We start from the raw sequence: 125289 nt of genomic DNA on the forward strand, positions 1-125289 counted from the left end.
AAAAATATACAAAAAGTTTGTGGTGTACAAAAGAGTCTCAGTACAGAAGTCCCAGCTTGGGGCCCCTTCCCCCTCCTGGGGGAAGGGCAGAGGGGTGAGTGGGGTCGGGACTGAGAATGGCACAGATGTAGTAAATACCAGGAGGTGGGACCAGGACTGGAAACACCGGTGAGCAGAGGGTAGGGGCCGATTAGGGAGGGAAGAAAGAACCTGGAGGGGAGAATCACCTAGAATTGTGCTGAGGAAGGGAAATTAGCCCCTCAGGCATGGCTAGTGGTTCCTGGAGTGGGAGAAAAAGTGGAAGCGAGAGGGCATCAGGGCTGGGGGTGTTCTGGTGGGACCCCGAAGAACCTTCGTTGTGTGACCTTCCGATGGCTGCCTCTCTGGGTCTTCTCCGTCAGTAAAATGGATGCTGGATGATTAAATAGATTCCCAACTTGGGGTCCCAGACCCTGCCTGACTGTGGAGGCAGGAATGGGGGCCTACAAGTGCTCTTGAGAATTGTGTATTAAACGCTCCAATAGAATACAGATATTCCCCCCACCCTTAAGCCCTAGAAGCTCACCCAAGGCCTTGGAAGCATTTGTCTGCAATCAGAAGCTCAGCTTGAGTTAATTTAATGAGGGAAAAGTAATTATCCTTCAAGAAGTGAGGCTTGTTTGGGAGAAAAATCTCCCAAACTATAGGATCCTCGGGGGTGAAAATACTAAGATCCCAAACGACAGGATGCTCTGGGAATCCTTCAGGTCCCTGCCAGCTAGTTTATGAAAAAAGCCATTGCATTTGGGGGCTGTTTATACGGTGTCCCTCCAAGTTTGGTTGTTTAGCCCAGAGGAGACAGGCCTGGTTCGGATTCTGGGATGTGGGTTAGAGGGAGATGGTAGAATATCCTTTTCCTACCTGACGCCTTTCTCACCCCTTTTGTTTCAAGCTACCCTCCACTCTGGGATTATTGCAGGTGTCCCAAGGCCCCCACCCCTTCAGCCTGGCCTAGGGCTGCCCTTACAACGATTGTGCATAGAATAAAGGCCAGGATTGCTGGGGAGGAGGCAGCCCCCTTCTTGCTGGGGGAAGGCCAGGCACAAGAGGACCATCCCCCTCCCCTTGGGAAGTTTTCTCCTTCCAGGAACCAGGCCATCCCTAGACCAGGCCTTCGTCTCCCACTTCCACAATTTCCTACTCTTCCTCCCCTTGCCTCTACCTGGAGCAACCAAGAACCCAGGAATGTCCTAGTCCCTTCCCAACCAGAAGGGCACATTAGAGTCCCTTTTTGGTCCAGCCCCAGTCTCAGAAGCCTCCTCTGGATGGGAAGGGGGATCAGAGATTGCAGGCCCCACCCCCACTGCTGCCCACGTGGCTTGGCACTCACTCAGTCTTTTTTGTTGAGACATCACAAAGCACAGTACAGAGATTTGTAGCTCCTCCCCCACAGGCCCTATCTACAGCTTTATCTGGGAGGGAGCCATCCTGGGGTTACCAAAGGGTGGCATGGCCCAGCATGGGGGGGGGGGGGGCAGTTGGGTCCTGGCTTTCAGTCCTCATCCTGTACCTGAACTCTCCCTGTACCCAGTGCGGGCTCCTAACCAGGGGCCCCCAGATTGAAGACCCCAGCCCTTACCCTGCTCCCCATGCCAGGCACTTGAGGAGCCTGTAGTCCTTATCAGATGATGGTTCCCAAACCAGGCATCTTGTGGATGCCCAGACCTCCCTGGATTTTTTGGTTGAGAGGGCTTGGAGCCAGGCGGTGGGGATTTAGAGTTGGACTAGAAAAGTCTCAAAGGAGTTTCCAGATTCTCCTGGGCTTCCCAGAACCTTATCAACGTTTTGCACCAGAGGTTTCAAACTGGTGGTGCACGGGTCAGATATGGGTGGTTAGTTTGGCACCTGTACTTCTATTTTCATTAACTGAAGGCATTTGAATTTGCAACCCAGGCACCACTGCCCCAGAAAACCTTCTCCCCACTGCCTGAGGTTTCTATGAACTCCAAATCCAGGTGATCTCCAAGGGAAGGACCCATGGGACTTTAGCCCTTAGGAGGGCATTGGGGCCACCAGGCAAGACTTTTCCTGGATGTTCCTAGCCCCCTTGGTCCTGATCCTGAGACCTGGATATTCTCTAGGTCTTGTCCTCCCTGCCCTCTGCTTTCCTCGACTCTCACGGGTGACATGACTCTGTGGGACACAGGTGTAGCAGGGAGCTAGCTGGGGGTAAGGCAGATATGGGGGAGACACAAGGATGAGGCAGATGAGAAGAGGGGACCAAGAAAGCCTTTCTTGCTGGGGAGTCCCCTGCTGGGGAGGGGTGGGGGTCTGTGCTGTCCAACCTGGGTGATAGTTACAAGGCACGTGGTACATCAGTGCATGGGGGTGTGATGAGGGGTGTGTGGTGCCTGGAGAGGTTTTGGGAGCACAGACAGCAGCCTGGGGCATCAGTTCCAAAAAACGGAGACAGAAGTCAGCCCTGGGAATGGGGACATGGTCTCGTGGGGATTGAGATACTGAGGGTAGAGTAGGTCTGGCATATTTGGTACTTAGAGTGTCCTGTTCTCTTCTATCCTGGGCAAATAAGATGGACCCAACTCCCTCTCATCCCTGGGAAAAGCCTAACTCTACCACATACTTCCTATGTGGCCTTGGGCAAGTCCCTGGCCCTCTCTGGGCCTCCATTTCTTCTCTATAGTAGATGGGGAGGGCAGGTGGCTTAGGGGGCCCCAAGGGCCCCTCTGGGCTGTGGTTCTAGAACTTTCTCTCACCACAAGGACCCTGAAGGGATTCTGGGAAGGACTGAGCAGCCAGGCTAGGTTGGGGGACACGGAATGGGGAGCAGGAGGCAGGGACCCAGGTGTCCAGTTCTGGCACAGAAGAGAGAATGGCTGAGGTAGATTGTGTCACAGGAAGGAAAATAAAACAGCTCGAATGGGATGGTGTCACTTTGCCTCTCTGACACCTCCAACCCAGTGAATCAGGTGGCTGGCAGGGACAAGATGAAGTGGGGGACAGGCCAGCAGAGAGAGGGACCTCAGGCCTGGGAGGGATAGGTTCTGAGCTCCTAGGCATAGAGGGAGCGGGGAGTCCTTAAGGGGCTGAGACCTTTCCTGAGGGTGAGAGGCAGAAGGGGCCTGCAGCCCTCTCCTGCCACTCTTTGTGACCATTCTGGTGCTCAGGTGTCCTTGCAGGCAGAGGTCCTTGAGGAAAGTTTTGTAGGATTGAGGAGATGTTGGGGTGGGGGTGGAGTAAGGTCCAAAACCTTGCCCGTGGCTTCTCGGACAGCCTCAAGCCACGCCTCAGCACTGCCAGCTCGTCCCTACTCTCTGGGCAGCTCCTGGAGCTGTCAGGACTCCCAGCTCCCACGGAGGACATGTAACCTTTCCTTCTAGGATTCGGGGGGTGGGGGCAGCCAGATGGACCATCCTAGGACACTGCGGAGTAAAATAACTTGCCAAGGCTGAACTTCATGTCACCTCTCTGAGCCTCAGTTTCCTTCTCTGTCAGATGGATTGATAACACCTCTCTTATAAGGATGTTGGAAGCAAGGGAGAGTTTAAGTGAAACAATACAGGTGAAAACTCTCAGCATGGTCAACCCAGGAGAAATGGTCAGTTGGATCTGGGTCCACATTCTCAATGCTCCTGTCTCACAAAGGGGCATAGAATTTGGTCTCTGAAGACAGAGGAACAGAGGACAAGGAGGATGGGGGAACCCACCAGAAAGAGCCTGGGTCAGCCTTAGGCTTCCCTCACCACCCATCACCTTGAGGCCTGATTCCTGAGGCGTCTTAGGGATCAGGGAAGTAGAAGAAAGAAAGAAGGAAAAATGTTGACGGGAAGGATGCGCACACCATCTCGGCCTGTGTGGGTGTCTGTGCAGTCACCCATGATGCAGGGGACGGGCAGTGAGGTGACTTGTGTCTCAGGTGTGATGTGTGCTTTTGCGTTTGGGTGTGTGTGTGCATGCGCAGTCCTGCCTTCTCGGCCTTTGGAGTCACCCCGCACCCTGAGTGTGGCCCTCTCCAAGCACCCTCAGCAAATTCACTATCACCCATCACTATCGGATGGGGCAGCAGGAATCTAGGACCTTGTGAGACTAGCTGCCACTCTGGGCCTCAGTTTCCCATCTGTAATAACCCAAGGGAGGCTGAACCAGAAAGGGTTAAGTGCCCTTCTAATTTGCATAGTCTAGGATTCTTATGTCTACCTCACCTCAGCTCAGGTCTGCATCTGTCTTTAATATGACCTGCTGTGCCCTCGCAGTGAACACGCCTTAGTAGGCATGGGGGGAGTGGAAACTTGACTTTGGGAGGAGGGGTTCCAAGCTTTGCTGAGATGCTCTGCCCCTCACCTGACAGAACTGTCTACTTCTCTGGTCCTGTCCTCCTCCTCCAAGCTATCTGGGACTGGAGGGGAGTGGTGCTGGGTGAGTGGTCCCAAGGATACCCTGTGATTTTGGGGCCATGGAAATGAACCACAGGTCCTGGAGGGTTGTCAGATCTGAGGCAAATCAAGTCAGTTTTACAGCTGCTGCCCCAGGGAGCTGCATCCGCAAGGTGGCTAAGAGCCAAGATGCCTGTCATGTCCCCAGAGCTACCTTTTTCCAGCTGGAAGCCAGTTGGCAGTTGAAATGTCCCAGGGGTTCTGAGGACAATTTCTTCTTGGGAAGATGGCTATGGACCAAGGCGGACAGGGGCACAGAACTCATATACACCTCCGAAGTCTAGAACTGGAGTACCTGTTCCTTGATATTCCACTCATAGGGTTCTAGAGCCCCCACCCCCGCCCCCAGGCAGGAGCTAGAATCCCCCGTGGCAGAACATCAGTCTGCCAGTCACCCCTTTATAACAGAATCCAGATCAGAGTGACTCCCTAGGACACTTTATCAGCTATGTGTCCCAGAATTTAATCTAGAACTAAGACTGTCCCTCTAGAACAGTTCCTCTGCTACATGTGCCAGAACGTCATCTACAATTGAGCCCAGAGTATCTTTCTAGACAGTTGTGTTCCAGACCTTTATCTAGAAGAAATGTTCTAGATGCTCACTAGAACAAAGAATGGTTCCTTGAAACATTTCACCTGAGGTGTCTGGGACCTCATCCATAAGAGAGCCCACAACAAAGGGTGTTTCCTGAGGAACATTCTCTATGCTCCGGATCAAGGTTCCCCTCCCCCACATCTGCCTCCCTTTCAAGCTTCTGCCAGCCTGGACCCCTCAGGTGTCTCAGGGTTCTTCCTCTTGTCCAGCTCCAACACTGTCAACCCTCCCCACCCCAACTCCCCACCCAACCCCAACTCCCTCCTTTAATTCCCCTCCTGCCCAGGCTCCAGAACTCAGACCCCATAGGAACTGGAGCAACTTTGTCCACCAGATGTTCCCACCTCACCCCACATCTTCCATGGCCTCCTCCATCCTGCTCAGAGATCTCCTCCCACACCCCCATACCCCTTGATGAGCACAGGGCCTAGGTCATGGACCCCCTTCTCTGGTGGGTCCACCAGTTGAGCAACTCCTGGCAGGGGGGAGGGTACGGGGTCCCTGGCACCAGCCATGATACAGAGGCCTCCATGAAGGTGAGGCAGCTCACCAGGAGCGTAGCACCAGTTGGTTCCCTGGGCCCTGGTTCAGGGGAGTTTAGGAAATGGGCCACAGGGCTGAAAACAGGGCCAAGGGCTGGGGCCTCCACAAGGCTGCCTCCTCCCATGAAAGAACCCAATGGTAGGGTCACTCTCCTCTTGGACCCACAGATCCATTCCCCCCTAGCCCAGTGGCCCTGAAATTCTGGGCTCAACACTGTGGTCGATGTGGGGTCAGCCGAAACTCATCCCTTCTTGGGGGAAGACTGGCCTACACTGTGGTCTCATACTCCAGCAGCTCCTGGGAGGTCCCGATGCTTCGGTACTGCAACCGGGGCGTTGTGGGCGAGGAGTACTCCAGCGCCAGAATGGTCTTCCGGAGCCGTCGGTCAATGAAATGAGCATCCCATGCAGGATACTTCTTACGAGGCAGGTCAATCCGAATGACGGGCCCCTCTGTCCGCAAGGTGCGGGCCACGGGTGTAGGAGGCAAGCCAGGCCGCACCTGGAAGACAGGTGGTGTGGGAGTCCCCGCACGCTCGCCTCCCGCTGAGACCCCATCCCGCTCAGTGCCTGTAGTCCTGGGCAGGGACCTTGGGGGACTTGTGACAGCATCTGCTGGTGGGCCACAGGGCCCTGGAGCCTCACGGCAGATGCAGCCAGGCGTCTGGGGACCCAGCATGGGTCCGTTGGGGTGCAGGAGGCAGTAGTAGACACACATGAAGAATATGCCCAGCGCGAAGCTGGAGGCCACCACGCAGACCAGAATGAGCGAGTGGAAGTCGGTGAAGTTGTGGCTGGAGTACCAGAAGCCGGTGAGCACGGCGTTCTCCAGCAGGACGATGCAGTAGTAGAGGGTCATGCGGCGGCGGCTGCGGCCCTCCTTGACGTTGAACCAGCAGAAGATGTAGATGATGCCGACCACCATGTTGTAGATGATCTCTTCCCACTTGGACATGCAGAAGTCCGTCTCGCCCTGGATAACCCAGAAGGTCATGACGCACCAGTGGGCCACGATGAAGATGCCAAAGTAGAGCTTGTAGACGCTGGCAAAGAGTGCAAAGGCCAAACTGCGAGCCGCGATGGTGAACAGGTGCCACAGCACCTGGGCCACAGCGCCCTTATAGGACAGAGGCCGCTTGTCGTCCCGTGAGTCCCGCAGCACCTTCTGGTAGGAGGCCAGCGTCCAGGCCAGGGACACGAGTGAGGCCGAGGTGGAGAGGGCTGTGAAGACAGGGTCGGGGCGGGGTGGGCTGGGTTAGGGGTGGGTCTGGGTTGGGGTCTGGGGAAAGGGGGAGGGTTCTGGGTCAGGAGTTGGGTTCTGAGGAGTTGTGAGGAAAGGCTCTATAAATCAAGAGGGGTGTGAGGAGGGTCCAGGTGGGTGGTCTTCAAGAGCAATGGTGCAGGGGTGAGAGTGGATAGGGTTGGGTATTTCTACAGGGGTGGGAGCATAAAGGGAGAGGGAAGGTAGATGGTTTTGGTCTTCATAAGTTTCAGGACCAAGTATCTAGTTTGGGGCTGTTAGGGTTCAAGGGTCTTGGTGAAAGGGTGGGAAAATAGGGTCCAGGACTCTGGGAGTGAAAAAGGAGGTGAAGGGGAGGGGGGTCACAATTAGGGCACAGAGGAGCCAGAGGGGACTTTTAGAAGCTATAGGCCACCAGGATGTGGCTGGGGTGTGAAGAGGGATCTCCAAGCTGAGCACAGCTGAGGGCATGGGAAGAAAATCCCAGTGGGAAGTTTTGACTGGGGCCCAGTCCTGGGCAAGGGATGATTGCCAAGGGCCTGAGAGGTGGTAATGGGGTCTCTTGAAACCCTGCAGGTATGTTGGGCAGCGTCTGGATGGGAGGAGTGTGGGGAGCTCCAGGGAGACTGGCTATGTGTTTTATCTCTGACGTTGAAGGGGTTGGCCCAGTCTGTTGGATCAGAGAAAGGGACAAGGTGGGTGGGTGGGGTGACTACATGGGAACCAGGACAGGAGTTTTAGCCTGTTGGAAGGAGTCCCCAGGGGCTGAAGAGCAGCAAGAGGGTGCATGGAAACACTCTGGAAACTGGTGGTGTTTAAGAAGGTTTGTGAGGCGGTGGGGTCCCCAGGAGATGCAGGCTGGGACCAGGACAGTCTGGAGAAAGAAACAGGCAGGGGACTTCCCTGAGGGTCTGAGGTGTGGTGATGGGGTCAAGGGCCTCTTCGGACTTAGCAGAAATGGAGTGTCTGTTCCACCCTGGCAATGGGGAAGGGAGGAAGGTGGGAGAGGGGAGCGCGCAGGGGGCCTAAGAGGAGGCAAGAGGTGACGGGAGTCAGGTCTCTTACCTGAGGGTAAGAGGGCCATCAGAGGGGACATGGGGGTCTCCAGAGGCCTGGAGGATAGTGAGAGTAGAAGGGGAGCCTCCAAAACCTGGACAGTGAGTAGGCCGGGGGTAGGGGTGGCAGGAGGAGTGGGGAAATGGGCAGGGCCTCCCCAGGGGACCTGAAGCTGCGAGAGTGGACAGGTAGGGCCATCAAAATACTGAAGATGTGTGAGCCCCGGGGCGGGCAGGGCGGAGGGGCGGGGCTCACCGGGCAGCAGGTCCGGCACGCCGCCGCGTTGCACCAGGAGGCTGAGCTGCAGCACGAGCTGCGGCGCGCTGCGCAGGAAGGTCTCCAGCAGGCGCAGCATGCTCACGTCTGCGCTCTCGAACAGCATCTGCCAGTAGAAGTGGCGCCGCAGCCGCTCCCCACGCCAGCGACTCTGCAGCCCCAGGTACATGGCGCGCAGATACCTGCGGGAGGACGCGGTGCTCAAGGGGTCAGGCTCTCTCGCGCTCGTGCCCCTCGCCCCCTCCCAATTGGTCCCTGGCCACCCAGCAAGTGCAAAGGGCCAGGGCGCAGTGTAGCGCTGGGAAAGTCACTGTGCTCAGCTGCCAAATGGACATATTGAGAGGATCGCCCCACCGGGCTGTTGTTGGGCAGCTCCCAATGGGCTCACTAGCTTAAAGCCCTGGCACAAGTAAGCCTTTAATACAGCGTTGCCAGCATCGTTATTGCTATGGCAAGTAGGGCCTGCTTTCTTTGCAGGATTCCTGATACCTTACCCTGAGCTTACAATAGCCCTATTATTATCCCCATCTTATAGATGAGGAAACTGAGACCCAGAGAGGTATGTCACTTGTCCAAGGTCACACAGCTTGGAAGCAATGGAACCAGGATTCAAACCCAGGTGGGCTGGTCTCAGGCCCATACTCTAACCATGAGACAACACTGCCTCTCACTGAAAGCCATAATGAGTTTGCCCACACAAAACATCCTTCAGAGACAGTCCCTGGTGCCAGCCCCAAGTCCTGTTGCCACTAGGAGCTTCCTGGCCTTTTCCTCAACCCCATCTCTGAGAGCCCAGTTCTCCCCATAGGGAAGCTGCTCATAGATCCCCCTGCGTTTGAGACTTTGCCACTTCCTCTGGTGCCACTTCTCCCAACAAACTTCACAGCTCCAGCTGCTTTGCACACGTCACAGATTCTAGAGATCACAATGCTAAGTTTTTGCATCTGCTGTTCCCTCTGCCTAGAATACTGTGCCCTGCCCTCCAACCCTACCCCAGCCCCAAATTTGGATAACTCTTGTTTTTCTTCCAAGAATCAGCTTTTAAATATGACTTCTAGGTAGGCAGCCTCTGCTGACCTCCCTTCACCCAGGGTAGGGGCCTCTCCCCAGCTGCCCTCCAACCCAGTACTCGTCACAGTGGGTTGTAACTGCCTGGTTTATGCACTCCCCCCAGACTGAATTCCATGAGGATGACTAGGTCAGCTTACTAACTGCTATGCCCTCACTTCTTATCACAAGTAGGTGCCACTCTGTGTCAGCAGAATGAATGAATGTGTGCATGATTGCAAGTTTGTTTAACTGAGTGGAACTCTAGTAACCCTGTAGGCGGTATGGAAGGGATCCTGAAGTCCTTAGCTTAGTTCCTGACTTTGCCTCTAATCTACCATGTGATTTGGGGCAAGATCCTCTCTGAGCCCTGGGTGATCCCTCCCAAAGTGGCTGTGAGGATTAAATGGATGAGATACTTTGCAACTATAAAGTGCAGTGACCATTAGGGTGAAAAAGGACCTGTCCACACTGCAGCTACAGACCCTGCCCCTCCAACCCCCAAGTTTTCTGATGCATGCAACAGGCTAAAACCAGAGAGGGTGCCTCTAGAAATGAGATCCCCCAAAACCATGGGAGAAAATCCCGCCAGATTCAGTGACTCTACTGCCTGAATGCAAAATCGGGCAGCCAGGGTTTGGGGGTCTGTTCCCAGATATGAAGTGCCGGCATTTCCAGGATGTTGTTTTGGGACTAACTGTGTTCAATTGTGTCACCAGCCCAAGGGAGGAACCACAGTGCTCCCTGGAATTTGTGACCAGCCGATACCCAAACTTTCCCCAAATGAGTAGCCTGGTCTTAGCAATGGTGTGGCCCTCTCTGGGCCTCAGTTTCTTTATCTGGCAACAAAAGGGATGGGCTTGATGACACTGGAGGTCCTTTCAGAGCTAATGTTCTGGGACCCAAACTCTCCCCCCAACAATACGTAGCCAGAAACATCCCATTTAGGGCTCTCCTTCCCACCCCTGGGTCTTCCCAGGACCAACCAGTGGTATAGACACACCCTCAGTGTGACACAGTGTGGGACTGGCAGCCAGGATGGGGAAGAGGGCTGTTCCCTCAGAAGCTGGCTCAAGAAATGTGAAGGCCCCGCAGTCTAACTCTCCCATCCAATGCTGAAATCACTGCAGCATTTCCCAGCGCCACGCACTTACACCCCTGCTCACACACTTTCCAGAACAGGGAGGCCCTACCTCCTGAGGCAGGGCCTTGGGCTTCTGAGCAGCTCCAGGGCTGAATGATATTTCTTCTGATGAGCAGAAATTTGTATCCCTGTAACTTCTATTCTCTGGGCTCCTGCCTACCCCCCACAGAAGGATCTCTCGAGTTAGAATCACTCATTCGTGTCTCTTGACCCCTAGCTCTGTGCCAGGCCCTATGCCTTTAAGTACCTCATAACCCCATGGGAGAGAGACAAGCTAAGAGCTGAAATAGATGCTCAAAGATGCCGCGGAACCCAGAGAAGAGATTGGTAACTTTAGCTGGGGGAGGGAGTCAGGGAAGGCTTCTTGGAGGAAGAAACATTTGATCTCTATTTTAAAGCACGTGTAGGTATTTGAAGGCACACAAGAGGCGGAAGGGTATGCCAGGTGGAAGACTCAGCTGAGACAAAGGTATAGCGGCATCAGAGAACATGGCTTTTTAGGGGAATGGCCAGTGTTTTGCCAGGCCTGGAGGGGAGGATTTTCTCTGGCAGCGGCATAAGAAGACTAGAATTATGAAGGGCATCAAATTTTGGATCGAAGAGTTCATATTTTATTCTAAATCTGAATTCTATCCCAGAATCAGGGGTGATACGATCAGCTCGGTGGCTTAGAAAGCTCGCTCTGGAGGCCAGCTGGGAGGAAGGCCAGGTGAGGCTGGGGTTTGGTCCAGGACTGAAATGACAGGGCTGAGTTAAGGCAGGGCACAGAGGAGGGGCCAAAGGCAGAGCTGGAGATGGCCGGAAGTGAGGGTGACTAGGGGAGACACCAAGATGTTTTCCAGAGCTTCTCAGGGCTCAGAACACAGATCACCTTTCCCAGCCTGCATCTCCTCCCTCCCCATTCCCTTCCCCAGTCCTGTGGCTCTGGCTTTGAACAGGAAGGAGAGACCAGCTGGTCCAACGTGAAGGGGCCTAGGGAGCTGGGGGAGGGCAACACCCTGGAAGTTTCTCTCAGGCTGGAAGACCATCTGTTTCCCGGCCTGGGTCAGCATGAGGGAGGCCCCGGCTCGGCCAGCATCCATCACCATCTGACAGGCTGCCTGCCCACCTCCCCGCCTACTCCTGCCCCCTCCTGTGCCAGCTCCCGACACCCCATGCGCCCCCACACCCCAGCTAGCCGCAGACAAAGGGCACATCCAGCCAGGGCTGCTGTGGGCTGGAGCCAGGAAGGGGGAGGGGAAGAAAGAAGGCCACTGAGACCCAAGAGCATGGGGTCAGCGGGGAGCGTGGAAAGACCGTGCCGCAGTCTGAGGATGAGCAGGACGGTGTTCAGCCTTATTCTGCCCTCCTTTGGAAACAGGACCAAAAACTGGTGGTCCCTTCCAGTGAGCACTAAATGCTCGCTGCCAAGGGCTTGCGAGGTTTTCATGGGTCTACGAAAATGTTAGAGGCCTGGGGGAAAAAATTGGCTCTAAAACACAGGGAAAAACAGCAGAATCAAAAATTAATAAATGTTTAATTAAATGTCTGCAAAATAGAACATGATATCAGCCGGTCAACTGCAATTTGGCTTTTATCTAGTTATATATAATTTACCTTTGATGTTTGATATGGCTGCATTTTAATGTGCTTGATAGATGTGGGGCCCACACAGGTCTTAAAACAGCCCTGCCCAGGACATTCAACCTGATTTCCCTGGACCTCAGTTTCACTTTCTCTAAAAAGGGACTTACTCCTTTTTTTGTAGGTTTGCTTTCCAGCCCTGCCCTGGATGCTGTGTGACCTTGAGTAATCTCTCTGCCTCTCTGAGTCTCATTTTCTCCCTTGTGAGCATTTCTAACCTGTACATAGTGACGAGGAACATGTGCTAGCCAGAGGCCTCTGGCTCCCCCTGATCACCAAGAAGCCTCTCTTTTATAATTGAAATGTATTTGGCATACTAGCAGCCTCCCTTAAAACCTCTGCCAGGGAGCCCACTCTATTCCACTCTATTTGAAGGGAAGTTGGAAGAAGTTGATTTTCCCCACAAATGGGACAGATAGCCCCCGCAGAGAAGGATGCCCCATCTTAGGGAAAGGAGTCCAGCCTTGGAGGCGGTGCCTCTGCTCTCCTTCAAAACACATCCCCTGTCTGTCTATTCCCTCATTGCCACCACCCTGGTCCAGGCTGCTGTCATCTTCTGCCTTCTCAGTAAGCACCCTGCATCTGCTCCTGACACCTGTAGTCCACTCTCCACATGGCAACCAGTGGGATATTTTTTAAACTGATTATGTCAGATTGTGTCATTCCCCTTCTCAAAAGCTTCCAAGGGCCTCTCATCCCACTTGGAATAAAGTCCAAGTTTCCCTTGGTTTGCAGGCCCTAGACCATCTGCCCTGCCTGTCTCTCTCACCTCATGGCAAACCACTCTTTCCTTTGTCCCGGCACTCCCGATGCCCTGGAGGTTCCTGGAAGCCAGCCACACTTGTTCCTGACTCTGGACCTTTACACTTGCTACTTGCTCTGCCTGGCTGAATCTTCATCTCCCACATCGCCTTCTCAGAGAGACCCTCCCCAAGGCCACTCATCCCATGTCAGCCCCTCCCCCGTCACTAAATCACTCTCATCTCTTATATCACTTATTTTCTTAATATACACTATAAACAATCTTTTAAATTAATTTACACATTAATTTTCTATTTTACTACCATGGCTTGCTGAGGGTTGGGACCTCATTTGTCCTGGTCACCATTGTGTGCCCAGCATCCATACATGTAGTAAGCACTCAATTAAGTGTTTGTTGAATGAATACATGTGAGTGAGTGAGTGCGAGTGTCTCCCTCCTGACCTTGGAGGCCCTGGGGCTTCTCTGCCTGTTTTCATAGAGCTAGCACATCTGTCCTTCTTCCTCCAGGAAGCCTTCCCCAATGCTCCTCAGCCTGGTTGGGCCTCCCCAACTCTAACATCTCCCAGCCTTAAACTGCCTGAGGCTGGCCTAAGCCAGAACCTAACAAAGAGTTTCTACCACTCCCATTTTGCAGATGAGGAGAGAGGTGCTTAGAAATCTGTTTTGGATCTAATTTGCTGACTCCCAGTCTTGGGCTCAGAGAAGAAACCTGTTTGGGAGGAAACTGGAAATTGGAGATAAGTGTGTATCATTGAGGGTGGGGTTGGGAACATAACAACCAAGCCTTGAGAAGAAAGAAGCCAGCAGTGAGGCTCTGAAAGCCCTCCATTCAGGATCCAAAAGGCTGTCTTCTCCAGACGCCCTGCCCTCTGTGAGCAGCTGGCAGGGCAAGAGATGGACAGACTTCATTCCCTTCTCCCTAGGCCTGGTTGCCTTTGTGACCCAGGGACCTCCCAGCATCCTCCGGGCTGGGGGGCTCCTCTCTTAACAGGCAGAAGGGAGAAGGATAAGGGGATCCCACATCCCCAAGAAGCCAGGAAGCTTATGGGCCCAGCATCTGGCTCCCCATGCCTCTCTCCTGTGCTTTGTTCCTGGGGCAACCCAGGAGTCTCTGGTACCAGCCGGGGTTGCTGGCCTGAGCTTCAGTCTCCATGCAGATGGTCAGCCTGGACGCATCTCTTTGTGGGTCCTCGGATCCTCAGTTATTGTCTCTGTCTGTGGCTCACATCAGCCTGTTGTGTCTGCCCCTTGAATGCAGGGTCATTCTATTTACCTATCTGTTCCTCAGTTACTGTCAGTTAATCTATCAGTCAGTGTCACCCGAGGACCCTGGGTCAGTCCACTTATCTGTCTTCGAACTATGGGTCACGTTGTCTCCCAGATCCTATGTCCATCTGTCATCTTGACCCTGGCATCCTGGGTCAGCCTGTCTGTCTGATCTTAGAGACCAGGAACATTAGTCTGTCTGTCCCTTGGACGTCAGGATAGCCTGTCTGTCCCCTTGGATACCAGGCCTGCTTTCCTGTCTGTCTTTCTGGCTGTCTCTTGGATACTGTCTGTGGGTCTGTCCTTCTTTCAGTCTCTTGGCTGGTCGGTCCATCTGCCGGTCTGTTGCTCAGCTCGTGGCTCGCGTGACTGCCAGTTTTCCAGCCACCCTCCCCTGCCTGCTCCTCCTTTCCCGACTCTGGGGCTCTCTCTGTCTGTCTGCGTCTCTCACATCCTCGGCTTTTCCATCTGTCGATCTCGGCGTTTCCGAGTGTGTGTTCTCGTCCCTCTCCACTCCCCCTCACAGCTCGGGGCCAAAAACACAGCAGTTTCCAGCGGCTCCCTCACTCCTGTTCCATCCAGGAACTGCCCCTCACCAAGGCCAGCTCTCCGGTCCCTAACGTTGGCCAGGCTTGGAGGCTCTGGAGGGTGACCAGGGTGGGGCTGGGGAGGCTGGTCTGACGGGAAGGAGCAGGAACACACCACCAGTTGAGCCCATGACTGCTCTGTGAGTCTGTAGGGGGATAGTGTGCAGGGGTTGATAATAGCTCACACTTATTGAGCGCCAACTGTGTGACAGGCTGTGCTAAGCCTTTTTATACATATTGTCCATTCCTCACAACAAATCTTTGAGGTGGGTACTGTGATTATCCTTACTTTACAGACGAAGAAACTGAGACCCAGAAAGGGCCTGGGACGTATGTAAAGTCACACAGCAAGTTAGTGCCAGACCCAGAACTCAGCCTTGACTCTTCATGGACCCCTGTACCAGAAAAGGTGATTCAGTTGAACAAAGGACAAGCAGAGGGCTGCCCAGAAGGACCCAAGTTGGACAGGGATGGGCTAGAAGCTTTGCCTGGAATTATGTGGGTTTAGAGAAAACTAGGGGAGGGGTGACAATAAGTAGCTGGAGAAGCAGGAGCCCCTGACTCAAGGCTTTTACTAGACTTTCTGGAAAAGTCCAACCCTTCTGTGTTCTTTAGTCCTCCTACAAAATAGGCCCAAGTAACCTGATTCTTGCTACCCCAAGAATCCAATACCCATCCAATTCTGGATAACATCTGGATACCCCAGATATCCAATTCTGATAATATTAAGGACCAACAGCTGTATCCTCAACCCAAGGGCTTCTCTCCACCCCGATGTCATCACTCTGGTCTAAGCCACCCACATCCAAGCAGCAGCAGCCTCTGTCCACCTTGATCTCTCCCTCCATCCTTGCCCTCTTAGACTGTATTCTTTACAGAGCAGCCTGAGTGGTCCTGTAAAATCCTAGGTCAGGTCAGGTCACTCCTTATTGCCCTTAGAATAAAATCCTCACCACGACCTTCGGAGCCCATTGCAATAAACTCTGTCCACCTCTAGGACCTCATCTCCCTCCACCCTCCCCACTTCCCCTGTCTCCAGCGATACTGGTTTTGCTTCTTCCTGCCCACCCCAAGTTCTTTCCAACCTCAGGACCTCTGCGTGGAAAGGGCTTTACCAATGCCTCACAGATTCTCATTCTTTCCATCTTAGCTCAGTGCCACCTCCTCAGAGAAGACTTCCCAGGTTCCCCTTGCCCCCTACCCCTTCCAAAACACTTCTACCCACCCTTCTGGCCACTGGCTGTTCAATTACCCTATTTTCTTTTCTTAATAACACATATTACAACTGGAAATCACCTTATTTATTGCTTACATATTTCTTGTCTATCTCTACATGAGTGTGGGGACCATGTTTGCCCTTTTCTCTGCTGTGCCCCTAGTGCCTAGCACATAGGTAATGTTCAATATATATTTGTTTCTTGAATGAGTGAATGGATGAAGAGTGTGAATGTACTTTATAAGGCCCCCAAGTGAAGGCTGTCAAGTACTGAGGGAAAGAATCAGCTTTGGGAGTCAGGGAGACCCAAGTTCAGATCCTGAGGCCATCATTTACTGTCTGTGTTGTTTTGGGCAAGTTGCTTCCCTCTCTGAACCCCTCAGCTCAATGCCCACCGTATGGGACAGCTATGAAATCAGAAAGTGGCGATATGTATAAAATGGCCAGCCCAGTGCTGGGCACTCAACCAACAAGAAATTTGACGAACTTCACCAACTCAGAGGCCCTGGTGAGAAGAGGAGGTCTTACAGATTCCAGTTTAGTTTCCAGTGAGGCTGATACTACTCCTCGCTTGGTTTCCCTGGTGTTCAGTGAATCTGTCCTCAGACAGAGAGATGGTCAGAGAAGTCCCTTCAGGGCAAGTTCACAAGGCAGCGTCTTCTTTGGGGTCTTTGTCCTCCCCCAGAAAATAACTGCCATTCATAGAAGGCCTTCTGTAGGCAATTTGCTAAACTCCTCATTGCAGCCCTATGAGGTTTCATGGGCATGATCCTCGTTTTTCAGATAAGGAAATTGAATCTCAGAAAAGAGGGAGACTTGATATGTGAATACTTGACATGTATTCACCCAGCAGTTTTGAGTACCTACTGTGTGCCAGGAACTGGGCTAAAATGCTGGTGGGGACACTAGTGAGCGAGACAGACCCAGCCCATCTGGCATAGTCTACTGGGGGACCTGGACATTAATGAAATCGTTATGTAAACTTGAAACAGACATTCTGTGGGTTCCAGACATGCTCCAATGGGCTTCTGTGCTCCTGCACCAAGGAAGGCAGTGCTATTGGAGAAGGGCCTAGCTTGGGAAAGGTGTGGCAATCAGGGAAGGCTTTCTGAGGGAGGTGGTTACCGAGCCATGATCTGAAGCAGGCACAGGAGTTAACCAGGTGAAGAGAGGGAAGGGAGTTTCTGGCAGAGGAAAGACATGGGTAAACATCCTGAGTTGGGAGGGAGAGGTAAGTGGTCAGGATGGCTCTAGCTCCAGAAAAGGAGGTGAGAAAATAAAGGATGAGGTGGGCCATGGTGAAGCATTTGATCTTTATCTTAAGCATGGTAGGGAGCCGTAGAAAGATTTTAAACAAGGGAGTAGGTTTTAAACAAGAAGGTAGTGTTAGAGAGCACTTCCACATTTTAGAAGGAGTACCCTGGCTGCAGGGAACAGATTGGAGGGAGGCAAGGATGGAGGGGGGAGACCAGTTACCAGGAGAGGGGTGAGGATGGCCCAGACAGAAGAGATGAACCCCTGAGACATTTAGCAGACATTTGGGAAAGTGACTTGCCCAAGGTCAACAGCCAGAAGCATCAGAATTGCACCTCAGATTAGGAATGGCTGAATCCCCCACCTCACCCTAGGGCACAAATCAAGCTGAGCCAGGCCCTGGGTACCCAGGTGCAATCTATGAGTTTGCTGGGAACCACAGGGTGTCCAATTCTACAGCTACATCATCTGCAATGTGGCCAAGGAAGCTCTTGGGGGGAATGGCCCTGAGGCCCCCTCCCCATCTGTCCACTCCTCAACGCTGAGCACTCCTGCAAGGATGCAAAATGGGACCTTCCTGGAGTTGGCAGCCAAATGAGTCATAAATGTCAGTAAAGGATGCGATTTTACACGTTTGGCTCCCATTTCATGTGGTGCTGGTAGCTGGGCTGTTTCCTTCCTCCTTCGCAGCCCCCTGCAGAGTCACAGTACCTTTTTTTTTTTTTTTTTTTTTTTTTTTCTGGGTTAAGGCCAAACATTTCTCTGCCACTAATTTTAGGCTCTGGCTGAAAAGTTGAGACCCTCTCCCAACCCGCCCACTGCTATCAGCTCCCAGCCAATTCTCCTCTCTTTGCCAGGTGGGGAAGCAGGCAGCTCCTCTCCAGCAAAGCATTTGCAACCAGGTTCTCGCCTCATGTCTTACACTGTATGAGGGCAGCCAGATCTCCTTCTCTCTCTGGGCCTCACTATCTCCATCTGTGAAGTGGGTACAGAGCAAAGACTAAAACTGACGACTCCATACTTTAGCCCATGGCCCCCTGTCTCCCACTTTTCCTCTTTTCCTGATATCCCTGTGCGGAGTTGGGATGGCGTGAACCTGTGAAGGAGAGGGAGTTAGATCCTAGTCTCCTGGCAGCATCTGAAGGTACTAGAAGATCAAGGCAGGCAGAAATCACCACGTCTATTTGTCTCTGGTCTGTGAGAGCCTAGATGGTAGAGGGGACGGGCTGATATGATGAGGGACTCCAGGGAGTGATAAAGAGGTGCCCCGTCTAAAAAGGCAGCTGTCCCTCAGCTCCAACTGATTTTTGGATGGGAGAATGTGAACCCACTGTGGCTGGAATTTCAATTTTTCAAGAAGAAGTGGAAATCAGGATATTTATGCAAAAACAAAAACAAAAACAAAAACCACCCCAATTTGGAAATGTTGGCAACTAATTTTAACAATGCTATATGAATTTAAAATAAATTATTATTCCTTTTTTAGATGTGATAACAGTATTACATACTTATAGTTATACTTTTAAAAAGTCTTTCATTTTAGAGATATACTGAAATATTCATGGATGCAGTGCTATGACATCTGAGATTTTCTTCAAAAATAGCATGTAAGGGAAAAAACGGGGTGGGGTCTAGACCTATGCTCTCCAGCATCTATGTGTCTGGCACTAGCCACGTGCGGTGATTTAAATTTAAATTAACTAAAAGTAAATAAAATTTAAAATTCGTTCCTCAGTGACACATTTCAAATGCTCAATAGTCACGTGGGACTGGTAGTTACTGTATTGGACAGTGCCGATATAAAGCATTTCCATCCCTGCAGGAAGTTCTGTTGGATGGTGCTGGCTTAGATAAAGCAAGGTTGGCCAGGAGTTGATCATTCTTGGAGCAGGATGGTGGCACATGGGGGGTCATTATCCTGCTCTCTCTCTCCTTTTGTACATTTAAATTTTTTTCCATAATCAGAAGTTTCACTGAACAGTAGGGGGAAAAAACACTGTGTGGACCAAAACAAACACCTTCTTAGGCTGGATTTACAACCTGTGGTCTGGCAGATTAGCATCATAAAGCCACCAGATTAGATCCACCAGACTCTTAAAACTGTGAGGGGCTTTATTGATGATCTAGTTTTTCCTCCAAACTGAAGGCAGGAGGCCCTGCTCCAGCTTCTCTGCCAAAGTCAGCCACTTTTGTCCGCACGTGTCCGGGGATGTAGAGTTCATGCCCTTGGGGCAGCCCGCTCTGTTGGGGGCAACTTGATTGTCAGGGTAAGCTTTCCTCTTATCAAACAGATTTTGCCTTCCTTTAACCTCGGGTTGTCACCTACTCTCCCACTGTCTCTGGAGTCACAGAATAAGCCTCCTTCCTTGAAAGGGGGCCCATGGGTGAGGGGTGGTGAGCGTTAGGACCCCTGATGCCCCTCTCTCACCCCCTATCTTGTTACTAAGCGACTAGGATGGGCTGCTACTTGGGCCAATAATAATTAGTGGTAAATATTTTCTGAGCATATAGTATGTGAAAGGCCTGTACGTTTATATTATCTCAAGACATCTTTACAAGAACCTTCGAGGTGGATACTGTCACTATCTCCATTTCACCGATGCGACTAGCATCACAAGCAACACAAGAAATATCTAATTAGTAAGTGAGAATCTCCCTTCACCCCACCTCTCTGACCCTAGAGACAATGAGAGGAGAGGGGTCTTCTTTCCATATTTTCTGTGCTGCTTGAGGTTTCAACAAGAGTGTTCGGTTCCTTTTTAAACAGACAAAACAACCAAGCAATGTCCTTTCTAGATTAAAAACAACAACTTGTCTGATTGAGGGAATGGGAGATGGGGTCTATGGGGCAGAGGGTGGCACGTGTTGGGTTTGTTCCCCTCCTGGGAAGAGGCGGCATGTGAGCTTGGCCTTGAAGATGTACAGAGTTTCACTTGGAGGAGGATGGGATGGGGTGTTGCTGGAGGAAGGACTGCAGGCAGCTGCTCAGAGGCATGAAGGAAAGGAGCAGGTGGCTTATTTGGGGGGTGGGCAGAGCAGTGAGGAGCCAAAAGGGCAGGAGGTAAGGGGCTGGTCACAAGGCTGAAATATTAAGACTTGCTCGAGGCTGGCCCTCTGGCTGCAGAGTGGCAGGGTCAGCTCTGAGCTTTAGAACAATCATTCCGGCTGCAGGTGGAGGCAGGATGGGGTGGAGTGGGGGCCCAGGAGGTGGGGCACTGGAGGCTGATAGGATTTCCCTGGGGAGGAATTCCGAGGCCCAAACAAAGGCAGAGCGATGAATGGAGAGGCCAGAGTAGATCCCAACCCATCTTCCTTCCTCTCCCTCAGGACCCTTCGCCCCAGCTGCTGGGGGTTCAAAGCCATTTCCTGGCACTCTTCCCTCCTCCCTCAGGGCTTCTCCTGTGTGGTCTTTATAGATCAAAGGGGGGACGCTGGGCCCAACTGCCGCCGCTGTGTCTGTTCGGAGCTGCTCTAATGGCCTGTTGCTGCCAGCTGGGCAGAGAGAGGAGGGCGGTGGGGGAGGAGAGCGTCCTGGAGAGGGGTCTCCCAGGAGGTGGGTGGTGGAACAACCCTGCCAGGTCACAGCAGGGAGGGCCCTTGGAGAGAGAGAGAGAGAGAGAGAGTCACTGAGTTCAGGGGGTTGTAAACATGTTTCAGCTGTGGGACTGTCAAAACGAAATCTTAGATGCGTAACCAACATATCAAAAAAGAAAAACTCAGAGATACTCAGGTTGAAATGATGATAAGAGGGCTGTGAAACACTATGAAATCCAATTCCTGACCTTTTTATGAATAATAATACAAATAATAATGGCTACTAAGACTGAAGACTTCCTGTCTTTCCAGGCACTATGCTAAATACTGTCCATATGTTCTTTTTTTTTTTTTTTTTGGTTTGGTTTTTTATGAGGGGGAGGTAATTAGGTTTATTCATTTATTTATATTTGGAGGAGGTACTGAGGAATTGAACCCAGGACCTTGTGCGTGGTAAGCATGCACTGTACCATATACGTTCTTTAGTTTACTTCTCCCCCAGCCACATGTAACTGTACTATTATTCAGAATGTCCAATTTGCAGATGACAAAAATTGAGGCACAGACAAGTTATGCCATTTGCCCCAAATCACAGAAAGTGGCAGACATAGGATAAGGCTGGTTCCAGAGTATGAGTTCTTAATCATTAACTGTCTGACTCCACTGGGGAAATTAACCAAAAACAGGAAAGATATCGGGTCCGCTTTGCCTGAACAGAACCCCTGCCCCCTGTGCTACTAGCCTGGTCCAGCTCCCATCTTCTCTCACCTGTATCATTGAGCAGCCTCCTCATGGGTCTCCAAGATTACCCTGCCCTCCCTCCAGTCTATTTTCCATCCAGCAGCCAGAGCATGCATTGAAAAACATAAGTCAAGACCCTATTCCTTCTCTATTCAAATCCTCTTGAGCTCCCTGATTCATGCAGATTGAAAGTCCACATTCTCCCCGTGGCCTGTGAGGCCCTACAGCATCTAACCCCAGCCAACCTGTCCACCATCGCCTCCTACACTCTCCCCCCAACCCCTCTTTGCCTCTGCCACATGGGCCTCATCCTTGCTCTTCTCCTTCTCTGAGCCTGGAACACCCTTCCCAAGACATCCACACAGCTCGCCCTCACCCCATTTAGCCCTCTGCCCGCATGCCCCCTCCTCACAGAGGCTGCCATGGCCACCTTATCTCAAAGAGCCACACACCACCCTGATTCATTTTTCCCTAGCACTGAACACAATACTTTACATTGTGTTATCGTTAAGTCATGTATGATATTATTTTATCTTATATAATACATACTTTATTTTGTTTGTTTATTGGTTCCCATCACAAGACTCTTGAGCTCCACAAGGGCAGGGACTTTGTCTTGTTCACCCCTCTATTCCCAGCAGTTAGCACAGTGCCTGGTATATAGCAGGTGCTCCTGCTATATGGTGCTCCATTTGTGGAATGAATGATTACAGATTAAATGCACAGCTGCCAGGTCACTATGGCTTCAGGGGCCTTCAAGACCCTCTTGCCCTCCTGCCCCCTCCCAGGCCACCTGCTCAATGCACAAACCCCTTTCCAAGGGAGAACAAAGCCCAGGCTGATGGCACTAATCACTGCCAGAGGTTCTGAACACTCAACGATGGGCCAGCCCTCTGCTAAACCCTTGGTACATTACCTGGAAAAACCTCAAAACAATCCAAGAGGTGGTGACATCATGGTCTCTAGTTTACAAGGGCTGAGACTAGACTCAGGCACAAAGAGATTATGCGGCTTGTCAGGATCACATATATAAAGTGGTAGGGTCCAGATTTGAACTGAGGACATTTGAATCCAGAGTTCATGCTCTTAACCAGCATGTGAAGAATATAGATTCCCAAAGAGGAGACCCAGACCTGACCACCAGAAAAGACACTATTTCAGAACTTCTCTTAAGTGCAGGGCTTGTGAGGAAGCAGAGGGAGTAGCTCCGGGGCCTAGAAATAGAGGGAGTATTAGAGGGAAGAACCTCAATGCCCAGTTTGCTTCCATCTCCCCCCGCCCCCTGCCAATATGGGGTCCCCCAGATCCTGACAGCCTGGGAGGAATCCCATGCCAGATCGCCTCCCATTAATTGGCTAAAAAAACCATGCTTATCTGGCCAAAGCTGGGGCCCAGTGAGTTTAAGATTAGAGAAAGCAGGATTCATGGCTTACTGCTCTGCTGCACACAGGGTCAGAGGAGACAGGGTTAGGACTTTAATTGGCTTAACAGCCCTGAGTGGCTTAACAGCTCAGAGGGTTGGGGAGGGGGGTGGTGGGCAGAAAGAGATGAAAACACAGGTTGGTGTCCAGCCCACAGCCAGCTGCATGTCCGACCCAAGGATCTGAGTGTTCTCTCGGGGATCAATCTGCCAATGTACAGGGCCATTTCTCTAGGATCCTCTAAAGCTGCCAATGTGGTGCTGCCAGGGATAGAACCCAGGCATGAAAATTGGGCAAAGGTGGGTTGGCACCTCACCTCTCCCCTACTTCTTCAGTGAGTGATCTTGGGCAAGTTACATGACTTCTCCAAGCCTCACTTTCTCATCTGATAAATGGGTATATCAATTTGCCACCAGAGGGAAGGTTTCAGGGTAAAACAAGATCATGAGCCTGGACCACCTCACATGGGGCCAGCTGGGACATGGAGGGTGCACAGTGTTTGTGGATTCCTTCCCCTCCTCTCCACCCTCAGGGCCCCATTTTGCATTTATAAGAATAACACTCATTTCCCAGAGTGGTTTGGGAACAGAATAATAAAGGACCTTAATCAGTTGTGAGGAGCTGACCAGAGATTGCAAAGAGAATGGGCCCACATATGTGTTTCCTTTAGTTGACACTGTTTTTTAAAAACCTTAATTAATAGTTGAATATTGGCAGAATTCACCAAAAGAAAAAAAGTCCCAATTTCCCATTTCTCTTGAGAAATCAAGATTTGACAATACCTGGTACATGATTTCTCATGGAACCATCAGATGGAGCTGAGTATCAGCTTCCTCTCCTCCAGGACACTGCTTGTCCCATACTGTCTTCTTGTCTGACATCCATGTACTGACACAGGTCCGTGTTACCTGGCTCCTCAAAGTATTCAAGCTTCTCACAAGCATGAGGAGTTAAAAGATGTCTTTATGATTCAAATTAATTTATTCAGAAATAGGGATGTGGGATTGGGAGGTGAATGACTAGCCAATCTCCCAGCTTTGAGGGCTTAGACACACATCTCCTTCCTCATTACCCTGAGTTCCACCCCTCAGGACGTCTGCACGAAGTCCTGCTGAACAGTGAACCTATTCTTTGTGGGAAATTTTCACAGGGTAAGCAAACATGTTGCGCCAACATTGCTTGGTTTCCAGGAATGCCAACCCTGGTGGCTTCTTGTCCGGTTTTCCCTCCATTTAGCCAGACCCTTAGCCATTTCAGAATCCTAAGTTTTGGGTCAGGGGCCTAGGGACTTTAGCTCTGATAACTGAACCCAAAGTCAGAATTCCAGAAAAGGGGAGACTCTTAAGGTCATCAAACCTAATATTTTCATTTCACATACAGGGAAACTGAGGTGAGAAGAGCCTCACCCAAGGTCACCTAGCAAGCTGGTTACAAACCCAGATTAAGTTTCCTGATCCGACCCCACCCCCAGTCCAGCACTTTCCCTGCAATATACAGTGTGTCCTCATCCTTATTCAACTCCCTCCCCCTCCTTTCCCATTCTTATCTCAGTCCAGCAGAAGCCCTGACTTTCTACCATTCTGGAATCTTGGGATCTCAGACTCATAATTCTTTGAGCATAGGGGACACTTTAGTGGCAGAATTGCAGGGTGGATAAATTGAACTTGGGCTCTGAAAGCAGAGAGTCTTGAGTCCTTGCGCTTTTACTCCCTGGTTGTGTGACCTTGGGCAAGGATGTCCCCTTTCTGAGCCTCCATTCCCTCATCCGTTAAGTAGGAATGATAATACAACCACATCACATTATTAGGAAGGATACAAGAGATGAAACAGGTAAAAATGCAACCTATAGGCTGGCACAAAGTGAGTGCCTAATAAAATAATTATTATAGAACTATAAATTAGGGCTCCCATACCCCTACTGCATAAGTGGAATAGTCCAGTTGTGCTCAAAGAGAATGGAACTAGACAAACTGAAGCACATATACCTTGTCTAAATTGTTTCAAGCCTGATGCTGCTTGATGTTTTGTTTTGTTTTTTCAAGAGAATCTAGGTCTCTGGATTTTTGAAATACTATACAAGCCAGACAAAACACTTCCGTAGGCCAGATTTAACCCAAGAGCCATTAGTCTGTCATCCCTGCAAAATCATCTCATCCCAACCCCCTCACTTTACAAATAGGGTAGAGTGGAAATCGCTAGCCCTTTTATCTAAGAAAGCATGGTGCTCAATGGACCCTCAGCCATCTGCAGCCGCTCCCCTGAGAACCCCCCTCACCCCCACCCCATGGTCATTTTTTTCTGTTTGAGGGAAATTCAAGGAAGAAGTATCCATTGCTTGTAAGTAGATTCTGAGCAAGGGGAGAAGGGGGTTTTGAGGTAGCGAGTGAGTCAAGGGGCAGTTGGCCCACTTTAGGCTGAAGGGAAAGGGGGATGAAGCTTTGGCTACCAAGAATAGGAAGTTACCATTTCAGAATCTAAAAATATCTTTCACCATCTGTCCACTCGGGCACAGAATGATAAATGCAGATTAGTTCCTGGATGTAGACATGAATATTTTTATGTGTCAAGCTAATAATAATAACACCACCTTGTGTGGATAGAGCTCCACCCACCTTTTCCCCCAGGGCAAGATAAATGGAATATACACATTATCTAGGCACGGCATAGATGGGGAAACCAAGGCAAAGAGAGATCTGGCAACACAACAAGGGTGACACAGCAAGTGAGCAGCTGGGACAAACCCTGGGAGTCCTGTTTCCAACCCTCAACACAGAACTGAATCTTCTGAGTTAAGCAGAATATGTTAACAAGTAGCAGAATAAATATAACAACAGCAATGGTCACCTTTTACTCCACAGTGACTTTGACTTTTTCCGTGCTTTCCCCATATCTGTGATAATCATGACAATCTATTGCAATCCTAAAATATGTTACAATCTGCAGGGTCTTTACGAAGACCTTCTCTCACCTGAACATCCTAATAGGTAAGAAAACATAAGGGTAGGTCAGTGACATGAGAAAAATAGGGAATGTCCCTCATTTCACGGATGAGGGAACTGAGGCTTGGAGGGAGGAGGGGTTTGCCAAAAATCTCATAGTAGGCAAGTTCATTCTGCAGTGCACAGTAGGGCCTTAGCTACTAGAGCAATACCGACCCAAGGGGAACCCGAGGTTCAGAATTCCCCATCTCCAGTCAACTCAGTTGAGCTCAGCTCAGCTGGACCCTCCGTCCTGGCAGAGGAAGAAGCCTAGAAGTGAGCTGCTTACACAAAGCTCAACTTTGTCTTACTGTCTTGAGATGAAAGGACAGCTAGTGGCCATCTAATCTTAGATTCAAGATCCCAGATCCTCATGGCCCTGTTTCTTTTGGGGTGACTCAAAGAGAGACTTGGAGAGACTCTGGGGAAATGCTGGAAAACAGAAGGAGCTAGACCAGCTGGGTCCAGTACACCCTTTCCCAAAAGCCCAAAAAGTTTGGGCGGGATATTCACTTAGCTGCCTCAAATTCTGTTTCTCCTGGGAGGCTGGGAATGGACTACAATTCCAAACTGAGAATCTTTGAGAGCAGGGAAGGATTTCTGAGATCTTCCCTAAGCCCAGGCCCAGCATTCAAAGAGAGAGGAGTGGGAGAGGGCTGGTTCGAGCCCTGGGGCCCTGTGCCAAGCTTCACATTCATCTCCATCGACCCTGGGACCTCCTCATCCACACACCCCTGAGGATCTTTCTCTTTCTTCTTGACCCATTCCCTCTTCCCTCAATGGCCCGATCAGAGAGGATGGTACTGAGGCTGGTCAGAGTTACAGGGCAGAGGTCAGGGAGGAGCTGGCAGAGAAGAAATCAGAGCTGCAATAGGGTGGGGCGGTGCTGAGGTCAGGACAAGAGGGGTCAGAGCAAGCCTGGGGTGGCAATCAGCCCCTCACAATCACTACTCCTCGGACTCAGTTATCTCCACCTGAGCTTCTCCTACCTCCAGACCTGACCGAGCTGCAGGAGGTGGACGAGGGTCTGCAGTAGCCAGACGCAGAGGCGGCAGCAGCGGCGGCGGAAGGTGCTGGCCGAGGAGGGCACGGGCTGGGGGCCCAGCTCCGGGCTGCCTTCTTTGGTCCGGAAGGCAACGGCGCTGTCCTTGGTGCTGATGACGGGCCCGCCGACACCGCTGTCCTTGGTGCTGACGGCGGGTCCCGGAGCCCCAGTTGGTTCCGTGTAGTCGTAGACGAACCAGCGGAAACTGAGCAGTTGCACGACAAGCGAGGGCAGGAGCACGAATAGTAACGTGAGGCCGAAGTAGGTGTGCTGACCCTGCAGGTAGTAGGAGGCCGCCAGCCACAGGTCCGTGGCGCCGTCGGAGAAGAACACGAGCAGCGCGCATAGGACCCAGCAGCAGTCCCGCAGCTCGTAGCGCGGCCCCGGGCCTCCCGCCCCGGTCACCCCAGGGCCCTCGGCAGCCGCTGCCGCCTCCTCGCGCCCGCCCGCACTGCCTCGGGCTCCTCCGGCCGCCCCCTCCGGCTCCGGGCCGGCCGCGGCCGCCGCTCCATCCGACTTCGCGGCCATGTTGGCAGAGCAGGAGGCGGGGAGCGACTTCCGGGCGGCGGAGGGGGTGGGGTGCGGAGTAGGGAGGACCCTGTGCGGGCGGCTCCCGCCTCCTTCTCTTCCTCCTTCTCCTCTTCTTCCTCCTCCCCTCTACTTCAATTATTCATTCCCCTCGGCGCCGCCCCCGCCCTTCCCCCACCCCGCCAGGGCTGTGGCCGGATGGGGGCAGCCCCCTTGGGAGTGGAGAGGGGGAGGGGAGAGCATTCCAGGTCACCCTCTCCTTCCTTTCTCGGAGGATTGGGGCCCCAGTCTCATGCCTTCTGCCTCTCAGCACCCCCCACCTCCCTCTCCACTTCCTTCTTTCCTCTTTTCTTCGCCGCCCCCTCTCCATCCTCTCCTCTGTTTACCTTCGATGGTCTGGGTCTGAGGAGGGTAGGAGACCAGGCACTTGGAAGTAAGGGGCGGGCACCCCAGTAACCCACTGGCAATCACTGGATGCTCACACGCCACTTCCTAGTTGCCAAAGTGTTCACATATTGTTCCATCCCTTTCTTTGATCTTGAGAGGTCTCTTTTCTTATTGTCTTCTTATTGCTTTTAAGCTGAGTAAACGGCTGCTCTGAGAGTAGCTGTCTCCTCCCACTCTCCCCTTTCCCTCCCTCAGAGACTGCCTTCATCTGGCCACAGCTCTAGTAGAATAGAGGCAAGGAAGGGGGTAACATCAGAGGGAGAGAGATGGGAGGAAACACCAGGTGGAGGAAAGAGCAAGTGCAAAGGGTTGGAGGCCTAAGACTGGAGGGCATGTTTTCAAGGAAGTCTGGATCACAGATCCAGGGAAGTGGAAATCTAGGAAAGATGGGGCTGGAGAGTTCCGAGGAATGAGATCGTAAAGGACCAAAAGATGTGCTTTATCTAGGAAGCACTGGGGAACCATTGCAGAATTTGAGCAGGGGAGTAATCAGGATTTGGAAAGAAGACCCTACAGCCAGAGGAGAGATGTGCTTGCAGGGAAGCAGCCTAAGGGTGGACAGACCAGAGAGAGAAAGCAGTAATCCAGAAGAAGGGTAGGGTCCCTCATGCATCCCAGATATCCCCTGTTCACCACCCCACCTTACCCATTCCTCCTTTGCTCAGATTGGATGTATTAGGGCATTTATTATACAAACGCTCATGTAGCAGTTTCTCTTTGCTCAGGACCTTTCTAAGCACGGTACATTTACTAACTCATTTTTTCCTCCGAATTTGTGAGATAGTTTACATTTTCCTCCCATTTTACAGATGAAGAAGCTGAATCATAGAGAAGTTAATTTGTTTAGAATTACACAGTTGTAAATGGTACAGTCAAATTCAAATCCATCATCTGGCTCCAGAATAATCTTTTCTACCTTCCAAGGGGAGGATGAGAGAGGGGAGAAGGGGAGAAAAGAAGAGGGAAGGAGGAGAGGATTGAGGATCACTCTATCTCAGAGTAGCAACAGAGGGAGACTGTGGCCTGGGGTCAGGAAGGAGGAGCCATTTGCAGTCCTGCAGCCCAGCATCTCTTTCGTGTCCAGGGACTATTTTGGTCCCAGCAATGCTCAGGAGGTTGGAGTGCCAGCTGTGATTTAAGGCTGAAAATGGAGGAGGAAGAGTTAAATAATTTTAAGGGAATTTTCCAGGCTGGATTCAAAGCTGACAGTCTTTATTCACTGGCATGTGTAGACTGGTGGGAGTTTTTGTGGGCTGGGTTGGAAGGGAGTCCAAATCCCAAAGTAATTTAGGCAGGAGCAGTCTCTTCCTTTCCTTTCTCCCCTACAACCCTAGGCAGGGAGACTCATGGAGTGCACAGAGCCCTGGACAGAGGGAAGATCTGACCCCAGATCCTCTTATGGCCCTGGGCCAGTTCTGCATGTGTCTGGATGGGGCCAGAGTTAGAGTCTCTCCTCTGGGCCCCACCCAGTGGAAGTAGCCCTTCTACCTTCCATGCCTCATCACATCCCAGGATCAGTCTATTCAAACAGGCAGTAGAAGACACCCTTTTATGTCTCAGACTTTAGAGCCAGGAAACCTGGCTTCAAAACCTACTCGTTCCTTCCTAGCTCCATGACCTTGGGCAAGTCACTCAATTTCTCTTAACTTCAGAAAAGAAAGTAAAATGATGGGGGTTGGGTGGTAACCAGTGCCTTTCTCCTAGGGTTGTGATAAAGATAATTAATGCTGATTATTAGCTGGGGTGATGCCTCCTTCAGGAAGCCATCCCAGATCTCCCATCTGTGCCTTGCTCCTTATACCTCAGAGAAGTCTCCCTGACTCTCCCATTATGAGTTTCCATGACACTTTAGTCTTTTCCTTCTTAGCATCAGTACACTGGCAATTTATCTTTTTATGTTTGCCTGTTTGGAATTGCCTGGGAGCTCCATAAGAGTTGGGACAGTTCATCTATTTTCTTCCCTAAGAAATTGTCCAGTGCCCAGTTCTATGCCTGGCGCTCAATAGGCATTCTATACAAATCATTGAATGAATGAATGAATGAATGAATGAATGAGCAAGTGATCAGTCCTGTGAAATAGATTCTGCTATTCTCCCCATTTTGTAAACAAAGTAACTAATTCAGACAAGGGCAGTGACTTCTGTATATATCCAGCCCTTCTATGTGTTAGGAGCTGTGCTAAGAAATGTACTAATATTACCATATGTTATCCTGAAACCAGCCATTTTTGGGAGTGAGAAAACTGGGACTCAGGGAGGTGCTGTCACTTACTCAGGACCATTAGTTAGAAAGTAGCAGAGTTCTCATTCAAGAACTCTAGTTCAGGCAACTGGAGGAGTGAGACAGAGTAGGGATCTGATGGGGTGCATAAAGTGTGGGTCAGGGGGAGTGACCCACCTGTCAGTGATACTATAGAGAGGACTCTGCCCTCAGTGAGTTTGGACTGGTGTATTCTGAGTGGCCTGATATCAGAGATCAGGAATTCAGACTAACACCAGTAAGGAAGTACAGGGGATGGTGTTCCACTGAGGCTGGGGACAGAACAGCTTGGGCAAAGTCTCTGCAATGGGACTGAGCCAGGCTCATTCAAGGGCTAAGAGGATTCTGGGTCTGGCTGGTGTGGAAGCTGAAGGTGGACTACAGCTGGTCAGAAGTGGGTAGGTCCTTTGAGACCTCATCCAGTTCCCTGAGCACTTCTCTCATTTTATAGACAGGGACACTGAAGCCCAGAGAGAAGTATATATAGCAAGCAGAAAATCTGGGAGCTCTTAGTCCACAAGGGCATGGTCTCTGGGCATTGTCGGGAATCACTCTTAGGAACAGCCTTCATCACATTTCCTCAATTAGCCAAGAGCTCAGTCCATACCTACTGCACCCTCTGCTTGGACCAGTTTCTAATAATATTCCTTTGGTTCCAGTGCAAACTCTGCACAAGATAATTGACACAGCATTGTTTATATCAAGAAAAATTGGAAACAACCCGTATGCCCTTTAGTAGGGGACTGGCTAAATAAATCATGGACTTCCTGACAATGGAATGGCATGTAGCAGTAAAGGAGGTGACGAAGCACTCTATCTCTTTACACAGAGAGATGTCCTTAGGGAAAAGCAAGGGACTGAACAGGGGAAGGCTGGGTGAAAAGTAGGACTAAGAACCACTATTTGTATTTGTTTGTATATGCATAAAGAAACTTTGGATGTCTACAAAGGGAAATGAGGTTACTGGGGGGCACTGAGCAGAAGGAAAAGGCAAATGGGAGGGAAACTTTATTATATGCCTGTTTATAATTTTTTTGAATCATGTGAATGGATTTACCTATTAATAAAATGAAATAATAATGGGGCCAGCTGCTACTCAGCTACTGCTGAGTGTTGTCATATGGGAATAGGATGTCAGTACGGTCAGGTTTTCCAATTATTCCAGAGAAGCCAGGAATCCGGATCTTTATTGTAAAATCTCTTGATTCCTAAACATTGGCTCCATTTTTTCTCAGACACTTTTCAGGCCCAGTAAATAGGTCAGTGGGTCAGATGCTGCCTGAGAGCCACTCCTTTTCAGTCTCAGCTCTAATGGCTTACTGCTCCCTGGGCTGGAGTTCTCAGCACCCAGGATCTCCGCCCCCATGTGGGCAGCTGTGGACAGAAAATCGTCTTGTCCTGCCCGTCTCCTGGTACCCTCCAACCCCTGCCCCTTGGGGCTGTGACATTTGGGGCTTTTAACTCAAGATCTGGAAGGCAGAGAGGGGTTATGAACGCACAGATAAATCCCTCCCCTGGGGCCTTGCAGGCATCGAGGCCCAGCTGCCTCCTGCTGCCCACCCATCTGTCCCTGAGAGGTGGGGACAGGAGTGGGGCTGCCAGGAATGGGGGTGGGCAGGAGTCTCCGCTCTGAGCCTCAGATCACTGGGTTCTGTCCAGGCTCAGAATCTAAGATTGTGAGAAGAGGAAAATAGGGGCTTAACTGCACCTGATTGGTGTGTGCTGAGGTAATTCAACAAAATTACAAAATGCCAGAGTGGGAAGAGCCCTAAGAGACCATTTCATCCAAGCCCCTGGTTGCACAGATGGGGAGACCAATCTCTGCTCCCCATCACCCCGGCCCAGGCCTCAGCCTCGTCACCTCTCTACCGGACAAGTGGATGGCACCAGCCTCTTCACTGGGCTCCCCGCAGCCCTTCTTTCCCCTCCTATTGTTCAATCTCCACCACCATCCAGAGGGGCCTTTTTAAAAGAGAAATCTGATCAGATCCCATGTCTGCTTAGAACCTTCTGACTACTTCCTACTTCCTACCTCAATTTGAGCCCAAGTCTTCAGCCCTGCACACGATCTCTTCTGCTTTCCTCTTCAACCTCACCTCCTTTTGTCTTCCCCTCACTTGTTCTGTTCCAGCCACAATCCCTGCTTTTCCTTTACATGCCAACCTTCTCCCTCCCACACGGCTTCTGTTCCTGCTGCTCCCCCAGGGGCTCACAAGCCTCCATCGCTCTCTTCTCCAAAATGTTGCCCCTTCAGAGGGATTTTCCTGATCATTTCCCATGACACCCTGTCCCTTCCCCTGCCTTATTTTTCACCCACAGCGTTTATCACTGCATGATGTTATAACACATGTTTACTTGTTTCTGGTCTATAGTATAAGATCTGTGAAGGCAGCAATCATGCCTAGAGTCTTCACCATTGTGTCCTCAGCCCTTATCGGAGTTTGGCACATAGATGCTTAGTGATCCTGAAACAGCTGTGACATGAAAGGACAGAGTCTACAATTCAGGTGACAGCCAGTCCTGATTCTGTCATTACTTGCTTAGGTGACCTTGAGTGAGTCACCTCACCTCTCTGGGTCTCAGTTTCCTCCTTTATGAAACAAGGGAGTCACTAAAACACCTCCAATTCAATAATTTTGAGATGTCTTCTCTGTTCCAATGTCACTTTCTCCCCTATGGAATCTGAAAGTCCTTTAAACAAACATAATTGTGCTTATTTATTTATTTAGTAGTTAACACACTCACAGTATTCAAAATTCAAAGGTACAAAAGGAACACATTTGTCTCTCCTATCTTGTCCTCCAAGGTTCTCCTTCCCAGAGGCACCCGATAGTAAAGTTTCTCCTTTCTTTCTTCCTCCCTTCCTCCCTTTCTTTCTCTCTCTCTCTTTCTTTCCTTATTTCTTGCCCCCATACTCTGCTTATCTGTCCTACACCATTTGGAAACAAATCATTGCTTAATTACACACAGTTTTGTACTTTGCCTTTTTTCACATAATAGCATTTTTGGAGATTGGTTTATATCAGTGCGTAGAGAGCACTCCTGTCATTTTTCGTGGCATCACAGCATTCCATTGTATAGATGTTCCATAATCTACTTCACCAATCCCCTAAATGGTGGGCAATTAGGTTGTCTCCAGCCTGTCGCAATAATACTTCAGTGAATGGCTTTGTGGACACACCATTTGGGATATCTGTAGAATACATGGACTTACTGATCGAATGGCATTATGTGTTTATAATTTTGATAGATTCCCTCTATAGGGACTATATCAATTTATCCCACACATACCAGTATTGAATAGAAGTGTGCAGAAAGGGCCTTTTAAAATGCAATAAGCCCTCAAGACTCCTAGTAGATTGGTAAATTGTTCAACCTTGCTAAGCCTGTTTCTTCTTCAGTAAAATGAGTATCCTACTTCACAGTATGATGGTGAGGATCAAATGAGACAGTGCATGGAAAGTTCTCAGCACAGTTCTTGGCACATAGTAGGGCCTCTAGGAAGGTTAACATCCCTCCCCTGCTTGATGTTATTATCTGCCCACAGACTGTGAGCTCTGTGGGAGCAAGGACTTGTTTGCCTTTTTTGCTGCTATAGCAAAGCCCTGGCTAATGGAAGATGCCTAATAATTATTTATTACATGAACGAATCCACTTTCCAGCTTTGCTTTGTCCACCAGGCCCTCCATGAACTAGCTCCTGTCTACCTATTCAGCTTCATCTCCCACCCCTTTCTCCCCTTCTCCTTGGGATCCAGCCACACTGCCTCCTCCAGTTTCCCTCCTGCCACAGTGCCTTTGCATTTGCTGTTTCCCCTGCCTGAAACAATTTCTTTACCCCATCCCCACCCATAACCTCTCCATCTGCTTAGTTTATTTCTACCTGTCCTAGGTCTCAGGTCAAATGGCACTTTCTTAAGATAGCTTCCTCTACTTCTAGGCCCTGATTTAGGCTGGGACACCCCCCTATGTACTATTTTACTGGACTCTGAGCTTTTTATTTGAGCCTTATGACAATTAGGGATGGTAGCCACATGAGTGTCAATCTTATCCTTGTGACCAAAAGCCCATGAGACTCAGGATTAGACCTGTCCTGTTTACCACTGGGTCCCCAGGGCCTGGCACAGTGTAGGCACCCAGTAACCATGGCCTTGAGTGAATGAGTGAGTGCCAGCACCCATTTTACAGAGAGGTTGAGCCACGCATCCCCACCCAAGACAAGGGAAGTCTTGACTCCATGTTCCACTCTTTTTCAGTGGAAAGAGCATGAAAGTTTCTGGCTGGTAAAGAAGGAAAGGGAGAGAGAGAGAGAGGGAGAGAAGGAGAGACTGGACCCTTAATTCCCTCCAAGGCATGATTAGGTTGTGGCCTCACTCAGTCATTCAGCAGACCTCTCCTGAGGCATCCTCTGAGGGCCCTGGGCACCCAAGGGGAAGCTCACAGAGCCCCTAGCCTCACTGGTGCTCCCAGGCCAGTGAGAAAGCCAAAACCAGGGCAAAAATAAGCTTAGTCCAAAACAAGAAAGTGATTGATGCCAGAAGAAGAGGACCAGAATCCTTCTGGAAGGCCTGAGGGAGAGCCACCCTCCTGGAGGATCAGGTTGGGAACGAGGTGGGGTCTTCCAGGAGGAGGACCTTTAAGGGAAGAGTAAGCCTCAATAAGTGAAGAAGGAGAGCAAAGGCTATTCCAGGCAGAGGGTGCAATTTGAGCAAAGGCAGAGAGGTGGGCAAGCCAGGGGTGATTGGGAACTAGGGTTCAAGAGAGTGGGGTGAGATGAGGCAGAGAAGAAGTTGACCTTGCAGACAAGTACCCAGAAGCATGTCCCTGAAGGATCACTGCAGGACTTATACTCCCCAAAGATGGAAAACAACTAAGTGTCCATTCATAAAAGAATGGGTCAGTGACTGTGATACTCACAACCACCACAGTAGCAAGCTTTAGAAAGGTGGATAATACCTAATGTTGGGGAGGATGTGCATCACTGGTAAATGAGGGTAAATGAGCACAGCCATTATGCCGAAGAATGTGGCGGTATTTAGGAAAAAGAAGTGTGTGGATGCCCCCAAGTCAACAACAGCACATTAGGATGTTCAGTGTGGCCGTGTGTGTCAGTGTGGAGAAAAAGGGAACTCAAGCACCTGCAGCCAAGGGAGAGGACACTTGAAATGTGGTGGAAGCAGTTCTGAGTTCCCTGGAACTTCCAGGAGCAAAGAAGTAGAAGTACAGAGAGGACATGAATAGACCCAAGAAACATCTAGATGAGAGAGAGAAAGAGAAAAAAACAGTGGGAAATGAACACGACTTACAGCACAATAATATGTATATGGATTAAAAATACATACCCAGTTTATCAGTATCTACTAAAACTTAGCATACCCAGCAATCCCACTCTTAGGTGTACACACAACAGAAATGAGACATACGTGTATGTAGTCAAAGACGTACACGTGACTGTTCACGTACGCACTCTATGCAACAGCCCCAAGCTGGAAACCACCACATGTCTGCCAACATCAGGATGGTTTAATTGCCCTGTAGTCCTCCAATGGGAAACTCTACAGCATTGAGAGTAAGCAGTCTATAACTACACACAACAACAGAAATAAAGCTCATGAACAAAGTGTGGAGTGAAAGAAGTCAACCACAAAAGAGCACACATTGTGTAATTCTATTTGTATACAATTCAAAAACAAGCAAAACCAACATACGGTGTTAGAAGTCAGTGTGGTGGTCACCTTGCAGTTGTGGTTGCAGGGCTCGGACGGGGTCTCCTGGGAAGGGGGCTGCGGACATTCTTTTGCTCAATCTGAGTACCGGTTACATGAGTGTGTTCAGTTTTTGAATGTTCACAAACTGTATATTTCTGATTTGTGCACTCCTGTGTGTGTTATACCTTAGTAAGAATTTTAAAAATACATCAACATATAACACAACTACTATGCATTTTTCAAGAAATCACAAATATTTAAGGACATGTATCAAACACAGTTGAGATTCGGTGAGGTCAGAATTGAGTAGGGGTGCGGGGAAAAGGAGGAAATAGCAAAGGCAAGAGAGGGTCTTTGAAGACTAACTCATGACCACGTGCTAAGAACTGAGGGGTGGGATTAATTCAATCATCTGCACTTTAGTGCAGGAAAAATCAGTGTAAAATTTAATTTGGAAAACTAGATAAATGAACTCTTGTGCTTATACACTATAGACTACTTTGCAGCCATCAGGGAATAAGAGAGAGATCTAAATATACCCAGCAAATATGTCCAAGAGCAAACAGGCTGCAGAGTGATCATTCGTGTGATCACTCACACAGCACCCTGCATGCCACCTTCCTACCCTGCCATGCACGTGATAGTCCTACATGTGTTCTCTGGGTTCCTAACTATGCCTTTAAAGGAACATCGCACTTCTGAAAAGACACCCAAACTGGGATTCTAGAGGGAACTGAGATAGGAGAGAGTTGTCAAAACAGAACTTTAATCTTCTCTGTAATGTTTTCATTTTCAATAAGAAGAATCTATTCATGGAATTTTGAATGAATGGATTTAGTATTAGAGGTGGTAGTAAAGACCAGCTCAGGGAGGCCTGGAATGTTCTGGGCTTGTATTCTCTTTGAGGTCACTGAAGATTTTTCAGTTCAAGCCTTAGGACCATCTGTTGCCTGATGAGCTCAAGGCATAGGGATTTGGGACACAGGTCGCCACCTGGCGTCCCCATCTGGCTGCGTGACCTTGGGAGGGTCCCATCCCCTTTCCGGGCCTCTATGTCCTCATCTGCCCAATGGGAATCAGATTTCTTCATTACCCGGGGATGTGGGAGGATGAAGTGAGGGCTTGAGGAGAATATAAGGGATTATTCTCTGGGTCAGGGGGAAGAGGGAGGGGAGGCCTCCCCTCCACCTGCCAAGCCCACAAGGCTCAAAGGCAGTGGAGGGAGGAGCTGGGGACCACCCAGGAGAGCAAACAGTCCATCTGTGGGACAGGGGCACATTGTCAGCAGCTGGGAGGACTGGCCCGGACTACTCACAGGCCAGAGCCCGTGGGGCAGCCACACAGGCTGCCTGGAAACTTGGGATATTGAGCCAGCTTCCCACTGCTCCCAACCCCAGTGTAGTCACAGCCCTGTCACTTCTCCAAGCCCCCATCATCACTGTCCCACCACCACCCCCCCCACACACACAGAACTGCACCATATTTGCCCCTTTTAGTCTGTCCTACCCCCACAGCCAGAGGAGTTTCACAAAGCAAACCCAATCACATCCCGTCCTTACTCAAAACCCTCCAGCAGCTTCACACAGATCTGAGAACAAAATCTAACCCCCTTACCTTAATGACAAGTCCTGGCCTGATTTGCCTCTCCGACCTCCCACCTCCCACCTCCAGCATAAGGGTTAAAAGCCGAGCCTCAGAGAGAATCTCTTTTGGTTAGCGTTCTCTTTTCCTCATTCATCCATTCAAAAATGTTTCTTGAGCACCTACTATGGACCAGGATCTGCTCTAGGTACTTGAGGTACATCAGTAACAAATGAGACAAAGATTTCTGTCCCCATGGAACTTCCTTTCTAACAGAGGGAAATTAACAATAAATATAAGTAAGTAAATTATATAGCATGCTGGAAAGTGACAAATGCTATGAAAAAAAGTAGAGCAGAGGACATTGATCAGAGTACTAGGAGGGGCGGGGGTTGCATTTTTAAATAGAATGGTCAGGGTAGGCCTCATTGAGAAGGTGAAATTTAAGTAAAGTCTTTTGGGACCCGAGGGAGTGAGATGTGAAGACAGCAAGGGAAAGTGTGGACAGAGGGAGGAGCCAGTGCAAAGGCCCTGAGGTGGGACTGCGCCTGGCTGGTTTGAGGAGCAGCAAGGAGGTGGGGAGAGAGGTGGGAGATTCTCAGAGAGGTAGGGCAGGTCATGTAGGGTCTTAGTGAGGAGTTTGGCTTTTACTGAGTGAGATGGGAGCATTGGAGGGTTCTGACCATAAAGGAGTGGGGGAAGCAGGACAGAGAAGAAGAGGAAGCCAAGCAGGTCTTGTGGATGTCACATGCATGGCTGCTTCAGCCTGATCCCACTGGGGAGCTCTGGAGCATAAGTTATACCTCAGAGTTATCCCGCCACATCCCTGCCAGCATCCCAGGCAAGGAAGGTGGGTTTTCATATGTCTCAAATGATAAGCTACAGCCCAGAAGGGAGGGTAAGTTCCCCCAGGAGGCTCCAGCAGCCTGAGAGCAGTGCTCCTTAAAGACAGAAGTGGCTGGCTGCTGGTTACTGAACGCTTACCCAAGGGGGATGCACAGCAGCTGTAAAAGGGGGTGCAAGGCAAAGGGGTGTAGCATCGATCTTGTGGTCTCCAGTCCCCAAACACCAAAGCCCCAGCAGACTCATCCCTTTTGGCCTCGGGGTGGCTGAAGATGGGGGCATACCCCAGTGTGGCCAGGTAGCTTTTCTGGTTAGGAAAAACTTAGGGATCACCCCCACCTGGGCTGCGAAGGGATTCAGGCTCTGCAATGTCCTGACCACGTGGCAGTCCAGCCTTATGCACCTTCTGGGATGGGGAGCTAGTTATCCTGGAGTTCACTCTGTTAACCTTTGGATATTTTGGGTTTTAGAAAGTTCTACTTCCTGTTGAGTCCACTCCTTCATTCCATAAACATTGACTGAGCACCTACTGTATGCCAGGCACCACCATAGGTTCTGGAGACACAGCAGGCAACAAGACAGACAAGGTCCCTGCCCTGAGAAGCTCTCGATTTGAGAGGGAGATGATAAGAGAAAAAAGATGGTGTGCTAACTGCAGAGATGGGGGTAGCCCAGGAAGCTGTTGGGGTCCAGAGAGGACTCTGGACCTTTGGAAGGAAGAGACACCAAGCTGATAAGTGGGGGATATGTGTAGTTACATAGGCACAAAGGTGTGCAAGGAAATGAATCCCGGTTGATGGAGGAGTGTGTGCAAAGGCCCTGAGAGTCTCACCAGTGCTCACCGTCTCCACTGCTACCCTCTGTCCAGCAAACAGCCTCTCCTACCTGGACAATTATAGCAGCATCCTCGTGGGTCTCCCAAAGGAGCAAAGAAGCTGGGGTAGGCAGCCACTAGCTCCTCCCTCTTCTTGGTTGAGGATCACTCCTGTGGGCCTTAACTCACCCACATTCCCCACTGCACCTGCGTCCATGAGCAGAGAGAAGCAGGAAGCCACAGGCGAGTATCATAGTCTCTGTAGGCCACCTGCATGAACAGCCTTGCCGATGTGGGCGGGCCACCTATGTCCCCTCCTATAGCCCCACATGCTCAATGCCTCCTTCCCCTTTCTGACCTCATTTCCTACTTTCTCCCCCTTGCTTTTTCTGTTCCACCTACCCTGGCCTTGCTGGCCTTCCAACTTGCCACATGAAGGCTCATCACAGAGCCTTCTCATTTGCTGTTCCCTCTACCTGGAATGCTCTTGCCCCAGATATCCACGTAGCTCACCCGCTTACCTCCTCCATGTCTCAGCACAAATGCCCCCTATTCAGGGAAGCCCTCCCTCACCACCTTATCTCAAATAGCCCCTCGCTCATTCCCTCTCCACCTTGTTCTCCACAGCACTTATCACCCGCCACCAGACATAGGATGTATTTTGTGTGTTCATGTGTTTATTGTCTCTCTCCCACCAGACAGAAAGCATTCTGAGGGCAAGGACCAGGTCTTGCTCATGGTAGAATCTCTATAACAGAGCCAGGGTGGTCAATAAATATTTATGAAATAGATGGTTCTGAAACAGGAGTCCTTCCAGGTCTGACTGTGTCAAAGTCTTAGATATAACTCCCCTCCCCATCATGGCTGGTGGCCAGGGATACCCTCTAAGGGAAAGTCACAGTCAAGAAGCTGCCAATTTGGGAGACTTCCTCAACCCTTCCCCATCCAAGCCCATCTGGCAGGGGTCAAGGGTCAGCCTGGTCCAGCCCTCTTTGGGCCCCAAGGTGGAGGAGACCCAGTCCTGGGGTCCAGGTCCCAGGGATGCCTGGTGAGCCCTGTTTCTCCTCTGGGAAATGTTCCTCCTTACTTCACAGGGCCTGTGTCTGCATTTCTGAACCAGAAGGTGTTTACACAAAATATCCTGGGTTTGGCGACAAATTCACCCTCAATGAGGAATCCTTAATGAATCTCCTTTCCCCATGCCAGGTGGCTGCAGGGAAAATTAGCTCTGCTGCTGGCAGTTGAAGGAAGCCAAAGGCCAGACAAAGACAGGGTGCTCCTGGGACTTCTGGAGCTAAAATTTGGGAGAGGGTATTTTTTCAGGGTCCAGAGACAGCTGTGGTCTGGAAGCCAGAGCACTCCTTGACCCATGTTTGCTCCTGAATTGCTGGGTGACAAGGCATTGCCCTTCTCCCGGCCTCAGTGTGCAGCTGTGAAATGAACAGTAATAACACATCTATGCAAAGCTTGTTGTGAAATTCAAGCAAGGCAAGGGATGTGAAAGGGCTTGGTTACAGTGGCCAAAAGGAGAGAAATAAAAGCTGTACTCAGGGAGACAGGAGGTCAGAGCGCTAGTACTGGGTCTGCTGCTGACTTTTTCAAGTCCTCGCCACTCTCTGAACCTTGGTTTTTCCAGCTGTACCACGAGGGGTTTGGGCACGCAGATCTCCAGGGAACCCTCTAGGTCTGAAGGGCAGCCACTGTCCAGATGGAGGTCCTCCCAGGTCCTCTAGCCCACACCGTTTCACTTCCCAGCACGTACAGAACTTCTTTTCTTCATTGCTCACTGCCCATGATTTCCAGGCCCTTTCTTGGGTCTAGGTCAGCTATTCTGGACATTGGGCCCAACACAGGGGCTCAAAAGTGGGGGTCAAACTGATTTTTAAAAGATTCCTGCCTCCTTCCAATCCTGAGAGACAATGGGGGAATCTTCATTCACTCTGATTTTATTAATCAGAAACTGAAGGTGTCAGAGGTCACTGTAAATCACACATAGGCTTCTTGGGTGTTGCAGGGGAAGTATGATTTGATTTCTCCAAAGCCCTATCACCGCCTGCGGTAGTATATAATTCTTTGTTTTCTCATTAATTGTTGGTGTTTTCCACTAGGATGAAATTGCTTGAAGGTAGGGACTTTTGTTCACTGTTGCATCCTCAGCATCTAAAACTGCTTGGCACAAAGTGGGTGCTCAAGAACTACATTAAGGGAGGGAAGAGGTTAAGAGGCAGCACAGCCGACTGTGCTATCTGGGCCTGCAGAGGGCGCTCCAGCTCCGCCCCAAGGCTAGACCCGCCTCCGAGGCTAGGCTCCACCTGTCGCGTCCGGCTTACGTGCGTGAATTGGACCCTGCGCGCCACCGTTCTTCTTTTAATTGCGCATGCGCGCCGGAAGCCCTGTCAGAGCGACGCGGGCGCAGGCAGAGCTGCGGCGAGACAGGAGCGGAGCCTGATACGGGTCGCGGCCCCACGGAGTCGGAGCTGGTGGGCAACATGCTGTCGCCCGAGGCGGAGCGGGTGCTGCAGTACCTGGTGGAGGTGGAGGAGCTCGCCGAGGAGGTGCTGGCAGACAAGCGGCAGGTAGGAGACCCGTCCGCGGCGCTGGGGCCCGGGTTTGGCGGTTGGGGCCTGGAGGCGAGAGCCTAGGGAAGCGCGCGAGGTCCGGAATCTGGCTCCAGCACGGGCTCGCGGTGAGTTGACCTAGGCTTGTGGACCAATGGCTGTGACGACAGCCTCGGCGGCTGTGAGATTATGTGGGTCAGGTGCGTGGCGCAGCGCCACGCCTCGCTCCTTTATTCCGCACGTATTGAGTGAGCGCTTCTCTGTGCCATGCGTTCCCTCTGTCGCCGCCCTTTCTCTGCCCCTTGCTGTGCCCTCCGGATTCCTGCCCGTTACCTCTTGGGGAGTTTGGTTGACTCGAACCCCTTTTTCAAAATGCTCTTCATGGGCCCCCTCACTGACCTAGATTGCACCGCCCGGTTCAAGGACCTGAGTGGAGAAGAGGAGCAGAACAGAGACTTGAGTGGTCTCGTGGTCGCGCAGGAGTGGGAGGAGCGTGCGGCCCTGGCCGTGGAAGGCCTTGTAGACTCGCACAAGGAGTCTGGGCCTGGTTCGAATGGAAATGCCAAGGGCTTGAAGGGAGTTCTTGGGGTGGGGGGAGATATTGTAATGCATTTAAGGTTTTAAAGGATCTCTCTGGCAGCTCTGTAGAGCACAGAATATAAGGGGGCAGGGGCCTGGTGAGGGACCATTGCGATGGTCCAGGAGAGGGATGGATTTGGACCAGGGTGGTGGTGATGGGTCAGAAATATATTTTGGAGATGGACCTAGTAGGCCGTGATTACGGTTATATATAGGGATGAGGGAGTAGGAGGAATCAAGAATAATTCATGATTCCTTATCTCCAGTTGAAGTGATTGGATGGTTGATTGGTGGGGTATTTAGTGAGAAGAGGAAAACTTGAGGAAGAGCCTATTAAACACTGCATCAGAGTGTGCTGGGCAATAAAAATAATAGCAGTTAAAATTTGTTGAGTACTTACTGGGCATCGGGTACTGTGCTAACTCATTTAATTCCTGGGTTAATAACCTATGAGGTAGGTATTGTTCATATCTCGTTTTTCAGAGAGGTGAAATTACACAGCACACAACAGGCAGTAGGATTCAAACCTGGGTATTGGGCTCCAGAGCCAGCACACAGTGTGCTGTATTGCCTCCTCACTTCCTTAGTAGCTTTTGTGTTCTTATTATCATCTCAGTGCCTCACCCCTGCTGTTCCAATCTAATTGTGTTGGGTTTCTCATGATACTAGGTCCCAATCAGCTGGAGAAGCTTGTCCAGGGAGTGGTTTCCAGTCCCCTGGTGATTCTGAAATGCCCTAAAGCTCGAGAACTAGTGTTCCAGTGGATGATAAAGAAAATTACCTCTTTAGTCATTAAACATTTCCCTAGCACCTTCTCTGGGGGGGAGACATCTGCACAAAGCATTATCTTTAAGGACCTGGAAGCTGAGTAGGGGAAGAAATACCTTCATGTATCAGTCCATTTCAGGCAGGATGTTGGAATTGACCTAGGGACAATGCTTTGTTGTCTGTTAGGTTTTAACAGCCCCGGTCTGTTGGTAGTACAGGCTGACAGAGGTAGCTGAGTTCCCTCCTGCCCCTGTGCTTTTCAGATTGTGGACCTGGATACCAAAAGGAATCGGAACCGGGAGGGCCTGAGGGCCCTGCAGAAGGATCTCAGCCTCTCTGGTAAGCCAAGACTTCCTCGCTGCAGCCCAGGAGGCCTGCTCAGTTTTCCTTCTAAGGCCTTCCACTTATTCCTGATGGAGACCAGGCAGGAGACCACAGCCCGTGGAGATGGGGGAGGCAGTGTTGAACGTCTGACATGGATGGTGGCTCACAGTTTCAGCTGCTCATCTCAGTGACAAGTTGTGAGCTGCTGGCTAATCGAAAATGGCACTGGGAAAATATTAGGGGATGTAAAAACAGTGCAGTTCCTGTCCTTGTGTGAATGAGTAAAACAGCATAAATACAGAATTGAAGATTGTGAGAAAGGTGATAGAGGACATGGGGTAAGTGTTGGAGGAGGGGATGGTGTCTCTTTAGATGAGGCCAAATTGTTGTGACAGAGTAAGCTGCAGAGGAGGGGCATGTGATGAGGCTGTAGAGATGGGCAGAGGCCAGGCCATAATGAAGGGCCTTGGGGGCCAAGGGCTTAAAGTGACTGGAACGCCTAGAATCTTTCAGTTGCTTCTCTCACCAGAGTAAAATCCAGAGTCCTGCAAGACCCCCTGTAATCCAGACCCCCTTGAACTCTCAACATCGTCTCTTCCACTCTCCCCCTCACTCATTGAGTCCACCCTCGCTGGTCTGCTTGCTGTTCCTAACACCCCAGCGCATTACTGATCTTTGCTATTATCTTTTTTTGTTTATTCCCTCTTCTCCAGTATAACATAAGCTATGAGGGCAGAAACTTTATCTTGTTCTCCTGCGTTCTCAGCATCTAAAATGATGCCTGGCAGATAGTAGGTGCTTAAAAATATTTGTTGAAGAAATGACTATTTGCCATTTCAGAAGATGTGATGGTTTGCTTCGGAAACATGTTTATCAGGATGCCTCACCCTGAGACGAAGGAAATGATTGAGAAAGGTAAGGCCTCCTGGGGATGGGTCAGGGACATCCACCCCTCTGCCCCCTCCCCTTTGTCTCAACCAAGAAGCAAGAGTCTGGCTTTAGGCAGCTTGATGAGAGGCAGCTGTGTGCATTTCAGTCCTTGCTCTGCTCCTGGGAGTTATCTCCTCATCTTTAAAAAGGGGACACATCTACATAGCACGGTTGTTGTGAAGTTGCGATAAAACAGTATGCGTGTCTAGCGCAGTGCTTGTTTATCCATGAGGAAAAGTTGGACTGCAGATAACAGAAATCCAACAAATGGAGACTTAAGGAAATAAGAGGTCTATTTTTCTCATGTAGAAGTTATCCAGAGATGGGCTTTCCAGGACTGGCACAGCTGCTCAGCAGTGTCACTCTAGCATAGTCTCATGGTGACTGTGCCATCATTGCAGGCCTTGTGTCCGAGTGCTAGGCTGGAGCAAAGGCAGAGGGCTTTCTCATATGCGGCCTTGCCTTCTGTCGTAGAAAATAAAACCATCCTCCTCAGGACTTCTGCTGGTACATCATTGGCCAGAACTGTGGCACATGGCCACCTGTATCTGCCAGGGAGCCTGGCAGAGTGAGCTTTTATTTTTCACATCCCTTGCAACAGTGACTGAGTTGAAAATGGAGGTTCGGGGAGAGTGAGCCTGTAGGGTCTGCCACAGCCTGGGTATGCAACAGCGTGTTACATCTCACAACCACAGTCCTGGAGGCTCTTTGGAGAAGCATCATAAAGGCAAAAAGTCAGGCTGCACGTGAGCCCTTGGCTGGGAGAGGGGCAGGTTACACGTGTTTTTTCTTCCCCACCCCTGAAAATGTGTGGGCCAAGAGGACCAGCAAGTTTGCTTTTGTCCCTGAGAGCAGGGAGTTTCTTTCCCTGTTGAAATCAAAATTCTGGCAAAGGAAACTGGATCAGCTTGGAGGAGAAGCTTCAGGCTCTACCACTGAAAAACATACACTGATATTTGGATATAAAATTAAGAGTTGTCACTGCACTTGAGTGGAGGTTGAAAGCCGCCCGGACTAAGCTTTTAGAGGGCACCACCTGCCTGGGTTCAGGATCGGATCCTCCACTCTCTTGGCCCACAAATGTAGTCACTGACCTCGAGGGGTTCTGGGACATCATCATCTGTGGTTCTCAGAGATGGACGCAAGCTCAACAAGCTTGTGTGAGCATGGTTACTCATTTAAAAAGAGAACCAGAACTACTGCCCAGGCTAGAGGGTCAGCTGATCAGGGCTTCTCCCCATCAGAAAGAGTGAAGTCTGTGGGGAAGACATGCTGACTAGAATGTCACTTGTGAGTGGCTGAAAACGGAGCAGGTGGGGCTGGTTGGGTGGCACTAGGCAGTCACACTTCTCACAGCACATCTGCCTTCAGGTGCAGCCCGTTTAGTAAGATAACCTCTTCACTGCCGTGGATTAGGTTAAGCATGAACATTAGGCTGAACATTGATTGTTCAGGTCAGTTAACACAGTCCTGCCTTTGTAAAAACCCCTTACCTTGATGGATATGGGTTTTTTTAAATGCCTCCGCTGCCTGTTTTCCATCCATCTTCGGGTAGGCTGGGTCTAGGTTCTTGTTTTTGTTTTTACATTTGAATTTTCCATAATTTCACTGTTCGGGGTGACCTCAAATCCTGATGGTGCCTTCACCGTCCACTCTGCACAATGAGGACAGGTTGGTGAGCCGTGGGTCAGGGGACTGGTGTGCTCAGCCCTTTCCTGGCTCACTCAGTGGTTGGGGCAGGTCATGTCCCTTCTCAAGCCTTTAGTTTCTTCCTCAGTCTCTGAAATCCCCCCCTTTTTTTTTCCTGTGTGCTGAGACCCCTTGCCCTTACCTTACCCTATTTGCCCATCTCATTTTCTCAGATCAGGAGCATCTGGATAAAGAAATAGAGAGACTCCGGAAACAACTTAAAGTGAAGGTCAGCCGCCTCTTTGAGGCCCAAGGTATTGGCCCAAGGGCTGTGGGTAGGGCTGGAAACCAGGATGGGTGACAGCGTGGACTTTGAAGGCAGGGGTGGGAAGCCTCTCCAGGTGGGCAGTGGCCTGGACAGCTGGTGAATGGTACCGTAGCTGTGGGTAGTGGACAGGGTTGTTTTGAGCCATTCAGAGCTGGAATGGATAGGAAGTTTGTGAGGTCTTACTCCTTTCACAGGTTCTTTTCCAGACATCAGTAATGGCCTGGAGTATCTCACATTTTGTGCCAGGGCATGGTGTGGGGACCGGGATAGCTCTCTCTGAGGGGGCTCAGGCCTCAGTCAGGTGGTCCAGATTAGAGCTGAATTTCTAGATAAAGCTAGCCACTCCAGATTGGTCACAGTCTGGCAGAAATCTGGAGGTTTCTGGGCAGCAGTCATGACTCTACAGGTTCTTGGTGACTCAGGAGCAGGTATCAATGTGCATTGTTCAGTGCATTGCAGAATTTAAGGCCCATCTCTGTCAGACCAGGGGTTTGCAGCATGAATGCAGCGTAAGCCCCTTTCCCAAGCCTGACTCCAGGGGCCAGTAGATTGGACAGCTCCAGGCCTGACTCGCTGATGAATTGTGTTCTCCCCATAGGCAAACCGGAGCTGAAGGGTTTTAACCTGAACCCCCTCAACCAGGATGAGCTTAAAGCTCTCAAGCTCATCTTGAAAGGGTAAAACTCAAGAACCAAGATGGGGCACCTAAGACCAACATCCCTCCTGGGATCATGGAGGACCCAGGACTTTCCAGCCTTGAAACCTACAAGGACAGGATCTTCCCTGCAAGGGGACAGGTGGGAGGAATCTGGCCACAGCCCCTGTTTGAAGCTTCTTTGTAGTGCGTGGCTACTCTGATGGCAGGAGGGACCCCTCAGCCTGCCAGTTATCTCCTGGGCCTGACCACTGGGACTGGATGGACACAAGACCCATTGATGGGCCCTGGCAGCCCCAGAGGGTAGGAGGGGCAGCGCCTTTAGGGGTGTGAGAATGACTGCAGTAGGCACTTCTCAACAATAGCCTGCTGTTCACATGGGCCCCAGGCCAGGGAGAAGGGAGTGGGGACGAGTGGGAGCTTCATTCCAGCATTCCTCTTAGAAGTGGAGCGACATTTTCAAGTAGTATGTGTAACGGAACTGAAATAAAGCAGGAGGCTCACTGGTTTGTGGTTCACCATAGTCGTGTGGGGCAGAGATGCCAGTCCCCCCCACTGCCTCCATTCTGGCCCATTTTCCTGCTTGTCCCAGGATGGATTGCAGGGTAGGTGCTGCTCATCAACCCGCCGCAACTGCTTTTTAGTCAAAAGGCCTTGCAGACTCCTGCACCAGAGGTGACTGAGGGCTGCCCTCGCCGTGCTGCGCTTGTCCGGCACGTGCCTCCACCACCTCTGAAGCAGGGCCAGGGCCATCGCTGCTCAGAGTTCCCGTCTGCTTTCGGGGTCTGAAGACCCTAACATGACTGGGCTGTGAGGGCAAAGGATGTCTTCCATGTGCCTTGGGGCAACACAGAATAATTGTTACCAAAATGAATGAATAATAGTTTCTAGTCTTTACCTCTTTTGTTTCTTAACTGAGGGCATGCTACTCCCTTTGGGATACCATCTACAAAGGAGTGGTGGTTCCCCTTTGAAACGGAGTCAGGATTAGAGAGGCAGTAACAGATGACGACAAAATGGAGAGCGCACTCCATTTAGTTCCAGGCAAGCGTTCTATTGGGACACAGGGTGGCATGGTCAGATCTTATGTTTTCTTCAAGAGAATTTAGAAATTTTGATTTTTAAGTTGAACCTTCTGTTTTTTAAATATTGCTGACTAATTCAAAAATTTTTTAAAAACTTGGGTGTTGGCCAAACTTTACACAAGCCAAATTTGGTCCAGACCTACAATTTTGCATCCTCTTGAGTTTGTTTTAGTAAAAATGCTTGCTGGGTTTTCCCTATGATGGCCCTAAGAAGTAGGGAGGTGGAATTAAAAACTAAATTCTATCCACAGTAGACTAGCCTAAGGATTGATAGCTCCAGATAGGGGAGTACTATACAGCTGTATGAAGAATAAGGAGGCTCTGAGCACTGATTCAGAACAAGCTCCCAGATACATGTGAGGAAGCAAGGACAGGTGTCTAATAAGCTGATAATTTGTGTGCAATTAGATGATTCCCTCGAAGTAGAAACCGTGGTTGGAGCACAAGAGGGGAAGGGAAGGACATGTTGCTGTTATGTTGCATATTTTAAAATAAAAATGTAAAAAAGTAGGGAGTTGTAGCATTCACTTTGGTAGATACTGTCTGGTATGACTGCCTGGCTTAGAGTGTCTCTGTCTGAACATTACCTCTCCCTGTCTGGTGGGTGGATGCTGGACCTAAAAAAGAGCCAATCAGATTCTTTGTCTTAGAGATGTGGAACCATGTCTGGGGCTGTCTGGGCTTGCCCCAGTCACAGGGATGGAGGGAGGTTCCCACACCCTGGAGGCAGGAGGCCCAGAATGGCCCAGTTTCTGGCCTTCTCAAGTCTGGTGGATTCACATCTTAGATTTGCCAGTATTTTCCTTCCAAAAGCCCAACCCTTCCTTATGCAGTCAGATTCTGCTATTTGCAGCCAATAGAACTCTCCTGAGGCAGGGAGAGTGGTAAGGGAGTTGCCTGTGATCCCCATGATAGGTCCCCCTTTAGCTCTAAGCCACCAGCCCACTCTTGTTGCAACTCCTCCTAAACCAAGAGGAGGCGTAGGAATGTGAAAAATGCAGACATTCTTACTTGCGCCCAACTCCCCAGGCCATCTGTTTGCCAGCCCAGGGCTTTCTGGTTTAAAAAGCTCCGCTCCCAACCCCAAACAGGGAGGCCCAGAGAGGCACCAAGGTCACCCAGCTGACTTATATGAGTGTACCTTTGAAGATACCCTCACTAAGCAGCGCTGCCTTCCTGATCCTTACCTTGTCCACTGGAGAAATGAGGATGCTCTGGCCCACTGGTTTTCAGATGGTCAGGGGAGCTCAATGGGTTCCCCTGACGTGCAAGGTCAGGGTATTGTAAGGAGGGCAGGATGTATTTAGGGCTCAGTCTTTCCTCAGACCCCTGATAAACACAACATAATAACTTCGCAGCTAAAGACAAGTTCCCTAACCCCTGAACCATTGCTCTTGGAGGATCCTTTCAGCACTTACCTCCTGAGAGTCATCAAAGGGTCAAAGCCAAGAGGACTTGGCTGCAGTCAGCAGCATCCCCTGAGCCAAGCCTAGAGCCCAAAGACTCTCCTGTGTTCCTTTATTAGCTGTGATCTCTCTCGGGTAGCAGAACTTGCTGCATTTGCCCTCTTTGGGCCTGATCACCAATCCAGCCAATCCGTCAAGGTTAAAAATCTATCCAGTCCCGGGGATTGGCTGTCTTCTGGTGCAAGATGCCCAGGGTGGTGTGAGGGCATCGAACCAGCAGCAAGCAGCAGTGCCAGGCCAGCAAAACAGCTGCCAGACAGGAGGGAGGGAGGCGAGTGCTCAGAGGTGCTGCTGTGCTGGAAACTGGGAGCAGGGAGAGGATCTGTGTGCCACCTTCCAGGGTCGCTTTCCTCCGAGCGGTGGTGATTAGCTGGGAACTTTCTTCTGGCCTTGAAGGGAATGGAACAGCTGCCTCAGCTGTTTTTTCCGATCATTGACACAGCCTGGAAGGAAAGTGGAGTGTTCGCTGGGATGGCCTGTCCTTGGTAGAGGGGGGCTTGGAGGGAGTGGAGGGGCCTGTGCTCCCACTCCCTAGTGGGAGGAGGGGACAGCTGGAGCTGTGCAACCACAGGTAGCCTATACTTTACATCCTTGCTCCACTCATGACTGCCACAGCCCTCAGGCAGTTCATTTATACCTTTGAGCATCAGTTTTCTCATCTGTAAACCAGGATACCTGCTTTAGGGGGCGAATGTAAGGATCATCAAAAGAAGGTACCATTTACCTCAAACCAGGGACTGCTTCAGGTATAGAATGTGCCTTCACAGTGATAATGTGCACAGGAGAAAACTGAGGCCCAGAGGTTAAGTAATTTGTTCCAAGTCACACAGTAAGTAGTAGGACTGAGACTTGAACCCAAGCACCAGAGGCCAAGCCTTTAACCCCTGTGTCTCATTGCCTCACCTTCTGGCTTTGCTCAGTGAAAATGCACTTAAGAGCTGGCACTGGGCCTGGTACCTAAATGGCTTTCTTCCCTTACCCAACCCCTTGTGTCAGCTAAGAGATGACTATTCCCCACACATGGTCCCTACCCTCATGGACGTGTGTGCCAGGCAGTCCATGCTGAGAGGCTGACATGTGCTTCGGAGACACCTCCTCTCCCAGCACATTCACAGTGTCTCCCACTTCCTTCTGCTCTCAGAGCTAATCCCTGAGGCAACTCCATGGTCATTTAATCTTGTGCCAGGCACATTGCTGGCACTCACGAATGGTGGCTGAGTGAATGACTCAACTGACCTGGAGGTGTCTGTCATCTTCCTCAGCATCCCAAAACCCTCCCCTACCTCCTAGGCTCTCACCAGCCATCAAAGGCTTCTCTGAGCTGAGAGCTCACTATATCCATTCCCAGGGTCTTCCAAAGTGAGTTCCTGGCTTTAACTGTAATTGGCTCATTCATAACTCCCAAACCTTCATGTCCAATGCAAATCTCTTCTTGGAGTTCTAGACAGCTCTGAGTTATCTGTTGATCTTTTCACCAGAAGATCCCACAACACATTCCTAACTCATTCCATCAATACTCTTCCCACCCCCAGCCAGCTCCTCTTGTATTCACCACCATTCGCCCAGATACTCAACTGAAGACTTGGGAATTAACCTAGAGACTTCTGAAGCAGTGGCTCTCAACCTAGGCTGTGCTTTAGAGTCATCTGGGAGCTTTCAAAACTACTGATGTTCAGACTAGTTGTATCTTTATCTCTGACAGGCATCAGTATGTTTTTTAATGCTCCCACGTGATTCCAGTATCCAGCTGAGGTGGAGGACCACTGTTCTGAATCTTTGCTACTCAAACAGGGTCCAGGATCCCAGCAGCATTGATATCTGAGGTGGATTGTTAACAAAGGTGGCTGCAACAGGATACAAGATTAACACAGAAATCAGTTGCATTTCTTTACACTAACAATGAAATACCAGAAAAGGAAAGAAACAGTTCCTTTTAAAACTGCATTCAAAACAATAAAATACTTAGGAATAAATTGACAAAAGAGGAGAAAGACTTATGCACAGAACTACAAAACATTGATTAAGGAAATTAATGAGAAAGAAATGGCAAGATATCACATGTTCTTGGATTGGAAGAATTAATACAATATTTTTTAAATGGCCATACTACCCAAAGCAATCTACAGATTTAATGAGATCCCTGTAAAATTAGCCAGGACATTTTTCACAGAACTAGAACAAATAATCCTAAAATTTATATGGAATCACAAAAGACCCAGAATTGCCAAAGCAACACTAAAGAAAAAACAAATTTGGAGGAATAACCCTCCCAGACTTAAGACAATACTACAGAGCTACAATAATCAAAACAGCACAGTATTGGTACAAAAACAGACATATGGATCAATGGAACAGAATAGAGAGCCCAGAAATAAAACCACAGACTTATGGTCAATTAATCTTTGACAGAGGAGTCATGAATATACAATGGAGTAAAGACAGTCTCTTCAGCAAATGGTGTTGGGAAAACTGGACAGCCATTTGTAAAATCAAAGAAGTTAGACTACTCCCTCACACCACACACAAAAATAACTCAAAATGGCTTTAAGACTTAAACATAAAACAAGACACTATAAACTTCTTAGAAAAAAACATAGGCAAAACATTTTCCGACATAAATCTTAGCAGTGTTCTCCTAGGGCAGTCTACCCAGGCAATAGAAATAAAAGCAAAAATAAACAAGTGGGACCCTATTAAACTTGTAAGCTTTCGCACCGCAAAGGAAACCATAAGCAAAACAACAAGACAACCTACAGAATGGGAGAAAATATTTGCAAAAGATGAGACTGACAAGGGCTTAATTTCCAAATATATAAACAGCTCATACAACTTAATAACAAAAAAACAAACAACCCAATCCAAAAATGGGCAGAAGACCTAAACAAGCAATTCCTCAATGAAGACAAATGGCCAGTAGACACATGAAAAAATGCATAATATTGCTAATTATCAGAGAAATGCAAATCAAAACTACAATGAGGTATCACCTCACACCAGGCAGAATGGCCATCATTAAAAAGTCCACAAAGTCAATAAATGCTGGAGATGGTGTGGAGAAAAGGAAACCCTCCTACATTGTTGGTAGGAATGTAGTTTGGGGCAGCCATTATAGAAGACAGTATGGAGATTCCTCAAAAAACTAGACTTACCATATGATCCAGCAATCCCACTCCTGGGCGTATATTCAGAGGGAAAAAGATATCAAAAAGATACATGCACCCCAATGTTCATAGCAGCACTATATACAATAGCCAAGACATGGAAGCAACCTAAATGTCCATCAACAGATGACTGGATAAAGAAGTTGTGGTATATTTATACAATGGAATACTACTCGGCCATTAAAAAGAATAAAATAATGCCATTTGCAGCAACATGGATGGACCTGGAGATTGTCATCATAAGTGAAGAAAGCCAGACAAAAAGAAAAATACCATATGATATCACTCCTATGTGGAATCTAAAAAAAATAATAAAAATAAGGCAGAAATGAACTTATTTACAAAACAGAAATAGACTCACAGACATAGAAAACAAACTTATGGTTATCGGGGGGGAAAAAGGGGGTGGGAAGGGATAAATTGGGAATTTGAGATTTGCAGATACTACTATATATAGACAAGATAAACAACAAGTTTCTTTAACAGGGAATTATATTCAGTGTCTTGTAGTAACCTACAATGAAAAGGAATATGAAAATGAATATATGTATGTATATGTATGACTGAAAACATTATGCTGTGCACCAGAAATTGACACAACATTGTAAACTGACTATACTTCAATTAAATTAAAAAAAAAAAAAAGATGGAGATGGCTGCAACGATTCCTCCCAGTCCTATATGCGTACCTCTCTGCAAAGTGACTGCTGTTTCTCCCATCAAGAGGTAGAGTGTATTTCCTGCCCCGTGACTCTGAGCTGGACTAGCTCTAACTAATGGATTGTGGCAGAATGGCATTGTGGGATTTCTGAGCCTAGGCCTTAGTAGGCTTCGCTACGTCTTCTCTCACCTTGGAGACCTGAGACTACCATGTGAGGAAGCCAGGGCAGGACATTGGAGGACGAGTGGCCACCTGGAAAGAGAGCCCCAGATGACAGTATCAGCCACCACGCATGTGAATGAGGCTGTCCTAGGCCATCACATGAAGTCTCAGTGAATCTGCCAGGTGCCTGCAGCCCTATGAGTGACGCCAGGTGACACCTGAAGAATTTCATTAAGCAAATAAGATGAGGGAGGAGGGTAATAGCTCAGTGGTAGAGCAGGTGCTTAGCATGCATGAGGTCCTGGGTTCAATCCCCAGTACCTCCATTAAAGAAAAAAAAAAAAAAGATGGTTGTTTTAAGCCGTTAGGTTTGGGGAGAGTTTGTTATACAACAGTAGTTAACTAAGAGCATCACCTGGGAGCTTGGTAGATATGCAGACTCTTAGCCCCGACTCCAGACCTACTGAATCATACCTGCATTGTATGCAGGGCTTGAAAGCCCTGTATAGTCATCCTCCAACAACACAGTGTGGCAGGCACGAGGAGTCTGCCATGGAAAAACCATTCACAAACCTCTCCTTTGCCTTCCTCAAAGCAGACTACTTGACCACACAGGCTTCCTTACAGCTGAGGTGGCTGTGTGACCCAGTTCTGGTGGGTAAGATGTCAGCAGGGTTCTCTTCAAGGTCTTCCCTTTTGGAATAAAGAATCAAAGCTTGAAGGAAAGGCTTTGGCCCTTGGGCCTTCCTGTTTCTTCCTGCCTGGGACAGGGACACAGTGTCTGGAGCTGGACCAGCCATTTTGCAGCCATGAGGCAACAAACATGAACATCAGGGCAACAGGCAGAATGTGGCAAAGCAGAAAGAAGAAAGAGTTAGGTCTTTGGGGGCATTGTGCAGCTGTCGTGTCAAGCCCTGTATGGTCTACCCCAAGATTTCCTGTGGCTTGAGACAAATCAGTTCCTCTATGTGTAACTATTAGTCGGCTTGTTTGTTGCTTGCAGCCAAACCCCATCCTAAATCATACCAAACGCTAAAAAAAAGATTTAAAATGTCTTTTTGTCAAAAAAGAGGAAAAAAGATGCCACAAACAAAATTTTAAAAGCAAAATGACAAACTCACGAAAACACTTGTAAGTTTGGCAGAGTGGTAATAGCCTCAATGTATTAATATCCAAGGCCTTCATAAATTAAAAAAAAATGTAAGCCCACTGAAAAACAAAGTATGGACAGCTTACAAAAGAAGGCAAATTTTAAATCTGAAACCTCACCCATAATCAGTGGAATGCACAGAAAACAAGTCACTATTTTTTACCTATCTAGTTGGCAAAATTTTTGTTGTTTTAAATTCAGAGCTCTCAAATTAATGTAATCTTTCTAGAAAGCAAGTTGGCTGTAATAAGTCCATCCTTTTGACCTAGTAATTCTATTCCAAGGAATCTGTCCTAAAGAAACAGCTTTATATGAGAGGATGTTCTCATGACATGATTTATAAAAGTAAAAAAATGGAATCATGCCAAATGCTTAATTACATGAAATTGGTTTAGTAAATTTTGGAATGTTTTGCAGCAGTACGGTAATTTTGTTTTTAACTCTGCTAAATAAGTATTAGCAATAGAGCATTCAGGTTTTGGAGTCAGACAGATTGGAGTTCAAGTCCTGGTTCAGCACTTGTAATCAAGACTGTCAGCAAGTTATGTAACATCTGGAGACAATTTCCTCATCTGTAAAATAATAAAAGCTGCCTAAAAATGAAATGAGATAACGTACGTAAAATAGTCCGGACCTTGCCATAAAGTGTTTCCAAAAGAGAGACTCTTATTGTTGAATGACACGTAAAATGCTACGTGATAAAGTTGGGACTCAAAACTCCAGCCCAATGCCAATTTTGTAAAAGAAAAAGCATGAATATATGCATTTTTGCAAAACTGGAAGGAAATACACCAGATTGCTAAAGATGGTTATTGTCTGGATGGTTTTTCTTTTCCTTCTTTAGTTTTCAAATATTCTACAATGAGTGTGAATGATTTTTATAATCAGGGAGATTTTTCACTTTTTAAAAACCAAGTTTAAAATCACGCCCTGAAGTCCTTAATTTCTCTTAACAACCTGTTGTGCTTTTTGTGTTTTCCACCTAAGCCTTTTGAAATCCACCTCCTGACAGATTAATAATATCTCTCACTATGTGTCAGGCAGTATTCTAGGCATATATTGAGATAGAAACTATTTAATCTCTGTTTTACAGATGAGGAACAGAGAGGTTAAGTCCCTTGCCCAAGGTCACACAGCTGGTAAATTGTAGGTCAAATGAAAATAGTCTAACCATTGTGCCAAGCTGCTTCTTAGACTACTTGGCACCTCCCATGACTCATCCCAGTGCCCACTGCCCCCCACCAGCCCCACATACCGAGATGCGTGTTGGTCACAAAGTTCCCCATCCCCGACAGGTCGGGAGCCCCCTCTTCTCTGCTGACAGGGCCATCGTTCCACATGAGGTCAAAACCACCGACTCGTTTCTCTCTTCCTGTGAGCCTGGATGGGGTTAATGAAGGTGCACCTGGTGGGGCCCTAAGACTCCAGCCAGGTCCCTGATCCCTCTCCACACCCTGCTGGTGCCCACCCTGCCAGAATACCTTTTTCATCCATGCATTCACTGGCCATTTCCCAGGCACCAACTCAGGCTTCAGAGGGGTCATCCCCGACTTGTCCCTAGCCTCCCACACTTGCCCTCAGTAACGAGCACCTATTTGTGCTTTCTGGGTTAAAGTCTGCTGTCTTTCCCAGACCACAGACTCTATGAAGGCAGGGAGGCTGTAATAAGTCCATCCTTAGATCTAGCATGTCCTTTACTGTGTCCCCAGTGTGTGGCGCAAGGGGTGGCACACAGTAGGGGCTCAAATGTTTGTTGAATGAATAAGTGATGGTGGATATAGTGGACACCTGAGGCTCTGCCTGCTCAGCATCATTTTCACTCTCTTTCAGGCTAAGGGTGCCTCAGTTTTTCTTTTGAAAATCATGCCTCCTTCTGTCAGTCTCATGGCTCAGGTGGGGATGACCACACCCCCAGGGAGGTGACACAAGACCTCGGCCTGGTCAAAGTCACAATGACTGGTTTAGGGATGGGCCTGTGACTCAGTCCCCACCAATGAACAATCAGAGTCAGCCCTTAAACTTTTGCTGGGAGAACTGGGGAAAAGCTGATACAGAAGAAAGAGATGAGAGAGAGGAAAGTGAGAACAGACCAACCAACACTGCCTGAGCCGTTCCTGAAGTCAAAGCCTGGACCTTTCCATTGTATACACATTGTTAGAGCAAGAAATAGCCTCTAATTGAGCACTTCCTGTGAGTTAGGCATTTTACAATAAATGATCTTGGGAATTAATCTAACAACCCTGAGAGGTAGATAGGAAGTCTCCCATTTTACAGATGAAGAAACTGAGGCTCAGGTAAAGTGACTGGGTTGGGGTCCCGTGGTCAGGAAATGTTGAGGAAATCCTGCTGGACTGAATCTCAGACAGCTGTAGTTGGTGCTGCACTGGGCTGGGATCCGATCCTGTGCGGACATCTCAGTTTCTCCATCCATAGAATTGGGGGTGGGTGGGAGAGAGCCATCTCTGAGGACCACTCAAGTCCCAGGGTTCTGTATTCTCTATTTTTCCTGCTGGGAGCCCTGACTATCAGGTACAGGGATGCATGAGCGAGGCTGCTCTCCCTCACCTGGCCTCCATGTCCACAACATGCAGGGTGTCTTCCAGGAGGCAGGTCTTGAGCTCGTAGTCCTCCTGGCTGCTGGCTGTCAGTGATGGCGACGCATTGACCTCCAGGAGCCACCTGGGGGGAGAGGGGAGTGGGGCGTCTTAAGGGTACCTGGTCCCTGGAGGCCCTGGAATTCTACTGAGAGGCCAGGTGGGGTGCCTGGGCCCCACCCTCAATGCAGCCAGGGCTGCTTTCTCCACATCTCCGTTTGAAGAAAAGTTTCAGTAGCTAAAACTTTTTGAAAACAACTGTCACAATCTTGAAACCCCAACAGGGGCCAGGAGGTTTACCTTAAATGAGGCAAGTTGGTGGGAGTAGGAATGATTTGGGGGCCCTCCTGCCCTATTATTGCTTTTCCTTCTTCCAGAGGAGCTGTGAGTACAAGAAAAATTTTCCTTTCCTAGTGAACGTTTGCCTATAAATGGCAACCAGCCTGCTGTGTCAGGGGATGGGGAGCACTGGTGGGAAGGGTGGAGACTGGTGGAAAGAGCATTCCACGTCTCAAGGGGTGGCGCTGGCCAGCTCTAGGAGGGCGTTGCCCCGTGGGAATGTGAGCTCAGAAGTGCGAGATCCTCCAAGTCTTCCAGAAAAGCCCCAAATCCAGATTTTTGTGTAAACATCTTCTAATTATTAGAGATTGTCAATGAGATCCAACCAAACAACAAAAAAACCATTGTGAAGGCCAAACTCAACTGTCTACAGGCCAAAGGCAGCCCAAAGGTCTCTAGCTTGCAAACTCTTGTTTTGTGCAACCCAGTCATTTTACAGACAGAAGCCTGGGGCACAGAGAGGGGAGGGGTCACCCAGCACATCAGGGGGAGAGTAGGGCCCCCTTCCACCATCTTCGGCCTCCTCCCGAGCTTGTTTCCCTCCTCAGTGTCTGCTTTCATGCCTGCAGCACATCTTGCATCCCAGGGGGCAAAGGAGAGACTGCTGGTGCCAGCCCAGTTCTCTTGAACTTGGACCCAACTCAGGTCTTGCTCTAGGGCTCCTTCCTATTCCTGGCTCGGAAAGCCTCTCAACAGCCAGACAGTGATTCTGGGGAGGAGTGGGATCCAGGAGCCACAGCGCTGGTGGGAGCAGCTCAGCCCAGGAATGTGAACCCTCAGCCTGGCTCGGCCTTGACTTACTGCATGACCTCAAGCTGCCTGATCAACCCCACTGGGCTTCTGTGCCTGTTATATCACGTGAGGGCCACCGTTGTGTTCCCTGCCAGCTCAGGCTGCTTCTGTGCATCAGCTCCACCTCCTCACGGGCACAGGGGGAGAGTACCAAACTCTTGGCAGGGATCAACATAGTAACATCATTCCCTTACATGGTTCTTTGCATCCTCAAAGCACCAGGACCTAGAGGGAAAGCTTCAAGCCTGATACAAGGGGAGGATCGCTGACTCAGATGCTCAGGATGGGCCTCGGTGCCAGGCATGGGGCTCAAGATCTCATTTCTTTCAATCCTATAGGCACAGTGACCATTTTATAAACAGGCAAGCTGAGGCACAGAGGAAGTGTTCCCAAGTAGGAAGTGGCAGAACTGAGATCAGACGTGGGCACAGAGCAGGGAAGACCTCCCCCTGGCTCCCAGCGCCGCAGGCCCACCCACTCACGGCTTGAGGTCCTGGTCTATAAGGATGTCATAGCCGTACAGCTCGAAGCAGTGCTTGTCGCTGATGATCACCTTCTGCACGCTCTGCAGGCTCTTGACGAAGATGTTGTCCATGTCGCTAAAGAGCTTCTCCACTGCCTCAGGCCCATGTTTGGAGGCCAGGTACTGCCGGAAGCGCTGCAGCATCCACTTGCAGCCCTGGGGCCCCAGGACCCAGGGTGGGAGAGGGAGCCTCAATCAACCTGGACCTGGCCGGCCGAGACCCTCATTTACTGTCAGCACAGCCCTGAGGCTTGGACATGAGGGGTCCAGCCCTGAGTCCTGTGATTAAGAGAACCCCGAGTGTGTCCCTTTTTGCAGAGCAAAGATTCTACATGCCCAAGGGGACGTGTCCACTCAGAGCCTGTGCCTCTCTTTCTAGAGCACAGCCTGGCATCCACCACCCCAGAAGTCCCTGCTCAGATGCCCTGCACGGGCCTCTTCCCTGGGCCTGGCCTGCTGAGGACAGACAGCACTGACCATGCGTGCCCCTCAAGGCCCAGGGACTGACCAACAGGTTGCTGGTGGTGTGTGTGTATGTGTGTGTGTGTGTGTTTGCAGGAGGCCCTCACGTTGTGGGATGGAGCTGGGGACTGGCTCTCCCTCTGCTCCTCTGTTCTGGCTTTTAACTCGGGGAAGTCTGAGTGTTCTAAATATGAACCTGGCCTTGCAGGTTACTAGATAGGTAGGTAGGTGGGTGGATGGATGGATGGATAGGTAGGTAGGTAGGTAGATAATCAAAGAGTATTTCTGTCAAGGTGGGAGGATACAACATATTTTACAAAAGGTGTTAGTTTGATTTGTAAATTTTAAATATTTAGACACAGGATGTGTGGGTCTCCATTTGTACCCTTGCAAATGGGAGGACTCTGCAAACGGGAAGGGTGACCTGACCTTGCTGGTGAATAGTCCTGAGCTCCCTGGCACCCCGCCTCCTGACCCCAGCCCAGTCCCAGAAGGCTGCACCTGGAGGGCAGAAGCGCGACCACCTCACCTTCTTTGGGTGGTAGTCGGGAGACGTCTTTTGCACAGCGACATTGGTGAGGTGCACGTCTGGCAGAGGTTAGACGTCAAGGGCCAGTGTGGACAAGAGTGAGCCCTGCCCTAGGCAGCCCCCAGGGACCAAACTGAGACTCTTGCTTGGGAATTGATGGGGGAAGACTACAAAACCCCAGAGGGCATGTGCATGGGGTTTGGAGTCAGAAAGGCCTGGGTTCAAATCATGCCTGCATCTGTCTTTACTGGCTGTGGGTCCCTGAGCCAGTCACTTAACCTCTCTGAGCCTGTCTCCCCACCTATTAAATGGGGGCACATGGTATATTGACCTCATAGGGTTATCTGAGAGATCACAGAATATACTGTGTAGGAGGACCTCTTGCAGTGCCTGGCACGGCTGATATCACTGTATCAGGATTTTTTAACTCAAGGGGAGAGAACACTCTCTAACAAGGAGGGAGACCAAATACAAAACAGCCATCTCAGGACATTCTCAGCTCTCTGTCACTCGAGGGGTTCAGGCTGGGTGGCCACTTTGTAGGAATATCAGGAAAGTGACCCAGCATTGGGGTGGGGTCAGGACGGCCTTAGAAGTCCCAGCCCTGACAGTCTCCCTTTCGGTATCACGATCGTCAGCACCAGTAACGTCGGCGACACTTTGCAGCTTACAGAGCACATTCACACCCATCGCCTCACTTGTTCCCCCAAATTATTCCTGTTTCACAGAAGAGACCTTCGAGGCTCAGAGAAGTTAAGTGACAACCACTCCGAATAACCCCTCTCTCAGCATCTGCCCCCACACAGCTAAGGATGGATCCCTAAAACCTTGTTAAAGTGACAAAGACATAACCTTCTCCAGGACTTGTTGGGACATTTCACAGATGGGGAGGTAGAGGCTCCAAGTCACTGACCCAAGTCTAATGCCCCCAACACGTCTGCTTCTCCATGTTTATGGCATATCGGACAGGGCAGCATGGCTTTATCCTCTTTAGCACTGTTTTCCTAGAATGTCTTCTTTAGAGCTTTTCAAAGACTTTTCACATTTGTTTGAGAGTTTTTCCTGCCTCAATTTCAAAAGAATAAGCACAAACCATCCACTAAATAGGAAGAGAGCTCTTAGGTTTCTGGTCAATTGCTTTTTGAAAAGGGTGCCAAGGCAATTAGTGGGCGGAAGCACCGTCCTTTCAACAAACGGGGTGGAGATGCCTGGATATCCACGTGCAAAAGAATAAAGTTGGATCCTTTCCTCATACTGTACACAAAAATTAACTCCAAATGGACCATAGACCTAAATATAGGAGCCAAAAGTATAAAGCTCCTAGAATAAAATACAGGAATAAGTCATTGTGACCTTGAGTTAAGTAGAGCTTCTTAGATGTAACACCATAAACACAGGTGGCAAAAGAAAAAATAGATAAATTGGACTTCATCAAAATGAAAAACTTTTGTGCTTCAAAGGACATTAGGAAGAAAATGAAAAGGCAGGGCATGGAGGATTTTTAGGGCAGTGAAAATAGCCTGTATGATACAATAATGATGGATACGTGTCATTATACATTTGTCCAAACCCACAGAACGTATGGTTTAAATCTTACAGTAAACAATCTTAAAGTAAACTATGGACTTTGGGTGATTATGACGTGTCAGCGTGGGTTCGTCAGTTATAGCAAATGTACCACTCTGATCAGTCCTGTTGATAATGGGGGAGGCTATGAATGGGGGGGGGGGCAGGGGGCCTATGGGAAACCTCTGTACCTTCCTCTCAGTTTTGCTGTGAGCCTAAAATTGCACTAAAAAACAGTGCTTTAAAAAAGGACAACCCACAGAATGGGAGAAAATATTTATGAATCATGTATCTGATAAGGGAGCAGTATCTAAAAATACATTAAAAACTCATAGCTCAACAATAAAAAAGGTAAATAACCCAATGAAGAAACTGGGCAAAGACTTTAAGTACAGATTTCTCCAAAGACTTACAAATGGCCAAGAAACTCATGAAGAGATGCTTAACATCATTAGTCAACAAGGAAATGCAAATCAAAACCACTTCACATCTACCAGGATGGCTGTAATAAGAAAGGGCAGATAATAACAAGCATTGGTGAGGATGTGGAGCAACTGGAACCCTCATACCATGCTGGTGGGAATGTAAAATGGTGCAGTGCTTTGGAAAATGGCCTAATGGTTCCTCAAAATAGTAAATATATAATTATTATGTGACCAATAATTCCACTCCTAGTATATACCCAAGAGAAATGAAAACATATATCTACACAAAAACTTGTACATGAATGTTCATAGCAGCATTATTCATAATAGCCAAAAGGTGGAAACAACTCAAATGTCTATCAGCCAATGAATGGATAAATAAAGCATGCTATATCCATACAATACAATGGAATATTTGGCAATAAAAAGGAATGAGGTATGGATACATGCTACAACATAGTTGATTCTTGGAAACATTATGCTTCCTTGAAAGAAGACATGAAAGATTACATAGTGTATGAATCAATTTATATGAAAACATCCGTTATAGGCAAATATATAGAAATGAAATTGGTTGCATGGGGCTAGGAAGGCGGGTTGGATGGAAATGGGAAGTGACAGCTAACGGGTATGGAGTTACTTTTGGAGGATGACAAAAATGTTCTAGAACTGATTGTGGTGATGGTTGTGCGAATATGACAAAAACCATTTGGTTGTAGGCTTTAACTGGGTGAATTGTGTGGTAGGTGAATACATCTCAGTAAAGCTGTTATTTTAAAAAATAGAAACAGAGGATGTATATTGGCTTTAAGAGGGGAAATCTCTCCCTTGTGATGGAGGAAGCAATGATTCCACACTTCACGTCTCTCTGCACGCTGCTCCTGCCTTCGGGGAGGAGAAATCAGGAACTTCCCTAGGTTCAGGGGGAGAAGCTGAGGCTAGAAGAGGAGAGTGAGTGACTGGTGAGCTGACCTCAGAGCCTCCCCTCTCCACAGATGGACCTGAAACTAGACTTCAATGGACCAAAGAGCCTTAGCAAACAAAGAGTAAGCAAACAATTGAACCAATCTGTAGAGAAGCAGAATTAAGTGATTGTGAAGTCTTTGGGGGGAAAGGGGAGTGGGGGAGAGAAGAGAATTTTCTTAGCTTAGAAATCACAGAGAAAATCAGTGAATATAGTCAGCCTACGTAAAAAGGAAATTAATCAGATATCAAGGCAAACACATCTAGAGAAACGATTTGCAGCAAATATGACAGGCTAATGTTTTGTCATGTGAAAATTCTGCATAAATTGTTAACAATAAAATTTTATGATTCTAATAGATAGTAGATAAAAGATATAAAAACATGAAAGGGAAAATAAAACTGGTAAAAGACCATCTGGGAAAATGCCCAAAGTTTCTTGTCATAGATGACAAAAATTTTAAAGGGATGTAAATGGGGACAAAATGCAAATTGGAAGAGATGCAAATTCTAAGGCAAAAATTAGCTTCCCCATTAAGTCAGTTACATTTTTTTTAAACCTTTTTATTTGGAAAAACTCAAAACCCACGGAATACTTGCAATAAATGTCCATAAATGCTTCGCCTAGATGTGCCAGTTGTTTTGGAAATGTCTTTTTTAAATGACTGTCCCCAGTACTGGGGAGCTGGGGTGAAATGGGCCTTGTCAATGGGAGGGTAAAAATATAAAGAAATCTTCTGGAAAACAACCTGCTCATATGGCCTTGACCCAGTGTTTACACCTCTGTGACATTATAAAGGAAAACTTTAATACAATAAAAGATTTATGAAAAAATATGTTTCTTTGCAGCATTGTATGTCATAATAGGAAGAAACTGACTACTTCCCAAATGCAGCAACAGGGACGACTAGTAAACTGGCAAATCTCAGTGGAATATTTTGTAACTAATAAAAAATCTCTACCAGGAAAATACATCATGTTTAGTGGAAAAAAAAAAAGGCTTATATTTATACAATGGGATTACTCTTATGTAAAAGGCCAAAGAACAACAAAAAACCTAAGAGGAAATACATCAAAAGGGTAAGTAGTTATTTCTAGAAAGTGTGACTAGAAAAGGTTTCTTTTCCTTTTTTCCCCCTTCTTGTACATTTCCGCATTTTTCTGACTTGTCTTTAAAGAGCTATATTAGGTACTTTTATTATGAAAGCTATATCCTTTAAATGTTTTATTATCTTTACTATTAGAGTAATGCATATCAGCTGTAAAAACAACTCATTACATAGAGACACGTATAAAGCTGAAAATAAATGTTTCCTGACCTGATTCTAATTCTCTGAATTTTTCAGAGTTATGATTCTAATCCTTCAAATTTTTCAGTTAATAGATTAGTGAACAATCTTTCATACTTCTTTCTAAACAGAAACGAAACATTCTTCCTTAAAAGCAAGAATGGGATTATAAACATCCCAGTTCTAGTAATCTATAATGAAAAAGAATATGAAAAGGAATATATGTATGCATATGTATGACTGAAACATCAGAAACTGACACAACATTGCATACTGACTACACTTCAATAAAAATTTTTTTAAATAAACGTCTCAGTTCTACACCATGCATGTTGTTTTCACCTCATGGTCCATCTTAGATACCTTTCCATTTCAATCACCTCATTGTACTCAACAGCAACATTCATGAAGGATTCACCATCCCTCCAGGGTGGGCTAAGCTGTTTCTGCTTATTTACCGTTACAGTGTTGAGGTGAATATTTTTGTATTTTGGGTATGAGTATCTGCATATATATTTGAATAATTGTGTGTGAACAAAATATATGATGTATATTTATTTATTTAAAGTCAGGTTAAAAATACATGTCTTATTATTTTGTGATCCAAAGTTGAAAAGTTGGTGTGTACTATCTGAAGCAAATATGGCACAATATTAATATTGGTTAAATCTGGGTAGTAGATGTAGATTTCCAGTATAGCCTTTTCTGCAGTTTTTAAATAGAATTTAAATATTTCAATATTAAAAAATTAAAAACAATTAAAAGAAGAGGTGGGAAATTATGTGTCTTCACTCACTGAAAATGGCAAAGCCTTGTTAAACAGAAACTAGCCCTGGGAGAGGCCTTGGTTTCATAAGGCCCTGTGATGCCCTCTCTGGGCAATCATTTTTCAATGGGGGCAGGAGGACCACTAGTGTGTACTGAGCAGTCACTCTGGATTAGGCACTAAGTGCTTTACATGTATCATTTAATTTTAATTTAAAAATGAGATGGCAAAAAAATGAAACTAAAATCAACTTGATGACTTGCATATGATAAATGCTTGTTAGAATCACAAAAGAAAACATCCTGGAAATGTTGAAGTTGGCTAAATAGAAAGAAAGAAATTGTAAAAAGTACTCAGAGGGGCCTAAGCCCACTCTAACGTGCAGGTAACGCACATGCATTACGTTGAACAGATATCTAATCAATGATGAAATTAAGGCAGAGTGATGTGAACTGGCTAAAAGCATTAGCTCGGTTGCCCAGGCCAGAGGCTTGGCAGCATCACTTGCTACTTTCATCTCTTCCATATGCAGGAATCCAGTCCTGATGATTTAGCTGCTAAATATTTTTGGATTGTCTACTTTTCTTCTGATGCTCAGGTCTAAAAAAGTCTTAAAAAAACAATTTTTTGATGTTCATATTTTAACCAGATAATACATTCACATGGTTCAAAAGTCAAAAGGCATCTAAATGTATATGAGGAATTCTCTTCTTCCCACCCTAGTCCCCATCCATCCATTTCTCCTCCCAAAAGCAACTTGTTTCCAGTTTCTTGTACATCCTTCCACAGATGTCTATGCACAGATGAAAACATATGCAGAGATATTTTTAACATGAGTGGGAGCATAGTTTCCACAGAATTCTACACTTTGTTTTTCTTCAGTTGACAATACATCTTGGAGATTATTTCCTATGAGTACATAAAGCACCTCCCCCATTCCTTTTTAACAGCTGCATAATATTCCATTGTATAACTGAGCCACTTAGTTATTGCCTTTTTTTTTTAACTCTCACAATAAAGCTGTGCAGTGAATAACCTTTAAACCTCTCTTTTCCTATATTTTGAGTACCTGTAGGATAAATTTCCAGAAGGGAATTGCTGGATCAGAGGGTCTGTGCATTTATCTCTTGATAGACATTTGCCAGACTGCCTCCTGAATGACTGCATGAGTTGACACTCCACCAGCAATGTATGAATTCCCTCAGCCTCACCAATACAGCATGTTATCAAGTTTCTCATATCTGCCAATTTGATGGGTGAAAGGGCTTTGTATTCGAGTGAAGGAGTGAGCCAATGAGTAGGCATAAAATGATGAAAAATTCTCCAAAGGGGCTCAAACTGTCCAATCCTATGACTATGAATCGATGTGAATATGAGGCATGCCACTGCCACAGAAATGCCCATCAAGCAGAGAAGTTTGGGGTGAGTTGCTCTGAGCAGAGCAGGGCTGCTCCCCTCGGATCACTTGGGGATACCCCACCCCCACAAGATTAAGTTCCCAGCCTTGTTCACTGCTATAGATCCTGTGCCCAGACCAGAGCCCAGACTCAGCAAACATCTATAGAATGAATGAGTTCTCTCAGGACCAGCCAGAGGACAGGCAGGGCAGGGTGCATTAGGGACGGTAGTGGGGAACCCCAGGATACACTGATCATCAATGCTGTTCAGTGTGAAGCGGGTGTTGGAGAATCGGGCGAAGCCATCCCGGTAGAGCCAGGCCCGCAGTGGGATGTACTGTGGTGGAGGCAGGGATGGAGAGAGAGAAAAGGGAAGGGAAATCAATACCAGCACGTTCATGCCATCGAGCTTTTGCACCTGCTGTTTCCTCCACCTGGAAAGCCCTGCCTTCTTCCCCACATCATCCTTTAAGTATCTGCTCAAACATCAGCCTCCTTTGATCTTATCCCCCTCCTTCCCTAGGGGTAGGAGTGGGGGCAGGAAAATGAAGAAGGGAACAAAATTAATGGGCCTCTTCTCTGTTCCACCATCATGTGTGACACCTGCCAGCTCAGGGTGTGTCCACATGCCCAAGCAGACAGTAAGCTCCAGGACAGGGACCCAGCCTGTCTCAGACACCTCTATATCCTGAGCCTAGCATAGAGTGTTGCACACTAAAGGTTTAAGCATTCATTGAAGGCATGGGTGGAGGGAGCATAGCAACTCCTTGGTTAAGGGAGTAGACTGCCTGGATCCAAGTCCCAGCTCTGCCACTCACCAGCTGTGTGACCTTGGGCAAGTCACTCCAACCTCTGATCTATTTCCTTATTTGTAAAATGAAGCTAATAACAGAACCCACCTCCCTGGTTACTAGGAGGACTGAATGAGATAAAACCTGCTAAATACTAGGGCCTGGTACTTGGTAGGTGCTCAATAAACTCCAGCTGCAGTTACCATAAATGAACAAATAAGGAAGGAAGGCTAAGGGAAAATCCAGATTCTGGGGCCTCTGAGGTGATAAAGCTCGGATCGGTTTACCCGCCCCCCCCCCCCAGGCTCTCCCAGGCAGGTACAACCGGACAGCTCACACAGGTGCCCCCAGAATGGTTTCTGCCCACTCCCCGGTCCAGCTGCCCCTTCCCCGCCTGTCTTGTTCACTCACCGACATCACCAGCACGTAGACACGCAGGTCAAACTTGCGGCCTGTCAGGCAAGGAAAGAACAAATATTGACTGTGTGTCAGGCCCCGTGCTAGCTTTGGGGGACACAGCAGTGGACAGGCAGACATGAATCCCAATAAAACCACATGGGTGTGTCCCCGGGTGGGGAGGCTGGGGGATGAACCAGATGGCCTGGGGGAGGACAAGGGCTGGATTTTAGTCCTGTTGGATTCTAGTTGCTAAAAGATGCCCAAGAGGGGATGTCGCAAACTGCAGGACAGGGTCGGAGTGCAGGGGCTAGGTCTAAGCTGGAGACAGCTGGGAGCCATTGGATCTGGGTGGTGTTTAAAGCCACAGGAGGATGGGGTCACTGGGAGAGAGGCAGGAAGAAGAGACCCAAAAACGACCCCCTGGGGAAGGACATTACTGGAAGAGGTGAGAGGCAAGCGGCATTAACATTATGCAATGAGGCCCCTTTGGAGCACCTGGCCTCTCTCAGACGAGACGCCCGGAGACCCATCCCTTCTCACACACTATTTGACGCATGTGTATTTCACAGACCCTGTGTAGGAAGTCGTTGGAGCCACCCAGGGAAATCCAAGAAGGCTTCATGGGGGAGGATCAGTTCTACCCGAGGGCCCTGGCCCTTGCAACTCCCCCTCCCTCCAAATCTACCCCAGGGTGCTCCTAGTTGTCATTCAGGTGTCAGCTCACCTGTCACCTCTGCAGAGAGGCCCTCCCTCACTCCACGCTGGATTTTCTTCACAAGGCTCATGGCTTTGTGGGACTATCTTATTTCTTTGTTTCTGCCTTATTGCTCTCTGCTCATCCGGAGTGTCAGCTCCGAGAGAGCAGGGTGGCAGCCAGCACCCAGGACAGTGCTTGGCACTGAGTAGGCAATCGGAGAGGCGATGGCTAGGAGGAGGGAGCATGCTGGATGGAGCGCCATCTTTGCATCCCATCATGCCTAGCGCCAGGCTGAGCCCAGATGGGCTGCTAATCAAGGCTTGTTGAGTGACTGAATGACCACTCTGTGGAAGGGCAGGGAGCAGAAACAGCCACCTCACCTCCTATCAGGTAGGGATTTTCAATGTAACGCTGAGCTACATAGTTCTCCACCGGAATTTCATCTTTCTGGTCATCAGAACTTCTTGTGTCCTAGTGGTAATAATAATTGTTATTAACATTGAGCATTTCCTGGGTATTGGATGAGGCACTCTACTTGGGGTATATGATCTGATCCTTAAATAAACCCTGTCAGGAAAGTACTAAGGTTATCCCCATTTTATAGATGTGAAACCGAAGCAGAGAGGGTATGAGTTGCCCAAGGTCACACAGCCAATCGGTAGTACAGTTGGGAAGGGGACTCACACAGGCTGGGCCCAGCGCCTGGCATTCAGCCTCTAGATCTGTGCTGCCCAATTGGGTAGCCACTGGCCACATGTGACTATGTACATTTATATTTAAATTAATTAAAAGGAAATGACATTACATGTGACAACGTGGATGAAACTTGAAGACTTCATGCTAAGTGAAATAAGCCAGACACAAAAGGACAAATATTGTATGATTCCACTTACACAAGGTACCCAGAGCAGTGAAATCCAGAGAGACAGAGAAGAGAAGGGTGATTTCCAGGGGCTGGGGACAGGTGGGTAAAAGAGGGGTTAGTGTTTAATGGGCACAAATTTCAGTTGGGGAAGATGAAAAAGTTCTGGAGGTGGACGGTGGTGACTGTTGCACAAAACTGTAAATGTACTTAATACCACTGAATTGTACACTTAAGTGTGGTTTAACTGGTAAATTCAAAAAGGGAAATAAATAGAAAATCCAGTCCTTCGGTCGCACTAGCCTCATTTTGGGTGTCCAATAGCAACATGTCGCCAGTGGTCAGGGCATCGGAAAGCACAGGTGTGCGCCATTTCCACCACTGTAGAAAGTTCCATCTGTCAGTGCTGCCTGGGGCACCACACAGGCCCTTGAGGACATTCCTCCATCTTCTCTACCTGCTAATTCTTTGCTTCAAGGCCCAAAGGCAAATGTCACCCACTTTGTGAGTTCCCACAACAGCCAGCGGCACTGCGCACTGGAACTCAGGCCTTCTGGGCCCAAGGGAAGAATTTTCCACACCTACCATCACCTCCACCCCAAAGCGGCTTCAAGATCAAGGCAGCCAGGTCTTCCTTTTCTAGGACCGAGGGCCACCCCCTACCCCCACCCCATCTATACTCACGTGGCTGCCAGAGGGATTGATGGCGCTCCGGGCCGGCTGGGCCTCCAGGCTGGTGAGCTTCTTCCCAGCAGTGCCCTGACAGTTTCACGGGAGTAATTGGGACATCAGGTGGAGAGGGGAAATTCATTTATTGAGCACCTGCTGTGAGCCTGCTGGTGCAGCAGGTGCTGGTTGTGTAGGAGTTCTGTCATCCTGCTCCTCTCACCCACCCCGCACCATTACCATCTCTAAGGTTCAGAGGGGTTCGGCCATTTCCCCTGGACCACACAGCTGCTGAGTGGCAGAGGCAGGATTGGAACCAGGATTTCTACTGCACCGATTCCTGAGTCAAGGATGGGGTTGAGGGAGGGAGGGAGCTGCCTTAGGCTCCATCTAGGACCTAAAGGAAGAGTTAGCCAAGCTCTCCCCAGCCAGGTGAGCAGGAGGCCCAGGTAAAGAATGCACTGTTCTTTTAGGCACATTAACTGATTGCATCTTCAGCAGTTATTGTTACTATCCCCATTTATTGGGGCCCAGAGAGGTGAAATGACTTGCCCAAGATCACACAGCTATTAAGTGGCAAGGTCAGGATTTGAACGCAGGCAATTTGGCTCCAGAGACCCCACACCCATGGGCAGGCCTGTAGGCAGGGTTTCTTTGCCAGCCCTTGGAGCTTTGAGGCGAGGAGGAGGGGACCTTTGTCCCTGCAAGAGCAAAGGAGGGTTTGGGGAGGAAGGGGGAGAGGCCAGCTCACCTTCCTCCAGTCCATGATGTCCTTCAGCCTCCGGAAGAGGAAGATGCCCTTCCCCTGCGACCGGGCTACCTGGGGTGGGGGTCAGGGCAGAAAGGTTGGCTCTCGGCTCCAGGGTGATTCCCTGTTGGCCCCTGGGCCTGTGACCCCTCCCCGGCATTTCTCTGTCTCCATCTCCCCAATGGGCCCCCAGCAATCCACAGAGGAATGGCCCAGCCCAGCCCTGAAGGGGCTGAACAGAGAAGATGCCAAGCCTGGAGGGAGGGAGAGGGAAACAGGGGAGGAAAGTGAGACACCAACTTAGCTCACAAAGGCACACAACTGCATGAATAATATAAATGAGCAGACAATTAAAAAAACATTTCTAACAGTCCTGGGAACATATCATCCAATTCTTTTTTTGGAAATCAATTTGCCTTCCTAATTAGGTTTTGCTTCAGCTAATACTGAAATCAGTCTGCCTTTACTGAGTTCCAGCATGAGTAATTCAGAGCTTCACAGAGTCCAGGGGCTGGGAGAATCTTTAATATCCTGCAGAGCAGCCAGTACCAGAGGCATTGCTCCCTCTGTGACATCCTCTACATCAGTCACCTGCCTGGCCTTGCATCCTCCCCATCCCCGCCACCCCCCCGACAGCCCATTCTGCGGCATGATAGCCCTATTAAGCAGTCATCCAAAAGGTATGTATTAGGTGCCTACTGTGTGCTTGGAGTGCTACAGCAGTAAACCATACCTCATTGAGCCTTCACAGCCTATCCTTTGTTGAGCTAAAATTTTCCAGCCTGGTTCTGATTTCTAGGGCCTCCTAGAACAAATCTGATTCCTGGGCCCCAGAACAGCCCTTTAGTTATCTGTAGCCAGTGGGCAGGTGCCCCTGAGTCATCTCTTCTCCATCATAAAGGTACCCAGCATGTGCAAACTCTCATTGCCCTCTTGTCTCCTCTGAGCATGGCCCAGTAGGTCACAGTGAGGCTCCTTGTATGATGTGAGGTGGGCAGAGACGTCGGGCTTGGCTGTACAGGTTGTCCACTCCAAGAACAGCTCCCAGTCGTGGGGCAGGGGCAGGGGGAGCTGAAACCCAGTCCTCTCTGCCTGCCATGCTGTGCACTTCCTGCATGGTGATATATCAGGGTTGTTGAGACCGGAAACTACCTAATATCCAGCTCCTGCAGGCGGTAGTTTCCAAAGACAGTCACAACAATATTTCCATTTCCATATGTCTTTCACAGCCTTGCTACCCACCACCTTCTGTAAAGAGGTCAAGTCGACATCCCCTCCCCTTAAATCCAGATGAGCCTTTTAAGACTGTCTCAACCAATTGTGTACTGCAGAAGTGATGCTGTGTGAATTCCCCTGCTGGGTCATAAAATGCAACGCAGCTTCCACACAGCTTTCTCTTTGGGGATGGGTACCCTGGGAACCCAGCCGCCACACTGGAAGGAAGCTCAGGTCACATAAAGAGGCCCAGGTGGAGAGCAACTGTGTCTTCCAGCCCTCAACCCTAGCTGACCTCCCAACCTTCAGCCAGCATCAACTTGCCAGCCAAGAGAGTGAGCCAGTTTGGCAGCGAATCCTCCAGCCCTCGGTAAAGCCACTCTGGTAGATGCTGGAGCAATGATGAGCCTTCCCTGTTAAGTGCTGTCCAAACTGGAGGCTCATGAACTAAATAAGAGATGAGTGTTGTTTTAAGCCACAGAGTTTTGGGAAGCAGCAACAGAAACTACTTTAGGGGAATGGTTCACAACAGTAACGCTAGCAGCTAATACTTCTCAGCTGTTTCCTATGAATCAAGCACAAGGATTTACACATTCCCTCATTAAAGCTTAAAAAAAAACCTCACATGTAGGCACTAATATATCCCCATTTTGCCGCCAAGGAAGCGAACAGAGAGGCCAAGCACTCTGCTCAAAATTTCACAAGCCAGGGGCTCATGCAGCTCCTGCAAAGTGCCAGGGAGTCCAAAAATCATGCAATAAGCACAGTGCTACTTCTGGAAGCATCGATCTTACTTGATAATTCAGGAGGGAAATATTTTTATATTATGTTTGTAAAAAGATGTTATTGATTGGAAAATGTGAGTGGATTATTAAAATAAACCATACTTTGATTTTGCACTACCTGTGGCCACTCACAGCCCTCGACCCCCTACCTCCCAGGGGCCATGCATCACGTGGAATTCACTGGGTGTTGCAGATGTGGTTAGTGGTCTCCCCAGCAATCATTCCCTTTTTTCCAGCCAGCAGATCCCCATTTGGGTCTCCTCTCTCCAGTGACCCTGCCCTCTGGGGAGGTCTGAGCCCTCACGGCAGTCTCATGCCCCTGCCATGTGATCCGCTTGGGCATGAGCCAGCAGGATGCCAGGGGCAGTCTGCTGTGGGGGGGTTCTGGGAATTTGTGTCTTCCTCAAGAGGGCCACAATACCAGGGGATTCCCTTATTCTCATGGCAGGTGGGGATGTGAGGAGGTGAGCTAGAGCTGCAGCAGCCACCTTGTGACTAACGGGAGCAGTCAGCCTTCTGGGCTGGGAATTGATGATAATATTGTTGAGCTGCCCAATAAACCATCCCTGGAGTCAACCTTTCATCATCAAAAGAAATTTTCTGGGGTCTGTGGAATTGAAAGAGAAAAAAATTTCATCTTTATTTTCACTGACCCTTAACCAGATGTTCGCGTTTCATTCCATTAGGAATGCAGCCAAGAAACATAGTATTAGCCATGCCTGTGACTTCACTCCCAAAAGAAATCGGTTATTTTCATATCTCATTACAGCTCTTGCCGGTATCTAACTGCACATATTGTTTATACTCATTATGACCTTGAAATATGGTAACTACTGGGCCTGCTGGTAGACCCTCCTTAGTTGTTAATGAAAAGCACATACATGACTACAGTCTAAAGAACGTTTTAATAGTTGGTGGCGCCGTGAGAATGCACCTGCCGGCCTCTAACTGCAGGAGAGCAGCTGACACCACCAGCTGCCACGGCTGAAACCCACACCGCACTGGTCAGGCCAGTGACCAAGGACACAGGGACACGAAGGCAGGCCCATCCTGGGAGACAGGGCACTCCTGCCAGTGACTTGGGCTTGAGGCCTCCCGCGGCCTTGCTGAACTTCACTCAGGCTGCTTCCACCCACCCTCCCTTCCCTCTCTCCCTCACTGGGGTCGGACTTGGTGCCGGGACAGCTGCCCCAGCCTCCCCTGGCTCTGTCCCTCACTGTCGAAACTCTGGCCTGTTGGGCTCGTCTTGGCATCTGTTTCTCAGAGGACCCAGATTAACACAGTTTGTAACTGTTTTTCAATACAGTTGCTTTTTTTTTTACAATCAAACATGCTTTTAAAAACACTATTCCAGTAGCTCACAGCAGGAGGAAAAAAAATGTGACAATGAATATATGTATGTTCATGTATAACTGAAAAACTGTGCTCTACACTGGAATTTGACACAACATTGTAAAATGACTATAACTCAATAAAAATATTTTAAAAATAAAATAAAAATAAAGACATTATTCTGTGATGGGGTCCACACTTTTCATTAGATGTCAAAGGGGCCCAAGGCATAAGAACACTTCACAACTCCTGCCTTCCTGTTTGAGCTATTTTGAGTTGGGTTTTCTGTCATCTGCTGTCCCAAACATGCTAACTGTTAGGAGATTCCAGTAAAAAAAAGTAGGGGAAGCTCTGGTTGGGGTAAACTCAGGTGAGAGAATGTTAAGGCTTGGCTTTTCCTGTCCTGCAGTTTGCACAGAGGCCCCCAGAGCCCAGAACAGCCCAGTGGTTGTCCAGGACACTCACGGCCCAGCTCTGCAGATACACAGACTTTGAATGACAGACAGGCCAGGGCCCTGACAGCCCAGCACCTGCCTCCCAGCCACATGAGAGAGGCTTGAGGGGCAGGTGTGTTTCCAAGATCAGGGTCCTGGCCACTCCCCTGCCAACCTAGAGGGTTTGAGTTGGTGGGAGGGGAGCCCACTTAGATGGAAACAAAGTTTGGACTGAGCTGATTTTTTACACTAGACTGGTGGGGTGGGAAGAGGGGTTCCTATAAGGTGGCATGAAGTGGGTGATGCCACCTGCTCCCTTCTGAGTCCAATTCAACCCCCTTCTTCCAGGGCTGCTCTGCCGGCGTTGCAGAGGAAGATGAAGACTCAGCCGGCCCCGACCACTGCAACCAAGTGAAAACTCCTGTGTGTGGTCAGACAAAGACCGCCTGGGTCACAAAGACAGGCCTTGCGGAAAGATTGGAGGGATTTGAGAGGCTTTCCCCCTCTATTTTCCATATTTAGGGTAATGTCCTATTTTTCAACATTTCCCAGCACCAAAGGAATCCAAACTGTGGGATCCCAGAACTAACGATCTAGCCCAGTGGCACCCAGATCAGCTGCACCCTCATAACCTGGTGCGAGGGTTAATATTATGCGTCAACTTGGCTGGGCGATGGTGCGCAGTTGTTTGGTCAAATGCTTGCCTAGATGCTGCTGGGACGGTATTTTACATATGTGACTCACATCTACAATCAGTAGACTTTTAGGAAAGGATATCTCTCTGGATGAGGTGGGTGAGCTTCATCCAATCAGTGAGGGCTTAAGAACAAAAACTGAGCTTTCTGGGAAGAGAAGCAATTCTGCCTCACGACTGTAACAGAGAAATCCCGCCTGAGTTTTCTGTCCCCACAGGTTTCAGACTTACCAGCCCCACAATATCACACAAGCCAACTCCTTAAATACACACACACAGTGCCTCAGTGGCAAGCCCTTTATAGCTTGTATAATTCACATACACAACATGGAAAACATCACTGAATTCTCTCACAACCCTGTAAGGCAGATATACTGGTTAATTCCACTTTATAGATGAGGAAATGGACTGAGAAGGGTTGAATCACACAGCTTGTAAGTGATGCATCAGACTTCAAACCCAGGCTGGTGTGATAAGAAGCACCCACTTTCCACCCGCCACGCCCAGCTATTCAGGAAAGAGGCGATACACACGCACCCACACAAGCGCAAGGAGCCAAGATTCCTCCTCTTAATTACAGCTGTCATCGTGTCTGCCGCTAACAAAGCCCGGGGGCTGGGAAAGGAATCAACTTAATATTCGATTTCTTGTTCCCAATTAGCACAAATTACCATTTGTCTGAGAGGATAATGCTGAGAGCTGGAATCCACTGGTGGGTTGCAGTGTTCGTCTGTTCCCACTTCTGAGCCCTCCTCACTGCACCTTCCCGCCTCCCCGGGAAGGGGATGCAAGCCTTGCAGCAGACAGCAGGAGGCCTGGGTAAATCCCGGCTCAGCCCCCTTTGGGAGCATCCCTGGTCAGTTCCCCGCCACGCCACGCCACGCCACGCACCTGTGCTCTTGACTAACTCTGCATCAGCCACGACTAGCCTGTCTCCAGTTCCTCCAGGAGGGCTGCTCCCTCCTAGCCTAACCCCAGCTCCCTTCCTGGGGCCCAGACCGCTCCCAAGCCCAGAAAGTATTAGGAGGCTTTGATGATGCCACTCACGGTGGAGAGAGAGCAGCCCTGGTATGAGGAAGGGCTGAGGGGCTGGCACGTACTTTACCAGCCTTCCCTCCACTCAGTTTCTTGATCACCCAAGGGCCACCCCCAGATGCAAGGCCTTCGTGCATGCAGTTCCCTCTTCCTGGAATTCTCTTCCCTAGCTCTGCCCTTCTCCAGCCTGACTCCTCTGCATCCTTCAGGTCACAGCTCCATACTAGTTTTTATTACTATGCTAATAACAACTCTCATTCATCGAGGACTTAACACGTGCTGTGCCTGTGTTAACTCCTTTAGTTACACAACAACATGCTGCGATAGGTACAATAGTTACTCTTATTTTGCAGATGGGGAAACGGGGCACAGAGAAGTTAAGTAATCTGCCTGAGGTCACACAGCCAGTAGGTGGTACAGCTAATATTGGAACCGAGCGGTTTGGCCTCAGAGCACCATCTCTCACTTCAGAGAAGCTGGGGGAAATCCTCCTGCCATTTCCTCTGCCAGCACCAGTCTCCTTATCAACACCTAACACAGCTGTAATCACACACACACCCTCTGCATACTGTCTGCCCTCGAGGAGGGCAGAGACCCACGTCTGACTCACTGAGAGCTATACCCACACTGTCTAGTTCTGTGTCTGGCACATGGCAGGTACTTGTAGAATGCTCGAATAAATAGGTCTCAGGCCCCTCATCTTTAAGATGGGGCTGGTAATACCTCCTTCCGAGGACCATTATGAGAACAAGGTAACGTGAGTAAAGCACTTCTTGCATCCTGGCCGTTGTTTTCTTTCATACCAGGAAGAGAGGCTCTGGATTCCCTTCCCTGGTGTCCTGAGGGTCACCTGTTTATCTAGTGAACATTTATTGAGCATCTACTATGTACCAGCAGTCATAGGTGCTGGGTCCACACACTGCAGAGAGGAGGTGATGAAGTCAGCAATTTAGAGGAAGGCAGACGGTACATCTAAGGCTGAATTCTCAGGCAGACTCCTGTCCTGGGATGTGCCAATGGAGGATCCCTCCTCTGGTGACTGGGATGCCCCCACCCACCAGCCCCCATCACGGGGACACAGGGACACTCACGGGCTTCATGATCCAGGTGATTCCCGGGTTTTTGCGAAACTCCTCCACGAACAGGTGGTACTCGCAGGGCATCTCAAAAGTTTTGGGGAAGAAGTCGCACTTGGCTGCCTCCAGCTTTCCCACCTCACGCTCCAGCTGTTTCCGGAACCGCTTCAGGTTCTTCACCATGTAGTTCTTACGGGTCAGCTGGGCAGGGGATGGGCAGGCAGGCCGTCAGAGCTTGTGCCCACTGCCCTGCTCCACCTCCCAACCCCAGCCATCCCACCCCCTGCCCCCACCCCCTGCAGCCCCCTTTCTCTGTACGGTAAGAGTAACACTGACTGAGAGCCTGTTCTATAATTATCCCCACTTTATAGGTGAGGAAACTGAGTCTAGGAAAGGTCAGATGTCCAGAGCTATCCAGCTAACAGGCAGCACAGCTGGGGTTTGACCCGGGCCTGTCTGACTCCAAACTTCTTTTTTCTCACTGCTAAGCTGCACTAACCTTTTGAAATCTCCCACCATTGGGTCCTCCAGTCCCGGCTTTGTGGTCTGCTTCCTCCCAGACCTCCCTCCCATCCCTAGACTCCAAACCGCTCAACTTATCTCAGCCTGAAATCACATCATCCTTCAACCATCCTAAGCCTTTGGCTTTTGCTCCTGAAGCCAGCCAGCGCATGACCTCAGTCCCCTCCCCAAGATGGCCTGGTCCTCAGGTCTTAGGTCCTCACCCCCTAACCCTGTTTAGCTCATCATGTAACTATTGCACATATTCCCCACATGGCATGTACCCCAAATTCCCTTATGCTTTTCTGTTCTGGTCCTTGTACCCCGACACCAGCTCCTGCTCATCACCACACCGAGTCCCCTCAGCCCACTCAGCTCACCTCATAGTGGTTTCGGAAGTGACTGATCCGCACGTGCTCATCCATGTAGGTGTGGTCAAAGTTCTCTCGGAGCCAGCTGACATCACACCAGTAGAAATCCCACTCGCCTTCGCTAGGGGCGGGGGTGGGCCAAAAGTCATCACCTCAGGACTTCACCGTTTCTGGGGGTCTGGGGGCCAGGGAGGGGCAGCTAAAGAGTGAGCAGCGGTGTGGGCATCAGGAGTCTCAGGGAGGTGGCAATGGGCTGCCACTGTCCACGATGTGCTTTGTTAGGCCAGAGTGAAAACTTAGAAATGTTCCTACAAAAATCCAGACTGCTGTCTCCCTTTGACCAATCAGCAGATCTGACCACACCAACCTCGGGTACCTCCTGGCACCCACCGCCTTAGACAGGGCACACCGTCTCCAGCTTACAGTCCTCACCACACCATACAGTCCATGAAAACCAGCCGATCTCACCTGGTCATGATATCTGCCTGGGCTCTGGAAGCATCCAAGTTGCCAACCCTGAGCCCACGTGACCAAGCAGTGGAATTAGGTAACATTTGTAAGCCCTTCCCAGTTCAAAAAGCCCTCCTCTCAGCAAGAATACACACTGGTCTAAAGACAGTCTCTTCAGCAAATGGTGTTGGGGAAACTGGACAGCTGCATGTAAATCAAGGAAGTTAGAACACTCCCTCACAGTATACACAAAAATAAACTCAAAATGGTTTAAAGACTTAAACATAAGATGAGAGACAATAAACCTCTTAGAAGAAAAGATAGGCAAAACAAGTAATCTAGTTGGAGGCCATGAGGCAGAGCAGCTGAGGGACCTACACTGGGTGGAGGTCACCCTGTAAAGCTGACATTTCAGCTTAGATCTGAAGGGTAAGGAGGAGCAGCTAGATCAAAGGCAGCGATGAGAGGGTTCCAGGAAAGGGAAGGAAAGGAACTGAGGCCCTGAGGTTGCAAAGGGCACGGTCAAGGACATGAAGAAAAGCCAGAGTGAAGGAAGAAAGGTCAGGGATGATGCTGAAGAGTGGAGTAGGGCCCAACAAGCAGGGACTTCTAGACACAGTGTGGATTTTGGATTCTTTTCTAATTCTAAAAGTTCATTTATTTGTACATCATCTTCATGATGATCACAGTCAAGTTGCTCTTAAAGCACCCAGGAAGACATCAAACTGTTCAATAAAGCCAAAAGGGATCCAGGTTCCTTCTACCTTCCCATTCTGCCATCCTTAACATGTTGTCTTCTTACTCATCACCTCAAGGTCACAAGATAGTTGCTGCAGTTCCAGGCATCATGACAGCTTTCTTTGTGGGAAGCAAGGGAAGGGACAGCTCTGGCCACATATATTCCAAACTCTGACCTAACAGGTTGATGGTCTGAACTAGGACCTCATTCTGTCTGGAAATATCAGACCCCAGCTTAAGTCCTAAGGACAAGGCTTTGTATTCACAGAGCCATGCAGAAAGGCCCTGGCCTCTGGCCCTTTCTGATCTGAGGACTCTTGAGGCAAATTGCAATCAGCCATGAAACAACCTGCTTCATGGACTCTCACACCATCAGCACCAGATAAACCCTCAGACCCTCTTCCACTTGACCATGGATCGAGGCTGAAGAGGGATGAGGGGTGGCCTGAGGTCACACGGCAGGTCAGGGCAGTGCCTTTCCCCATACACCACCACAACCTGCCGGTCACATCCCCACCTCATCCTCCCCTACATCCAGCTCTTTCAGATCCAGGGAAGGAAACCTCATTCTGGTGTTAGTGTAACATAGGAGAGAGCCAAGAAGGAATATCCACAATAGCTGCCGTGATCACCATCATCACCATCATTGTCATCGTGTAATATTCCCCAGAGCACCAAAGAGAGGACTCTGCCATCATGGATTACCTGTACCACAGCTTGCCACTGACAGCCAACTCCTAATTTGCTGTGGCATGATTTAGTCAGTCTGTCTCCTCTGCAGACTCCAGCACCAGGCAGCAGGAATCATGGATTCACCTAGTCACTCATTTGTTCCTTCATTACTGAGAGGCTGCTAGAACAGGGTGGAGATGAGCCTGGGACTCTGCAGACAGCCAGATGAGGGGCAAACCCTAGCGCAAGCCCTTACAAGATGAGTGACTTCCAACGTGGTATTTTTTACTCTTCTACTTCCAGGTTTCTCATCAGGAAAATGGGATGATAATAGCACATACCGGAAGGTTTGTTGGGGTGATTCAAAGAGGTTGTGCATGTAAAGTGCTAGAGGGTGTCTAGCAGGCTTCGCTACTGTTAGGCAACAGATAATCACTGAGCACCATGGGAGTGCAGCTGGTTGCCCTTAAGCCTCATATCTATTCTCATCTTCTTCTAAAGTAACAGAATTCTCAGTGTTTACCTAGGAAAATGTAGCCTACATTTTCCAGAATAAAGACTACATTTTTTCAGATTCCCTTGCAGCCAGGTGTGGCTGTATGGCTAAGCTCTGGCCAGTGAAATGAGAAGGACTTCTGGGTTGTGTCCTTCCAAGGTAGGACATGCCTTTTCTTGTCTCCTTCCTACCTCCTGCTACTCGGAATGTGGGCCTAAGGCTGGAGCTCCACCTCAGACCGCAAGGATGAGGATGAGGGCCTCACTCAAAGGAGAGAAGAGTGGGAAGACAGAAGCAGACAGGTCCCCCATTGCCAAACCATCTCTGAACCTCCTACATCAGGACTTCAGTGGGGGGGAATAAACTTCTAGTCTGTCAAAGCCTCTCTTCCTTTGAGTCTCTGTTACAGGCATCCAAACAGGCATCCTTAACCCTAACTAATATAAGTACCTACTACGTGCCAGGAAGTATATGCTTGTTCATCTCAGTATCCCCATGGCCCAGCATAGAAGAAATGTAGGCTTAGGGGTAAAATAACTTGTTCAAAGTCACAGAACTAGTAAGTGGCCACGACCTACCATCCCCAGAGGATTCATCCAGCAGGTCTGTGACAGCTGCATTCCTTGATTCTACTGAGAGAGCTGTAGGATACTGGCTGTGGAATAGTCAAACTGAATTGGGTTTGAATCCCACTCTGATGCTTAGGTGCTGTGTGACCTTAAACAAGTGGCTTAATATCTCTGAACAGAATCATATCTTGCCAGATGATTATAAGGCTTAAATAAGACAGCGATGGCAGTCAGTAATGCACCTGACACACTGTGAATGCTAGATAAATGTTGGCCCCTGTCAGAGCCAAACTGGGACAAGTCCCAGTGGTCACCCTGGAAGAAAAATGAAAGGATAGAAGGATCTGTGAGACAAAAGGAAAGAGAGACGAGGCTGGGGTGGGGGATGTCTTACTCCTTTACTTCCACCCATCCTGGCCTGTGGCGAAGGACATCCATGAGAGTATTTATAAGTGTGGTCTTGAACCGGATTGATGCTCTCTGCTCTCTGCAAGACAAGGCAACGGAACACTTGCTCAGGATCAGCTGTGTCCCTAGGATGGCCCAGACTGAATACAGAAAATATGAGAAGTATAATGTTTTGTATTAAGGCCGACATTAAAGAGATTCACAAAAATATAAAACAATCACTACTCATCTCAGTAGATTTGGGGGAGGGAGAAAATAGCTATAATTCATAAAAATATGTTATTTATGCTTTCATGTAATGAGTATGTTATTGCTTTTTAAATGAATTAATAAAAAGTATTTTTTAAATGTATCATTTAAAAATTTTAATATGGTAAATATTGATAAGTATAAGCCACTTAAACAAAAGTTATGCAATAATTTTTAAGTTGTAAAGGGATCCTGAGCTCAAATTTTGAAAACCACTGTTCTAAAGTAGTGAAGTATTTAAAGTTAATCCAAAACAGTCAAGAGATACAATTTCAAAATCCATCAGACTGGAGAAAATGTTTAAAATCAGATAAATAGCAAGTGTTCTCCAGAATTTGGAGAAATGATAATTATCCAATAATGCTGATGGGAGTGTAAATTGGATGAACTTCTGGAGAGCAACTTGACATATTAAAACCACCAGACACTCTTTCATACATATTAGACTGGCAAAAATCTAAAAGTCCACGTTTTATCAATAATGTACAAAGATAGAAACTCCTCTACTGGTAGATGGCACTTTGGGGAACCACATGGCAATATTTAAGAAGTTGAATGTGCATATACTCTACATCCAGCAATTCTATCCTATCTATATCCCCGATAGAGATACCCTAGACACGTACTAGACAATATACATACAAGGCTGTTCATTTGTAATGGTTAATTTCTTAATGGCAATAACCTACAGCACACGCTGTGGGCAGTCCATCCTTGTCCCTTGGGCATTCACCATTCCTGCGCATGCCAATCAGAGGGCTTTCCTCTGCCAGCACCTGCAGCTCTTTGCCTGGGGGCTTTTTCTAGCCCCTAGTCTGCTCAGCCAGTGCTTGAAGTAGATCTAAGGTACCAGGGAGTTAACTGCCCTCCCCTAATAGCATACAACCAATGATGACTGCAGTTGATGGGTAAATCCTCCAGCTCTCTCATCACTCATTTGGGCTAAGTCTGCAGTGTGTTCTATGCTATCTCCTAGGAATCCCCAGTGGGATGGAGACCCACTTGCCCACAGCAATAACTTGTCAGTAATGCACCTTTTATTGGTTTCCTTCCCTTAGCTGTTTCACTTCCCTACTTCCTGACAATGCTTACTGGAATCACCTTCCAAATAAACAGCTTGCTCTTATATCCTTGTCTCAGGGTTCGCTTCTGGAGGAAACCAATGCTAAGATACAACTTAAGTGCCTTTCAAGAGGAAGATATGAATAACTTGTGGTATATAATGGAACTTATACAGTAGTTAAAATGTATCCAGAGCAACAAGCACCAACATGGATATATCCTGAAAGTATAATTTTGTATGACAAAAGCAGGGTGTAGAATAATAACAGTATAATGCCACGTATGCAACTTGTATTCCTAGCCACTCATGAAACTAGGGTGTCCATGTGACGCAATTCTGGTCAATAAGATAAAGGCATAAGACTGCTAAGGAGGGAGGGTTCCTGGGGAGCATCTGTTCCTTTGATTCAAAAGAAAGACAGAGAGAGAGAAGTGGCATGAGTCTTCCCTCCCCTCTTCTTCCCATCTTGATCATGACAAGAAGGCTGGAGCTACAGCAGCCACCTGGTGTCCATTAGGTAAAGGTCAAGATAATCACAAGTACTAGCTCTGACATTGCTGAACCATTGCACCAGTTCTCCAGACTCTTTGTCACATGAGAAAAATAAATACAAAATTTTAAAGTTACTATTAGTTGGGTTTCCTATTAGTTGCAGCTGAGCACATTTCTAACTGATATCTCTCCTAATAAAATAGATGGATGAGTCCTGTTAACCAAAGTTCTCTTTGTTTTGTTGGGGTGGGAGTGACTGTGTAAGTTCTGAAGAGAAAGAAGGCAAAGGAGATGGTGCTGCATGAGAAAAGGGCCAGAACCATGCATGCCCTCCCCAGAGGTGGTGTAACCAAGAAGGACTTTAGAAAGGATAGAAATATTAATGAAATATGGAATCGAAAAATCTAAAATATTTGCCATGGTGTGTGCAATGTAAACTACCTCTTCTAACTCCACACAAAAATCTTCAGTAAAGTCTACATTGCTCACTCCTGCTTTGTGCAAGTGGATTCTGTCTAGGAACTCCAAAGAGATGCTGAGTTCTGCATCCAGGTTATTGATGCAGAGCGGACGCAGAGGATCGGGGTGGAGTTGACATTTGAGTTATCAAGTTAACTTCACACGGCTGTTGAAGGAGGCTAGAGAGCACAGTTAGAACAATGTGAGTCCAACAAGCTCTGCCACTAACTGATCCGATGGTCCTGAGCAAGTAACTTAGCCTCTCTGTGCTTCAGTTTCCCCACCTGTAAAATGACATTTTTATGTATTACTTCAAATAATTGTGCTAACTATTCAATGAGGTATACAAGTAAAGTGTCTAGCCCAGTGCCTGGCACAAAGTAAACGCTCAATAAATATTTATTTTTTAGTATTATCATTACTGAAGTAAAGAAGAGGGGAAGGAGGGATGGACGAAGGGATGGAAGAAAAGAAAGAAGGAAGGAAGGAAGGAGTTGGTTCTGTGTATATTGGATTGGGTAGGACCACTCACCGCTCTTTTCCCTTTGGCAATCCATGGCCTTTGTAATTCTGATTCTGTTATGAGAAAAGGAAAGTGATTATTTTTGAATATCCACCCTGTCTTCCCAGCTCAACTTACTGGAGATATTAAAATGCTCAAACCATCAGACTCAACAGTGCCCTGATTCTAAGACATGAAGGTCCAGCCTGGCCATGTTCTCATTGGTCAACATATGCCCAGAAACATGGTCCTTGGAATGAATCCCCAAGTATCCAAGGGTCCACCTCACTGTAGGCTTACCCCACAGGCATGACTAGTATAGTGAAATATCTGGTTTTCAATGCTCCAAAGGTTCAACCATAAACACCAGTTTGAGGGCTGAACTCAGCAGTCTCTGTGAGAAGGATCTGGACATTCTGCTCTAACTGTGAATTAGACCCATAAGCTAGGTCAATGACTCAAAGCAATGTTAATTCCTTCCACCCAATATAGACCTTCCAAATCCTCAAAGAGTGGTGGGCATTATTCTGGATCAACCATATCCAAAGCAGTTTGGTCCTCAGTCCTGGTAAAACTGATCCCGAAGGCAGGTATTGAGGAAGAAATGGAAATTGGTTCTATGCAGGATGATCTCTGCAGCTTAGACAGACTCGCCATCTGTATTAGTTTTCTATTGCTGCATTAAAAAATTACTAGAAACTTAGTGGCTTAAAACAGTGCAAATCTATATTTTACAGTTTCCATGGGCCAGAAGTCTGGGAACATTTTAGCTGGATCCTCTGCTCAGATCTCACAAGACAACAATCAAAGTGATGGCTATGGTTATGTTTCTCCTCTGAGGCTTGGGGTCCTCTTCCAAGATCATCCAGTTTGTTGGCAGAATTCAGTTATTTGAATTGTAGGTCTGAGGTCCCTATTTACTTGCTAGTCACTGGCTGGGGACTGCTTTCAGCTCCTAAAGGCCACATGCAGCTCATCTCGAAGTGTCACCCAAAGGCAGTTCACAACATGGATGTTTGTGTTCTTCCAGACCAGCAGGAGCGTGTCCCTCTGACTTTCAATCCTCTCCGCCTCCAAGTCAGCTATGATGGGGTCTTATGCATCGTATTGTAATCATGGTAATAACTATCCCATCAAATGCACAGGCTCCACCCACACTTAAGGGGAGGGAATTATACAAGGTGTGTATACTGGGGGTGGGAATCTTGGGGGCCACCTTAGAATTCTGCCTACCACACAATCCCACCCCTCAAAGAGCCAGTGGAAGGGGATAGAGGATACAGCTTTACAAAACCAGCAGAAATAAGCCTCCAGTAAAAGCAAGTGAAATTTTATCCTGTTTGTCCATTCAAGCCCCCCTCAACCCCTCCAGCATCAGTCAGCTGTCCTAATCTTTTTCATAGTATCTTTTATATTCTCTCATGTTCATGTATGTTTATTCAGTTGCTCCAGAGTCTTTGCCTGAGAAACTTTCCCTTTCCTCACTGAAATGCTTTGGCTCTTCTATCAAAACTCAGTTGGCTACGTCTATGTGGGTCTTTATCTCTAGAGTCTATCTTGTTCTATTGACTTATTTGTCTACTCTTATGTCACTACAACATTGTCTTAATTATCATACTTTCCAGTAAATCTTGAAATCAGGTAGCACAAGTCCTCTACTTTCTTTTTCCAAGATTGTCTTTGCAATTTGGGGTCCTCTGGACTTCAATATAAATGTTAGAATCATCTTGCTAATTTCTACCAAAAAAGGATGTTGGGATTTTTATTGGGGTTGTATTGAATGTACAGATCATATTGGAAGAAATGACTTCATAAAGTATTGAGTTCACCATTCCATGAATCTGGTCTGTCTCTTAATGTAAGTCTTTAATTTCTTTCCACAATGTTTTCTAGTTTTCAGTATGGAAATTTTTAATTAGATTTATTCATAGATAATTGATTTTGTGGTATTACTGTAAATTTTTAAATTTTCATTTCCCAATTATTTGCTGATAGTATACTGTGGTAGATAGACTAATGTTCCTTCAAAGTGTGTCCATGTCCTAATCCCCAAAATCTGTAAATATTACATTACATGGCAAAGGGAAATTAAGGTTGTAGATGGAATTATGACTAGTAAGCAACTGATTTTAAAATAGAGGGATTATCCTGGATTATCTGGATAGGCCCAATGTAATCACTCATTTTTGCTGTGGGAAGGAATTAAAGAAATAGAAGTGCCATTCATAAGAGGCAAAACACGGAATAAGAAGCAGGTTGGGGCGGGAGAGCTGGATTGTAGACTAATTCATTCCCGTCTCTGGGTCTAATCTTAACGAGTCTTGAAATGGGGGCATTGGCCTGTGCACTCCGAGAGGGCAGGGGCATGTCAGATTCACTGCTGTGTTCCCATTGGCCAGCACTGAGCTAGCCTGGGGGGGGAAATACTAATTAGCGTTTTGGGGGGGGATGGATGGATGGATGGATGGATGGACGGATGGACGGATTATGAACGGATGAGCGAGTGGCAAGCGCGCGGCGGGGTCAATAGATCTCTAAGAGATTTTCCAGGTCAGGAAATCCAAAATTCTGAGCTTCCCCCAAGGTCACAGAAATCGCTAAGTACAATTTAGAATCCTAGAGTTTGGTAAATTTCCCGCCAGCAAACCTTGTTCCTTGGCCTCGCGCAGAGGCTCCGGAGTCGCGCAGCATGATGGGACTTGTAGTCTTTTCTCTAAATTCATCATTCTCATTATAACCCGACTATCTTTACGAGGACAGGCCAACTTCTGAATCCCTCTGCGGTTTCCCTCCCTCTCTAGGGTCGATGAAACATCTGGATAGGGAAGCACTCCTACCTTCGGTCGCGACATACGATTCCCCAGGGCCGGAGCCAAACAGCCGCCGCGTTGCGCGCCAGCCTGTGCGTCTCGTTGCCAAGGCGACGGAGAGCCAGATCTGCGGCTCTGATTGGGTGAGCCAAGGGCGATCCTCTGCGCAACAAGCTGAACTGAGCGGATTGGCGCTCTTGGGTGCCAAGGCAACTCAGACACCTCTACTCCCTCAACATTTCTCTCCCAGCTCCCCTCTTCCGCGACCTGGGGTACTATCGGCTAGAGACTGGCTGCTAGCCGCGGGCACTCACTGGCCAGCGCCTCCTCCGACTGCACTTCGCTTAACCTAATAACGCTGAGTCTGACAAGTTGTCAGCTTTTGGTAAATTCGATGATTCTAAGTTTCCTTACTCGGTCTCTCACTGTTACCTGGTCAGTAGTTCACGTGGCCAATCAGTCACTTCTGATCTCTCGAAGTCTCTCTCTTCTATTCTTAGGCACCAACTTTATGCCAGGAGTCACCTCAACCCTGCAGTAGCCTCCTGACCGTCTACTAGTGCCCAGTCTGCCCTATCCATTCCAATTCATTCTCTGCACTGCTGGCAAAAAGCACTTTAAAACACAAAACCGATCTTGTCTCTCCCCTGCAAATAACCTGAAGTGGCAATTTATTCGTCATTGCACCCTGTACTGGCTCCCTGTCCTCTGCCTCACTTCCCACTACTCTGGGATCTATATACCTATATCTATATAGCTGATAAGAAACTATTTTAAAATTTTTGTTGTTTTATAGCAACAAAAAGATGTTATGTGGGAATATATCTATCAAATATATGCAAGACATTTCATTAAACAACAAATTTTTCTTAAGCATCTATTCCATGTTCTGCCCTGTTCTTGACTCTGAGGATACAGCAGTGAACAAAACCAATAAGCACACTGGAATTTATATTCTCATAGGGAAAGTTACAAAACATTAATTAAGGACATTAAATAAGGCCTAAATAAGTGGAGGGATATACCACGGTATATACCATGTGCATGGATGGGAAGACTCAATACCATAAAGAGGTGTATTTTCCCAAATCCAGTCAAGATTTTTGAGAGCCCTTGTCAAACCAAAGTGTATGTGTTAGGGCAGGGACATATTTCTCTGCCTATCAAGTCTCATTATGGTGAAGGGAGAGGCAAATATTAATTGAATACAACAGAGATCCTAGAAACAGGCACAGGTGTGTGTATGTGTGTGTTTGTGTACTTGATGTACAATAGAGGTGGCATCATAAATTAGTAGAGAAAGGAGAACTTAATAGGTGGCCCTGAGAAACTGGCTTTCCATCAGAGTAAAAAAAAAAAATGACTAATTCAAGTGGATTAAGGAATAAATATGGCAAACAAATATTTCAGACTACAGTTGACCCTTGAACAATGCAGAGGTTTGGGGCACCAACCCCCAAGCAGTTGAAAAACAGCCTGTAACTTTATGGTTGGCCCTCCCTATCCACAGTTTCTCATCTTTGGATTCAACCAACCTCTGACTGTGTAGTACTGTAGTATGTATTTATTGAAAAACTCTGCATATAAGTGGACCTGCTCAGTTCAAACCCATGTTGTTCAAGGGTCTACTCTATATCCATCTCTCTCTCTCTCTCTCTCTCTCTCTCTCTCTCTCTCTCTATATATATATATATATATATATATATATATATATATATAATTTTTATGATCTCGTGGTGAGAAACAATTTCTTAACAAAGCACAACTCATAAGGTAAAAATTGATCCATGACTCTCTCAAAATTCAAACTGCCATATAACAAAAGACACTGTAGATTGGATTAAAAGACAAATTACAGACTAGGACTAAAAATCTGCAACTTTTATAACAAAAGGCTAGTATTCAAAGAACTCCTACAAACCATTAAGAAAAAGATGCCCCCACAACCTGCAAAAGAAATGTGGGCAAAACATTAAATAGGTGACTTTTAGCAGAAGAAATTCAAATTGCCAATACACAATTGAACTACATGAATCGAAACAATTATAAGATATGATTTTAAATACATCAGCTAGACAAAAAAACATGTTTCAATGCCAAGTGTTTGTGAGCAGGTTGGGAAATGGGAATCTTTATATGCTGTTGGTACATTCACACTTCAGAGGGAATTTGGCGACATCTCATAAAGTTGAAAATGCATGTACCTTACAACCCATCAATTCTACTACTGGACATATATCCCAATAGGCTCTGTGAATACAGCCGCACAACCCTACCTTTCATTCTGCAGCAAATGTGCAATGTGCCAACTTTTTCTAAACTGTGCATAGGTCACATCTATAAGGATGTTCTTTGCAGTATTCTTATATTAGTGGAAAATATTAGAAATGATCTAAGTGTCCACTAGTAGGGTGATGGATGAATAAAATGGGATATATATTCCAATAAGAGAATACTATACAGTGATTAAAATGAATGATCCAGCTCTCTTATCAACATGGAAATAGCCCCCAAAACTATTGTTGAGTCAATAAAAGAAAGTTGTAGAATTATAAATGTTTTTAAAGGTTATAATTTGTATTAATTATAAATACACATACAAAAGTATAGTCTATATACTTATGGGTATATGGGTATTACAAGTCTAAAAGTACAGACTGGAAAGATGCAAAACCAATTCATGACAGCGTTGCCTCTGGGGAGAGAATGAAGGAGGAGGAAAGAAGAGAGGGAACTTCAACTATGTCAAGTTTATTTGAAATGTTTGTTTTTTTAAACAGCTCAGTAGAAGTAAATGGGTCAAAACAGTCTTATCTGGATTTGTTTTACAGATATGGAAACAGAGCCCTAGTGAGGGGAGCAGAACCCAGGCCTCCTAACTCCCTGTCAATTGCTCCATCTAATAATAATGACAATGATACTAACAATGATGATGATGATGATGATGACATGCTGGGTGCAGTCTCTGTAGTAGGTACTTTAAATATGTCCTTGCATATAATCTCACTACAGACCTGTAGGGTTTTTCCCCTCCGCATTTTGCAGATAGTAAAACTGAGGCCCACAGAAGTTAAGAAATTTGTTCAAGGGCACCATGGCAGAAGCTAGAGCCCACAAGGCCTTGTGAGAGGTGCTAAGCAGGTGGGACTTTATCCCAAGGGTATTGGTGAGTGTATTAGTTTCCAGTCACTGCTGTAATTACCACAAACTGAGTGACTTGAAACACAGATGCCTTAGCTTACAGTTCTTGAGGTCAGAAGTCTGAAATGGGTTTCACTAAGCTCAAATGAAAGGGTCAGCAGGGCTGAGTTCCTTCTGGAGGCTCTAGGAGAGAGTCTGTTTCTTTGCTTTTCCACCTGCCTTCCCTGGCTCATGGCTCCCCTCCCATCTTCAAAGCCAGAAATCATGCCACTCAGACCTCTGCTGCTGTCATCACATCCCTCTGATTCTCACTCTCCTGCCTCCCTCTTTCACTTTTAAGGGCTCTTATGATTACACTGGACCCACCAAACGATCCAGCATAATCTCCCCATCTCACCATCAGCTGATTAGCAACTTCAACTTCATCTGTGGCCTTAATTCCCTCTTCCCATTGAACATAACATGTTCACAATTTCCAGGAATTAGAGAATGGACATCTTTGGGGGGAACATTAATTTGCTTACCATGGTGAACCAACGAAGGGTCTTAAGCAAGGGAATGACAAGGTGAGACCTGCCTTTTAGCATCTTCATATTATTGGTTTTATAAAACAGTCACTTCGTGAGTCACTTAAGGTCAATTGTGCTTTGTGACAACTAACATTTTCAAAGGCTAAACATTACATAGATATTAAATGTTTTAAATCTAGTAACTATATTTTTTCAGCATTTTTAATCTGATAGAGTACTTTCCTACTTGTGCTTTGGTTACTCCCCCAACAATGAAGTAGAAGCATAAAGGGCTGTGATAACTGCTCCTGTATGGACAAGGAAACAGACCCAGGGGCATTCAGTCACCTGTCCAGGTTCACAGAGCTGCTAAGGCCAGGGCCACCCCGGGGAACTAGTCTTCACGCCCCTTTTCCAACGTTTCTTTATGACATTCATGGAGTGGGGCATTCTGGGAAACTCAAGTCAGATAGCACATCTTTGCTGCAATATTACATGTATAACCTGGCGCCCAATAACTATTGGTTGAATGGATGAATAATACTGGTTTCACTTCTGAGGCACAGATAGTGATTTTCAAGGCAGGAAAACTGGGAATCATCCTAGAATTCCTTCCTTTCCCCCACATCCAATCTATCTGCCTGTCAGCTATGCTGCCAAAATAATATATGCTGTGTCCATCCCCTTCTTTCCAGCTTCTTGGCTCCCACTTTGTCCCAGGGCACCATCATCTGTCATTGTCTCTCATCAGCTCTCCTCAAAGCCCAAGTCTCTGTGCTTTACCTTTCTAATCTACGCTCCAGATAGGGGCCAAAGTGACTGATGTAAACCAGATGACATAGCCTCTCTGGTTAAATTTTCCCATTGGCTTTCCACACCAAGAAGGAAACCCTAAACCCCCAATCATGGCCATACATGATCCTACGTGCTCAGACCCCCTCTCCCCTTTAGCCTCATTCTTACCACCTCCCCTTGGCTCCCTCTCCTCCAGTCCTACTGGCTCTTCCCAAAGGCCAAGCTTTCCCACCACAGGGCCATTGCTTGTCCTGTTCCTTCTGCTGGAAATCACTCTTTAAACAGCTGCATCCCTTTTACAGGTCAGGTCTTATCTCAAATGTCACCTATTTAGAGAAGTTCTTCCTGTCCCCCGTTTTGTGTCCTCCATAGAAAATTGTGACCATTTGTAAATGCTTTGTCTATTTGCTTATTTTGTTTGCCTTCTCTCCTAGACCTGATGTCCAGTATGGAGCTACCAGCCACATATGGCTGTTAAGCATTTGACATGCGGCTAGTCTCAACTGAGATGCTCTCAAGTGTAAAATACACACTGGACTTTAAAGACTGAATACAATTAAAAGAGTGTAAAATATGCCATTAACAATGTTTAAATATTGACTGCAGACTACACATTGAAATGACAATATTTTTGGCTACATTGGGTCAAATAAAAACATCCTTAACAATCTGCTTCTTTCTAAATTTTTAATGTGGCTATTAGAAAATTTAAGATTATCCATGTGGCAAACAATTTAAATGTTCATCGACAGATGACTGGATAAAAAAGCTGTGGTATAGTTATACAATGGAATACTACTCAGCTATAAAAAAGAAAGAATAAAATAATGCCAGTTGCAGCAACATGGATGGACCTGGAGATCATTCTAAGTGAAATAAGCCAGAAAGAGAAAGAAAAATACCATATATCACTCATATGTGGAATCTAAAAAAAATGAAAAAAGAAGACACTAATGAACTCATCTTCAAAACAGAAACAGATCCACAGACATAGTAAACAAACTTATGGTGGGGGGGGAAGAGGGGAGGAAGAGATAAATTGGAAGTTTGAGGTTTGCAAATATTAACTACTATATATAAAATAGATAAACAACAAGTTTCTTCTGTATGGCACAGGGAACTATATTCAATATCTTGTAATAACCTATAATGAAAAGAATATGAAAACAAATATATGTACATATATATGTATGACTGAAACATTATTCTGTACACCAGAAATGGATACATTGTAAACTGATTATACTTCAATTAAAAAAAAAGATTATCCATGTGGCTTACATTATATTCCTATTGGGCAATGCTGGTTTAGACTGTTAGCCAACAAAGGTAGGAACCACCTTCAGCTTCCCTACCTCTGTGTCCCTAGTACCTACCATATAGTAGGTGTTCAGTATTTGTTGAATAATTTGGCTTTTATGAGAACCCTGGGCACAGAACTGAGACAGGCAGCCCAATGTGCGCTGTGAATTTGAGGAAGAAAGAAAATAGTTTTGTTTCTCCAGTCACTGCATTTCAAACAGGTTCTGTGGACTCTGTGTCCTCTGAACATTCTTCCCACAGTCACCTATTACTATAGATGGAGCAGGGCAGGTGACAGCTGAGGGAGCAAAGCTGGTTCAGCTGCTTCTATTTCAGTCCCATAGGAAGTGTCTGCTCTCAATTATTTTACATTCTCCAGCTTTGGTCCTACTAGCAGGAAGGGCTCACCTCAACACATTGAGACTTACAGTTAGGGTAGCTGCCACCCCAAGGGGACTTGCCCGGGGTCACTGCGCAGGTCAGAGGTGAATGAATAGAGCCTGGAACCTTGATCTCCAGACTCACCTCCTACTTCTTCATCCTGCTGTAGTCTCCTTTACTCCAAGGGACCCAGGTGACTCACATCCCTCTCCTCCCAAGTACTTCTAATTTATTGGGGCCCCTAAGCGGAGTTTGCCTGGTCCCAACAGAGCTGACCCAGATGGCATCATCCTCAGAGGCCAAAGTAGATGGGAGGATGGATGGATGAATGGACAGACAGACCGGTGAATGGATGGAGTGGAGGATGGGGGAACAGATTGGCTGCGTGTGTGGGGGAGGAGGATGGTTGGCTGGTAGGGTGCCTGCATGGGGAGTGGGGCAGGAGGATGTACAAAACGAAGGAATTACCCACTTTTCTCGTCTCAAACAGAATCTGAAGATCCGAGGACCCCCAGCGATCAAAGCCCACCCCCCATCACGTTTCCGCTAGAAACCCGAGACGGAAGGAGCTAGGCGTTTTGCCCCAGGGCTCGCAGGGATCTCCAGCGGAGCCGGAACTGGGATCTGAGTCTTCGAGCCCGCGTCTGGGGGGCTCTCTCCGCCCCCAACCCCCGCCCCGCCCGCGCCTGACCGTGCCAGGGTAGGGGGAGCGTCCCCGCCCCCACCTCCGGAGGTGGCGGCCCCACGCGGCCCCAACAAGCTGCCGTTGTCCCGCGGGCCCTCGGCCGGGCACACTGGGGCTTTGTCCAGCCCCCCGCCGCGACCCACGGGTAGGGGGGGCGGCCCACATGACCGAGGGGGTAGGAGGAGCCTGCGGCGGCGGTGGCGGCGGCGGCGGCGGCGGCGGCAGCGGCGACTCCATCATTTCCCTCCCTGGCCGGGGGTCGGCGGGCGGCGGCGGCGGCGGCGGCGGCTGGGCAGGCCTGGGCGGGGCCGCGGACGCCAGGCCCCCAGTTCCCCGCCAGGCTGCAGGCGCCGGGGCCGGGCCGTCAGGGCAGCTGTGACCCTTGCGCTCTCCGGGCGGCGAGCTGGGGGTGCGCCCGGTCCTTCGCCCCCAGGATCATGGGGAATGGCATGACCAAGGTAGGGGGGCGGATGGCGCAGCCCGCACCTGGCCGCCCCCGGCCGCGGCCGGGCGCCCGCCTCTGACCTTCTGGCTCTCGCTGAGTATGTTTCTTTATCTGTCTCCCTGGGACTTTGAGATCGTACTTCTCCGTCTGTCTCTCTGGGGCTGTAATCTCTCTCTGACTTTGTATCTCTGTGTTTCTGTTCATGTCTCTGTCTCCCTGGTCTCTGTCTCTGCTGTTTCTGCGACTCTATATTTTTTGCCATGTTTTTCTGTGACTCTCAGTCACCGCCAGACTCTCTTTTGGAGTTCCATTCTCTATCTCCATGTGTCTCTGTTTCCCTGGACTCTAATGCCGTTTCTGCATCCCCCAACCCCCAGTGCCTCTGCATGACCCTCCCCTGACCCTGTTTCCCACCGCCTCCTCAGAATTCCCCACCACCCACCTTGGCAAGGCCACCTCTCCCTTTGCCCTCCTCCCCCCGTCCCCTTCTCTCCTCTTTCCTCTCACCCCTACCCAAGCTGGCCTCCCTTGGTGCCCTCCTACAGCCCTCCCAGACCCTCTCAGAGTCCAGGCCTGCAAGAGGGAGGAGACTGCTCCCTGAGTCCTGAGGTCCAGATACCCTTCATGGCACTGAGAGGGGCTGCAGGCACCCCACTGGGTAGGGGTGGGTGCACCCCTACCCAACCAACCCGGCCTGTCTCTCCCGTAGGTACTTCCTGGACTCTACCTCGGAAACTTCATTGGTGAGCACTGCCCACTCTGTCCCAAGGCCATGGCATGCTCCCTGTCCCAGGCCTGCATCCACCATTCATACTCTGGCCCACACACTTGGACGCTCTCAGGAATGGGGCCGGGGGGCAGGGAAGCCGTGCCAGGCTGGGAGGGGGAAGCACTCCTGAGGACTAAGGGGTTCGTGGGTGGGGGAGTGTCCCCAGTGTGAAGGATTCAGAACTGGACACTGGACAAGTCTGCACCTGCTCTGAGCCTCAGCCTCTCCCTTAGCACAAGGCCCACTCCCACCTCTAAGAGTTTTTCCCACCTTGAGGTTCTGGGTTGAGGTCCCTTTGGAGGTGTTGCTCTAGCTGGGACACTGGGAACACTTTCCCGCACAACCTCCTCCTCAGAGAAGAGGTCTCTAGAGACTGGACTCTACCTTGGAAACTTCACTGGTGAACATTGCTCAAGGCTGTGGCACCCTGCCTGTCCCAGGCCTGTGCTAAGAAACAGGCTGGCCCCGGGCTTGGGAGACACGAGGCGGGAAAAGTCACTTCCATCTGCAGAGTATGAGAAAGCTTCAGAGAGGGAGGGGCATCTGAACTGGGGCAGGGCCTTCCCTGAGGGCTCCAGTCTCTTAAACCCTGGTCCCTTCCTCCCCGGGAGCTCCCTCGGCAGTTCACACTACATTGACTTCTGAGTATTTGGTAAGTAAGGTCTGAATCCTCTTTAAGTGTGCAGTCCCATGAGGGCAGGGGCCATGAGCTTGACCCTACAACCCCATCCCCAGCCAAGGCTGCACATGGTAAACAGTAAATGTGGTGAATGAGGAAGGGGGCATATGGAGGTAGAGGGACGTGTGTTTACTCTGATTATGAAAGGTCTGCATAGACTGGAAATCCAGCCCTGATGGCCACTGAGAGCAGTAAGGGATATATCCCTGGGTCATTTTTCATATATCTTTGTAGCTACAGGTATAATATTTAAAACAAAAATGGAAACCTATTCTGCACGCTGTTCTGTAACCTGTGTTTCCCATTTAACAATACATTGTGGACTTCCTTGCACATCAGCACAGAGAGATCTTTTTAGTGGCTGCACAGAATTCATGTATGAATATACCATTATTTATCCAGTCCCCTTTTGGGCTGTTCCCATTTTTAACTATTTCTGATGTGTTTACTGTCATAAACAGCACAGCAGAGAACACACAGCTTTCTGTGTGAGCGAACCGTTCTGCAGACAAGATTCCTAGAAGTAGAATTCCCGGGTCCAGGATATGCCAGGGAAGGGTGTTTGCGATGGGAAGAACTGTGTGGGCAAGGTTGGGAGGTGCTGGGCTGTACCTGTGGGGGCCCCAGTGGCACTACTGAAGCTGAGGGGTGTGGGAGGACCTGGCATGCTGGGAACAGGAGGTGGTGAAGGAGCAGGGAGCTGGCAGAGGGTGGGCCAAGGTGGAGAGGGGCGGATGAGGGGGAGAGCAGGGCAGTGAGCGCCCTCTTCACTTGGCCATCAGGAACACGTAAGTCGTACCTGCCAGACTAGCTCAAGCATCTTGTTTCTTTCAGATGCCAAAGACCCAGATCAACTAGGCCGGAATAAGATCACACACATCATCTCCATCCACGAGTCACCTCAGCCTCTGCTGCAGGTACTCCCTACCCCCATCCGAGGACTGCACATAGGTGGGGAGGGAGGCTTCAGACCCCACAGCACCCATGTACCAAGCACCTACTATGTGCCAAATCCTGTACTGCCTTTCTGACCCATGCTAGGTCATTTGGTTAACTGGCCTGTTTTACATTAGCATCCCTATTTGCTCCCTGTTTGGCAACTGAGGACCAGAGAGGTGAAGTAACCTGCCAAAAGTCACACATCCAGGAAGCTAAGGAGCTGGAATTTGAACACAGGCCATCTGGCCCCAGAGACCTCACACTGAACCATAAAAAGGCCCTCACAGGGGCTTCCCATTGTCCCACTGAATAGATGACTCCAAATAGATGATTCTAGGCTCTGTGTCTTGCTTGTGACCTGGGCTATGACTTCAGCTCTCTGGGCCTCCGATTCCTCGGCCCTGCCTGCACCCAGGGGCCTGCTGTGAGGATGCAGAGGGCGAAGCTGCCTTGCACACTATACAGCACGGCCGCCACCGGAAGGATTGGTGCGGTATTCTCGAATCCTGGAAGAGAAGGGGTCACGGGGGCTGGAGTTAGGAGGCCCAAGTTCACATCTTTACCACTTATTCTCTGTAACCTTGGGCACAGGACTTCACCTCTCTCAACCTCAGTTGCCTGATCTGTAAACAGGGAATTTTATAACAGTACCTACCTCACTGGGATATTGAGAGCCACATAATAGGTGCTTCACAAATTAGAGCTGATGTAATAACAGAGTTAATCATATTCTCATCCCATAAACATAGCCCCTTCTTCCTTGTCTGTTGAGGTCTATGTCATTCACTGAAGGGAAAGAACTGTGGGTGGGAAGGGGCTCTGAAGATGAGATCCAGACCAGGTTCTGTCATAGATTTGCTGTGTGACCTTGGGCAGGGTCCTCCCCCTCTCTGGGCCTTAGTTTCCCCATGTGTCAGATTTGATGGTCTCTAAGAGCAACCTCCGATAATCTGCAGCTCTCAGTGTCATTTAAAGAAGAAATTTCCAGGTCAGTGAGTCTGATTTCGCTTTATAGGGCAGGCTTGTTGTAGAGTATTTACAGTATGCAGTCACTAGAGCGCATGGGGAAGTTCTCCAGGCGTAACTATATTTGCTAATGAAATGCCTGCTGGCAAATTGAGTCCTGGCTCCAGCAGCCCGCCTTCTCACAAGCATCTCCCTCCCCATCCATCAGTGAACTTACCAGTAAGGGTTTGATAATGCCCTGCAAACCCAAGGCCAAGTGAAATTGCCAGCCTTGCAAAAGATGCAGGATTGTGTGACCTTGGGGAGAGTGAGTTACAGAGAAAGTCTGGGATCTCACATGAGGACCTGGCTGGGGGTCCCTTAGTCACTGGAAGTGGGCCAGGCCCTTGAAAAGAGCCATGTGAATATCAAAGGATTAAGAGAAGTCCTCAAGAAAAACGATTCTTGGGCTGTGGGCTGAATTCATCTTTAAAGTCTTGTTTGAAGGTTGGGCACGAATTAAAGGATGTTATAGCACGTTTGTGGGAGCAATTGCTGACAATTCGTTCCTTGATTATTTTAGTAATTAGCACATTGTTTTATAACCATAATTCATGAACTAAAACTTATCTTCATAGTTTTTGTTTCTTTTCAATCTGCGTTGCCCTTCTTACTGTGTAATTTTGTAATTCTCATATGGAGGGGAGTCACTCTAAGTGGCCCTTTCCCAAGCATTAAATAAAAGTCCCCTGGATCCATTTTGGCAAGCCCTTGTGACCCAGTCACCTATAGGGTTAGGATACCATCTTCTCAGAAGGTTCTGAAACCAGACGGTCAGAGCTGGGAGGCTCTTAGAGATGGTGTCTACCCTTTTTGGACAGAGAGGACAATAGTGGCCCAAAGAGGGGCAGGAACTGGCCTAGGGTCACAAGGTGCTAGGGAGGCCCAGGCCTGGGTCAGGGGGTACAGGCCAGGGCCCCCCACTGCCCATGTGTGTTTTGTACTTGCAGGACATAACCTACCTTCGCATCCCAGTGGCTGACACCCCTGAGGTGCCCATGTAAGTCCCCCTGGATGGGCTGACAGATGGACAGACAGCTGCCTCCTGTGGTGGTAGGAGGAGAGTGGAGGCGGTCTAAGGGAGGACAGAGAGGACTCAGGCCACAAAGCTCTCCTGGGGACCCCGGCACAGGTGGTCACCCAGATCACTTTGACTCTGTCCCAGCCATGCCCTTGCCTTTGCCCCTGGCCAAGACTCCTAACCTCCAGAGCTCAGTCTCTTCAGCTATGAAATGGAGAAAGTACTCTGTCCCTCAGGATCAGATGCCCTGGCAGGCTTGAAAGGGTCAGGCTCAGCCTGTTCCTGGCCTTGGAATTAAGGCATCTGGATTTGGGCCAGGCTTTGCCATTTTCTTGCTGTGTGACCTTGGACAAATCACTTCCCTTCTCTGAGAGAGAAAATGGGTATATGTTGGGTAGGGGGCTATCAACATCAAGGAGGCTTTCAAGGATCAGAAGGCACGGGTTGAGGATCGAAGACAGAGGCTGGCACATAATGGGGGCTCAGAAAGCAGGATTTTTGTTGGTGTTATTAGCAGCAGCACCTCCCAGCCTGGGAGGGACCCAAGCACACACTCCTGCCCTTGGGAATTTTTGCTCCCAATCCCAACGCTGACCCTTATTGTCCCCAGGCGCTCTGATTGCAGACCTCAGAGGGGTGGCACTCCTCCCACCCATTTCCTTGAAAGGTCAAGATAAACCCCCCATGAAAATGGGATCCGTTGGAGAGGTGCCCCTCCCCTGTGGTGGGATTTGCCATTATTGGCCCCTCTCCCCACCGGAAATGCCACCATTGTTGCTTCACACACGTGTCCACCTGTACAGCAGCACTGGCTCCTATTCACTGCATATGCTGGGTGACCTGAGGTCCCCAGGCTCTTTGTCTCTTGCCATCCTATAAATGGGGAGGGGGACGACTCCTAGGACCCCATCCCCCAGTGCTCTGTACCTATTGCTTTCTTCTCTAGCAAAAAGCACTTCAAAGAATGTATCAACTTCATCCACTGTTGTCGTCTCAATGGAGGAAACTGCCTTGTGCACTGGTGAGTTACGTGGGGAGTCGGGGGAGGAGGGGAAGTAAGTGGCTGTTCTCCATCCTCAACACCCCCTCATCCTACGGGGAATGCAGAATCTTCTGCAGCCTGTCAAAGTGCCTGACAGTCCACCATCCACCTAATGGAAGGCTCAGATCCAGACTCTGTCCCTTACAGCTGTGTGGCCTTGGCCAAATAACTGTTTCTTCCTCGGATTCAATTTCCTGATCTGTAAAATGGGGAAAAGAATATTGACCTGGCAGGCTATTGGGAGAAACAGGTGAGGTCATGCAGGTAGCCCAGCACTCTCCAATGGTTCCAACTCCTTCTCCTTCTCCTCCCCTCTGGCCTTTGAGGCAATAGTATAAGGCAGTGAGGAGCCCCAGCCTGGGAGACAGGACCCCTAGGTTTTCCCAGGGGCCCTTGGCCCAGTTGATTTCATTCATCCCATAACTTCTGACAATGCCCGGCTCAGGGCTGCTCTGCCTGAGCCCCAGCCACAGGGACAGCTCCTCCAGCCTTGTCTCCCACCCTCTCTCCTCCCTTTCCTTGCTCTAGCTGTGCTGGCCAACTCCCTGTTCTTCCAGTCCACCAGGAGCCCACCCACGTGGTCTTCATATACTGCCCAGAACATTCTTGACAATCCTTACCCATCTTTCAGGATTCAGCTTGATGTCATTTCCTTAGTAACCCCTTTCCTAATCCTCCACATCCCCTCCACCAGATTAATACCTCTTCCTATACAATCTCCTGGCCCCTGGACTCATCTTCAGAGCAATTATCACCACCTGAAATTGATTCCCTGGTCAGTGACTCTCCCCCAACCACACTGTAAGCCCCAGGATGGCAGAGACCATGTCTGTTTTATCCCCCAGCTATATCCCCAGTACCTAAAAAATCACAGATGATCAGGAAACGTGTGTTGAATGATAGAGTGGAGCAGTGTTTCACTCAGGCCTGTGATGTGGGAGAATGCTGGGGGGGGGGGGTGCTCCAGGCAGAGGGAACAAGAGCAAAGGCCTGGAGATGGAAGACAGGTCCTGGCAGGTTCCTTGTGGTTGGAACTCAGGATGGCAAGGGTGGGAAAACTGAAGTGGGAATGGGGTGCCTGGAGGGCAGCGGGAAGACTGGGCCTTATCTGAACCCTTGGGCGTGGGGTGTCCCAGCTTTGCAGGCATCTCCCGAAGCACCACCATCGTGACAGCGTATGTGATGACTGTGACGGGGCTAAGCTGGCGGGATGTGCTTGAAGCCATCAAGGCCACCCGGCCCATCGCCAACCCCAACCCAGGCTTTAGGCAGCAGCTGGAAGAGTTTGGCTGGGGCAGTTCCCGAAAGGTAGGGGCTGGGGCAGGGGCTGGAGACTCTTCTTATCTGAACTGAGCACTGATTGGAAAGCATGTAGCCTGTGCTTAAGACTTGGCAGAAGATTTTTCTGTGGTCTTAAACTCATGCCCCTTGAGCTAATCTAGCCCCTAGGTGTACTTGGTTTGGGTGGCCAGGTGTTTTCTTTTCCTTTTGATTTAGCACTTGAATACCTGTAGGCCAGATTATGAACCCTTTAGTTTGGCCAGGTCCCAGCACTGCCTGCTTTACCTGCCTGGAACCTAAAGGCATCTGAGCATTTGGCTCCTCTGGGAGAAATGTCCATTCCCTACTCCACCCCTGGGTCCTTGATGAGGCCAAAGCAGCTCCTTCTCTTATGCCCACTGGGCAGATAGCACATGGAGATGTCAGGAACTGAGGCCCCCCCAGGGAACAAGAGATGAAAGACAGAAAAAGCAGCAGCAAGTGCAGGAAGGTGGGCTGCTGGCCAGAGGTTTATCTGCAAGGCTGCTTTGGGAAAGAGGCAGGCAAGGAAGACGCCCTGCATGAGTGGAGTTGTTGAGCAGGGTGGGAAGGGTTTAATGTGGTCCCACCGTGCGGTCCTTGGTGGGGGGTGGGGGGAGGTCACTGTATTAGGTCTGGAAGATGGAGTGCCAAAGGGGATTCAGGGAAAGGGAAGGGACTCAGAGTGGGAGGGGCTCAATGAGGGGGATGGAGACTTGGAAGGGAAGCTAAGAGGATGCTCAGGAAAGGGAGGGGCTTACTGAGGTGTGGGAAGCTCGCCTAAGCAAGGAAGCTCTGAGGATGGGGAAGGGACCCGGCGGGTGGCCGGGCACCGACCGCACCCCTCCCCGCCCCAGCTTCTCCGACAGCTGGAGGAGCGGTTTGGAGAGAGCCCCTTCCGCGACGAGGAGGAGATGCGCGCGCTGCTGCCGCTGTGCAAGCGCTGCCGGCAGGGCTCTGCGAGCTCAGCCGCCTCCCCCGTGCCCAGCTCCTCGGCCTCCGAGGGGACCTTGCAGCGCCTGGTGCCGCGGACGCCCCGGGAAGTCCACCGGCCGCTGCCGCTGCTGGTGCGCGTCAAGCAGACTTTCTCTTGCCTCCCGCGGTGTCTGTCCCGCAAAGGCGGCAAGTGAGGATCCCGCCCCGCTGCGGCGCCCCTCGTCCTCCTGACTGGTCCCCTATGGGGGCTGTCTGGGCCTCCCACGGCCTTCAGGACGGGCCCCGAGCCTGTGGGAGCCCCGCAGCGACCTGATCCCGGCCCCTGCCCCTCTTCCTGCCTCGCTTGTCTTCGTCTGCAGTCAGTGTGTCCTCCATCTGTGTGTGTATTTCTGTGTCTGGGCCGGCCTGCTGCAGCCACCTGGTGCCTTAGTCCTTGGGCTGGGGGAGGGTGCACCCGGGCCTCCTCATTAAAGGCGGAGGGAGTGGGAATGGGTGGGTAGGGGTTGGATGGGCCTGGAGGATATTAAAGAGACACAGAAGCTGCCTGTCTGATCGTCTCCCAGTCATTCAGCAAAGGCCTGGCTGCAGGACTCTGCCTGGGGCAGGAGCCTGCCGGAAACAGGAATGGGAGAGGGTTTGCGTCCCCAGGGGCCTGAGGAGCCTGCCCGGCTCTGGGAATTGTGGTCGGGAATTGCTGTCCACTGGGCTGAATCTCACTTCCCTGACCCTCGCCCCCATCTCACCCTGGAGCCCTGGTCTCCTGAAAGAGCCCCCAGCCCCTCCTTCTCTCTGAACCCCTCTCCCCCTGGCTGAGCCCCTGTCCTCCCTGAGCCCCCTCCTCCTCCCCAGCTCCCTTCCTTTCCCTATTCACAAACCCTAGCCGGTAAAGTAGTAGTATCTCTCTCATGCCTGACTTTTTACTTGAATGAGTTCACTTAATCCTCAGGGAGGACACTGAGGCTCAGAGAGGTCAGGCAGCTTGCCCAAGGAAGACACAGCTAGACCAGGGAAGGCTGAATTTGAACCTAGGTGGCCTGGGTCCTATGACGGTTGTTAGAAAGCAACTCCTTCTAGTCTTGAAGGTTATTGGCAAGGAGGATCCACCCCCAGCTAGAGGGAATGACCCTTCCCACCTACCGTTTAAAGGGCAGCCACTGAGGAGGGAGGGTCTCAAGGCAGCCCAATAAAGCAGCAGACTGACTCCGAAGATGAACAGAGGTCATTAGAGCTGGATTTTCCTAAAGTCAAATTAACTCAGAGTTAAGAATGGTCTGAAATCACATTCATCTAATAGCCACCTGTGTGGGGTTCTTACTATGCACCGAGATTCCAGCATTGAGGGTAGAAGGATGGACGAAATAGCCTTCACCTGCTGCCCAACTTCCTGCTCTGCATTCATGCAACACATGTTCATAGAGTACCTACTGTGTGTCAGGCACTGTGCTGGGCACTGAAGATGCAGCAGTAAGCAGAACCTCTGCCCTCGGTTGCTGACATTCTGGGGGAAAGACACCAGATCAACAGATAAACAAAAGAAAAAATATATCCGGTAGTGAGGGAGTGGACCATTTTGCTATCTGGGGGGAGGCATTCCAGGCAGGGGGAACAGTGAGTGAAGAGGCCCTGAGGTAGGACCATGTGTGAAGAGCAAGGTGAGCAGGGAGCCTGTGGTCCTTCTGGCTGGTTAGTGCTGCCACCAGCCACTGGGTTTAAAATGTCTCTGTTTCTGCTGGTGTGTCTCTGTATTTAAAAACCTATCATCTCTAGGACAAAGCGAAACACCTTGAGTTGATGTTCCAGGTCCATCATGGTGCCCCACCTCGCCTTCTGTCATTGCTTTCACCACACCCTGACTCAACAGCAGCAACAATAGTAATACCGCTCTTTTACTGAGCACTCACTAGGGGCGGGGCCAAGTGCCAAACACTTCACCGGCATCTCATTTAATCCTCAAGCCACCCTATGAAGTCGGTGTTGCTATTTAGCAGATGCAGAAACCAAGGTTGGCGCCCAAAGTGGTCAGCTAGTGAGTGGTGGGGCGGAGATCTGAATCCAGGCAGCCTGGCTGTGGACCCCATCTTCATTACTATGACTCTGCCCTCCAGAAAAATGAAGAGATTGCCTGACACAATCGAGACCTTTGCTTAGATGTAATTATTACTCTTGTATTTAATAGTATGAAATTCTTCATGCCCCATTGTTGAAGTGTCAGAACTGGGTGGCTGCTAGCATATGAGGACAGAAGATGGCGAGCATGAAGGTACACCCCCTGACAGGCACACATGAGGGTTGGTGCTCCTAGCCTCTGGTCAACACTGGCTGGATTTCCAGCTCTGTGCTGGTTGCAGTGAGGGGTGGTTTCTCTCTCTTTCTGAGCCTCAGTTTCCCCCAAGTACATAGCAAGGGGTGAACAGTCTGAGCTACTTGACCTCTTTCATAACACAACCCTCCTTTGACAATTTAATGAAAGATACAAACCCTAGAAAAATGCATAAATGTGGAAAAAAATTGCATACACTTCCCTGGTGGGGAGGGGCAGTCTGTGAAATCCAAAAACTCCAGATAGAGGTGTTGGGAGGCAGTGAGGGGCACTGTTTAGGCTCTGGGGGCAGAGTCACAGGTTCAGAGCCTGGCTCTCCATGCACTAGTTCTGTGACCTTGTTATAGACCCTCAGTCTTAACAGTAAAATAGATAATCATACTCATCTCACAGGCTGTTGTGAGAACCAATGGAGGCTGCAGGAAAGGCTTTAGCCAGGCCCAGTACTGTGGTGAATGGTCAGGAAAAGGGGACTCCCTACATTTAAGGAAATATTTCTCCAAGTGTGACTCGTGGACCACCTGGATCAGAATTCCATGGGAAAACTTGCTGAAATGCTTGTACCTTGGCTTCTTGCCCAGAAAATCTGATTCTGCAGGTCTGGCATGGAGGCTAGGAGTGTGCGTTTTGTTTGTTTGTTTGTTTTTTTAACTTTTTATTGATTTATAATCATTTTACAGGAGTGTGCGTTTTAAATCAGTCTCTGCCTCCCAGTTCTGCTGGTAGCTTGTTTGAGAAGGACTATGCCTTTCCAACCTCTGTAGTCCAGGACTTGGAAAGAGACTAAGTTTCCAGTCGGCTAGGAAGAGCAGAAAACAGGTGCAGGGGTGGGGCAAATGGCGCCTCTGCCTGCCCACAGGGACTCCCCTCCAGGGACAGGCAGAACCCGGGCTACCCAACCCCTTACCCGCCAGTGGTTCTTGGCGTCCCACAGTGCTGCTTCCTACGCAAGGCCCCACGCCCTCCAGGCCATTTGACATGGGGAGGGGCGAAAGGAAAGGGCCCCCGGGGATAAGGAGCGGAAAAGAAAGCGAAACTGTCAGTCCAGACTTTCGCTTTCGCCACCTCCGCGCGCCATCCAGGTGGCCCCGCGATCCCCTGTCGCCCTGGGGTCCGGTCGCCGGGTGGCCCAGACCTGTTTCCTCCACCCCCACCCCACCGCGTCCCCGATGGCCTGCGACCCCTGGCGGAGGGACGAAGGGAAGGTCCCCGACAGCAGGCGGCCCATGGCGGGGGCCGGGGGTCCCCTGCGCCTCCGCGACTGGCTGGTGGCGCAGATTGAGAGCGGGCGCTACGCCGGGCTGCGCTGGGAGGACGCGGGCAAGACCCTCTTCCGCATCCCCTGGAAGCACGCAGCCAAGCAGGGCTACCGGGCGCAGAAGGACGCGGCGCTCTTCAGGGTAAGGGGGCGGGGGCCGAGGGTCGCCGGCCCGGGTCCCAAAGGGCTCTGCTTGCGCACGGTCGCAGCGCTCCGACCGACCGACCGACAGACGACCGACGCCCTGTCACCTCAGCCCCTCGCTCAGCTCTTAACCTCAGTCGTCTCTAGGTCGAGGGTAGAATTCTCCTTAAGGGAGACCCTCCCAGACCCTCTTAAAACAGATCAGCCAGGACTGCATGACCTGCACCATCCCCACCCCACAGGGAACTACTCCTCCCTTCTCTCTGGGGAAATTAGACCCAGCCACCGCCACCGCTGGGAATTCCCTCCACTTCTCAGCTCGAAACTGCCAACCTCTCGAGGCTTGGGGACATTGTCTGTGCTTCCCAACACCAGCCCTTCTCAGGGACTTCCTCCAGGAATACCCCAATCACCATTAACTTTCTCCAGACTGGCTCTTTCCCAACAAGATTTAAACTCAGGAATGTCTCCCAAGAGCAATAAGCAACCAACTGCATACCAGGCCACCGCCACCATCCCAAACACCGTGGCTGCCTCCAGCTCCACTACTCTGGCCTCCCCTCTCTCTTCCCAGGGTGAAGCACCTAGAAAAGGTCTTCTGGTCATCAACTCCCTCACTCATAGCCCCCTAGTTGCTCCTCCTCACCCCCACCCCCCAACAGTCTGGTTTCTCTCCCTCCTGCTAATGCCTCTAATTGCCAAGTCCAAGGATGCCATCACTGTCATCTTCTCCGACCCCTGGGTGAGTCTGTCTAGTGGACCCTCCCTCCTCCTTGAAACGCTCTCACCTGGTTCCCAGAATCTCTGTCTCCCCACCCACTCCAACCCTGACCTGTTTTCCTCCTACCTTCCTGGTCCCTACTTCTCAGCCTCCATCCCCTCTCCTCCTCTTTTGGGGCTCTATGCAATCACTCCTGGACCTCCTCCCTCATATTTCACTCTCTCCTTCCACAGCCTCAGCATGGAGCCCAATAGTTCCGACCCTTCTCTCCAAACCTCAGGCCTGCTAGTCTAAGTCTAGTGACCCCAGACCTCTCAAATTCAGCACCTCCTCCATACCACACTCGTTGGCTCCCCTCTACACACGGCTGCGTTTCCCAAAATGGGAGATGGCAGTGACTGCCACCCAGACCCTAGAGCCAGGCACCTGAACCTTAGCTACTCCCTTCTCTTCCAATCTTATTCTAATCCATTACCGAGGCCTGCTAGGCTTTTCCTCTTCTGTCCATCCACCTGGACCCATTCCCACCATCTCTTACCAGAACAATGAGTTTCCTGCTTCCCCTATCCCTCAGCTCTCCCCTCAGACCTCCGGAGGGTTCTTTCTAAATGTAAATCCTGCCTTGGCACTCCCCTACTCCAAATCCTTCCATGGCTTCCCATTGCTCTTGTGAGAAAGTCCCAACACGTTACCATGACCTCAAAGCCCTACATGAACTGCTCTTCCCTGGCCTCTCGCCATCTCTCTCGACTCCCTCCCCAACTATAGAACTGACCAGACAGTTCTTTCAGTTTCTAAATGCTTCGTGTCTCTCTCACCATGAGACTTTTGTACCGTCCATTCACCCTGCCCGGAACACCCTCTCTCCTCCACCTTCACTGGTCAACTTCCATCATGCTCAGCTTAAACTTCTCAAGACAGCCTTCCCTGATGCATTCACTTGTTCAATGCATTTATGAAGCTCTAACTTAGTGCTTCTCCCCAAGTCATCCCTAATTCCTTCTGCTTTCTCCATTGGAACAACTTTTCCTATGAATTATGAGTGCTTTGTATGAGTCTTTCTCCTCCAGCTCCCTGGGGGTGGTGACCCTGAGCACAGAGCCCGGCCCACAGAAGGAGCTCAAAAAGTATTGAAGAGGTGGTTACCTGGCCTGTCCTTTAAGTTCAGAAGTGGGAGATTCTGGGGGCTGGTCCTCCTTGTCTCTCTTTGGGGATGCTTTGATTCATCCCTCAACCCACCACTGACACATACGTGTGACGCCCTGGCCTTCCAGGACATTCATGATCCAGCTTCAACCTGTCTCTTCTTCCTTAATTCCTCTTCTCCTTCCTCCACCATATTCAGTTAATCCTCATTATTCACAGATTCCACATTTGCAAATTTGCTTACTCGCTAAAATTATTTATAATCTCCAAATCAATACTCAAGGCACTTTTGCAGCCATTCACAGTCATGTGCAGAATGGCAAAAAAGATGAGTCATCAACGTACACATTCTGACCTGAGATTGAACAAGGCGACAACTCTAGTTTCAGCTCTTCTACTGTAAATGGATGTCCTTTTGCAGCCTCTTTAGTGCCTTGTTTTTAATATTTTTGTGCTTTTTGTTGGTGATTCCACTGTTTAAAGTGGCCCCCAAGCCTATACAGTGCTGTAGTGCTGTCCACTGTTCTAAACACAAGAAGGCTGTGATGTGCCTTTCAGAGAAAATCCGCATGTCAGAGAAGTTTCTTTCAGATGTGAGTTATAGTGCTGCTGGCCATCAGTTCACTGTTAATGAATCAACAGTTTACATTAAATAAGGTGTCCTTAAACAGAAACACACATACAAGGATGTGTATTGATCAGCTGATAAAAATGGTGTGACCAGAGCCTCGCAGGAACCTAGCCTTGTATGTCCCCTAAGAGCAATGGTTCAGGGTTCGCTAACTCAGTGTTTGTGTCAATTTTATAGAACACAACTACCATGAATAACAAGAATCAACTATACATGTACCCTCACACACACACCAGCTCCAGCCACACCAGGCTGCTCACTGTCTCCTGAATGCACCATGCTCTTCCATGCCTTTGCTCAAGCTGTTCCCCTGTCAAGAACATCACTCCACCTGGCAACTTCCTACTCATCCTTCGAGAGCCAGTTTGATTTATTCCACAAATATTTATTGAGCATCTCCTGTGTGCCAAGTGCCACTCTAAGTGCTTGGGGACATAGCAGTGTCTCCAAAGATCCCTCTCTCATCGAGGTGACAGCACCCTGTGCCTTGAGTCCAGGTTACCTTTGAGTTAGAGCATCCTTAATACAGTGAATAAGTACTGCAATAAATGAGCACTGACTGTATGCCAGGTACCATGCTAAGCACAAAACACCACTCACCTTACACCCACCACAACCATGTGAGGTTAAGTATTATCAGCACAGTTTACAGACAACAAAATCAAGCCTTAAAGGTCTCACCACTTAAGTGGCACCAATATAGGATCTGTGGCTTTTCTGTTCAGTGTCCTGGGATCTCTGAGGGCAATAACTGAATGTGATTTATCAGTTAAATCCCCGCCAGCCCTGAATGTGATCAATGCGAGCAATACATCTCCAATTGTCCTCCCCTTTGACTACTCTGCTCCAGGCACACTGGACTTCCTTGAACCTATCCCACCTCAGGACCTTTGCACTTGCTGTTCCTTCTACCCAGAACAGCCTTCTCCCAGCTCTTTGTTGGACTCCATCCTTCTTTTCAATCAGACTTCAGCCCAAATGCCACTTCCTCCAAGAGGCCTTTTCTGATCACCCTCTGTAAAGCAGCCCCTCATATTTCTTATTTATGTATTTAGTCCTGCTACCACAACAGTTATTCTAATGTACTTAATGAATACCTTTGGTTTGTATGTTTTCTTGCAAAGTGGGCCATTGCTGTTTTGTGCGTATTTTTACCCTATAAGCATCATATTGTGTGATAGACTCATTCTGTGTCTTACTTTTATTTCACTCAGGGTCACGCTCTGCAAATCTACTCTTCTTCCCTGTCCATCTAAGTTGTTGCTCCTGGATGCTTCTAGATATTGCATAGACTCTATATTGGGCATCTATTACATGCACACCCCTATCTACTTTCCCAGGGACGGACACAGTTTGCTTTCCAGACCACAAATAACATCTTCTTGCCCCGGTCCCTTCCTAAGCCTCTGTGAGAATTCCTTTGTTACTGGAATCTCTGCTCCCAAGGGATGCTTATACTTATTTGGACGAGGCATGCCAGATTACCATCCAGAAGCTCTGCACCCATTCCACCCGTACCCACCAACAGTGTCCACATCCCAACTGGTTTATCCAACTGGCTAAAATTTGTAAGCTTCCAGGTGATGTCTCATATTTTTATTTCTCTGGCATTAATGAGTTTCCGCACCTCCTCCTATGCTCAACAGCTCCTGGTTTCCTCTAAACTACCCATTCTTGTCCTTTGATAAGAATTTTTTCTTTAGGGGATGCTCCCTGTTTCTTGTGGATTTGCAGAAGTTCCTGTATGTTCTAGATCTTAGCCCCTTGCTGGTTTCAGCCATTGCAGTTTTTCCTGCCTTATGGTTCATGCCTTTGAAGTTTTGTTTAAGAAGCATTCTCTGCCCCCTAGGTTTTCTCCTACATTATCTTCTATTACGTTTACGGTTTTACCTCTTACTTTTGTTTTTTTTTAAGCAACTGGAGTCCACTTTGTATGTAGCAGTAGTTAGGGATTTCGTTTTATGGCTCTCCAGGGAGCAAATCCCTGCCATCATTCTATAGTCCCTCGTCCTATTTATTTTTTATTTATCACAACCCATAATTTGAAACAGAATTATGTCCTATTAACTGTTTGCAGTGTCCTCTCCCATTAGACTTGAGCTCCTTGAAAGCAGGGACCATGTCGGTCTGGTTCCCCATTCAGTCCCTACCTTAGGCCTGGTCCATAGCAGGAGCTCAAGGAATATGTGTTGGCTGAAGGGAGGAAGGAAGAGAAGGAAGGATAGAGAGGTGGAGGGGTGGGGGGCAGAGGGGCAGAGGGGCAGAGGGAGGGAGAGGGGTAGGAGGCAAGGCAGCCCTCATCCCTTTGCATGGCATCAGCCCCCTCTCCCAGGCTCTTCCTCCCCAAATGCCCCTGCTCACTCCCAGGCCTGGGCCATATACAAGGGCAAGCACCTGGAGGGCATTGACAAGGAGGACCCCTCCACCTGGAAGACGCGGCTCCGCTGTGCCCTCAACAAGAGTGCCGACTTCTGTGAGGTGCGTGAGCGCAGCCAGCTGGACATCTCCAACCCCTACAAGGTCTACCGGCTCATGTCCAGTGGTGCCAATGGCCCAGGTACTATCCTTCCCCTGGAGGTAGTAGCTGAGGCTCTCTGGGCAATAAGGACCTCACTTTGCCCATCTCTAAAATGGGAAATGGTGGGCTTTATTGGGCTTAAACCCATGGGCTGGAAACAAAGAAGGACCCTTAAACCACCCAGTTTATCTCCCTATTCAAAAAGGAGGAAACTGAGGCCCAGAGAGGGAAGCCTTGCCTGAGATCATGTAGTGAGCTAGGGTACTCTTGCCTGGGGTCATTATCTCAGACAAGATTGACGGGGTTCCCCCTGGGGCCCAGGAAACAAGCAGCTATTTCTTATCCCACCCAGTTACCAGGGCTTGTGCTTCCCATAAAGAGGAAGACATTCTCCAGAGCCAGCAAAAGCCCCCTGGAGAAGTGACAGAGCCGGCCTGCAGGACAAACCAGGTCAGTGTCTTCCAGCCCCTGCAGCCTTGCCAGCCCAGCCACCTTGCACCCAAACCGCCCCCTATGATCTCCAGCACCCTCATCTCATCCCTCCGTCAGCTCCTGCCCAGCCTTGTCCCTCTATCAGCTCTACCTCCTACCGCTACGCTACCTCTGCCATCATTTTCAGCTCCTTCATTCTAATCTCCTTGCCTCCATCATTTCTATCTCATCACCTCTATCATCTTCATCTCTATCGCTCTGTCTGCATCAATCCTATTTTCTCACAATTCACCCTCTCTCCCCTGTCATCCCTGGGTCCATCACTCTGTCCCCACTCACCCACTCAGATCCAGTCCCCTCACTGTATCCCCTTCACCTTCATCACCTCTAGCTCTCTCACCATTGCTATCACGCCATCACCTCTATCTCCATCACTGTCTGTATCACTCCACTATCTCCACTCCATCACCTATCCCCATTCACTCATGGTTCATTGCTCTGTTCCCATCCCCCCATCAGCCTAGTTCATCCCACTGTCCCTACTACCCCCGCCATCACTCTGTCCCCACCTCTCTAACACCTCTGTCTCCTCGTTCACTCCTAGTGCTTTGCTCCCTATCACAATGAGCTTCATCTCTGACGCCATCACCCCCCACAACTCTCTCTGTGCCTTCACGGGGGAAAAGATCTTGAGCTCTGAAACCTTCAAGTCCCTATCAACCCCAGCTGGCCTTCAGTCTGCCCAGACCTCCCTCTGCCCCAGTGCAGACTGTCTGGGAACTCCCATGGCCCACAGGTATCCTCTCCCACCCTCACAGACCCTTTCTCCTGATGCTCAGGATGGCTCCAGATTAGCAACAGAGGATAAGAACGAGAAGCGGCCCCCCAGGCTGGCCCAGCAGGGCTCCCTGCCGCCAGCTGCCCTGCTCTCAGGCCCCTTGGCTGACCACAGTAAGGACTGGGTCTCCTCACCCACCCCTGCCTCCTCCCCGGTCTCTTCTGGGACCTTGATCTAGGGGTCGAGGGACCCAGGGTGAGGTGATGTCTTACTGCTTCCCTTCCTTCCCCAGGGTACCAGGCCCAGGAACCTGCACACCCTTGGGACCCCTTACCCTCTGACGACTTCAGCAACCCTGGTAAGGAATCTGAAGGCCCTCTCCTCTGACCACCATGCAGAACTGGGGAGGGCCCAGGGTTGGGGCCAGATAGCCTCTGTCTCCCACCCTGCCCAAACTCCAGATAACAACACCAGCTAACCTTTGTTGAGGGCTTAGCTTATGCCAGGCATCCTTCTAAGTTTTGCACATAGCCCTGTGAGATATACTGCCATTATCCCCATTTTAGAGTTGCAGAAACCAGACACAGAGGTTAAGAACCCTGCCCAAGATTACGCAGTTAATAATCCTGAGTAAGTTATCAGCAGGTCACAGCTCCTAAGTGGCAGTGAGAGATTAGACCCCAGAAGCCTGGCTGCAGAGCCACAGCCCTAACCATTGAGCATTTTGCTGGCTCTTTATCTGGGAGGCTGCTGTTTGTTGTTGCTGTTGCCATTGTTACTTTTTTTTTTTAATTTCTATCAGTATTAAAATATTTGCTGGGAAGAAGCTCCTACAGTCCCAAAAGTTGGAGCCTCAGTGTCATGTGTCATGCCCCCATTGTACCGATGGCCCCAGACCCTATGCTTTTGAAGCTCAACTACCAGTCCGTTTATACTGGAAGTTGCTGTTGTTTACTACCATCACCACCACCACTACTAGTAGTAGTAGTAGTATCGCTTCTCCGAAGGGAGCGCCACAAATTCCCTAGGTGGGTGCCCGGCCCCGTCGTGGGGGAGGGGAGCAGGCGCCACCAACGCCAGGCGCGCTCCCCCTCCCCTTCCCGCAGATTGCTGGCTGCACGTGCGGCTCTTCTACGGCGCGGAGCTGGTGCGTGAAGCCACGGCGCGCACGGCTGAGGGCTGCCGCCTGAGCCCGCGCGCAGCCGCCGCGGCCGCCGAGCGCCTGCTGGGGCCGCCGCCGCGCGTCGCGCAGGTTCGCTTCCCGGAGCCGCCGCCCGAAGCCCGAGTGCTGCAGCGCCTGCTGCCCCACCTGGAGCGCGGCGTGCTGCTGTGGGTGGCGCCCGAGGGCGTCTTCGCCAAGCGCCTGTGCCAGGGCCGCGTGTACTGGCGCGGCCCGCTCGCCCCGCACCGAGCGCGGCCCAACAAACTGGAACGCGAGCACACCTGCCAGCTGCTCGACACGCGCCGCTTCCTCGCGGGTAAGAGCGCGACTGCGGGGTGGCTGGCGGCGCCGGGAAGAGTGGCCGGGCACAGGGGTGGGCAAAGGGACGCGGACAGAGGATAGTGGCCACAGAGTGATGGGCTTGAGGATGCTGGGCATGAGGTGGGCATGAGAACAAAGGACATGACACAGAAGCACTGGGAGTGGGAGTGAATATGGGCATCAGGAGGGCTGGGTACAGATATGGACTTCGGGGTATGGGAGGTGTAGGCACGGGGCAGGCTTGGGGTATGGGGTGTGGAGCATAAGCATAGGACTTGGGCACGTGTGTTGTAATAGGGCCTTAAGCATAGCATGGGCATCAGAGGCACTGGGCACAAGATAGGCATAGGTGAATGGCAGTGGGCATGGGATGGGCATAAAGGCGTGGTAGTGAGCATAGGGGCTTGAGGCATGGAGTATGAGGGCCAGAAGTGGGAGCAGATGTGGGACATGAGACAGGCACAGGGACGTGAATGTGGGTGTAGGACACAGTCACACAATGGGGATGTGGGCTTACAGGATGTGGGTTCACAGGACATGGGCATAGGATGTGAGCACAAGGTAGGCACCAGGTGGGACGCCCCATCTTGGCTCGTAGAACTGCGCGCCCACCTGCAGGATGGTCGCCCAGAGCCTGAGTACCAGATCCGGCTGTGCTTTGGCGAGGAATACCCGGGGCCCCCGGACCAGCCCGAAGAGCGGCTCATCATGGCCCACGTGAGTCACCTCCCACTCCAGCAGAGAGCCACACACTCCAGTTCCCTCTAAATGGCCCCTTGCTTCTCCCTCCAGTCCCAGCTCCGCCCCTGACCTGCCGTACGACCCTCTGATCTGTAAGACCCTGCGTGTAAAATGCATGTGGGGAGGGTCTGTCACTTCCCACCGGAACAGAGGGGGCGGGTAAAGGAGAGGGTGGCTCACTGCCCCACCCCCACCTCCGCAGGTGGAGCCAGTCTTCGCCCGCGAGCTCCTCCTACATTCGAAGCGCCACGGCCAGTTGCCTCAGTGGCGGGTCCCCAGGCCCGCATCCCCGACAGCGTCACTCACCTGCTGATACAGCTGAGTCAACCCTAAGCGGCTGCTTCTTCCTGCCGTACCCTCTAAAGTCAGCCCCCAAAGGGTGCAGACCTCACCTCAGCCATGCCCCAACTGAGCAGGGAACTTGCAGTCTCGCCCCGCCCATCGCCCAGGTAGGTGGGGACAGCGGAAGCCAATCACGGCCCTTCAACTACTTAGCTGCGGAGATGGAGCCCAGAAACTTGGCGCCTAGGCAGACAACGGAGCAGCTGGGCCTGGGACCTCAGGCTTGAGAACCAAACTTGACCTTGAGGTTCTAGAAGCAGCAATTAGGGCAGAAACAAGACTTAAGCTTTTTGTTGAGAGCTTGACATGCCTATAGCGGTTTACCTATAGCATACCTTACCCGCTATTGATCCGTTATAAGGTTTGCTTCAAGCTAGGTTTACCAACAGTTAGATCCTCAGCGTGCTTTAGACTGAGACCAACCAGTAACATAATTGCCTGGCCTCTGAGGGGCTCAGAGTTTCCCACCAGCCACTAGTCTCTCTTCTTTGTGGATGAGTGGGGAGTAGTGAGAGGAGGATCTTCCCAAAACAGAGCACTTGGCCTGAACCCTTGACTTTGGATGTTAACTACAACCACCACCACCAGTGGATACTGTCTTTGGAGAAACTGAGGCAGGCCCCCAAACACAAGCCTATGGCAGAAGCCAAAGTGGGAGCCAAGAGTCCAGCCCCTCCCCAAGCCCCACCAGTCTTTGCAAACTGTAAATTGTAAGGAGTGTTTGGGAATCAGGAGGGAACCCCTCAACCATGAAGGCTATGACCCTACCTTGTCAGTGAAATCACTATTTTCTACCCCAGATATCAGACCTTTTACCTTTTCTGATTTCTGATTTTATAAGAATCGTCTTACAGATGGCAACATAATAAATCTCTTTTAGTGATACATTTTATGAGGGAAACTGTATGATTCAACAAAGGACAGAAGTCAATCCAATCACTGTTAAATTCATTCAACAAATATTTCTTGAGCATCTACTCTGTTTCAGGCAGATGCTGGACACTAGGGATAGAGCAAAACATCATAGTCCTTGCACTCTTGGGGTTCACAGCCTTTTCTCCAGTGGGGGCCCAGAAACTGCCTGTCCTCTACCCCTGCCCCTCTCAGAAGAAGCAGTGTTAAGGAGTTACAGAATCCTGAGTTGAAATCACAGCTTTCTCACTCACTAGCTTGCAAGTCATTTAACTTCCCTGAGCCTCAGATTCCTCAGCTATTCAAAAGAAGCTCTCAAGGCCTCTGATCACAGTTGGTCTGAGAAGTAAATGTTGAAAGCAGCAGGGAAGCTTGCCTGGCATGGAGAGGGGCACACAGTAGGTGCCTGCTGACCTGGTGACATGTGGGTGGGAGAGCATGAAGAGGCTGCCCTGTCCTTCAGAAGGCTTGACTGTCTGTTCTGGGCTTCGCTATACCCTTAGCCCAAGGCTGAAGCTATTGGGGAGCCTCAGCTCAGGGAGACAGTCATCAGCCATGCCCAAACCCCTACTCTGTGCTAGGCTCTCAAAGGGCATTGGATTCTGTGTAAGGGAGCCTGTTGACTCCCCACCATGGCCTGGACAGCTGCAGAGTCATCAGCTCCATTTTAAAGATAGGAAACTGAGGCTCAGCCTGGAATTTGGTTGAGAGCCTCTTGGGAGGGTGGGTATCTCTGTCCAGATGTCTGTCCTCCCCATGCTAGTCACTAGAGGGCGCCAGGGCTCAGCAAACGGGGTTGGGCTGGCCCTCATCACCATCCTAGGGGCTCCAACCAGCCTAGACCCCAGTGCTCGGAGGCCAGGGAATATTGTGACCTCCAGGGCTCTACACTGCAGGGAGGAGAAAGTAGACTATGGGCCTGGGAGGAGGAGAGGAGAAAAGGAGAATTAGGGGTGGGAATTCAAGAAGCCCCTGAGGCTTTTCTCTCAGGGACTCCCAGTTCTCTAGCTCAGGCACAGATTCTTCTCTCCTCTCCCACAAGTGCGTGAATGTGTCTGTGTGTCTGTGTGTCTATCTCCCTCTTTCTGTCTCTGTAGATTTCTTTCTTTTTCTTATTCAGTGATTCTAACTTTTTTCTGGACAGTGTGTATGTGTGGGGCTGGCTCTCTGTGTGTCTCTCTTTTTTCTGTCTCTGCCTCTGTCTTCTCTGTGTGTTCCTGTCTCCCCCTTATTATGTCCCTACCTCTCTTTGTTTCTGTCCCCTTGACTTTTTCACTGTCTCTGCCCATCTCTGCCTCTGTCTCTTTTTGTTTCTGTCTCTGTCTCGCTCAATTTCACATCCTGTCCCTCCTTGGCCACCACCACCCAGCACATATAGGCTGAGGGTCTCAGTCCCTTCCTTCCCATCTCCTCACCCCTGGCAGCTGCTCACAGCTTCCCAGTCCTGGCCTCTCCTGCCCGCCCCTCTTGGGCCCTGAGGGAGGGGGGCCGGGGAGGAAGGGAGGGCAGCCTGGCGGGCCCACCCCTTTTTGCCTTTCCAGGCTGGGAGGCTGGGCCAGTGGCCCTTTTAACCAGCCTGGGCAGGCTGTACCGGACACCGGCCCTGGACACCGTGCCTGGCCCCTGCGGTTCCGGCAGCCGCCAGCCTGGCCAGCCCAGTCAACCCAGTCGGTCAGCATGCAGCAGCAGCCCCCAGCCGGGCCCCTAGCCCCAACAGCCGAGCCGACCAAGCCACCCTACAGCTACATCGCCCTGATTGCCATGGCCATCCAGAGCTCGCCGGGGCAGCGGGCCACGCTCAGCGGTATCTATCGCTACATCATGGGCCGCTTTGCTTTCTACCGCCACAACCGGCCCGGCTGGCAGAACAGCATCCGTCACAACCTGTCACTCAACGAGTGCTTTGTCAAGGTGCCCCGCGATGATCGCAAGCCAGGCAAGGGCAGCTACTGGACGCTGGACCCCGACTGCCACGACATGTTCGAGCACGGCAGCTTCCTGCGCCGACGCCGGCGCTTCACCCGGCAGGCAGGCACCGAGGGCGCCAAGGGCCCTGCCAAGGCACGCCGCGGACCCCTCAGAGCCACCAGCCAGGACCCAGGAGCCCCCGACGCCACAACCGGCAGGCAGTGCACATTCCCGCCGGAGCTGCCGGAGCCCAAGGGCCTAAGCTTTGGGGGTCCAGGGGGGGCCTTGCCATCCAGCATGTGCTCAGCAACCCCTGATGCCAGGCCTCGGCCACCTGCAGAGCCCAAGGAGATGCCCATGCCCAAGCCTGCAGGCCCAGGGGAGCTCCCCATGGCCACCTCGTCTTCCCCGTGCCCAGCATTTGGCTTTCCTGCCAGCTTCTCTGAGGCTGAGGGGTTCAGCAAGACCCCTGCGCCCATCTTGACCTCTGAGGCGGCCATCGGGAGCAGCTACCAGTGCCGGCTGCAGGCACTGAATTTCTGCGTGGGGACTGACCCAGGCCTTGAGCACCTCTTGTCCTCAGCAGCCCCCTCCCCTGCCCCACCCACCCCTCCAGCCTCCCTCCGAGCCCCACTGCCCCTGCCAGCTGACCCCAAAGAACCCTGGGTTGCAGGCAGCTTCCCTGTCCAGGGAGGCTCTAGCTATCCACTGGGGCTGACCCCCTGTCTATACCGGACGCCAGGAATGTTCTTCTTTGAGTGAAGCCAGCCGGCCTCAGGCAGTCCCTGCGGAGCCCCTCCCAACTCCACCCTCCAGGCTGAGCCTGACTCTAGGATCTGGGGAGCGCTCAAAGGAGAAGGCCTGGCGAGGAAGCCAAGATGCGAGTGAACACTCGGCCAGCCCCCAGGACCTCTGGACAGACTTGGGGGTGCGGGGAAGCAGGGCCCCCTTGGGATTTACTCTGTGGCTCTCAGGGCCAATAAAGCCAGTGTGATGATGAGGGTCAGTTTGCTGGATGGTTGGGGGCTGAGGGCTGGAACACCTGGTTCTGTGAAGGGTGAGTGGAGTTGTGGGGTCGTGTGGCAGAGGCGGGGGACCCCGGATGGAAATATCCTACATGAGGCTTTCTCCTGCTGGGGACTTTCTCAGGGAGTTTCCCAGGAAGGCAGAGGAACGGGGGAGCAGGGGACGGGAGAGAGAGAGGAGGAATGCAATCTCACCAGGCAGGGGTGAGGATGGGCTGGGCTGAAGAGCTGAGTCTCCAGCCCGAAACTCTGTGACTCAGAAGCCCCCATTGTGAACAGTCACAATAACTGTGACCATTTGTGCCATTTATTCTGTCTCAGGCTTGTATTTATCCTCTCAGTGAATCCTATGTGCTATAGAATGTTATCCCCATTTTACAGGGGTGGAAACTGATGCCCAAAGACATTGGGCTCCCTAGCTCTGGCTCCAAATGGCCAATAAGTGGCAGAGAAGAAATTAAAACCAGGTCTGTGTGGCTCTGCCCCCCAGCCCCTGACCTGCAGTTTGAGTGCAGATGCAGGGTGGCACAGAGCTGGTGGGGGGCCTCCAGAAGGAGGAGGGCTTTTTTGGAGTCCTGGCATGCCAGGGCTAAAAAGGCATCCCTTACCCCTTGCACAGCCAGGGAACCCAAGACTCAAAGGGCGGACATCACTGCCCTTGTCTGGACTTTGCATATGACCTGAGGCTCAGGTCTCCTAGAGACTCTAAGAAAGCACTTCTCTTGTGTGGGGCAGGGGTGGCTGTGCGGGGTACAGATCAGAAGTGCCTGAGCCCTGACCGTGGCCTTCTCCAGCTGCCCTCTTGGGTGGAAGCAGGAGAAATGGATATATTCATGGCTCCCATCAGAGAAACAGACTTAGGGACCCAAAACCTCACTGTCCCTACACCTCCAACACTAGACTTGCTGAGGCAGATGGCTTTCTTCTGGAACCTCAGTCCCCTCATCTGGATCATGCGTATAGGGAGAGAAGAGAGTGGCCAGGAATACTAGGGGAACCCCATCTCTGGTCTTTGGTGTAGTAGCCTGGAGGGTCTTACGTCCCAACTGGTGACACTCAGGGGACCTGGAGACCCTTTGTGGAGCAAGCAGCCCAGTCTCCTCTAGAGGCCCCCCTCCAGCAGGCAGCCACGCTGGCTTCAGTCTCTGTGGCTCCCTCCTCCCCCAGCAGGTCCCCTGGGGCCTGGGAGGAAGCGAGCCCGGCTGGACAGCCCCAACTGTCTGGTTCCCACAGACTCCAGAGCCGGGATGGAGGGGGGAACCTGCAGGGTGGGGGCTTGCTGCGGCCGGAAGGGTTGGAAAAACGCCTGGCCAGCTGTGGAGACCCTCCCCACTGTGCGTGCCGGACCCCAGCCTGGAACCCAGAACCTGTGGAGCAGTGGGGAGAAGGAGAAGGGGTGTGTCCTGTGGCATTTGGGCTGCCTCACAGCTGAAAGGGGAGGGGAGGGAGTCGTGTGTGTGTGTGTGTGTGTGTGTGTGTGTGAGAGAGAGAGAGAGAGAGAGAGAGAGAGAGAGAGAGAGAGAGAGGGAGGGAGGGAGGGAGGGAGGGAGAGAGGGAGAGGGAGAGAGATGAGCGGAGACAAACAGTTACAGAGACAGGGACAAACGGACTGAGAGGGGCGGGGGTTCTCAGCTGGGTCAGGGAAAGAGGCCTCTGCCGGGCACTGTTCCCTGCGGTGCATTCCTGTGGAGACCTGGTGACCCTAGTCCCTTCCCAGCCTGTGTCCTGAGTTAGTGGGAGGATGGGGAGGCTGGCCCAGTGTGGGGAGCCCAAGCCTCTGCATCCTGCCCCACCCACCCCCTGAGGAGGTTTAGCATCTAACTGGGGTGGGGTCTGGGGAAAAGAAAGCTGAGCCCCCCTGCCCACCCTTTGCCATGGGGGCGAGTGAGGAAGAGTCAGCCACACCCAGCAGCACAGACTCAGCTCTCCACGCTCTCTCTGGTCCCATAAAAGAGTCAAGAAGTGAAGACAGGCCCTCAGCCACAGTCCCTAAGCTGAACCCTGGGCTCATAGCCTGCCTTGGACTTGCTGTGTGAGCCTGGACCAGTCCCCATCTTCCTGATTTCACTCCCTTTGCCCTGTGGGAAGTTTGGGGAGGGGGGAGCGGTGAGGGGAATGGGCAGCCTGACTCTTTGAATACAGATCCCAGGGAAGGTCTGACCTGTGGGATAGCCTGGAAGGGATCCCATCCCCAGAGATGCTGGACCAGGAGGCCCAGACACCATGATCTCATGTTGCCCTCCGCTTGCTGCCCAGCCCGGGGCCCCCACCCACTGGGCCTTTTGCCCTCGCATTCTTTCCATGACCAACAGACACCCTCTGGCTCCTGCCTGGCCACCCCCACCTGATGGGGTAGACAGTGCTTAGCAGAGATTCAGAATGCCTAAGCTGGGCTGACCCAGGAGAGCACCTCGGCACAGATGGGGAGACCAAGGCCAGAGAAGGTAAGTGACATGCCCAAGGTCACACAGCAAGGCAGGAGCAGGTCTCCCTCTGCTGCCTCAACTATATAGCTCATAGGGGACAGGGGCCATCCCATCTGACTCTCCTCACTGGAGGCTTGTCTGTCTCCAGGAGGGGATCCCAGCCCCCACTTCTCCTCCTCAGCAGGTTAGAGCCAAAAAGGATGTCGAGTGGCCTTGTAGCATTAAGCTAAATCAAAATCTAAAATGGTAGAATCTGTAGTATTTCAGAATATTCCAGAGTTTTTAATCACAGCAGCTCAGATTCTTGGAATATCAGACTTGAAAGGGCGTCTCCTGCCCAATTTCTGAATCCCCTCCACACCAAGCGGTGCATATCACGTGGGCTTCCAGGAAAGGGGAGCCCGCTGCCTTCAGAGCCGGCCCTTCCCACCCCAGTCTGGCAGCTTGGAAGGGCTGTCAGGAAGTTCTTCACCTGCTGGTCCTTTGGTGTCTGCTCTCTCTGCCTCCAGGGAGGCTACTCCCACCCATAGGGCTGGGCCTTCCTCAGCTGGCTCCTCCACCCTCCACATCTTATCTCCCCGAGCCTCTCCCACCCACCCGCTTCCTTCCCTGGTTTATGGCATTCCGCTGCCCAGCATGCCAAACTCCTTCCCACACCCCAGACAGCGCCTGGGCCAGGGTGGGGAGACCCTCTCCCTCGGAGGGCGGGCACTCTGAGGCCACCACAGTGATGAGGAAGACGAGGGAGTTTCTGCCAACCAGCCTGGCAGGTCGGCCTCCTGGGAGTATACAAACCCAGGAATCCAGGCGTCAGCCAAAGCATCCCCTCCCTACCCAGGCTCCCATCACCCCGAAAAGGCCAGGCTGCCAGAGGCAGTAGGTACAGCAGCTAAGAGCAGGGGATCTGGACCCCAACTGACTAGGCTGAGATCCCAGCTGTCACTTCCTACCTGTGTGACTTTGAGCAAGTTGCTCCCCCTCTCTGTTGCTTCCCTCATCTATAAAATATGGACACTAACAGTCCTGACATCCACAGGGTGGTTGTGAGGATGACGTAAATTAATACTTGTAAAGTACTTAGAACAGGGTCTGGCACATGGAAACTGCAATGTAAGTGTTTAAATTAAATAAATAAATATTTGGGCCCCAGGGGCTTGTCTCCTCAACCTGATTTACTCCCAGGGGGAAGTCCAGCTGCAGCGGTGCTGGGAGGATGCAGGGGGAGGGAAGACCATTATACACGGCATACTTTGGCTTCAATACCTGGCATCTTCACTTCCTTGCTGTGTGAGCTTGAGCAAGTAGATTCACCTCTCTGAGTACTGGTTTCTTCATCTGTAAAATGGGGTAAGGATTTCCACACCCAGAACTGGCATGCAGGAAACCTCATCTTGCATACCACGTGTACGATTCAGTCAACAAGAATGAAATTGGACACCTGAAACTAATATAATAACCTATGTCAACTATTAAAACCTAAAACAGCCCGGCTGGCGGGCCTTGTACCCTCAGTCCAGTCCTCTCTGCCCTTTTTGTTGCACGTGGCAAAACCTCTGTCCCTGCCAGTCCAGGTCCCGGGGTGCCTAATCCCCGTTCCCACTCGGCGGGTAACTAGGTGGTGACTCAGGGAGGCAGCTGGTGGGGCTGAAGGAAGTGGTTCCAGGCTAAAAAAAACCCAGAGACCTATTTCGTCCCACAGTCGGTCAGAAGCCTGCCTGTGGCCCCTGGAAAGGCCAGGGCTGCCTCCTCCAGACCACAGTCCTCAGGGTGCCCTGATCTCTTCTGGGAGACAAACAAGAGTCTGACCCTCTGGCCCTGAGTTAAGGCAATCTGACTCCGTGGTGAGTGTCTCCACCTGGAGGCCTTTGCACGTGCTGTTCCCTTCACCTAGAATGCTCACTCCCCACTAGCTGATTTCTCAGCTCCAGAGCCCGAGTTAAATATCACTTCCTCAGAGAAGCCTCCCCTCAACCCCTGGTCTGATAGAATGCCCCTAGGTTTTTCTCCACCTCTGCACCGTTTGTTTTCTGCACCCAGCACGTGTCGCCATGTGGAATGATGCATTTCTGTGTGTATGCACTTGTTCTTGTGTCTCTGCCTTAGGACACGAGCCTGGTGGTGGGGGCAGGGGCTGGATTCTGCCTTACTCACTTCATCCCCTCCCCTAGCCCGCAGGCCGGCATGTAGCAGGCCCTCAATAAAAGTTTGCTGAGTGGACAACTGGATAAATCCATTTGCCATGGATTAAATCTCAGAGAACCCCCTTGGGGCTCCCTGGCACATGCAGAGCCAAAGGCCAAGTCCTTAGAGGCCTGTGTGATCTGGCTTCGGCCCTCCGCTCCCTCACTTCAAACAGCCGTTGCACCTGCTCATCCTTCTGCTTGGAATGGTCTTCCACAAATACCCACAGGGCTTACTCCCTCTCACCCTTCAGTCTATGTTCAAATGTCCCCAGAGAAGTCTCCCTGACCATCACATCCCCCATCCGCCCCACCAACACCATCTAAATGTATTACTGCCGCCCATCCCCCAGCAGAATGAAGCTCCAGGAGTCCAGGAATTTTGGTCTATTGGCTGCTTTGTGCCCAGCACCCAGGGCAATAAGTAAGGGCTAGAAAACTTGTTGTGGACCAAACAGAAGCTCAGCAGCCCGGGCCAGGTGCTCCACCTGCACATCTCATGTCACTGTTGCCTTGACCCTGGGAGGCAGGTATTATTATCCCATTTTAAAGACAGGAAACTGAGGCTCAGAGAGGGCAACTAAGTAGACATGAACCCTATTCTGCCTGACCTGCACCCAGTCTCTCAGTCATCAGCCTGGAGGTGTGTGATCTCTACAGCTCGCTCCTCTGGTCCCCACAGTCCTCACAGCCCCTCTAGCAGACCAACTTCCACCTGGCCTCCCTGCCTCCAGTCTCCCCCTCCCACTCACCAACATCGCTGGCAGCAGGGATCCTTTTAAACCACAGATCTGACCATGTCTCTCCTTCATTCCAAACCCTTCCATGGCTCCCTATGGCCCCAGTTCAGCCTGGCATTTGAGGGTCCTGCCAACTTCTCCAGACTTATTTCCTGCTCCATCATATGCTAAAGCCCCACTGACAACCTTGTTCTCAGCTCCAAGGCTTTGGCGCTGCCTGGAACACACCCTCTTGCTCCAACTGGAAAAGACCTGCTCCTTACTTGCTCTCAGCTTGGCCATCACTCCCACTGGAGAGGAGAGAATTGGAGCTAGTGTCTTCTTCCACGCCCTTCCAGCTTTACTATGATCCTCCCATCTCTGGGGCTCCAAAGGCTGAGAACTCCCTGAAGGCCGGGACCATGACTAATTCCTCTCCAGACTCAAGGGCCAGGCCCAGAAAAGGGACTCAACACATAGCTGTGAAGTGATTGGATGTGTCTGAGGTCAGGCTGCCGGCTTTGCATCCTGACTCCACTACTTACTGGCTTGGAACCCATGGACTTACCTGTAAACTCCCTGGGCCTCAGTTTCTCTACCTGTGAAATGCTGATAATGAAAATACCCCACTAACAGGGTGGGGATGAAACACATGTATCCCTGGGAACCACATGGTACAGGGCCTGGTGCTCAGTAAATAACACCCATTAGAGTGAAGGAAGAACAGGTGTGTAGCTAGCTGTGCGAGCAGGAGTTGGGTCCAGGTGGGCACATCCTTCAGGACAGCCCTGGCTGCTTCACACCCTCGGGGCAGCCCTGTCACTGGCTGAATCTTTTCCCACAACTGCCCTGTTGGGTCCAAGGTGGCCGGTGGAATTCAAGGCCACTGGACGCCAACAGGAAAAGGCAGCGTCACCAGCCCTGGTGTAATCCAAACCAGATGCGGCCTCAGACCCATGGGGGTGGTCACTGTGGGCCTGGCCAAGGCCCAGCGGCAGGAAATAGTCTTGGAGGAACGCTCTCTGGGCTGGGACCCGTGGGGAGGAACTCTCCTATTGAGGGTGTTAACCCTTCTGAGCCCACAAGGGGGGCCCAGGACGCTGAGCAGGAGAAGCTTGTGGCCCTGGCCCCCTAACACAGAGCACCTTGCAAGGAAGTTAATGTCAGCATCGGGATGGGCACCGTGCAGGGGGAGCCCACAACACAGGCACCGTGGTGGCAGGGCACACCAAGAAGCAAGGTGCAGGGGATGCTCACAGCCTGGTACTCAGGACTTGTAGAACCCCAGATCCAGACCCAGTGCTTCTGGCTCCAGCTGGTAGGCCCAAATGAGCATGGATTTACCCCCTCCACCAGGGCGGCTCCAAGGCTGCTGGGGACGGGAGCTCTGGTGAAGGCCATGGGGCTGGACCCAGGCTTGCAGAGAGGTAAAGACAGTCCCACAGCAGGGGCTGTCACCCCAGCTTTCTCTTGGGTGGGCTCCGAGGCCCCCATCATTTCCCCCTCCATATTATCAAGTCTGTAGCCTTTACTTCCAGGGAGCAGGGGAGGCCCAAAAGGCAACTGATGAATCAAAAAGAGCTTTCTGAGATGTACTCCCAGGAGGGGATAGGAACAGAGGCAGTGATTAGCCCTGTTCCAAGGTTCCGGCGGGCTTCCTTCCCAGGACATGTTAATTTGCTGTGTAGCCTTGGGCAGGCCACTTTCCCTCTCTGAACCTGTTTCCTCACCTGTGAAATAGGGTGAATGAGCACCCTATCGCACCTCTCAAGTGTCACAGTGGCCCTCAGAGTGGCAGAAGACAGTGGGCTGAGGCTGTCATTTGCTTATCTTCAGGGAAGAAACTGAGGCTCGAGCTGGGAGTCGGGAGTCCTGGGTTCTAGTCCCAACTGTTGCTGTCTCTGTTGAGGGGCCTTCTCGCTCTGGCCTCGGTTTCCCCGGCTGGATCCAGGCCCTGTATCTCTGCACTGGCTGGAGCTCATTTCCTTACCCCCCCACGATGGTGGTGACTCATCCCTCATCATCACGCTGTGTGGCCAAGGCTCAGCCTGGGTGGGGGCCAGCAAGGGCGAGAGAACTCAGAGGAAACCACAGGCCTGGCCCAG

The 125289-nt window shown here is 49.8% G+C and overlaps 6 protein-coding genes across 11 annotated transcripts; 4 read left to right on the plus strand and 2 right to left on the minus strand.

Annotated features, from left to right (window-relative positions):
* Window positions 1–5229: 5229 nt before the first annotated feature.
* XKR7 (XK related 7) lies at window positions 5230–27286 on the minus strand. Its single transcript, XM_031434003.2, has 3 exons — window positions 26703–27286; window positions 8119–8321; window positions 5230–6788 (listed from the first exon to the last, which is right to left on the minus strand). Exons 1-3 carry the CDS (start codon window positions 27284–27286, stop codon window positions 5836–5838), a joined length of 1740 nt encoding a protein of 579 aa, XP_031289863.1. The 3' UTR covers window positions 5230–5835.
* Window positions 27287–41336: 14050 nt separating this feature from the next.
* PDRG1 (p53 and DNA damage regulated 1) lies at window positions 41337–48303 on the plus strand. The gene is made up of 5 exons (XM_010993898.3): window positions 41337–41513; window positions 43106–43181; window positions 44007–44081; window positions 45959–46039; window positions 46652–48303. Exons 1-5 carry the CDS (start codon window positions 41427–41429, stop codon window positions 46732–46734), a joined length of 402 nt encoding a protein of 133 aa, XP_010992200.1. The 5' UTR covers window positions 41337–41426; the 3' UTR covers window positions 46735–48303.
* Window positions 48304–49555: 1252 nt separating this feature from the next.
* Window positions 49556–86665, minus strand: TTLL9 (tubulin tyrosine ligase like 9). Of its 3 annotated transcripts, XM_010993897.3 has the most exons (15): window positions 86580–86665; window positions 83773–83816; window positions 80964–81056; window positions 77654–77765; window positions 76788–76973; window positions 70205–70273; window positions 69472–69546; window positions 68306–68396; window positions 67241–67281; window positions 66288–66375; window positions 59633–59691; window positions 58601–58797; window positions 56959–57072; window positions 55649–55773; window positions 49556–49702 (listed from the first exon to the last, which is right to left on the minus strand). In XM_010993897.3, the coding sequence occupies exons 1-15, from the start codon at window positions 86592–86594 to the stop codon at window positions 49626–49628; spliced, it is 1386 nt and encodes a 461-aa protein (XP_010992199.1). In that variant the 5' UTR covers window positions 86595–86665; the 3' UTR covers window positions 49556–49625. The 3 variants fall into 3 exon arrangements, with proteins under 3 accessions (XP_010992199.1, XP_064331861.1, XP_064331862.1); XM_064475791.1 differs by lacking the exon at window positions 80964–81056 and having other exon boundaries at window positions 86580–86639; XM_064475792.1 differs by lacking the exon at window positions 49556–49702 and having other exon boundaries at window positions 55671–55773; window positions 58672–58797; window positions 86580–86639.
* Window positions 86666–93650: 6985 nt separating this feature from the next.
* On the plus strand, window positions 93651–102364 carry LOC105100843 (dual specificity protein phosphatase 15). Its single transcript, XM_031434005.2, has 7 exons — window positions 93651–93823; window positions 94520–94553; window positions 96093–96175; window positions 98153–98202; window positions 99170–99244; window positions 100402–100573; window positions 101422–102364. Exons 1-7 carry the CDS (start codon window positions 93803–93805, stop codon window positions 101692–101694), a joined length of 708 nt encoding a protein of 235 aa, XP_031289865.1. The 5' UTR covers window positions 93651–93802; the 3' UTR covers window positions 101695–102364.
* Window positions 102365–104875: 2511 nt separating this feature from the next.
* On the plus strand, window positions 104876–114015 carry LOC105100841 (interferon regulatory factor 4-like). Of its 4 annotated transcripts, none has more exons than XR_010376638.1 (8): window positions 104876–105220; window positions 110088–110277; window positions 110591–110688; window positions 111489–111621; window positions 111741–111806; window positions 112555–112926; window positions 113550–113648; window positions 113875–114015. XR_010376638.1 is itself a non-coding variant. In XM_031434006.2 (8 exons), the coding sequence occupies exons 1-8, from the start codon at window positions 104990–104992 to the stop codon at window positions 113983–113985; spliced, it is 1320 nt and encodes a 439-aa protein (XP_031289866.2). In that variant the 5' UTR covers window positions 104876–104989; the 3' UTR covers window positions 113986–114015. The 4 variants fall into 4 exon arrangements, 3 of the variants coding, with proteins under 3 accessions (XP_031289866.2, XP_064331864.1, XP_064331865.1); XM_031434006.2 differs by having other exon boundaries at window positions 113530–113648; XM_064475794.1 differs by having other exon boundaries at window positions 111510–111621; window positions 113530–113648.
* Window positions 113937–117834, plus strand: FOXS1 (forkhead box S1). Its single transcript, XM_010993896.3, has 2 exons — window positions 113937–114121; window positions 116468–117834. The coding sequence occupies exons 1-2, from the start codon at window positions 114072–114074 to the stop codon at window positions 117594–117596; spliced, it is 1179 nt and encodes a 392-aa protein (XP_010992198.3). The 5' UTR covers window positions 113937–114071; the 3' UTR covers window positions 117597–117834.
* The last annotated feature ends 7455 nt before the right edge of the window (window positions 117835–125289 follow it).

Source organism: Camelus dromedarius, chromosome 18, assembly GCF_036321535.1.
Source record: "Camelus dromedarius isolate mCamDro1 chromosome 18, mCamDro1.pat, whole genome shotgun sequence".
Taxonomy (NCBI): Eukaryota; Metazoa; Chordata; class Mammalia; order Artiodactyla; family Camelidae; genus Camelus; species Camelus dromedarius.

Bases quoted from the DNA above. Each gene is read 5' to 3' on its own strand.
- XKR7 (XM_031434003.2), bottom strand. From the start codon at position 27,286: ATGGCCGCGAAGTCGGATGGAGCGGCGGCCGCGGCCGGCCCGGAGCCG. The intron at 8,322-26,702 runs GTAGGAGAAGCT...GTCCTCCCGCAG, and splicing joins CAGCTCGGTCAGGTCTGGAG to GTATCTGCGCGCCATGTACC. The intron at 6,789-8,118 runs GTGAGCCCCGCC...CTGTCTTCACAG, and splicing joins CGTGCCGGACCTGCTGCCCG to CCCTCTCCACCTCGGCCTCA.
- LOC105100841 (XM_031434006.2), top strand. From the start codon at position 104,990: ATGGCCTGCGACCCCTGGCGGAGGGACGAAGGGAAGGTCCCCGACAGC. The intron at 105,221-110,087 runs GTAAGGGGGCGG...GCTCACTCCCAG, and splicing joins AGGACGCGGCGCTCTTCAGG to GCCTGGGCCATATACAAGGG. The intron at 113,649-113,874 runs GTGAGTCACCTC...CCACCTCCGCAG, and splicing joins AGCGGCTCATCATGGCCCAC to GTGGAGCCAGTCTTCGCCCG.
- LOC105100843 (XM_031434005.2), top strand. From the start codon at position 93,803: ATGGGGAATGGCATGACCAAG. The intron at 96,176-98,152 runs GTACTCCCTACC...TTGTACTTGCAG, and splicing joins CACCTCAGCCTCTGCTGCAG to GACATAACCTACCTTCGCAT. The intron at 100,574-101,421 runs GTAGGGGCTGGG...TCCCCGCCCCAG, and splicing joins GCTGGGGCAGTTCCCGAAAG to CTTCTCCGACAGCTGGAGGA.
- FOXS1 (XM_010993896.3), top strand. From the start codon at position 114,072: ATGCCCCAACTGAGCAGGGAACTTGCAGTCTCGCCCCGCCCATCGCCC. The intron at 114,122-116,467 runs GTAGGTGGGGAC...TTGCCTTTCCAG, and splicing joins TCGCCCCGCCCATCGCCCAG to GCTGGGAGGCTGGGCCAGTG.
- PDRG1 (XM_010993898.3), top strand. From the start codon at position 41,427: ATGCTGTCGCCCGAGGCGGAGCGGGTGCTGCAGTACCTGGTGGAGGTG. The intron at 41,514-43,105 runs GTAGGAGACCCG...TGTGCTTTTCAG, and splicing joins TGCTGGCAGACAAGCGGCAG to ATTGTGGACCTGGATACCAA. The intron at 44,082-45,958 runs GTAAGGCCTCCT...TCATTTTCTCAG, and splicing joins GAAGGAAATGATTGAGAAAG to ATCAGGAGCATCTGGATAAA.
- TTLL9 (XM_010993897.3), bottom strand. The intron at 76,974-77,653 runs GTGAGCTGAGTG...TCCCCTGCCCAG, and splicing joins ACTTCCGAAACCACTATGAG to CTGACCCGTAAGAACTACAT. The intron at 49,703-55,648 runs GTATGTGGGGCT...CTTTCCTTCCAG, and splicing joins TGTGACCAACACGCATCTCG to GCTGTGTCAATGATCGGAAA.